Raw genomic sequence first — 126,679 nt, forward strand, 5'->3', positions numbered from 1 at the left:
CTGCTGTATAATGAGAAGACAGGCTAAAGGTGAATGAGGGACTCACTGAAGGCAGCAGTCACTGAGTCAGTATCTCAGAGCATGGCATTTCCATTTGCGTGCACTTGTAACATCTAAGAAAGTCATATATTACATGTACTGGTGCCATCTCTAGCATACTGTTCCAAACTAACTGATAGCTTTACTCCCTTAAGTTTGCATGTGTATTAGCATTTTAATTCAGATGAAAGGTGTGCCTTTTTTTAAAGGGAACCTTTGGGTAGTGCCCAGATACTATATTGTAGTTTGCATAGTGGAGCAGTATATAAACATCTGAATTAAACTATGCTGACATACAGTAGACAAGGTAAGCCAGGGGATGGCATAGCACCACCTGAGGGCAGCAATGCTAACACAGCTCCAGGAACACTGAGGGTTTAGGAGTGTATCTGAAATGCTTGTACACCAGCACACACAGTACGAGAAACAAACAGTATGAACTGGAAGTGTCTGTCAGCTGCCAGAGCTAGGATGTCATTGGTATTAGGGAGACACAGTAGAAAGACTTCTTGTCAACAGTACTCAGTGAGCCAACCAGGAAAGACTTCCCCCTAAACTTGCTGTTTGTGAATAGAGGACTTGTGGGACATGTAATGGTAGGTCGCTGTCTTGGCCACAGTCATCATGAAATGGATTAGTTTTAAATTTTTTGGTGTAACGAGAAAAAAGGTCAGCAGAGTGGCTACCCTGGATTTCAGCAGACCAAACATTAAGCTGCTTGGGGAGGTAGGAAGTAGTGTCACCTGGGAATCTACCGGTCAGTTTTTAAGACAACCTTTTAAAAGCACAGGAGCAGGCAATCCCATTGTGCTGAAAGTCGAGTAAGCAGGGCAGAACAACAGCTTGACTGAAAGGGAACTTGTCGTGGAAGTTAGGCAGAGAAGAAATTGTATGACCTCTGGAACCAAGGTCAGGCTTTGCAGGAAGGTTACAGAGCTGTGGTTTGTATGTGTGGGGAGAAAATATCAAAGGATACAGGTCAGGTAGAGTTGAAACTTGCCTTTGTCAGGACAGATAACAATAAAAAATGTTTTTTTATTATGTTAAGAGCAAGAGGAGGTCTAAGGAAAGTAATGGACCAATACTTGGGAAGGTGGTCATGTGATAAACAGGGATGAAGTAAAGGCGGATGCATTAAATGCTTTTTTTTTTTGCCAGTCTTTAATAATAGTCGTAGACCTTGGGGTGCCTGGTCTTCTTGAGTTGGAGGCCATGTAGGAGTGGACACTGAAATGTTAAGTGGCTGGTTGTATTAGTTGAATCTTTGTAACTCCATGGGGCCTAGTTTATCCCAGAGTACTGCAAATGGTAGCAAGAGGTACTGTCCCTCTGTCAACGTTTGACTCAGTTTGACAACAATGCTCTCGATCCCCTCCCCCTCCCACCCAGGTAGGGAAGGAGAGAGAGAAAAAGAGAGAGACTTGGCTGGATTGAAAACTGAACCGTGCAACTTTATTTAGAATACTAATACGTGATATAAGAGTGTGTGTATATATATATATATATATATAGTGATTATACAAAGGTGTGGTAGAAGCCTCTCGCCTCCCCCCACCCCCAGCAACTCCCACAGCACTTCCCTCAGATGAGACAATTCCGAGGAATCCCGAAGCTGCTCCTGGAGAAAGGCAGAGAGTTACGAGGGTCAGGAGGGCTTGAGGTCGATGGGTCCACGATGATGGGCAGATGGTGTTTTCCCAGACGCCAGCCACAAACAAAAAAAAGAGAAAGAGAGAGAAGAAGGAAGGCAGACGGAGAGGCGAAGCGAAGCGGCGAGAGAGCAAAGCAGGAAGGAAGGAAGTTTTCTTCTGTCATCTCTGACCTTCCCCCGAGCCCACGTAGATATATGGGATGGAATATCTCTGAACAGTTTTGCTGTTCGTCTAACCCAGCCTCCCACGGGGGGGCCACAAATCCCCCCGGAAGTGTCTGAGCCGGCAGAGCAAAGGCACGACCTTGAGGGCCCAGCAATTACAAAAACATTCCAGTGTCTTTATCAACCTAGCAGAACACGCAGTTGCTAGTTGAAGAAAGCTCACTGAAATGAAAAAAGGAATCAGCAAAAGAAAAACTGGTTTCATCCTGGCTCAAACCAAGACACCCTCACAGCATCCTTCTGGACAAGTCCATCAGCAGGATGAGCAGTTTCATGGTGCACTGGGTGAAGATCTGGCTGAAGGGCAGGGGTCAAAGGGTTCTAGTGAAAGGGGCTACATCCTGCTGGTGACTGGTCACCAGCTGTGTCCCTCGGGGTGTAATTTTTTTCCTAACTTTAGCACTTAGGTATGATTTCTTTTCCATAATGTATGTATTTTCTATGCATCTTTATGAATTCAATCACACAGTACTTTTGCTGTACTAAAATTAGTGTTTGGGTTTTTTTTAAATGACAGGCAAATATAGTGGTCAGATACCCTTCTATTCCTTAAGAGTTTGTTTAACCACTTTCAATTATATATCATTGCCCTAGTGATATTCTTCATCTTTCTCTGTATAGTACATTATTTTGCCAGTGTCTATGTAGATACTTAAGAACAACACTTTTTAAATTCCAGTATCAGATTATCTAAATGGAGATACAAATGAGCTGGTATCTCAAGACTGATACAAATTTTTGAACACAGATTTAAGTTCCCAGAGGTGGAAAGACTTAGGCAACTTTTTAAACACCTTTTTGCCTGTCCAATCCTGAGCTTTTCCAGAAACTAAGATAAGGCACTAGAACTGAAGTTACAGTGGCCTGCTGTGGTCACATGTGGAAGGCTTGATTCACTGGATCTCCCAGTTGTCTGCCCCTAGAGTTGCTTGCACTAGAAAAAGGTGGGGAAGTCTTCTGTCATTAGCTTAATGCATTTTTCCTGCCGTTTAGGTTTGGGGGTCCTCCCCATAGTGGATTTTAAATAATCCTTCTATTCCAGCCCTTTAGCCAGCCATCAGAATCAATGCAAAGGAGGAGCATCACATCCTGCTTTTTCTTTAACATAGAACAATAAACACAGTTTCATATGAACATCTGGGGTAGGTTTCACCTTGACAAGCTGGGAGATGCCCATTCAGCTGCCCTTCTCACTCCACCTCAACAGGACAGGGAGAAAACAGGGTGAGAAAGCTTGTGGGTCAGGATAAAGACATTTACCATTTAATGTCACAATGACAGACTCAACCTGGGGAAGAGTAATTTATTGCCATTTAAAAATTGAGTAGGATGGTAAGAAACAAAGAATTAAAACCACCTTCCCTCTACCCCTTCCTTCTTCTTGGGCTCAACTTCATTCCTTCATTCCTGATTTTTCTAGTTCCTTCCTCCTGAGGAATGAAGTGTGCATGTGGAAGGTGGTTGCAATAAGTTCATAGACCTTCATCTCTGCTGCTTATTCCTTTTTACCACCGTTCGCCTGCTCCAGCATATGGTCCCTCCCATGGGATACAGGCCTTTACGAACAGCTTCAGCAAGGAGCAGCTGCAGCTCTTGACCAACTGCTCCAGCATGGGTCCTTTCCATGGGGTACCATCCATCTGGAAAAAGCTACTCCAGTGTGACTCCTTCATGGCTCACAGGTCCTGCCAGGTCTCCTGTGTGGGCTCTTCATGGGCTGCAGCTGGAAAGACCCCACTGGCTGCAGCATGGGGTCCCCCACAGGATGCTGTGTGGACAACCTGTCTGGCATGATCCACTATGGCCTGCAGACAGACAACCTTCTCCACCATGGTCTCCATGGGCCACAGGGGCATCCACTGCAGTGCCTGGACCACCTCCTCCTCTCCTTCCCCACTGACTTTGGTGTCTACAGAACTGTTTCTCTCACATTTTTCTTACTCTTCTGCCCCACAGCTGCTGTGCAGCATTTTTTACATTTTCTTAAATACATTTTCATAGAGGTGCTATAAGCTTTGCTGTGTGGCTCAGCAGTGTCCCATGATGGCTCTGTTAGAGCTGGCTGCAACCAGCTGTGTCTGCCATGGGGAAGTCCAGGCCCTCCCTGCAGCTTCCTCACTGCCAAAGCCTTGCCACATATACCAAGTACTATGTCGTATGTCATGTTTGTTCATACTGGGTATGTTACCTCTAGGCAGTTAAATAACAAACACATTCAGTTGAATTTCCAAGGAGAAAAATGTCTGTGTTTCACCTTTAGCATGTTATATAGTGGTTTGATGTGTTCTTATTCTGGCTCTCTTCAAAGCTTTCATCCTATTTAGCTGCTCTGTGTGTTTCTTCACATTGCCCACATTTAAATCAATTTGGAGCAGACAGAAATCCAAAGTACAAGTACTTTTGTTTCTCTAATAAGCTCCAAATTCCTACCTCCATTTGCAGTGCTTGCAAAAAAAAAATAAAAAAAAAAAATAAAAAAAAAAATCCAAGGTTGACCCTATATTATTGCATGCATGACCTAGTTTCTTAGGATTTGCAAATACTCCAGGGGTCACAACAGTCTGCAGGCATTGTCTGCCACATATATTAAATAAATAAAAATTACAGAAGGTGGCCTTTCTGACCCTTAAATATCCCCTTGAATATACAGTAGATGAGTATCTGATCACGTGACTGTGTGGTTTAGGTACGTTTTATGGAATCTTGTTTGGAAAAGTGAAGGCTGAGATAGAACATGAGGGATCCTTTGACAATGCCTGGGGCTCATGAGCATGTGAATCACGTTGCAAAGTTTCCAACTTCGGCTTCTTGAGAGATTTCAGTTCTAGCCAATTTAGCATATACATATATACACACATATACATATATATATATATATACAAGGCACATACATGTTGGCCTAAGATAATCTTACAGATTAAATGGTATTTTCATTACAGAATATATGTTGCTAATAAGGCAAAAATTGCTACCAAAATAAGGGTTGTTAGTGTGATTGTGAGTGAACACACTCTTCATTATCACTGGAAGTCAAAACTTTCAAAAGTAAGTCATTTTGAGCTACTCCATTTTTGAGGTGCATGAAAGAGACTTGCCTTTCTGAAAATTGTACACAGCCAGATAATGGACATGCAAACAGTTTTGCATTGAAAATCTTTGTCTAATTTCTTTTTAACCTGTGATATACAGCAGCCCATTGGGAATATATTTCTATTTTAAAAAAAAAAAATCACCTTAGCTTCTTTTCTTTTTGATGTTGCCTGTCCCTAGGTGTGCCTTCCTTTCTAAGAAGAGGTTCTGGATGATAAAGCACATACCTGAATCAAAACACAAAATGGTATTAAGAATGAGGGAGTAGCATCCAAAGTGTCTTCAATTCATTTAGAAAGAACAGCATGAGTATTCATCAGGCAACCTTGCATGGTTCCTTCCATAAACTTAAGAAGAGAATACTGCATCACAAAGATGAGATCCTTCAAATTATGTTAAAGCCAATGGCAGAAAGAGGATTTGGCTGTAATGTGGCCAAATTCCATTCAAATTTTTCAGAAGAATTTGGTTGAGAGAAAGAAGGGGTTTATTTACATGCAGGTTTTTGAGCAGGCCTTTTGTTTTACCCCCTTGGAATATTAAGCTGTAAAATTCTTAATTTAAATATAATTTCTTATACCAGCTAGGAGGAATGAGATGGGGCTGCACAGAATGAGAGTATGATTAAATGGGAATTTATGTAAAAAGAAAAAAAAGCAAACTTCTGTAAGTAACTATAAGGCCAGGATCACTGAAGCACTTTTTATGGTTTTGGTTTGTATATTTATGCTTCACACATACAGTATTTCCTCCAAATTCAATTATTTGTATTTGAAAGGCACCAGAAAGCAAAACAACTGGTTATGAGCTTTACTGAAGTTGTCTGCAGGAAAATGCGGAAGAGAAGAGACTGAGTTTGTGAAAAAAGCTATACTAATTTTATTTTTTTGTTGTTGCCTTAGGCATCTCAGTTGTGTTGAGACCCAGGCTACTGGAACGAGATACTTACCTATAAAGAGCACTAGCAGGTACATCTTCAGAACATAAGGGAAGTAGATTGAGAAGGCAAATGGAAATGGTAGCTTGATGGAGTATGTGCCAAAGGTTTCAAAATAAGGCAGTGATACACAAATTGCAAATGCTGTAAAATAACATGGTAAATCTTTAGTCAAAAGGATGTGCACGATCATCAAAAAGTTTAATGTAAAAAACAGTTACGTTTAAGGCACAGATAGCTATAGTGTATGTTGAGTTTACCATGTCTTTAGTATGTATATGCACCTGTTTTCTCCTTGAGTTCAGTTTTGTAGGTATGATGTGCTAATTGCTCCCAATACTACAATTAGCAAGTACTTCCCATTCAATCACAAGTTCCTTCACTCCTGTAGTATGAGAAGCTGCTAAACATGGCCTGGGCCAGTAGGGTCAGCCTCAGCACAGGAGAAGGCAGCTTTGGGACTGGCTGACTAATGTGGTCAGTCTGGAATGGGGGAATCTGTGTGTCTTCCTTGAGGGTGTTTTCCTGCTTTGACCAGAAAAATGAACCTTTTCCCATACTTGTAAGAACAAAACAAAACCAGGCACACAAACCCCAAAGATCCCCTATTAAGGAAAAAGTACAAAAGAAGACGTATGGGTTAATATGAGAGTACATAAATATTTATGACTCCTTTGGCAACACAAAAAGAAGTATCTTAAACACAAACGACAACTGAGCTGATCAAATTTTATTGGAGAAGATTAAGGAAGTAAGTCACTGGTACCTTTCCCATTTCCTTACCTTTAGCCAGAACTGAAAGGGGATAGAGCGGGATGCACAGCGAGAAGTTGAGCCATGTCAGTGGTAGGTAGTATATTCCTGTTCTTGCTAACATGTTGTAAGTGTACCTGCAGCAAGAGGAACAGCAGATGAGCTCAGAGAGAGTGATCATGTCTTTAAAATAAATATATATTACTGAAAAATCCAAGGGAATTGCGAAGAGCCTGGAGCTGCCTATCTGAGAGGATTTCAGACCAACAACACAACCCATTTGTTTGTGCTCTAGTTGATGTCTGAAAGTAGATGGTTCCTTGTTTGGGAAGGGTTGTCTGTGGTGCTACCCCTGAGCAAGCAGACAGCAGTACAGCCCTCCAGCCCAAAGGGTCAAACAGAAACCAGCAAGATTTTTTTACTGGTCCATCAGAAGATGTATTTCAGTTAGGGATGTTACAACTGAGAGGGGCAGGCAGAATATGACTGTTGCTTGGAGCTGAGAAAATGCTGATTTATGACTGCTAAACTAGCTAAACCAGCTAAAACACTGCTGGAGGACACCAAACAGCAAGGTAATCACAAGTAGTTAATCTTCTGCAGTATTTCTGTCCCTCCCCTGGACCTCAGAAGGGGGAGTAGGTGCAAAAAAAGCAGTTGCCATCCAATGTATTGCAGTGTTCTGCTCTTACTGTGGCTGTTACTGTTGCTTACTCAAAGACCAGAATGTCTAGGACTTCAGTCTCCAAAGGTGAGCTAATCCTAGCTAGTTTGTTCTAAAAGTGTCACAGCAGCTTTCCAAACACTGCAGAAACGGTGCTGATCACTTTTTGGTCAGCAGAAAGGCTTTTTGCCCTGTGTCCTTGCTAAAGATGGGAAAATAAGGATTTTTAAGCTACCGTTGGCCAGGACTGTTTCTAACAGATGGAACTAGCATTAAACAAACTTTCTGTATCCCCTTCTTACTAATTCATTTGACTAATTTTGCATCATTCATGGACTGTAGAACTGTTTGATAGGCTAGAAATGTATCATTTTCTCTCAAATTTGCCCTCTGCAACCTCAGGATTGTCTCAATTTTTTTATTACTGCTTCTTTTAAGGCTTTATCTCAATTCAAAAAGGAAACAGCTACTCCCTCTCTACATACCTTATACCTTGGTATAAGCAGGAAAGATCAGATACAGAAAACCTTGCAGAATTTCTCTTAGAGTATCATTAACCAAAATGCACAGGCTATTTATGTTCATGAAGAACTAGGGGGAAGGCCTTCAAGATTAGCTGGCTAAGGGATGGGGCAGGTTTTAGACATTACTTAATTCTTTGAGATGCTAGGACATGGCACCGATGCAGTAAAATAGGTCAGGTAAAAATTTTAAATCTGTATCTGTAGTACTGTGTGTTATTATTTGAATAGGTCATTTGCTGCTATAGACCACAGTATCTTGCCCATTAAACAGCTGCTGTTACTGCAATGATGCTGGACAGGGTTCTTTAGCAGTGGTAGAAAAAGATGATGCATTGATAGGACTACTATGCGCTGAGAGGACTTTACAGCCAGTACTGTTTACAATTTTGGCCTCTCTGCAGCTGCACAGAACCCTTGCATTTGAGAGCAGGTTCTATTATAGCTTTACAAACTTCAAAAAGAAATGGAGCAATAATCCAAATATTTAATAAACACAGTAGTTTATTAACACATGTAGTACTTCATTCAATACTTCAAAGCTGACTCAAAATACTTCTTATCCATCCCACCTGATGCTTTCCTTTTTCAGATTGCTTTTATAATATACATTTCCTTTGCTTCCTAAATCCATATTCCCCAGTCAGACTTCAAAGTAATGTTTTTAAAATAACAGAAAAAAAAAAAATAGCTGGGGGGAAAAAAAAAATATAAACATCTTCCTCCCACACAGAGGTTGTCATGAGGGCTATGTCTTATTAAAATGCTTCTTAATTTGATATGTGCTCCCTGCTCTGATTAAGTGCAGATTTTAAAAAAAATTTGTAAGTAGCTGTTAAATCCAATCTTTTATTTAAAAACGATAGTATACTTTTCCACCAATTCTGAAATAATGAAATCAGCCTGCAGTACAGTTGGGGTGGGATGCTGCCCACAAGAATGACCCATTTTTTCCCTCATGGTTTCACCGTTAACTCCTTACCTGACCACATCGAGTAAATTCCAAAGGAAAAATAAAACACACACGATGTATTTCCCTTGAACCTCTTCCTGACTGTTGATCACGACAAATAAAACAATTAATCTCTCAGTGATCTAAAAACAAAAAAGAATTGTGAATTCAGGTAGCACATTCTGCAGCTCTCATTTCTGTGCCATTTTGGCAAAATAAGAGGCCACAGATTAACCCAGTTTGCTCTACACACATGGTCCAGTGAATGTTTCGTTTCTTGAACTGCTTTTGCTCAAGACCCCATTAGCCTCCAGCTTAGGGAACTGGAAACTGCTGGTTGCAGCACAGTTGGCTGCAGAATCTGCTATGGTAAAGGATTGCCATGCTTGCCAGTGGGCATGACTTGAGGTTGTGGCCCAGGGAACCTGTGGATGAGCCAGCTAAGGTCGTGGGAGGAAGGACTTCCACTGCACCCTGGTGCCTGAAGGACCAGCAGGGTAAGTGTCGTTCCTGCTTGGGAGGCTGTGGCAAGACAGGATCCTTGGGTGGGAAGTACATCTGATGGTGCTAATGTCACAGTCCCAGCTCTGCTTTCCATAGCTTGGAAGGCTGCATCCCACGGAATCTTGCTCACATAAGATTTGAAGAAAAGAGGAGAAAAAGTAGAATTCCTTTTCTTCCCTTCTTAGACCTGGCTAGGAGAAATGGGTTTAAGCTTGTCATTTCTATGAATCATTGCCGTAATATTTATGTAATAACATTTTTATAGTGGTTGACTCTTACCTCACTCACAACATATACTTTATCTAACGCATAAGGTATGCCTTTACAGATGAGAACACATGAAAGTGCTTTAAATAGGCAGTGTCTCCAGCTCAAAAAAATAGAGTGTTTATATTAAAATTCTAGAAAGTAAAAACAAGAGTGTCTTTTTGCAGCTTTCTTGGACAAGCTTCCAATCAGTATCCATGCCATGCCCTGTAAAATAAATATATCTGTAATATTCAGTACTGCCAACAGGTGCTTGTGAAACTCCCCCAGAACAGTACCAGTTCACTCTGATCTACCCTCTGTTTGAAAGTTTTGAAGGAGAAAACAGGCCTCTGTTCAGTTGGTATGAATCAGTATAGCTTCATTATTGTTTTGGGGTTTTTTTATACCCACTGCTGTCTCTTCCATAAGGTACCTTATGTTTAATGATTTTATGGGTTTGAGATGTCAAGTCAATGCAAAGTCATAAAACGTAAATGGATTAACCAGGTGGATTTATAAGCACAGTCATTCTTCACTGGTTTCCCCATTCACCTTACTTGTCCCTTAAACGAAATAAGATCTCGGCCTCTCAGATAGTTAGTGCAGTAGTTTTGCTGCATAACATTTACTGTTTCCTGTGTGGAACATTCTGGCTACAGAGTTTTTTTACAAACCACATATGTCTGATAAAGCAGCCATCACTTCACTATTCAGCAAAATTACGTGAGAGCAATTTTTCATACAGAAAGAGGGCATGTCCATCCCCTAGGGATATGGTTCCTTGTCTTGAAAAGCACTGAGGGACCACAACAGATAAGCATGGTTTTTTAGCCTGTCACCCTGCCATGGCTGACGTCTTGTGCTCCTGATCCCACAGGTCCCCAACTGAGGAACTGATTTCTAAGAAGGTCAGATGTTGACAGACTTCTGTACAAGACAGGCCAGGAAACAAGAGTATGAGAGGTATTAAGTCCTGTGTTTGTACACTGATGCTGAGGAACCTAGCAAGAAAATGGGGGAACTGGAACTATCTGGCAGGATCTGAAACCAGATATGACAGTGATAGCAGAAGCATGGTGGGACAACCATCACCAGAGGGAAATCAAAACAAAGGTAAAAGCAGTGTCAGCATTGTATGGGATTGTGTGTTGGAGAGAATAAATAAAACAGAGCCTGAGTTAGATTCAGTGAAGAGTGGTAAAGGTGGTGCAGGCATTTTGCTGTTGTCCCTAAAATTAGTCTGGGATGTGGGGAAAGAGTGCTGCAGTATTGTTAATAGGAGAGATATGCAATCCTGTGTAATGTGCTCTAGGCAATCCTGCTTTAGCAGAGGGGTTGGACTAGATGATCTCTAGAGGTGCCTTCCAACTCCAGTGATTTTAAGATTCTGTGAACTGCCACGAGGAATTGTTTCACCTAGAGATCAAAGATTTATCATTACAATGAAAAAGGTAGACATGTTTTTACTTGCAAGAGCTGGCAGATTTTTAAAACAGTCACTTCTTCGAGAAGGTGGCTGGGTGGAAAAGTGCTACAAAACAGCACAGGTCAAATGATCAGTAGCTTATCCTATTTCAATGAGCTAGAAGGATAAGCAGTAGACAGGTACCTACCATCTCCACTTTGAAAAGGATGACTGGCTAATGAGACAGAGTGGCAATGGAGACCCACAATTCAGCCACGTGGTCTGGGAGTAGAAGAGGCTGTGGATTTCCTTCTGTCCCCAGGACACAAGTAGATGCACAACAGGCAGTGAGTATCACCTGTCTGGGGCTCACCAGATTTCCTCCATCAGAGGTTTCACATTTAGGAATTGGAGCAATGGAGGCACTCGCCATCACTAGTTGCTGATGATGAAGTCAGTAATCACACTGTGTAAAGTAGGTTAAGCACATGCAAGAGCAGGGAAGTGGACTTGACAAAAAGCAGGTCTTCTGTTCCTGTTGGACTGCAGCCTTAGCAAGCAAGTGATGGGATGCAAGAAGCAGCCAGCAGAGGCCGGAACAGAAAACTGCCTTGCTCAGGAGCTCATCTGCAGGCAGGACATACTCCTGGGTGCTCAGGGCAACTGTGATGTCCTCATAAGGACAGACAGTGCAGAGACCTCTTTTCTGTGCAAATAGGGAGGTTGCCTGCCTTCTTGCCTTTACTCCCCTACAAGACATGGTGCTCTTTTCTTTCAGAGTGCTCATGCCTTTAGGTAGCCCATACAAATTGAAGGCAGATGCAGGGCTTAGTCAGAGGCTGGGACCTTTTCAGCAAGTGGCAGGGCAGGATGGTATTTGAAGAATTGGAGAATTCAGTCATTGTGGATATTGTGCCCCTATACACACACATCTATATACATATATACATGGAATCATGTACATATATAAATATACACATATGTATGTATGCGTGTGTGTATACACATACACATAGATACACAAACACATACAAGCATGTGCTGCTGCTCAGCCACACATCATTTCTTCTATGGACCATCAGTCCTTGCATGAATGAAAGTAGAGTATTGTCTGTTGCTACCCTCTTGCTTTTTAAACAAAGACAAACTAGAAGTCCTATGTTTTCATATTCATAAAAAGGAAGTATGTGCTGACACCTCAAAAAGCATAAATACAATGGTTTCATTTTTCATTTCTTCTTGTTTTATGTGTTAAAATCAATCTGGAATTTCCTTTCTCTCCCAGAACTGGTCTCTCACAGGATACAGCAAGTTCTGTAGAACGGCATGAATTTCCACAAGGCAGCCTGGGCATTTGAAGCAAGTAAGTGAAACTGAGAAAATTAGACTAGTGAGGTTAGGGCAGGAGCAGGCAGCAAATTCACTTCCACTTTTAAAAACCGTGACTGTGCAGTATCATACTTGGTACCCGAAACCTTTACCTAGCTATTTGATTGAGTGACTGTTGAAAAAAAAGAAGAGGAGAGGAGAGGAGAGGAGAGGAGAGGAGAGGAGAGGAGAGGAGAGGAGAGGAGAGGAGAGGAGAGGAGAGGAGAGGAGAGGAGAGGAGAGGAGAGGAGAGGAGAGGAGAGGAGAGGAGAGGAGAGGAGAGGAGAGGAGAGGAGAGGAGAGGAGAGGAGAGGAGAGGAGAGGAGAGGAGAGGAGAGGAGAGGAGAGGAGAAAAGAGAAGAGAAGAGAAAAGAGAAGAGAAGAGAAGAGAAGAGAAGAGAAGAGAAGAGAAGAGAAGAGAAGAGAAGAGAAGAGAAGAGAAGAGAAGAGAAGAAAAAAGAATGCTACTAAATATTTAGAATACTGTAAGAATTAACCACAAAGGCATACTACACAGCTTTTGGTCTGGTAAATCCAATCCTGTTTGCACAGGATGAAGAATCAGTGTTTTGTTCACAAAACCACCGGTTCTTTCTTACAGCCTTCCTACTCTCTTCCTTTCTGAAGTACCAAACCCATCAGCCTTTACTCCCTGGCCAGAGTACTAAATGTCATTATCCACTAAATATAATAAATAATACTAAATCTGTTGTCCATTAACTACTGCACGACACATTCTCCTGTCCTCCCCTCGATCATGCAGGCTGCAAATGCCCTGCAGCCCTTTGCACCAACCTTGTGGCTCCTCTTTTCTTCCCTTCTTCCAGAGCATCTATCATGCAGGATTTGTCTTTCATGGTATGACATGGCCTTGGCCTACCCAAGCTTTCTCAGGTGCCTGATGGCTGAGGCTTTGACTCTCAATAAGGACATCCTGAATGGGTTTTTCCAGAAAACACCTCTGAGATTGCCTTTCCAGTATCCATAATGTTTATCTCAAAGTGTTCCTTGTAAATGTTACTAAACCATTATAAATGGGTGTCATGGTAGACAGAAATCCTTTATTTAAACTCTGCATAAGGCTTCTTGCTGCTATAATGCCTACAAAAACAACCAACCACCAAAGAGCTGTTTTCACAGCTTGTTTTATTCAAGGTGGCATCAACTCCACCCATGTGCCTCCTTGACATTGCCACAGCCACCTGTTCTGTCATTCTAGACATCACCTGAGGTGAGCTTGAGTGTGGACATGCATATGTGTGCATGGCCTGAGGGACACATCTAGGCATATCTTTTAAGCATGGAGTCAGAACAGGTGGTGGAAATGCAGAACAGGGCCCAGCAGAACAGGGCAGCCACTATCAAATTCTTGCAGCTTTACCAGTGTCCTTACTATGTGCGGTAGTCCAGTGGGGTGCAGTAAGGTAAGCATCTCAAGTTGTTCCTATTCAGTTAATTATGGAGAATGTGTGTGTGTGTGTATATACATATATTTATTTATATATATATATATATATATGTTTTGTTTTTTTCCTTAAATGGCAGGGAGAAAAGCATGGTAAGGCACATGGGAATACTGTTGGCACACAACTGCTTAGCCCGGACTCTCACAGCAAAAGCAGGGCAACGCAAGTGAAAGCAGAGTCTACACTGAAGAGTCTGTACACCTTGCTTGGACAGCATGAGAATACTGACTACCATCAAGGCAAGAGTGTTTGTCGTGACAGAATACTGGTAAAAAACCAAATAATGATCTAAAGCTATCTTTGTTGAGAGGCACAAGTTTGGAGTCAAAGTACTGTATTTTTCCCAGCTGAGCTTCTCCATGCTGCCCTAGAAAGCATTGTGGCAGTTGCACTGCCCAAGAAGAGAAGAGTTCTCTTGCTCAGAATATCCATTTCTACACATCCAGTATCTTTTGGGGCGACACAGTGCAGTGTTTGTGCAAGCTTCCCTAATCTCTGCTTCTATGGGGCTGGGTAGGAAAGGAACTACACCACAGCTGGGGAATGTGTGAACTCTGCCTGGACAAGCCTTGTTTTAATTAAGACTTTTAGCACTGGCAGGCTGGTCTTCTCTCCAAGAGATGCCATGAGATTTGTTACAGGATACATTAGATAGGATACTTTTTTTTTTTTTCCTTCCCCGGATTAGTGTAAAAGCACAAAGGTTTAGGCAGGGGGAAAAAACAGTTAATTGCATTTTGACAGATGTGCTACCATACTTAGTGAGCAGCATAATTAACAGAGATCTGAATTAGTCAATCAATTTCTCATGGAGATTTAAAAAGAGGAACATCTTCACCCATGTAATACGTCATTTGACAAAAATGGGCTATCCAGAAATCTAAAAACGTAACTAGCTACTCTTAGTATGCTACCTTCTGAATGCTGAGAGTAGTACCAGTTTCACCATTATTCAAATACTAAGGATTGGAAAGGTTTGAAGGTAAACTCAAGCCAACATTTTGACTTTTTCCAATGTATTAAGAAAAATACCAAAACCTCATATTAACTCCCACCAGAAAGCAAGAGTGTGGCAAGGAAAATGTCAGAGCATCATTTTGTTTATTGCTATAGCATGTGATCTTTTTCCTGCCTACAGCTGAATATACGTCCTGTAAACCCCTTAACAGCATCAGAACCTGTGCATGTTGCCATAGTCTCCCCATGTCTGGGCTTGAGAGGGCAGAGACCCTTAGAGTAAGAATATGAATTATCTTTTTTTTCCCCTGCCAGCATTAATTTTTCTTCAGTCCCTTAATTTCTCTTTCTTATTCAATTCTTTTCCTTCCACACTCCATGACTGCCAGCAAACCCTGTTTCACGATGCTTGATGTGCTGGTGGTTTTCCCTCTGCCATCCCTTTGCTATGCCACAAAATCTTGTCTTGTGCTTGTCTACAAAATAAATGTGCTCTTTTAAGTAAAGAAATGGCATGGAAAAGGATTAACTACTGAAATTTAGGCTCTGAAATGTCATTTTTTGGCAGTAAACAACTTGGCTGGGGGGGGTAGTATCCATCCTCAGCCACCTATGGCACCCTAGAAATGGGATCTGCCCATTTCTGGACATCATCCAGGTCCCTGGTGTTGTGGGCTGGATGTGGGGTGCTCACTGTTTAGTTCCACTCAAGAAAGAAAAAAGCTGAGAGAGCAGCTCTTTCCCAACCTAGTTCTGAGTCTCTGCATTTTACAAACCAATAGCAGATCAAGTGTCCTGAGGAAGAGTGCAGGTGGACCATTCAGGGTAGCTCAGCCTGGGCTTGTGCCCAGGGGCAGCCATGGCTGCAGTGAGTAGGCTGTGGAAGGAGAGTCTTGAGAAATGGACTTACCTGCAAAAATCTGGGGAAGAGACGGCTTTTATCAATGCCAATAATGATGTGTAGGATCTCCAGTATAGATAACAACTGGCAAAGGCGCATTACAAGTCCTATGGAGTAAAATGTGTCGACCATGGAATCTACAGACAAAGTGAAGAGGAAAATTAGAGGGTGGTTGTATAGTGAAAGTCTGGACTAGCCACTGGGTTTGCTCCTGCCCTATGACATGAAATAAAGTTCACACAATACCAGATTTTTGGGTGGCAGAAGCAAGCTTTGGGGACAGGAGGAGGCAGCCCATTCCCTGTGTGTGGCTCTGACACAGAGGCAGGAAGCTGAGAAAAGAATGGGATCTCCTATACTCAGTGCACTGGCAAGGGCTGGTTCAAAGTTACTGCTTTAAGATATTTCTAAATATGAGGAAATGTTGAGGAAATGTATGGGGAATGTCTAAACATGAGATGTTGAGTTCCTGCCTGTATCTGTACTCACGGCACTTTCTAAATCAAATAGACCACAAAGCAGGCATTTTATGTACCTATAACTGTCTACCATTATAAATAACTTTAAATTTCTAGTCACTGATTTTCTATTCTTGTGCCTTAACCTGAGGCAAGGGAAAAAGCACTATGTTGTAATGTTTTTGGAGACAGAGAGTCATGTGCAATAACCACAAAGATACTCCTTCCTAGTGGCCTCAGTAAGGTCAATATTCACCATAATGACTGGACCTAGTCGCCTTTAGATCTATGTCTAAATCGAATGTTACTAGCATGCTGCTTAATATTAAAGCTCATTAGTAAAACAAGGGCTTCATTCCTGATGTGATACAAGAACATAGGTACCACTAATTTGTTCATCCTTTCTAACAGAAGAAATGAAAATATTTTTCTAATTGAAATTATAGCACTTGGTATTGGAGGTGCACCTATTCAGAATCCTAACTTCATATCTAATTTCATGTTTCTCTGTGTTGTTACCTCTTAAAAAGTTTAAGGAAAATGCAGGAGGAATCCTACCTTTTCCAAATGACATGAACCGGATGATCATATTTGTAAATATCCAGGAATGTCCACAGAATTGCATTAAGTCATACACAAAGAGGTAGGTGTTCATGGTGAAGCTGTGGAGGTGAAAATGACAAAGCATACGGTATGACTTACTGCAACATGCAAGCTTTCTGATCTGTAGAAATTACACCCCCATGGGACATGTTAGTAGATGAAAGAAAAATGGCTGAAATGTAAATGGACCAGGGAAAGTTGTCTGTGTCTGTCAGTGGTCACAGGGCAGTACTCTCCCTAACGGATCAAAGCCTCCCTTTGTTGGCATACCTAGGCTATACCCAGAAAAAAATTCTGACCTCTCACCAGTGTTGAGGGTGATCTGTGGCCATACAATGACATTTGAACCTCCAGAGGACAAAGTAACTAAATAAAGACATTACATGCAGTGCTGCATTCAAGCTGTCAAGGCTTGTCTCTGCCTTGACAGCTGACCAGGCACGAGGGACTGCTGGGTTAACACCCACTGCAGCCCTGCTGAGGTCCCTGGACTCCTGCAGAACTAGCCCTATTTGAGGTTTATGCTGCATCTGGGTGAAGTTTATCATGTCTTGCCCTCCAGACAGCTTATAATGCAAATAATTTGCAGTTTCTCCCACAGACAGCATAGTTGTAAGTATTTGTAAAAACATAGATGAATAAATGGAACAGAAAGCCACAATTCAACCTGCTTTTATTTGAGGCAGTCTGAAGGATATATTTAACCAACTTACTCTGTGCTTCTCAGATAAACATTAGTGTCTTTGTCTTTCTGCACAGCCTGTGTTTCAAGTTGCATTTAATAAAGTTAATCTTCTCCTGCTGGAGCAGACTAACTTTCATAGGTAGTCTAACCTAAATTTCATAAGTAACATGACTTTTTGCAAAACTTAATGGGCTCTGGAGATACTTCATTTCCCTTTCCCATAAATGTATTTTCTTATTATTATACCAGAAAGAGGGGATTGCCTGTCCTCTGAGCATGAAAAAGACTGTCTACTGTCTACCTTTTTCTACCTTTTAGGATAACGTATTTTAAATTTTGTACTAGAATTTATCTCCGGTGTTTGACCAGTTAATTTCCTGCCCCAGTAAGTAGTAAGAATTCTTTAAGCTGCCCCTTGATCCACTGTGTTAATGTGGTATATCTGTGCCATTAAACATTATTTCAGTTGCTTATGTGCATTATATGTACAGGGAACTTCAGTGTTTAGAAATATCCAAATATGATAAATACATACATTTCATTCCCAGCATTGGAGTAAGACTATAAATAACAACACACACTTCTGTAAATTGATCCAGATAAACTGATCTTCTAAATTTTTCATTTAAGTATGTCCTAGGGAGGTCAAAGAAAATGCCTTTCTTCCTCTCTTCCTGTTATGCAGGATGACTGCTATTCATATCATCACTTTGATAAGCACAGAAAGATTTGTTGGCATAATTCACCTCCTAAGAGACTTCAGTGCCCTTTGATACTATGAAAATATGACATAGGAGGACCCAAAGGATTATCTTCCATAAGCATTCATTTTGGGGAAATTATTACACAACTGAATTGGACTGAAGTCCAGTTACCTCTCTAAATATTGACCCAAAATTCCATTTGCTTTACTGTTGAATGACACTTTGTTCTCTCTTGTGGTAATAATAAAAGATGGGACACAGTACATTACAAAAAGGCAAAAAATTAAGAACATTGTTCTGATTTAAGAAACAAACTTATTATTGGATAGTTATGAATTACTGTAATGGGTATGAAAGTTACAGGAACAGTTCTAAAAATGTTAAGGCTTTCCAGTCAGCACCTCCACCCATCTCTTAGTTCTGATACTGCTAATGTGGGCTTTGCACGGGATGCAGGCTGAGCATGTGGTTTCTCTCTTCTTCTGAAGTTCAGTTGCCTACATCCGTCTCTCATCCTCAGAACTTGTCTTTCAGTGATGAAGGCTTATTTTCCAAACACTTCATTCATTGACTGGCTAGCAAATTGTTGTCTTTACAATTCTTAAACTGCTTAATCTTGAAACAACAGGGCCAAGCAAGAGGACCTTTGTAAATGCAGATTCACTTTAGTGTTTCAGCAATATGGCAGCCATTGCATGTTAGAACTCACCATCTTTAAAATGTACTGCCAACTGCTTGAATGTATACACATTGTTGGCATTTGTAGAGGGGCCCACATTCCCAGTGAAGTGCAGAGATGTGCTGTTGGGCAGCATGCTGGTGTCACCCGGGGGACCAATCCTGGCCCTAGAGCTGCGAGCAGCACAGCTCCTTCACTTGGTGATGCTCTCCACTGTGAAGGGCCAGCTTGGATCTCAAAATGGGATTTCATTTGACTGCTAGTCCCCATACAAAAGGTACCTAAGACCAAACAGAAGCCTTTGAAAGAGGTGAACAAATCTGTAGAGAATAAAAGGTGATTTTGGTGTAATCAAAGGAAACTGAAATGTAACTTTTATCTAAGGTCTTTCTCATCCAAAGGCTATTTTCTTTATCTAGAGAACCAGAAGGAGACTGAGGAAAACCTGTTTCACCGTCGTAACAGTTTTGTGTCACACTATAAAATTCAGCCATCTGCTCCTATTTGAAAGGTCACTGGCAGAAGAGACAGGATCTAGTTAGAGTTCCTGCTCCCCTCAGTTCACAGCAGGCATCATTCCACTTTTACTTCACAGAGCCTGCTTCTGCAGCTCCCTTGCAGACAAAACACTGACTAGCAATGCACTGGGCAGCTGCTCAGTTCCTCACCCTGCCCCAGACTTGCTGTCTCTACAAACCTTGCTTAGCCTCTGTGGCATTCAGGATGTATAGTGCTTGTCTCGAACAATCCAAGAGATAAGTGATGGACTGTGGCACTCAGGGTATCTGTTGTCTGTCTTGTGGCATCTGAGAGTTAAATGACATTTGCTGATGGACTAAAGAGACGTCTCAGCAACCCACCCAACCGTTTTGCTTCCCCTCCTGTGACGAGTACCTGAGAACTGGGGAGTTTAGTGTGGGACATGCTGAGATCGGAGACAAAGGAGTTCTACAGCTGGTGCTGGAAGCAGAATATCCAGTGATAACCAGGCCCTGATACCTCATGAAAACCACTGACTTAACAGGACAAGGCAGAGTGCCAGTCTCAAGCCACTTCCTAGGACCGAAACTCCGCTGCAATAAACTAATCCTGTGGTGCCAGCTGTCTCAACCTCCTCTTTGAAATGGCTGGTCTTAACAGCCAAACAAAGACAATCTGCAGGACATAGCCCTGGAGCCATACCTACCCCCCTCCTATCTCAGAGGAGCACTGGAGAAGATAGAAGGATTTTTTTTTCCTGATTCAGGGAGAAAAGTGGGGGTGCAGTGGGCAAGAACTGTATAAAAATCTGGGACAGTATTGGTGCATTTTAAGCACTTCCCCACCAGGAACCACTTCCCCACCGACGACATCGCTGGACTGTGGTGGTAACTATGCTCTCTCTTGCTGTCCTCTGTATCTCTGCTTTCTTCTTTCTTTTCGGTCTCTGTTTTCCTCCCTGTCCTATCTGCTCTAGGGACTTTGCTGTGTTACTCTAATAAAAGTTTGTTGTGTGCGTGACATCTGACCTCGTTTGCATCTTAATTTCACCATTTGGGATCACCTTTAAACTTCTTCTCAGGTCCTGCTGGGCAACAAAGGGAGCAGCTGCCGTGTGGCTCATCCCAGGGGAGGGAAGGCAGAATCCAGCCATCCCAGCCTCCCACTGTGGTGAGGAGTGTTAGAAAGCAAGGGGGTTCTGCCCCATCTCTCGGAAGACCGCACGCCAGCCCCGGTGCCTCTTTGTGCACCTGATGTTGCGTTATCTTTGCTTTGTCCTGGCAAGACCGTAAAAAATTGCCACGTATCCGAATACCGGATTGTGACAGCCTCACTGATGCCTGGCTTGCAAAATGGATTGTCTGCTGCATTTATTCCTTGTCATGTGATCTGCTTTAACACTTGCAGGTTGCTTTCATCTGGAGGCACTGAGGGATCATGGCACATTTCAGTACTCTGCCTGCACTGATGGCAGGAGAAAGAAACAGACAGGGGTCTTGAAGCAGAGAGACCCAGAAGCCTGGACGAATAGTCTTTTGTCAGTTCCACCTGTCAGTTAAAATACATTGAAATGCTAGGGATGCATTAATCATATTTAGAATCAAACTGGTTTAGTGGAAAACTTTATCTGCTTTCTCTCTGGGCTCAAAATCTAGGAAACTAGATGAAATACAAGACCACTCAGAACTAGTACACACAACAGCATAGTCCCAAACACCTTCTTTTCCTTTTTCTTTTTTTTTTTTTTTTTTTTTTTCCACCAGCAGAGCTACCTCAAAAGAAGCATGGTCAGTAGGTCAAGGGAGGTGATTCTCCTCCTTGATTTGGCTCTCGTAAGAGTACTCCCACCTGCAGTACTATGTCCAATTCTGGAGCCCCCAACATAAGCAGGACATAGAGCTCATGGAGAAAGTTCAGAGAAGGGCCATAAAGACAATCAAAGGGCTGGAGCACCTATCCTATGAGGACAGGCTGAGAGAGCTGGGGTTCACCTGGAGAGGAGAAGGCTCCAGGGAGACCTTAGAGCAGCCTTCCAGTACCTGAAGGGGCTACAAGGAAAGCTGTGGAGGGACTGTTTGCAAGGGCCTGCAGTGAGAGGCCAAGGGGTAATGGATCAGAACTGGAAGAGGGGAGATTTAGGTTAGACATTGTGAGGAAATTCTTCACTACGAGGGAGGTGAGGCACTGGAACAGGTTGCTCAGGGAAGTTGTGGAAGCCCCATCACTGGAAGTGTTCAAGGGCAGGCTGGACTGGGCTTTGAGCAACCTGATCTAGTGGAAGGTGTCCCTGCCCATGCAGGGGTTTGGAACTAGATGATCTTTAAGTGCAAACCCTTCCAGTGCAAACCATTCTATGATTCTATGATACAGTTTTAGCTTACAAAACCTGATGTATTTCCACAGGCAGAAAAAACACTCAATTGTTGCATTTTAAATTTTTTTAAGCATGAAGTGTTCAGCGTATCTCTGGAAGCTGTCACCTGCGGTAAGCAAGGAGGTAGTTCCCTCAGTGTCTGAAATGTGGTCAGGACCATGTACCCCTTGAGCTAAGGTCACACCTAGCATAGCAGCAGCACCCAGCTCAGGGCAGCCCTTTCCCCAGCATGGTGTCCCTTGCAAGGTGCCAGGATGAAGGCCACCCTCTGCTCCCTCCTGCGGGGGTCCCACCCAGACGAACATGAGCTGAGCACTTCCCTGCCTCCAGAGCCAGAGCACTCTGCTGCCTTCCCGTGCAACCAGCCGGGCTGGCCGCACAGGAGGAAGCAGCCCTCGCGCTGCAACCAGAGGGCGATGTTCCTCTCTTATTTTTTTTTAAATTATTTATTTGTTTGTTTGTTTTTACTGTAGGAAACGTCTGCTAGAAAAGTCCCTTTGCTGACACGGTTTCCTTTAAAATCATACTGGTCTGAACTTCTACCCCTTCCACCCCGGTGACAAACTGCAAGCACTCTAGCTCAGGAAGAAGAAAGCGGCTGAGTACAAAAAAATGTGCTTTTCTCCCTCAGGCATATCCCACCCCATTTTATTTTACCCTTTTCACATCTGAGCCGTCTAGGTCACCTGTGCTCAAGAGGTATTACCTGTTGCAGGGGTCGGGTGGCAGCTCCCGCTCCTAACCTTCTTTTCTCTCTCTACAGCTGCAACATCTGTTGGTTAGATCACCCCTCCTCTTCCCTCTTCCCCCACCCCACGACGTCACCGCGTGTAGCGCTGAGCAGGAACAAGACTGCACGTCCCGAGAAGGGAGTTTCTAACTCCAGATGTCTCCGCTCCATTTGCGCGGCTTCTTACCCAGCCTAGTCTAGCCAAGCTTAGCATAACCTCACCTAAACTAACCTATCCTAAATTGGTTTCTTGCTGTTGTACCAGTAAGTCAGTCTGTAAATGCCACCAACTATGTCTCAACCCCGAGCAGTATTTTGAGGGATTATTGCAGAATAAATGTAAAATCTAAAAATTTGTTTTTCTCTTCTGTTTCAATCTTCAGTACCTGCAACAATGCTAACAAGGCTTTCAAATTAGAAGGCTGGGAGCATTGCATAACTGGAGCACTTTAAATTACTTAGATAGAGTAAAGAATTTTCCAGTTCCTAACCTAGAAATGACTATTTATTCCTGCCCCTGTGAAATACGGGCACTACTAGCAGAGATGTAAACCACTCCTGTTCTACTTCTGCCCTTGTATGTTTGGCATATCTCAGCATAAATCAGATGAGGAAGAATGTCATAACATGTTGATAAACTCCCTTCTGCCAAGAAATAAGTTTTCCCACTGGTGCTCATGTGGAAGCCACATCCCAAGCTACGGTGAGATTTGAAATTTGATGCTATGACTGAAGAAGTCACCAAGGACATAATGAGTATAGATGTGGTGTGTAAGTACAAAAAGTCTGGGGAATAAAATGTGCCTTACTGGGTCTCATCCCTACTGTGAGTCATGTTGAGCTCCTGGCAAGATCATCTTCAGTACCGTGTGGTGTCCTGGAGAGGTGACAAATGCCTCCTTGGCAAGTGGGTGGTTTCCTGGCAAACACAGTGGGACACCTTTTTTATTCCTGGTTCTCTCTCTCACCTGGGACCTTAGCAGCAGGGTCATGCAGTTATGCCTCATTTCCCTGCTGGTGTGGCAGCTCACTTTTACTGCACAAGAACCATCATATTTTTCTAGCCTAGAAAATGTATTTCTTTCTCAAGAGGGAATAATAAACCAGTGCTAAATCTAGGGTGAAAGAATTAAACAAATGGCTATTGAAAGGCTCAGCCCATAGCTCTTGCAAAACAGCTACCACACTTGGTGTTGCTGGGAGGACAACTGGCGTGACTAATACTGCCAGGATTTGAGCTCACGACTGTAACAAGATCCAGCAGCAGGAAGAACTGCTCTTTTAAAACATCAGGAAAACACCTAAGAGCAACAAAGCTCACCTAGCTTTGTGATGTGCAAAATCCTTCTTGTGGGCAGCTGCCAAATTAAAGACCCCCTCAGATGACAAGTGCATCTGCAGGAACTTGTGAGCTGGCCACCAGTTCCTTTCCATGGTGGCTGGAGGCAGGGGGACAGCTGGGGTGGTCTGGGCAGCCTGCAGCCACTATGTGGGGACCTTGCACCAGCTAGTGCTGCCCTGTCCCAGGTAGGGCTTCACAGCAAAGCAACCCCTGCTGAAGAGGTGGTGCCTTCCACTGGAGCATTTTGAGGGCTTTCCTTTCTTAGCACCTTGTCCCTGTGGACTGGAGGCCTGTTGCTTGCTGGAAAAATGTCTCCTGGTGTGATGGTATGTGAAACAAGTGATGGATGTCAATGGAAGCAATGATGCTGGTATATGCCAAGCCCTCAAGCTGTTATGACACTAGACCAAAGTCGGAACACTTCCAAGCACACAGGGTTTGAAGAAAGGATTTTTGTTTAAAACATTCACAATTGTGTAAGCTGCATAGACATTTAGATTAAAACAAATATTAAATGGCAATATTGGAACACATTAGCTGGACATAGGAAGAGTAGAATAGGTCCTGGAAAAAAATCTAGCTCTTATTTTTGATAAGTAAACTTCTTTCTCTACTCCAGCTGCTTCTCTTACAGAAAAACTTCTGCCTAGAGACTACTTAACCAGCATCAAAAATAGCTTGTATGTAACTGCTGGCATTTCTTAAAACACGCTTCATGACTCTTCAGCACATGCTAAGCCTAAATCTCCTGGATTTCTCAAAATCTAAACAGATTGTAACTGTTTCCGTGCATCACCATTTCCCTGCCTCATGATATGGGAAAAATATGTTCTGTCTGGGCACAGAGCTTGTGCCAGAAACCATTGCAAGGGAGTGCTTTAAGAAAGAAGCTAACAGCAGCACCGGAATGTTCCATGTGATAAGGAAAGAATCTCATTCTCTTCAAATAGGAAACATCACCAGGATAAAACATCTGCTTCTTTTATGCATAGCTTTTGTTTCCAAATATTTGGTATAAAACCAATATGCAGATGTGTTTTAAGAAAACAAACCTCGCATCTTCACATTAATTTTCAATGTTCCTGTTAACTTTATGTCTCCTTTCATCCATAAGATTTTTTTGGCTACCTGAATTCAAGCCTGTGTTTTGTACAGTGGATTAACACTACTCTAAGCATTGGTAAATCACAGCACTTAAACACTAAACAGTTGCTTAATTGGAAGCACACGCTCCAGTATTACTAAGTTCAGTTAAAGCAGAAGAGTAAATCATGGGCTGCCTGGGGACCGTGGGGCTGATGTGCTGCAGTGCTGGACACTTATGTCTCACTAACAGGCAAAGTATTTATTTGTACAGTGCAGGCTGGTGTTTACATCCTGTGACTACCACTGTCCGTGAGAAAAGAAAGGCTGTGCAGAGGCAGACAAGGAAGCAAAGTCATCTCTACACTGCAAGCAAGTTAATAGGGAAAAGTGTCAGGGCTTTTGTCTGTACACTCCAACTGGGCAAAAGAGGAAGCAGCAACTGTGCCAGCTGCCTGCCCCTCACACCCTGACAGTTTTGTAAATTCAGCAGAGACCTGCCTTACCAGAGCTGACTTGGCATCAGCTGACTGAGTAAAGTCACACCAGATGAAGTTCCTGGCTGCTTTAGGATGAGGAAAGGCATACTGGGTGAGCAAGCATTGTGCCACAGGAGTCCACCAAACAGACACAGAGCTGGCAGAATTTTTAGCTTTACAATTTCATCAGGTGAAAGTGGGTGGAGTTCAGAAATTCTTTTGGAGGAAAAAAAATATCCCAGCCCATCTGGTTGGCTTTGGCCATAGTGACCTTTTGGATTTAGCATCTTTCAGAACAGCTGAGCTGTCACGCAGGCAGGGGTATTTCAGAAAAAGCAGACTGGTGGCATTTCCTTGCCACTGCCCCGCAGCTGGAGCAGAACAAAAGGAAGGGTAAGGGAAGACAGACAAGAGCATTCCAGCAGCTCCTGTCCAGACCTTCGAAAAATGTAACTTGGAGGAGATGTGACAGTCTCCTTACTTGTTCTTCCTGGGAGTCTTTGAGGGAGCAGGTCCTCAGGCCTCTAGTTTGATTTTTGTACTCATAAGCAGCTCTACAACTCTGTAGGAATAAATTGATTTGGGGGATTAATTTTTTTCAAGCATTGATCTCCCAGACCACAAGATATTGCCCCAATTGCCAGGCAGAGGTCTCATCAGTAGGAAACTACTGACTATGCTCTCAGTACAGAAAAAAAAATGCAAACCTTTGTGTTTCTGTAATACACTTTAATTATGATTTTCATAAAACTATTTCAACTTGAAAGCAACTTGATTTTATGATGCAAAGAGTGACTTCTTTTTAGGATGTTTGTTATAACCTGGTTCTACTGTTCTTAAAGAATCTGAGTTACATATTCAAGCATAAGATAATGTATTTTTTAGGGTAACAATTTTTGTACAAATTAACTTCCTTACAGAGAGTGTAGTAAATAGCAACACTCACTTTTTTTTTTTTTTTTTTTTTTTTTTTTTTTTTTTTTTTTTTTTTTTATCCTTTAGTAAAGGTTCCTGTCCTTCCTTCTCATTCCCAGCCAGCCTCTTCTCAGCTGAGTGAGAAATTCGCTGATTCTGCTAGGGAGACAGCAAAAAGATTAACTAAACATCAAAGACATACCCAGTTCTGAAATGAGTCTTTCTTCTCCAGTCTCTGTGCTTCCCAGTTCACTGCACTCAGTTTCATTGCTGGATGAGACCCATGGGCCAATCCAATAACAAAGAGGAATTACAGCCTGATGGGCTGGCAGATTTCCCTTTTTTTAGGTGTTAATCTTTACCACGTCACTCATAACGGACGTTGCGATAAGAGCTTCTGACATTTTCTAGTTTAATGGTTGCACAAATAGTGACTGTTACCCTGATATAGGGAACTGGAAAGGAGAGGGAGGTGTGCCCTGTTTTTCTTTTGTTGTGGTTTTTTTTTTTTTCTTAAAAAAAAAAAAAAAAAGCAGAAAGATAGAAAATTAAGGTTTTGGCATCTTGAAATACTTATAATGAATACTTATAATGACCAGTAATAACATTCAGCAGAAATCCTTCTTAAATACATGTGAGTAGCACTGTCAGGATTTATTGCTTGTCCTGAGGACATTAGCTGAATTGTACTACAAGCAGCAGGAGGTTATTTCTAACTTTAAAAAAATACAGTCACAATAAAAGATCTGCTACAGCCAATGTGAGCTTTTCCCAAAAACAGAGGCCAGAACTGAGTCCACCTCAAAACCAAAGACACTCAAAGAGAAATATGTTAATTGCTTAAAAAAAAAGTGGAACATCTAAAAAAAAATATTTGAATCCAAACAGGTCTGGTTTGGGGTTTTTTTGATAGAAGAAAGAATTTCTATTTTATATAAAGATGTCTGTCAAGGTATTTCCTTTCTGGGAAAATGAACTGTAACACACAGTACTCCATCCAACTAAGTCCAGAGGAAGTTGTGCAGATTCTGGCCTACCATGATAAGAAAGTAGAGGAATACAATGGACAATAAGAATTACAGTGAGTAGACATGGTGGTAGATGGTGTGCAGGGGCAGATAATGCTATTTGAAATTTCAGTATTTAATCTCTTTAATATGGATTTTGACTTTGCAAATGCATTACCATATTTTTAACAAGTATTTTGTAGAGGTGAGTGTTAGCTGTGTTTACTTGACACTTTCAAAAGCAGTTATTTGCTTAAAAGATTGACATCATTGCTAAATGTGATGTGACTTAAGGATCTTAATTGCAAGCACTTTGACTTTAGAAGGCTGGTCTTAAAGAATGAAACAATCTTGCAGCCTCTTGTGGAGAGAACTGAGGCAGGACATTAAATTTACTGTGCTTATCAGCTCGTCACCTACCATTGCTTCATCCTCAGCTCCCCCTGAAATTAAAACAGAGGGTTGCCAGTTCATGTGAGCTGGGGATTTAAGTGTTAATGTATGGAGAGAATAGGAATTTATCCAGGACACAACTAATGAAGAGCCTAAATTGCGCTTGCAAGCAAGGTGGGCTTGGTGGGGTGGCCCTGGGGCAGCACTGCAGCTGCCTGCTGGGATGCAGAATGGGCTGTGGCAACAGCATGTCAGCCAGCTGAGGAGCAAGACTGTCCTCACTTTCCTTGTTAGAGTTTCCTCTGCTAGGAAACCTCAATGCTGAAAAAGCCCTTGCACCTTACCAGGATTTATTCATGTTGGTCCAAGCATGGGAAGCACTAATAGAAATGGCTCATCCTTACCTATATGAGGATTGGTAGGAAGATTTTTTTGTATTAAAAAGCACAGTCATGTTACTGGAAAGTATCAAATGCAATCTTTAATTGCTTTGCTCACCTTTTTTTTTTTTTTTTTTGCTTTGCATTCTATTTCTAAAGCAAAGTAGATTAATTCTGCCAGTCAAAACTGAGGACTGACACCCTTAGAATTAGAACCCTAATATTTTACTAGGATTTGAGACTTCACAGTCACTATTTTGTTCATTTAGATTTTAAAAGAATGTATGTTAAAACTGTATTTTGCTACATTTGTTTAACTTCTAGAAAAACACTAACTGAAAGAAATACCAGATGGTTTCAGTTAACCAAGGGTGTAATATACAGCTGACCTGATAACAGAATGGTGCTAAAATAGATTGGTCCAAAATGTTTCAGTGGCAAGGAGGCAAGGATATTCTGACTCTTCCACTTTCTTCCTTTGCCTTAAGAGCTCCTTTACCTTTCTTTAAAAAGTAAGAATAAAACAAAGATATATTGGTTTTCTGTTTTTTCTTTTTATTTGTTGTGCAAGTATGTCTGTTCCAGGGTCCCCATCTTTAAATGGGACTTCTAGACATTGTCTCAGTACAAATAATTTCTATTCCCTCACAGCTGCCCAAAAAGTAATTTAAATGAAATTCTGGTGTGGAGAACAGCCCGTCTTCTCCCCCAACATAAGACATCTGTTTTATGAGCTCCTGTCCTTGCCAAAATACACGTGCATTCACCTGCAATTCTTACACTTGTCTATAATCTCACTTTGCCCTCTAGTGCCCATTCGTGTTTTTTTTTTTCTGTGCAGCGAAGTACCCTGTTGATGGAAATATTTCAAAACATATTTTTATTTGGTGATTAGATTTTTATGGAAAGTTATGAAAAGTTATAAAAGTTATGAAAAAAGTAAGTTTAATGGTATGAGAGTTTATGAACAATTAGTGGACCATGCATTAACATATTCCCGCTGCAGGCAAGTGAGGCAATAAAAACTGGGATCCTTCAGGGGAGGGCAGCTGGAAATCTTTTGTGCTATTTCCAAATTTCAGAAATTATTAGGCCATTTCAATAACAGTTTACTGCATCGCAGAAGCTACCTAGGATATCAGAACCAGAAAAGCAGGAAGGCTGAATGTCCTTTTATTGCACAGGCTTGAAGAGATGCAAAAACAAGCAAGCATCAGAAATAAGATTTGAAACAGTCTCGCAGCAGGGTCTTTTCAAGTGCCGTTAGTTACAAAGCCCAAGAAATACGAATTTTGCTGTAACAATTGCAGCAGGGTGTCACCAGGAGGAAAAATGGCTCTGATGCGTTTCTCTGTTTCTTCAGTCTTTCCTATTCTGGATTATGGTGAAGTTGTCATCTGGTTTTATTTCTGGTATTTCAGCTTCAGACCTGATACCTGTGTCTCTTGTCACTTCTTTAGTTTGCATCCATGAGTGATAGAGAGGAGAGTATATACACCCTGCAAAAGAGACCTGTGTCATAGATATGGTACCTGACATCTGGTGTACCATAGCTATTCCTCTTACCAGTCAAGTTTTTGTTCAGATATACCTTTTTTATTATCGCCCCATTGAATACTCTTCTGAATAACTGGAGATTAGGGGAAACTCTGAAGTGTTTCCTCACCTGATGCTTGTACCTACCTCTGGCAATTTCATCCCTCTGGAACTAACATTACCCTCCCTTGGGAGCCACAGCCATGCTTTCTCTCCTCTGCTTCTTTATGCCAGACCTAGAAGCCTGTGCCGAACATACATCAGTCTTGGTCACGGGAAATAGCTCTGTTTTGAAGCTGTTTTTTTGTTCTTTCTTTTTCTACTAAATTTTTACCAATATTCTTTAGATAACAGAGCTTGGATGTAACTGTTTTCCCCCTTACTAATATACAGCAAGGGACTGGAGAAAATACAACCATTTGAAATGGAGTTACCCAGGGACAATTTCCCAAGGGTAAAATCCATGCTTGACCTGATAGACAGCAGATTTTTGCCCAGTTTGTTGCAAGTAGTTTTAAATAGTTAAATTATATTGCAATTATTACTCAAAACTATGTGGTTTGGAGGGGAAATCCATTGGGATACCAAGTACTTTATGTTCCTCTGTGTCAATTTGTGAGCAAAGGAAGAGAGGCAGAAAATTTCATGCAGCAGCATCCAACACAGAACTCAACAGTGATGTCTGAGATTGCAGTAGCCAGGATGAAGAATGTGTAGTCCATTCACAAATACTTGATTCTCTATATGTAGCTGAAAATTAGATGGAAAGTAGCAGCACATTTTCTCAGCAGAAGTCACCATAGGATGACACTATTTGTCATAATCATAAAATCATCATAGAGTGGTTTGGGTTAGAAAGGACCTTAGATTACTATACCTTCCTATGGAGTAACCCTCACTAAAAAGCCATATAGATTAATTTATAGCTGGTGTAGACACCTTGCTTACCATGGGAAAAATTTACTTACATTAAATAATACATAACATTTGCAAAAATACATTTCAGCAATGTAATTATTTAAACCCAATCAAAGTTAACTATAAGCACTGCCAAGAACAAAGAACACATATAAATATAATCTACATAAATAGTTTTAAAGCTAAGTTATATCTGGTCAAAATCTTTGTACCTTAGTTGTTAAGCTTCCATATGACTTTATCAATCAACTGAAGACATTTCCTCATTTCTGCACGGCTGATTTCCCAGGAGCAAAGGTTGTGTTGTTTGTCTTTAAGAAAACAGTCTATTTTTTGGAAGTACTTCTTCAGTTTCAGCCTGTTGACTTCTTTACTCTTAAAGTAGAGGGTCTGCTTCTTGATCACACATGCCTCCAATAGCTCAATTTGCTGATAAATTCCATTTTGGAATTGTTCCAAAGCTGTCCTGTCCCAGGCAGCTAGAGTCAGGTTTTGACTAAAGATATAGAAAATGTGTTGGAAGATCTCTTCAAGGGCCACTTTGACAGTGTCTTTCTGCCTGGGCTTTAGAACCTGCTCAGGAAAACTGAAGGACATTTTTTCTCTTAGACATTGTTGAGGAAATGTTTTGCCCATTTTGTCCAAAAGTTGCAGGCTGTTCTCAATCACTTTTCTTTGCTGTAGTTGAAGGTGATTACACTGAAGACTGGAGATGGTGATGGTGGACAACAGTATGAGACCAAATTGTACCAAGCCAAAAGCACCCATGGTAAAGATAAACTCTAACGTTCCTCCTTTCCTCTGGATAAATTCTGAGAGACAGGCTGGGATGCTCTGAATGTCATTTGTGGGCTTCTCTTTCTCCAGATCTTGAAATTTCATTATTCTGTATGAGAAGTTTTCTTTCATCATTTTTTGGTTTTTAAGGTTTTCCCCCTTATGTATGCTTTTTACAGTTACCACTTTCATTTTCTGCTTTATGACTTCATTGTCTTTTTTTTTTTTTTTTAACCACATTCGTTTAATTTCAACCGGGTATTAGAATGTTATATATGTCTTAGACTACCTAGATCCTCTCCTTCAAAAATTCTACAGGCATTATAAGGAGAATTTAGAAGAAAAAGCTACAGAAATATCCTTCATTTCTTCATAGTACAGGAGATTGCAGGAGGTATCATAGTAGGGGGTCTGCTTCAGGCCACCAGACCATCACGAGCAGATGAGGCCCTCTACGGGCAGACAAGCGCAGTTTCGTGCTCACAGGCCCTGGTGCTCTTGGGGATTTCAACCCCCCGGATTATCTGCTGGAGGGACGACACAGCAAAGCACCAGAAATCTAGAAAGTTCTGGGGGTGCATTGATGACAGCTTCCTCCTCCAAATGGTAGAGGAACCAACAAGAAAAGGTGCTATGCTGGACCTTGTTCTCTCCAACAGCGATGGGCTGGTTGATGATGCAAAACTTAATGGGATTCTGGGCTGCAGTGACTGACATGGTCGAATTCAGGATGCTTAGGGCAGCAAGGAAGGAGCAAAGCAAACTCACTAACCTTGATTTCAAGAGAACAGATTTTGGTATCTTCAAAGATCTGCTTGGTAGGGTACCATGAGACAAAGCACCGGAGGGGAGGGAAGCCCAGTAAATCTGGTCCATAGTCAAGGATCACCTCCTCCATACTCAGGAGAAAGGAATTCCAATGAAGAGGAAGGCAGGCAGGAGTGCCAGGAGGCCTGCATGGATGAGCAAGGAGCTTCTGGCCAAGCTTACAAGGTTTACAGAGAGTGGAACCCAGGCCTGTGTGACATCCTGGTATCCAAACTGGAATGATATGGATGGACCACTTGTTGGGTAAGGAACTGGCTGGATGGTCACTTGAAGAGATGTGATCAACAGCTTGATACCCAGATGGAGACCTGTGACAAGTGGTGTTCTCCAAGGGTCAGTACTTGGACCAGTGCTGTTCAACATCTTTGTTGGCGACATGGGCAGTGGCATTGAGTGCACCCTCCACAAGTCTGCTGATGACACCAAAGTGTGTGGTGAGGTTGACATGCTGGAAGGAAGGGATGCCATCCAGAGGGACCTTGACAGGCTCAAGAAGTTGGCTCATGCAAAATGCATGAAGTTCAGCTAGGCCAAGTGCAAATACCTGCACCTGGGTGGGGGCAATCCCAAGCACAATATAGGCTGGGTGGAAAATAGATTGAAAATCCAGAGGATTGAAAGTCCAGAGGAGAATGACTTGGGGGTGATGGTGGATGAGAAGCTCCACATGGGTAGGGAATGTGCACTTGCAGCCCAGAAAGCCTGGGGAGGAAAGCTGGGGAGGGACTGTTGGCAAGGGATTGTAGCAAGAGGACAAGAGGAAATGGATTAAAACTGGAGGAGGGTAGATTTAGGTTAGACATTGTGAAAAAATTCTTCACTATTAGGGTGGTGAGACACTGGAACAGGTTGCCCAGAGAAGTTGTGGAGGCTGCATCCCTGGAAGTGTTCAAGGGCAGGTTGGATGGGGCTCTGAGCAGCCTGATCTAGTGGGAGGTGTCCCTGCCCATGCAGGGGGTTGGAAATAGATGATCTTTAATGTCCCTTCAAACCCAAACCATTCTACTATTCTACAATGTTTTAGTAGTGGAAGAAATGTTGAAATAAAATAATACTCTTCATAATAGGTCAGTGACCTGCTGAATCCTGTCTCTTCCACATGATTTATACTTCCAGAATTCAGTTAAGCTTCCTCTACCTATTTTCACTCAGGGGAAAATATTTTCTTTCTCCTCACCCTTATTTCTCTTCCTTTAAACTCATAAGACAAAAGTCCTATCATTAAAATATAGGTGCATATATATATATATAAAATGTGTATAAGCTTTGAAATACATATGTGTATTTTAATACATACACACTGCTAATTAAATTAGGCATTGATCTCACTTGAAGATATAAGTGCCGTGCCTTGCCAATACAAATGCTCACATGGGAACAGGTTAGATACTTGGATTAAATACTCCTTTTTAACCCCATATGAGTAACTGAGTCATAACTAATGTCAATGCTGTTAGAGTACAGGTCTGAGTTCTGATATTAAATCGGAAGAGAATCAATAGAGAAGCCAAAAAATACTCTAAAATTCAGCCATTTGCTTTCTCTCGCCATATAATAGAGAAGGTTAGGCCTTGCACAGTACCCTGGGAAATCTGACTTCTGTCTTGGATTTTATTTGGATGAAAACTAGTCTTAAGCTATCATTTTCTGTCTCCCCAGCCTCCTGTGCAAGCATACAGCATTGCAAAGACAATTGTCTGCAGGTGGTTATGTCTTGATGAAGATGTCAAATAAATTGTGTTTTCAGTCTGAGACTTGGCTGCTTATTTTTGTTCTGTTGTTGCACCCATTGGTTTGTGGTTGGCAGATTTATGATACTATTGTAGTATTATTGTACTTTGTGTTCAGCACACAGATATTTGAGAAGCTTTAAAAAGTCATAAATTAAGCTGAGAACAATTATTCATATGAGCAAACTCCTTGTATGCTCTTATGTTGCTTAAGTGACCTTGGATTGGATGTATTGCCAGTGTGAGGAAAAAATTAATCTCCCATCACCTATAAATAAGAAGAGTAAGAACAATCAAAGAGGGATACCAAGTGCATAACACAGAACCAGATCTTTTCACTTATTGGGAATGTTAATTACTTTTGAAAAACTGGCCTGAAGTGCATTATTGTGTTAAATGCAAAATGGCCATAGAGATTTATCACTTTTGCAAAAATACAGCTCTAGAATGTAAATACATATTACAATCATAATTAAATAAATTATAAATTTATTTCACGCAGTCAAAATATTAAATACCACTACAGCTATTTCAAAAAATTATAGACAAATGTTTATTTTCCCGACTGCAATCATTATATGAGCTTAACCCTTCTGATTTAAACAGGTAAACTTCTTCACCTTCATTTTATCTCTCAGACACACAAGTTATTTCTTTCCTCTTGTAAAAATTTTTTTACATTTCCCTCTCAATGAGGAGCTGGAGATGCCATCCTGAGTGTCACAAACATTATAGAGGGAAAAACAGATTTCTTACAAAGCCAGAGTAAGTCCAGGTATTTTATTCTCTTATCTGTGTTAACTGATCATTTGTTCACCCTTCCTCACAGAACAGTTACACTTCACTTAGTCCTTCAAGTTTTTGAGGTTGGTGTTTTGTGGCTTTGATTGTTTGTTTGTTTTTATGACAACAATTGGTTTTTCTCCACTCAGCCAGTTTGTTGATTATTGCACTAAGTGAAGCATAATAGTCCCCTAATCATCTATCTTTATTGCTTAATTAAGAAACAAACAGTTAACTCAAAATAATGACTGGAAGAGGTAGCTGAGTGATATGAAGCTGCAGCACAGATTGCTGTTTATTTCTCTGCCTGTGATTGAAGCACAGACCACTCAAACTTACAATGAAAAGAGGAAATGAGTTTACAAAGCACAGTTGTATTTCCAATATTGTCTGACTTTCTAGTCCATGCAAGAAAAATCTGCCCTTAAAAGGTCATCTAGCTATATTTGTATTCATTACAGGAGTGTAAGACTGGAGCTAAACATGTGCGTAATTTTTTTATTTTCTGACACCTTAAAATGCCACAAATTGCTTCTCTTATAGAAGTTTTTTTTTATTATTTTATTTTGTAATGTGATAGAGGAATAAAATGACTATTTATTATCCCTTATGACATGAGTTCTCTTATCTCAGGAAACAAGGCAAGTGGTATGTCTAAGTTTAGCCTATGTATGTGTTGGCAAATGAAGCAGTGCAAGGCAACATAGTGTGCTTTTAGCCTGTGATAACTACTCCATGTTAAATTACTTCATGTAACATTACACCAGCTTCCTGAAATCAAAATAACCAGTTCCATTCAACATTTCACCTACTGTAGCTATCACAGTTATTTTCTCCTTTAATTCATTCAAAACATACTGATTTTAACAAGTTGACATCCTGGGAAGGAAGAACCTTGGGAGGAAGAACCCCATGCACCAGTGTAGGTTAGAGACAGACCTGCTGGAAAGCAGTTCCAAGGGGAAGGATCTGGGAGTCCTGGTAGACAGTAAATTATCCATGAGCCAGCAGTGTGCCCTTGTCACCATGAAGGCCACTGGAATCCTGGGGAGCATAAGGAAGAGTGTGGAAGAGAGGTTGAGGGAGGTTGTTCACCCCATCTACTCTGCCCTGATGAGGCCACATCTGGAATACTGTGTCCACTTCTGGGCTCCCCAGTTCAAAAGTGACGTGCTTTAGGAGATCCTGCTTTAGCAAGGGAGTTGGACTAGATGATCTTTAGAGGTCCCCCCCAACTCTGACAATTCTGTTATACTGTGACACGCCACAAAGGAGTTCTGCCCAAGAGAGCTTCCTCCCCAGCTAGCCTGGCACAGCCTATGTTGAGAGGAGATAGTTTTTCTTTGTTATGCTTTCTACCACAGCTGTAAATTGCCAGTCCTCTCCCTATACATCTAAATTCTCTCTTTGTTATTACTTCTTTTTTTTTTTTTTTTTTGAGCAAAAACTTAAAGTACAAACTTGTATTCTTTGCTCTCATGCTATGACCATGTGGCTGGCCAGATGCAAGCTTCTTGCTGGGATGGACAAAGGCAGGAGAAACCAAAAGTGCCCATATGCCAGTGAGAAATGGGATAGTGTGAGGGCTGGTACCCTTCCCTGTCTGAAGCATGGACTGAACAACAACTACAAGGCCATACTGAAGAAACAGACTCTAAGGTGGGAACCCTGTGACGGCAGGAGAACCGCAGCACTGTTGCTGTTCCACCCAGAGACTGCAGCAAGGTCTTGGAATCTAACTGGATAATAGCTCAGAGGGAAAGCAAAGAACCAATTGGAGACATGGGACGACAATGTAACAAGCTATATATGAACAGGGATAGATGCCAGCTGGTTTCTCCATTTTGCTTTGGACTGCTTGCTTGCTGCTTCTCCTGTTGGGGTTTCCTCTCCTAAACTTCCCCACTTACAAGTATTGCTGGGTGGGAAACGTTCACAGTTGGAGTGTTACCCCAAGTTTCTTTTGTTATCCCTTATTGTTCTTTGCCCTTACTGAACCTCCTCTCCCTAAATTCTGTTAAATCCCTTAAATAAACCATTCAATTCATAAACTTTAAATCGACTCTGTTTATCGTGGGTGTGGTGGGGGTTGGTTGTCCTTCCACCCTAAAAGCCGGCACTGCAGCTGCCGCTCCTCTGAGAGGCGAACATCGCCTGCAGGCCCGCGGTCCCATTAAATTGCTCCAACAGGGAGAAAAGAGTCAGACTGCAACAGATAGTACAGGTTTAATATTACAGCTGAAATTTCTCCATGTGGATGGATAAAGCTAAGAAATTTATATATTGTCTTACTACAAAATCTGCCATGAAGATTAATATTTTACTCAGTTTTAAATTATTAAAGCACAGTTCATTTATCTCATATGCTACAACTTAATTCACAATCACTGTTACAGTTTGCATTAAAAAGTTAAGATCTAAGTCCTGTGACCTTCCCATCTAGGCCAACGATTTCTTGGTGTCCTGTTGACCTGTCCCAGTCCAAGTAAATGTTTTATCTTACGCTGACTAATTGACTGAAACCATGTCTTTTTTACATACTTGCTTTTGCAAAGTATTGCTTCTAGAAATACAATTTTACAAATAAATGTATTAACTAATAATTAAAAAAAACCTCCTAAGTGCTACAAATTCAGTTTACCAGAAAGGAAATTTAACAGAGCAGCCCTCAATGAAGTTGCAGCAAAGAGGTATTATCATAGCCTACACTTTAGAAGCACAGAAATAAATTAAAAAATACTCTTTCTATTATGTCACTAAAGATTTGCTGCCTTAATGATAAAAATATATTAAAACATTGTCAGGACCTTTTTTTAACTGCTTAAAAAGGAGCAGGACCTGCAGTCCTTTTTCTAGTAAACCAAATTATCTGGAAGTATATTTACTTTAATGTATTGGCAAATTAGACTGGGACTGTCTTTTTGCCTGCACTAAGGTTCCTGTGTCTATTAACATGAACTGCCAAAACCACTGGGCATAGACAGGTTCTTCAGGTGCATTGCTGGAAATATCTCATGATTTATCACATTGGATGTGCATTTACCGTGAAAGTGTGCTCGGATTTTAAACTCTTGAATACACAAGGCATGAATTTTTTAAATAAACTAATTCCTAAAGGATTACTAGACTATTCTGAGTGGCAGCTGCCTTCTTAAAGTGGAGGATCTCTCACACCCATTTTATGAAGAGAAAAACCACAAGTGCCCAAATGAAAAATGCTTTTCAAGCTCTTCTGTTTATCTCAAAAAGCCATACATTTTCAAAGACAGGTTTGCATGGAAATAGTGCTTTTTATTAAATCTAAATGGCATAAAGGCAGCCTTGGAGAATAACTTGAGAACAGCAATAAAGAATACTTGAGCATAGAAAATAATAATGGGAAAAATTCAATGCATATAAATATAACCCTAAAAATGAACAAAAAAAATGAGGCAAATACATAAGGAAATGGGCAAATATATGATGCATTTGTAGTTACACAATTACAGAGACAAGCAGCAAGAGCTGGATCAGACCATTTTGACAGGTCAGGACAGGAAGAGGTTGGGAACATGCATTCAAAGGCCAGGGTTGGATTTCTCCCCTCTCTGGCATCACAAGGATGACTAGCACAAGACAGTGCCACCTGAAAATAAAGATGGGAAAGGTCTGAGGCAGCCAAGTGGGGTAGCATGCTCCGGGAGATGGAAGCTTGGACTGGAGAAGTAAGAAGAGGTCAGTGCAGAGACAGGCTGCTGAGCAGAAACAGCTGGGAGAGGAAAGGGAATGAGCTACAGCCTCATTCATTTTAAAGAGGCCATGTTCAGGAGGTGGAGCAGTGACCTCTCTTTCGGGAAGCTCATGTCTCACTCTCCCCTGGCTGCCCCAAGCCCTTCTCTAGTTGGCCTTCAGCACCTGACATGGCCAGGGAGGTCTTGCGCAGATGGGCAAGAAGCTCAGGCTGTTCTTGTTGACTTTGCTGGAAGCAAAGCAGAACAGTGTCACAAGGTAGCCGTGGTGGAGAAGGGCAGGTCGGGAGGAAGTGTCCCTGCTGCCTCCAGCGGTTGCTGTGTGGCGCAAAGAGGGTCAGGGCATCAGGGGGGACCTATGGCACTGAGGGTGCTCCTGTCCACCGCAGTAGTTTGGAATGGGAACATCTTCCTTTTCTGATTTCTGTGACCTTCTGTCTGATGCCTTGAAGGATGTGTGCACATCTGTCAGATGTTAGTATAAGTGATATGGTTTTGCAAATTTGCCCTGGCTTTTGCCAGTATCCTCCTTCCCTTGGCTCAACAGGCATGGGAAAGGTGGCGAGGGAGGAGTAGGAGAGTTTTCTTTCTACCAGCAGGCAGAAGGAGATTGCCTGCTAGTAGCGATGGGCACAAATGGATAAGGAAAGATGAAAGGAGGAGTATGATGGTTCCTCTTCCTTTCTTAGTAATGTCTATTCTTGGGACACAGTGAATAAAAGAAGTGCAGCAACTTTAAATGGCTTTCTTAAAGTCTTCATGCCATTCCAGTGTGAGTGATCTCTTTTCTCTTTGTGGCACTTCTTGTAATTTTCTTTGCATCTAACTTGGGCAGAGTCATCTGGAGCGTCCAGCACAGCTCTCATAATCTGAGAGCAGTCTTGTGGAGCCATTGAGGCTGTCCAGAGAACTCTTCTCCAGGGATACTCCTCCATGGGCCTTTTAGAGCAAGGGTTCTCCAGCTGCATTAGGTATCTTGATTTTCCTGCTTCTGGTGCTGTGGAGTTGTGCCTTTTGGCATGGGAATCACTTGGCCTGCACTTCGGCCACCTGTGGCTCCTGGTTCCGTCCCTGAGGAAAACGTCCCACTCCTATTCTACACAGGTGGAAAGATAGGAGGTCTTGTATAATATCGTCTGTCACCTGGCCTGTCCCTGTGCCCATATTGTTGTAATTCTTAAGGGAAGGATCTTTTAAGGATCCCTAGGAGGGTTCTGTCTCCTTAAGGGAAGAAAAGATATAAAAAAAACACCACATCATCTCTCTCCTTGGATCAGTGACTCATCTGAGCATCCTTGGAGATGAGGATCTCTTGTGCTACTGTCAGTCAGACTGGCTGACCTCAGGTTGTCCTGGTTTTGCTGGGACAGATTTATGAAATCATTTTTCTGTTCAGAGAAGCTATAGATTTGAGAGGCTGCAGAGCCCAGTAAGAACAAGAGACAAGATGTGTTGTTTTCATTTATACGCAGCACCAGTATGCAGGTTTCCATAGTGACCAAGGTCTAGGGTAGCTTTTGAACCACACAGGTGCAGTGGGTTAGGAGAGGGCAAAGCCCAGGGCTGCTGACCCAAGCTGGCCAACCCCAGCATTCCACGGCATGTGCATCACCCTCCCTATATTTTGGGAAGTCTGTGGGGATGGTCTCTTCTACCACGGCTGGCAGCCTAAGAGGATCCCATATGTCTCCCCAGCCATCCTGCACCTGATGCCTATGCCTGCACCTTCTGTGACCAACATGTTCTCACCAGAGCTGTCATGCTGGCAGTGTTGGGCAGTCAGCCCTCACTGTTAGGAGTGCAGGGTTCGTGACTATCTGCAGCTGAGTATAACTTTGTGTCTTGTATTAGTATTGGGGTTCACATTAGTTCATTATTATTCTTTTAAATCTCCTTGCATTTGCATTTCCACTCAATGCATTAATTACAGAGCCCTGTGATACTTGGTTCTAGTGCTTGTCTCTGTCAGGTTTAAATCTCTGTAAGATAAGGTTACTCCATTGACTTTCCGTTCCTACCTCATTCTTCAGAAATCTGGAAATTCTATTTGTAGAGAGCTTAGAATCACAGAAAAGCCATTTCAAAGGTAACAGTGTGGTACTGAAGTACAGATAAATCCACAACTAAACCTATATAGCTGGAAGAGGAAAAGTTATAATGCTAACAAGTATCTCTAGCTGAATGTAAAAAAAGGCTTAATGAAAGTGATGTATCAGCATTTTTATAAGGATATAAAAAATTATAGTAATTAGGTATTCATATTTCTAGGTATTTAATTCAATTTTTACATGGATATCTTTAATATATTTATTAGTTATCTGGATGAAGGGATCAAGTGCACCCTAAGTAAGTTTGCAGATGATACCAGGCTGGGAGTGTTGAACTGCTTGAGGGTAGGAAGACTCTGCCGAGGGACACGCACAAGCTGGATCATTGGCCAAGGCCAATTGTATGAGGTTCAAAAAGGCCAAGTGCTGGGTCCTGCACTTGGATCACAAAGGAAAAGGACCTGGGGGCGTTGGTCAACAGCCAGCTGAATATGAGTCAGGAGTGTCCCCAAGTGGCCATCCTGGCTTGTATCAGGAATAGCACAGCCAGCAGGAATAGGGAAGTGATTGTGCCCCTGTACTCAGCACTGGTGAGGCTGCACCTTGAGTACTGTGTTCAGTTCTGGGCCCCTCACTACAAGGACATTGAGGTGCTGAAGCATGTCCAGAGAAGGGCAATGAAGCTGTTGAAAGGTCAGGAGCACAATTCTTAGGAGCAGCTGATGGATGGGGTTGTTTAGCCTGGAAAACAGGCTAAGAGGAGAGAAGACCTCTCTATAACTACCTGAAAGGAAGTTGTATTGAGGTGGGGTTGGCCTCTTCTCCCAAGTAACAAGTGATAGGATGAGAGGAACCTGCCCCAAGTTGTGCCAGTAGAGGTTTAGATTGGATATTAGGAAAAATTTCTTCAGTGATGGGGTTGTCAGGGACTGGAACAGCCTGCCCAGGGAAGTGGTTGCATCACCATCCCTGGAGGTATTTAAAAGACGTATAGATGTGGAACTTATTTGGGGTAAAGTGGTGGATGACAGTGTGAGGTTAATGCTTGGATTCAATGATATCAAGGGTATTTTCCAACCTAAATGATTCTCTTCTATAAGTCTAATCTATGATGATCTCACCTGAGATGCATCTTTTCCTTTGCTTCAACAAGAAAATTCTAGCTCTTTATTCAAAAGAGCATCAGAAAACCACATTTTTTATCACATGAGCAACTAACACTTCTTAAAAAAAAAGATACACAAGCTTTGTCTAGAATATATCCTTTATTATTTGCAGTCTGTGTAAATTTTAATACCTGATTGAATTTCTACATCATTTTCTCTGTTTAAGCACATCCTGGTCTTTTCCAACAACACAGTCAATTGCACCTTTATTATGTGCAGTCAGTATTTATGAAATATTGTATATGCATTATGAACTTAGAAAAATAACATGCAGGGAAATCGTTACTATGAAACTGATAAAAAAAGATAGGTAAAATAGTTAATCCCCTTTTAGTGTGTTATGGCTTCACACCAATTATCAGATGTCAAAACCAACAGTTAAAGGCACTTACTGTTCTTCAAATACACTTTCAAATCTAGTTCTATTGCATTAAGAAGTGTACCTCTGGGATCATACTTTCATAACACAGCAGAACAGTCAAAAAAGGCAGCATTATTAAAAGGGAAAAAAAGGGGTTTTATGTTAAAATATGAAAACATCAAGAATTAACACGAACTTTCAGAATTTGGTCCTTATAAAACAGGCAACAGCATTCAGGCAATAGTGATTTCTTTTCTTTAATCCTAACAAAATAATATCCCCAAAAATGAACTCTTCCAGTTCCGGCTTATAGATATGTCTCAGTTGAGTAGCGTACCCTCTAACACCAGCCCGAATAAAAATATAGCTCATCAAGACTAACTACTGCTCCACTTTGGCTGTGAAGTAAGAAACCTTGAGAGAGCACTGTACATGCACATACTAGCAAGCCTACAATTCTGTGTCTCTGTATCTGGATGGCTGTCCATAATACCCCTTCTTAGAGTGGTCTGAGAGCTGCCGACGGTACTCTTCCTCATCCTCTGCATCACTGCCGTAAGTGCCACGGTTCTCTAGATATGGCCTGATAGGAGGTTTCTGGGGTTCTGGAGGTCTGGAGCTAACACAGAAAGACAAGGAAAGAGAGAAAGATTTTTTACTTCAATTCTGAAAAGCTGAAAATACTTGGCATTGGACTAACCGTCATCAAGTATCTAGCACAGGAAGAATGGACATCAAAGGACAAGAATGCAGAAAAGCTGCTGAGTAATACTTTTGGGGAACAAAACTGGCTCTGCAAATACTTCAGCAAAAGAACATCACATTTCTCCCTAGGTAACTCAACTACTGTGAATGAGCTGAAAAGAAAAACAACAATGAAAACCAAGAACAGTTCGCTGAAACTTTGCCCCACCTTTACACTAATCTTTGAGGCCCAGCAAAGTGATATACCAAGGCAGGATTCTTCGTATGAATTAAAAACTGGTAAGATCAGTTTTCCTCCTGCTGGTCAAAGAAACAATCAATACAGAATTCTTTAAACTGGATACACCTTACCTCATAGGCTGGGGCCAGTTCTGTTCTGACTTCTGTGTTTTGACAGGGACAGCATAAATATCTGGATGCTTCTGGGCTATTTCAATCTTTAAAAGAAAGTAGGAGAAAATAACTGTTCTTTTTCAGTCTATCCACAGACTTACAGAAATCCTAGACTGTAGATCTAGCAGGTCACAGCTACATCTGAAACAATTACAGCACAACTTGATAACTGATCTTATTCATATTCCTACAATTACAGAATCTCTTGCTAGTGTAGTAATTATTCAAAGTGCACATGAAAAAAATGGACTGCCAAAGCCAACAGGATTATTAGAAGACACCTTTCTATAGTTGCAATAGGAAGCCTAAAGATACATCCTGGTTTGACATCCAAATCCACACCAATGCCTGTATGTGTGGTTTCTCAAACTTCTCCCTCCAGAAGCAATGCCATGCAAGGGCATGATTTTCACTCTCAGGATGCAGGCCGTTCTGCATGCTGGAAAGCACAGCAGGGAGAGGATGCATCTTTTCATACCCTGGCATTCTGGGCCTCTTGTAACTCCTGCATTCTTTGTATCCTTGCCTTGTGATCCATCTCCTCAAATATTTTGACTTTCCTCAATACAGACTTTGGAGTATTTTCTTGTTCGCTTCCTTCCTCTTCCAGCTTTGCTTCCTCCTTCTCCTCTGCAGGTGGGACTGCTGGCTGAGAGTTTCTCAGGATGGGACGCCCAAAAGCTGGTTTCACAGAAACTGGTGGTGGTGCTGCTTTAGCTGATACAGTTGGAGGCTCACTGCTGACTGCAATGTTACTTGATTTGGAGTCATAGTTCTTGGGGAAGTCATACACATCCTCTTTGTTTTGTAACTTTCCCTGTAAGTATAAAACATGCAAGCAAAGCTTACATCAGCAACTTTTAAATTTCAATTTCAAAGTAGTGCTTTAATTTGAAATTATTTTGCCTACTTATGTATGTATTAAAACTGTCAATCACAGAATGGTTTGGGTTGGAAGGGACCTTAAAGATCATCTAGTTCCAACCCCATGGGCAGGGACACCACCTACTAGATCAGGTTGCTCAAAGCCCAATCCAACCTGCCCTTGAACACTTCCAGGGATGGGGCTTCCACAACTTCCCTGTGCAACTTGTTCCAGCGTCCCACCACCCTCATAGTGAAGAATTTCCTTCTTACGTCTAACCTAAATCTCCCCTCCTCCAGTTTTAATCCATTACCCCTTGTCTTCTCACTACCTGCCCTTGAAACAGGTGCATGCCCTTCCCAGCTTTCCTGTAGCCCCTTCAGATAATGGAAGGCTGCTGTGAGGTCTCTGTGGGCCATCCTCTCCAGATTGAACAATCCCAGCTCTCTCAGCCTGTCTTCATAGGAGAGCTGCTCCAGCCCTCTGATCATCTCCATAGCCCTCCTCTGGACTTGCTCCAAGAGCTCCGTGTTCTTTTTGTGTTGGGGGCTCCAGAACTGGACACAATACTCCAGGTGGAGATCATTTTCATCTGAAGTAACCTTTGAAAGGTATTTGAACAACTGCAGCATCTTCATCCTATATTCATTCACTACACATCAACCTATAGAAGACTAGCACATTTAGACTTGTTTGTCTCACTTGTTAAGGATTATCAGGTTTTTTATTCCATCTTTATTTTCCTTACACGTCCTACTCTGCCCAGTCTTCATTATCAAGGCATACTTGGGTGTAATTTGAATACATGCAGTATGTGAAGGCACCCTTCTTCACAAAGGAAGGACTTTGGGCCCAGGGGAAATCAGGAATTGCTAAAATAGAAATTGGTGTCAAAACATCATCAATTTTTACCCTGCATCATTCCTGAGCAAGGTTTGAATAGATAGTTGACATCAATTTCTAGTGATAGAGACCTATTTCAAAGGTCATATAATCTGGTTTTGTGATGGCCACAATAATGGCCATCAAATAGCTTCTCCTGATGATTAGGCTACACTTGTTCTTGCTGAGCTAAAAAAGTACCTTTCAATTTCTTGGCAGACACAAAAAGGAGTCTACTTTCTTATTCCATTAAGAGATCATATATATCAGAAGAGAACTATCATCCTTAAAGTTTTCTCTTTGCTTGATCCTGCAATGCCTTCAGTCATTCCTTCTCTCCACACTTACAAAGTTTTCTATTCTCTGATCATTCCTATTGCTCTTCCTAATGTGCTACCCTGGACAGTTCTCCAGAAAGAGGAGCTTTGTATTCAGGTTTGTTTCTGCAAGTTTACCTTAGGCGGTTCAGGCTTGAATGCTGGAGGTGGACTTGGTTCTCTAAGGATCTCCCTACTACCAGCTTTTCTCAACTGCGCCCTTGGTTCTGGACTAAATTTTTTTAAACTCTGAAAGAAGATAAGAGATAAGATCATTGCAGCATCCAGTAATTCAATCTTTTTTTTCTCTCTCTAGCTTACTATTTTATTAAAACCCTGGACTCAAACGATTGTCAGCAACCTGACCACAATCAGTGCAGATGTAATTGCAAAGTTCAAGGTGATGAGAACTCATCAGGAAACCTACAAAGTTAGGCAGAAAAGCAGTCCTATGATTATTTTTGTTCTAAACAATGTAGGTCTAACACACTATCAGAGGTAAGAAAAGCTGCAGATAAAACCACTCACATTTTTAAGGGCTTTCAGAAAGTCCAAAGCAGTCTTTTTGAAAAACACAGAATCACAGAATTATAGAATGGTTTGGTTTGGAAGGGACCTTAAAGTTCATCTAGCTCTAACCTCCCTGCATGGACAGGGATACTTCCCACTAGACCAGGTTGCTTGAAGCCCTATCTAATTTGGCCTTTCATATCTAATTATCTCACCTCCTCCTGATGCACAGGTTCAGAAGACCTGCTAACAGATGAAATCCTTGGTTCATCCAAGGTCTCATCAAGTTCATTGTCAGTGTATGCACCTCCTTCTCCATCCGTATCCTCTAGGTCACTGATCAGCCGACTGTCACAACTTAAGTAGTCAGCACCCATTGCAGTAAGGTAAGACATACGATCATCTGCATCATCTTCCATGCCATCCATCTAGAGAAAAGTCAGTAAAAATTAAGGAACAAATATTAAATATATAAGAATCTCAACATCAGGTCAAACAGCTCCTTAAGAATGACTCTGCAGAACTGAAAGAATCTCTAATGAAGAATCATAACCAAAAGTTGTGTAAAAGTTTACCCCTCGTCAGCCCTCTTGCCTAGCCACAGCCTTAGTGATGAAAGCTCTGAAGTATAGCAGAAAGAAAAATAATAAATTATTTTTTGTTACCAAGGCAGACATCAAATTACTAATTCTCCAGGCAATGCAGCATTGTCAAACAAAATTTTGAACAACTTTTACTGGCAAGACATATCTTGAAACATCTGTATAGCCTAGCACAGTGTGGACTGACTGCTTACCTTTCCTTCTGATACCCATACTGCTTCTCCTTGCTGTTGTTGAATTGTATCTTTCAGATGACCATACCAGCTATCATTGACTGAATTCAAATTGATGGTGGCTGTAAAAAATTGAAGGGAAAAGTATATATACAGTAAATGCTACAGTGATCCTTTATCCAGTCTTTGCTGTTCAACACTTCTTGGTTTAGTTATGTAAGAATGTTAAACAGCCATTTCATTTAGATCATTGACAGAAGAACAATATTTTTATGTTATTGTTTGTCCACTTCCCAAGCTTAATAAATACCTTTTATTTTTAATTACAGTATGCTGATTCACTATTTCTTTTGTATTAGAATTTGGCAGAACCAGGAATGCTGAAAAAAGTCAAGGAAGGGATTGGTCATGACCATACCTTCACACCCTTTTAGTTCCAGCCTGCATGAGTTAACATGCAGAGTAGTAAGCAGGTTAGACACACATTCTTCCTTACCTGTAAAGAGGTGGGAACAAGTTTTCTTCAGTTTGTTCGCTTGCTCATAAAGCTTTCTTGAGCTCTTGTTAGATGTGGGACACAGCCTTTGTCTCATGGTTTTCACACCCTGCTTACTGTCTGGGTTAAAGAAGACCACAATTGGAAACCACTGGGTATAGTTTAGCAGGTCCACTGCTTTAGGGGTCACATCCAATAGCGCATGTTTATCCTGTTAACAAGAAAACCCAGTCAGGGTACTGCTTGTGAGTACACGAGGAGGAGGTTGGCACATGGTATCCTAGGAAAATCAGGGTATTTTTTTCCAACTAAGACCACAACTTGTTGGATTTTTTCCCCACAGTTTTATCACATTCAGAAGCCAGAGCAAGCAGCCAATTTCTTTCAGCTCCATTTTTCCAAACAGCTTTTGTCTGAATGTTCTCATTATTTTGTTAACTAACTCACAAGTTAAGTAAAATGCACTTATTACACTATTTTTTTAAATAGGTAGTGAAAGTTAACTAGCTTTTCTCTTAACCTGGTCTCAACACAGCTTCCACTACCATTCTGGGTGTTATCTGTGAGCTTTTATGTAAAGTTGCTAGCTAAGGCAAATCTCACTCTTTTGATTCAATATATTCCTTCTTATCTACTTCTACTGCAAAGATGAATGGGATTTTCAAACACATGCTTCAGTGGGGCCGGAGCTTCGAACAGACTTGTGTGACATTCTAACCCCTCTGGCATCAGCTTTATAGGGCTCAGGGCAGTAAGTTGTGGAGTACATTTGTTTTGCCCCAGTGCTTTAGGTTACTTCATTACCATCTATTTACTTGACCTCTAAACAGTATTATAAAAACAGTCAATGCAAACTGTGACACAATCTCAGTAGAAGCCACTTAGCTGTCATAGTCACTTCCCTTCCAGTTCAATAGTAGCAACTCTGAAGCATTCTTAAATGTTACATTTCTCATGACAGTAAGAGCAAATAGAGTTTCCACAGTGAATTCAGAAAACATATATAAAAACACAGATGCCCCTGTCTTCACATTTAGAATTGACTAAGGAGAATTTAATTTCTAGTGTCAGGTTCACCCTCCCACTTGGAGGAGAGCTACCAAAATGATCAAAATTGTTGTTGGGCGATTTCAAAACAGCCCTATAATTAAGGCAAGTCTGTTTAATGCAGAAATAGACGCAGTGAAGATTTGAGAACTCTGCAAGTCTAAGAAGCAAACAAATCAAACTAAATGTCTTTGAGTGTAAGCAATTTGCACAAACAAATACTATACCTGCTCAATGATTTGCCTCACAGTGTTCAAGCGCACTACCCCAGTTGACTTCTCTGAACCCGCGTCTCTGGGTTCTGTCTCTGCAAAGACAATATTTTAGCTTATTTAGAGTGGCCAGACAGCTGCGATTATTAATTTGCCTGTTCTCTCAGTTAAGGATGAGAAGAAAGCTAGGAAGACAACTTACTTGCTGTCTGGTACAGGTGAGGCAAATCATTTGACAACTTTTCCATAGCAACATCTGCAATAGGGCCAAATATCACCACTGGTCTCTTAAAACCAGCTGAAAGAGAAAAAATTTGGAGAAAAGATAAGTCTGATAAGATTGGTTTTATATGTAAGTTAAACAGCCCAGAAGAGAGCCTCAATCACTACACAAGGTTATGAGTGAGTTGAAGATATTAAAAAAAATATTTCTCAAGAAGTTTGTACAACAGCAGAGCTCACACAGACAGCTATTTGTATCAGGTGAGAAAGCAAAATGGGTTGTTTTATTTTAACAGCTGCCTTACTCCTTCTAATGAAAATGTGTTAGGAGGATTCTACATTCTGAAAACATACAGCAGATCTTCAGTAATCTTTCCATCCAGAACAACAGCATGAACCTTGACCCAGTGAATTTTGAGTGAATAAAGATAAAAATGCTGAACCAGCTGCAGGGCAGCTTGAAGAAAACATGAAATGCAACAACATTCTGTTACACTTATGTCAAAACAAGTGCAAACCCAGTCCTTGTAAGTTGACAGGTAAATGCCATTCTATTGCTCAATCTTCATCTTGATATCTGGGAACTCCTTTAAAATACTTTTTACTATTTTGTTTCACAATACGGCAATGTGTGAATACCCAGAAAATTACCTTTATTTGCTCAACATCATTAGTAAAACAGCTAGTTTAAAGCCTGAGATGGACCACATAAACCTTGGTTACATTTGGATAATGCTGGAAATACTTGGGTTTTATTTGCTCTCAAGGTAATGTTAAAGTGGTATTTATGAGCAAGTTAGACTGCCATTGATCTCAGGCATATGGATGATACTTTCAGAACTAGTCAAGGGGAATCAGAGGAAACAAGAAAACCCTGTCTGTGTCTTCCTCTTTTCATTTTAAACCTTGAAACTGGCACATGTAATTTGGAGGCAAAGGAGAACAGCAGCAGTTTAAAAACATAAAGCACTTCTTTCTTAGAGTAGTTAATAGCATCCAGAAAATTGCATTCTGAGAAAAATATCCCTTCCTGCTGCTCAAGTTTAACCCAAGTTGTTTGAAAGCACTTACTTAGCTGACCAAACATTTGGATACTGAGCCAGTCATTAATAAAAAGGCAGCTGGCTCACAGCACTCTCACTTACCCTCACGCAACTGAACTCGCTCATAAGCTGGGAATTTTGTGCTGACAGATACAAGAGCTGTTAGATCTTCACGACTCTTTCTCAGATTCTTCTTCACTCCAGATCGCTGGCCACGTGTTCTCCAGAAATCTGCCCTATCACTGGAGCCGTCTTTTTGGGCATTTTGGACACTGGCCATCTGCTCAGCCCTGACATAGAAACCACAGAGTTCATTTGTACAGAACCAGTTAAAGAAGAAAGGCAAAGACACTTTCACAACATGTTCTGAATTTACAGGTAATTTGCCAGATAGACAGCTATGACTGGAGGAAAGAACAGAGAAGTCCTTCTGCCTTGGAGCAAACGTACTGTCAGAATGATGCTGTGACCCATCACAGCTGCAAGACTGCTAAGCAGGAATGACTCCTCAGGCCTTAAACTGGTTACTCACAGAAGCATAAATAAAATAATGCAACTGCAAAGAGGTGGTGAAAGAATGCAACTCAGAACTTAAGTCCAAAGAAATTACTGTTAGCGTTCTCTTCTCCATTAGGCCTTCTAAGTGAAGCTGCTACAGCACAGAAACAAAGGTTTGGTCAGATCAATTAACAGAGAGGACAGAATGTACTAACCCAGAAAGGGGCCAGGGAGTCACAGAAGAAGTGTATTTCAGGAACCTGTACAATGCAACTGTGAGCTATTATCCTTCATCTTAAAATCACAACCATACACAAGAACTTAAAGGCAACAGGATTAAAAATACCCTGTTGTTGTTGTTTTCTTTTTCTGATGAATTTTAATACTTTTACTCATTGTGCATGTTTCAACCTTATATATATTGCATATATTACCTTACATGAATTTTGACTATGAAAGCATGTTCAAGCAAAAAACATTGCTACGGGTCACTCAGTATTTCACACAAAAATAAGGACTACAACTGCCAAGAAATATTAAGTCTTGGAATAAATTCTTGAAAAATTTTCCGCAAAGATATACAAAAGAAATTCAGGCTCTCAGGTTCTTTTAAAAGATGAATCATTGGAGTATTCTTGTACAAACAGTATTTAGCTTCCTAAGTTCAAGGAGGTTTTTTGTTTTGGTTTGGTTTTTTGTTGTTTTGGTTTTTTTTTTGTTGGTTTGATTTTATGTGTTTGGGGACAGAGCAGGACGGGGTGGAGAAGATGGAAAAAAGGCAAAAAAAAAGAAAAAATAGGACTCTCCACACATTTTCTAGAAGATTAACTGAAGCAACTAGTTGTCAAAGCTTGGTTGGTTGCTGACACAAAAGCTCTAGATCTGTGTTGCAAATACCTGATCTAGTATGTAGGTGATGCATACAGATCTTTTTCACATCCTATCACATAATGCTGTGGTTCTAAATCTACAGTTTTACAGGTACAAGTGTGAAAGTACAGACTGAACAATAGTAAGGGGAAAAAACAAAGGAAGAAAGGTATGACATAGGAAGCAAAAATCATTTGGGATAATCTTACTTCTAACAATGGGTAGGAAGACAGGATGTCACCTTACCTGCTCTTGTTTGGAATGAGGCCTTTTTCTAGTTCATTTCCAATTCTCACAGCCAGCCAGTTTCCCAGCTTGCCATCATACAGTGTATCAACTACTCTAAAGATCTCTCCTCTGGTGAACGCTAAGCTCTGTGGTGATTCTTTTTCACACTCAAAGTGGCTCCTGATGAAGAATGAATCTCCTCTGCCACAGGCCATGATGTCTCTGTAGACTAAAACAGGAACTCCCCTTCAGTTTACATTTTTTTAACATGTGAAAGAAAGATTAAGCTGTCATTCTAGAGAACAGTTGAGAAATTCTTCCCCTCCACTAAAAAGATGAAAAAAAATCAGCCTTCACACCTATTGCCTTACACAAATATTTAGAGTGTTCTGTACTTGAACACATACAGCCCTCACAGCTCTGAGGGAAGGAAGTATTTGCACCTTCCCAAAGCAAAAAGCAGCTGTGGTACTTTAGTATTACAGCAGGCTGTGTCTCCAACAGGAAAGCAATCAGCTTTGCTTGCTCCTGAGCTGTTCACCAATAGAACCATTTGCTGCCATCTGACTGAATCCCTTATGATTGTCAAGGCACAGCAGGAAAGGAATGCTAACAGCATACCTTGGGCCAGCTGCTATAGACAGCAGCAGTAGAGTGCCACTCTTCAGGATTAAGAAGAGGTGCTACTTGCTAGTATTGAAAGAGATGGAGAAGTGCTCTCAACAACACATGACACATGCACATCAGTATGGCCCTAGAGGTATGGAATGCAGCTACCTTCTGAACTACTGAAAAGGAGGGTAACTAAAACACTACCAAGAATAAACACAAGAGAGACTCTTCATGGTTTCACAAAACAGAGCTTAAAAGCTTCATGGATCTATACACAGCTTTTGTTTAAAGCACCTACCTTCATACTTGCTTTGAGCCAAAATTGTCACTGTTTCACCTTTAGGAATTTCTAAGAGGTACAAAACAGCATCTTCCCGAACAATGCCTCTGAAGTCTTGAGTGTTTACCTATGTACAAAAAAAAAATTAAAAAATTAAAAAAATAAACACCTGAAAAATCAACAATAAAAGGAATAAACAAAGATTTCTGTTTCATCTAAAAAATCTTAAATATTCACTTCCCTTAGCCATTAACAATAATATTTCTGAAATAACAAGGTCCTGGATGTGCACTGCTAGATTGTTGCTTCTACTTTCAACAGGCTCCAAAACGCCTTGAAAATCAAGGCACTTGCTAGAGAAAAATATGTAGAAATTACATTAGCCTCCTATTCAAATTTTCAGGGGGGGGGAAAAAAAAAAAGAGCAGAATTTAAAAGAACAAAACGGCATAGATGATATACTTCAGAAACTGGAAAAATACATCACTGTTACCAAGGAAACTGATGATTGAAGATGAAAGAAGAAAATTTTTTTTTTTGCCTCAATTTTTTCCCTCTCCCAGATTAGAAAGAAACACTGTACAAAAAATTAATTTAGCCATCTTGGGGCATGTTTCTTGATTAATATTTCTCCTACCTATCCACAAAATCTTTAACTAAAGCTTGATACACAATTCTTCAAAAACTCTTGTCAGTAAAACCCCTCTACACACACTTCCAAAGAAACAACTTGACTTTTTAAGATCAAAATTTCTTCTTTATTTTTGCTAAGAAGCAAACAAAACAAGATAAAATGCTGATTTGCATCTCAGAGACATATACTCATACCTTAAGAATCTGATCTCCTTCCTGCAGTCCTTCCTGATCAGCTGAAGTGCCTTCTTGAATTCCAGCAATAAATATCCCTACATCATTTCCACCAGCTAGTCGGAGACCCACGCTGTCCCCTTTCTTGAATCTCACCATTTTCGTATTAGGACTACAAGATTTACAGGCAGGAAAAGGAAGCAAGGGTAGATGTTAGGCACACGAAAAGAACAGGTTGTCTAAAGAAATAAAAAATTGCAAAATGCTTTCAACAAAATCATACTATAATAATCTTAGCCTCTTTCACCATATAGGCTGTATTTACCCAGGTTTACTTCAGGGAGAGAAGGAAACAGAGAATTTGCATTTTTCAGAGTGGAAATTGAACTAGGAAGAGTGACTAAGTGTCATATACAGACTTGACAGAGCAGGAAAGCATCTCCCTGCTCTTGAAGTCCCAAAATAGTCCCCTACCTATGAGATCCACTCTCAGATAAGCAGCTGGGTTTTTGTGAAAACAGCCTGAGTTGTAAATCTTAATAATCATTGTTATTCCCTCTATAGGCTTGAGAACTGTCATATTAATTAAATTTATACCTATTTGCTTTGCAGTTTAACATGTTTGTTAGACAGAATTCTTCAAGTTTCTTGCATTGAGAAATATTTCCTAGTATACTTTACTGATATGCTAAGAATCAGTGCTTTCCTATTCCAGTGAGACAGGCTGCTGGACCAGGTTCAGTGGTATTGCTGTCAGAAAAGCTGAAAGCCTGAGTGACCTTCCAATAACAGAGGACAGTACTTATCTGTCAGCGTTTGTCAGTAATACCCTAAGCCTGTATTAAAAATTCCCCTTCACCAAAGTAATAACTTGATTAATTTGTACATCAATGACAACATACGCAGGGTACAACACTGAAAAGATCTCATAGGAGAAACCATTTGAGAAAATACTCCATGCTACAGACTATTTTCAAAATCTTATCAGCCTTCTCCTTACAATCTCAGTGTTCCTCCCCCTTCAATTCCATACTTGGAAACTCTCAAAAAAACCTTCTAAGTTGATTTCTTATTAATACAGTTTGCAAATTTTAGTATCTTAATTGTTAAAGAATCAACAATTCCATGTCCCATCTGACAACTTTTAAAAACCATCAAAAACGCCCACAAAAATAAACTTTGGAAGCAGTATTTTGTTCATTTCTAAGAAAAGACTAGAATAGCAATACAAACAGCTCAGGCTTGCATTTGAAGACACAAATTTCTGCGCAGAAGTTTCCAGCCTGTACAGAAAGCCTTGTCTTGCAATATGCTTGTTTACAAATTAAAGAGCAGCCATTCTCTTTATATCTTAATATTGCGGGGAAGGGAAAGGTTGCCTTTTGCATGCATATAAAATAACACAAGAGGTGTAAAATACATTTCCGTAGAATTACACAGGTTAGAACAGGCCTCTGTTTAAAGCAGGTTGTTCAGGGCCTTGACAACCGGTCAAGGTTCTGGAGTATCCCTGGTGATGGAGATAGCACAACCTACAAAGGAAAGCTGTTCCAGTGGTTAACCAGCCTCATAAGAAAAAATTTTCTTGTTAAACCAAGTCAGAATCTCTGGTGTTCCAGCCGGTGCCCCTTGCTCTTTGTCCTACTACTGCACTCCTCTGAGAAGAGTATGCTTCTGTTTTCCCTGCATCCACTCCCCATTAGGCTGTTGCTGACAGCAACAAGATGTCCCTTCAGTCATATCTTTTCCAGGCTTAACAAATCCAGTTTTCCTGGTCTTTCCTCATATGTCATACGCTACAGCTACTGACCCCTTAGACTCGCTCCAGTGTGTCAATGTCTTTCTTGTCCTGGGAGCCCCAAAATGGACATAGTTCTCCAGATACTATCTGAAAGTGCCAAATAGAGCAGAATAAAAATATAAAAATACACCATTGTGTACATTCCCATGCAAGCCCAGAATCACCTATACCTTCCTGGCAGATACTTCTAAAAGTAAGTTTAATTCAAATATGGTCAGAAGCCATGTCATCTCTTCTTGGCATTAAGCTATAAAGGAAGTAGCATTCCAAATGGGCACACAAAAAAACCCCACAACAATCAACAACACAAACACATGCAAGAAAAACCAGGTACAGGTCACTGGAAAAACAATGAGTGCAAAAGAAAATGGCCAGTGCCACCTTACCCATATATCGCTTCATCTTCAGCGCTGGGTTTAAGAATTGTTCTGGTAACTGCTTTTGGTTGAGACACTAAATGAAAAAAAGGAAATAGAAGTTACTGAGCTATTAAAAAATTATAAATGGCAGCAATTTTAAGCTATCAGAAAGCAATCAAACCCCTCTGTGAGAAAGATTGTCAAGCATGTCTTCAGCCAGAACTGTTTTACTTCCCTTTTTAATTATTGAAAATGAGCAAAAAGGTCAAGGGAAGCACACACAGCTCTTTCAGGCAAACCAGGACAGCTTTTAGGAACAGCTTCATTTGGCTGCTTAGGACAATGGGCTACCATAGATGTTCTAGGAGGGTACCTGCTATCTGAGGTGGTAATTGTAATAAGCAACTGTCTTCAAATAATCACAGGTGTTCCTTCTCTCTCTGCACCACAAAGGAAAGACAGACCTCTTCTCTGTGTATCAGGATGGGGATTGACAAAAAGAGTATACTAGATCAACATGACTGGGGCAGTAGACATTCTGTGGCCAGGGGAAAAAGAACCAAAACCTTCCAACTCTGACCTTCTGGGTCTTCCTTGTACTTTGGTTCTTTGTTTGTGTCTGCAACTGTGACAGGAGGAGTAGCACTTTCTCCAGACGATTTGAATGGCGTAGGCATTGCACCCATCCTGGACATCCTACTGGATGAATCATCTTTTGCACTGAAACAAAGAAAAAGACTTTTAAAAAGTGCAGTAAAACCAGGATTTTAAGAATTTACTTGACAAGAATTAGAAAAATGGAGTAGAAAAGACCTTTTCTTACTTTGGTTTCTCTTTCAGCTTTTCATTGGATGAATGTGAATCTAGATCAGAATGACGTAATCTGTCATCTTGAGGAGAGAATGATCTGTTTGACTCTATTTCAGAAATGTCTGTAAAGAGAGCAGCAACTCAAGAAATGCAGGATTTGTTTAAATTATCTCCACATCTGATCACCACATCTGTTTACAAAGCTTTCATATATAAGATGTGCTGAACCTTTAAGCCTACTCCTCTTCCAAGATGGATTTGAGTAGGGTTAAGAAAGTGCAGTATGCCTTTTAGTGTTTCCATTCCCTGACCCCTCCCCCTTTCCTCCCCGCCCTCCCCCCAAAATAATTTAAAAATCAGGAAGGTTTCACACAACCTTTAGGAAACACATTTACATTACACAACTACTCTGAGCATACCATAGACTCATTACTAGTGTTAGCAGCCTCTTTTTTATTTGAGGTCACACAAAGGTTCCCAAACAGAAGACCACCTTCACATGAACAGCCCTCACAACACTGCTTTTCAGTGACAAGAGAGAAGACCTCATACGTGAACCATATCTCTGTCTTCACAGTTAAACTGATAAAAAGTTGCATCCAGTATTCCAACATCAGAGAACCAAGAATCTTGCACTAAATAATGTAACAGACATTCCAAGCCTTTTCCAAAGCAAGATTATGTTGAGAGATATAGGTAATACATTGTGAGAGATCATTTGTTCAGAACAGATACTGAAAGAGTATTCTCAGTTGTCCAGGGGAACTTAATTTCCTTCTCCTGACATTTTTTACCTCTCTTTGAAAGCTGTCATAAATGCTAATGCCCTTAGAAGGAGTAACTAGTGCCATCAACTTCTTTTTAAAACTGAAGTCTTCTATTAAAGGAACTGACTCACTTCTCAGAAGGCAGACTAATTTTGCCAGACCAGCATTTCTTCTCTCTCTGACCCTGCCCAAAGTGTAATTATACAATTACTAGAAAATTCTTTCACCTAAAGAAAGTGGGATTGATGCTTAACTGGATGTTATCTAGGTTTGAGTTTGGTTTTTTGTTGCGGGTTTTTGTTTTGTTGTTGTTGGTTTTTTATTTAAAGAACCTAGTATCACTCTAAGACAGCAAAACACAGTAAGCTCTATTCTACCCCTGTGGAGAGCCCAAAATTTTGTATCCACATTAAACCTCACCATCCATTTCTGAGTCACTGTCGTTCAATGAAGGAATGTTGAGCAGTGTCTGCTTTCTGTCCCTGAGGACAACCAGCTGGAGCTTCCCCCGTGACTTCTCAATCAATTTTCGGGCATCAGCTAAAGACATGTTCTCTGTCACTGTACCATTAATCTAGACATAAAAAGGCAACAATAACACTACAAGTAGACAAACAAGGCCATATTGTGCTCAAGTTTAATATTGAACTTGTCTATAACATGACATACTCCAGAGTAACAAATGCCTGCTGAACTCCCAGCAGTACAAGCATAACAGACCTTGAGAATGATATCCCCTTCATGAAGGTTGCCATCTTTGGTTGCTAGGCCAGTACGGGTCATTTCCTTTATGAAGATCTGACTTCCAAGCCGGAGGCCATATTCTGCAATCAGGGAAATTATCCAACATAGCTCAGAAGATGCATGAGAATGCATTTTCTAAAAAAACCTACACAGTGTACATGCAGCACATCCCACTACACCATTAAAAAAAAAATATTAAAAATGTGGACCTAGTAAACTGACTTAAACCCAGGTTAAACCTCCTATTTCTGTGCTGTCACTACAGTAAGAAAAAACATCATTCCAAAACCAATCACGGATGATTAGTCTGCACCTTCAACAAGAGAACAATGCCTTCTGGAGGTGCTTATTAACATGCTGGACTAGATTCTCTCTCTGTATCATACTTTGCATGGCATAGAAAGGAAGGTAAAAGAGTCAAAAGGTGATAACAGAGAGCTCCATGCTGACCCTATCGTATCTGTACCCCAGCAAGCTTCTTGGTTGTTTCAGAAAATTGATTTTTTATTCCTTCCCCCACCATCCTTTCTTTCCTCTTTGCTTAGAGTTACTTGGATCAGTATATTTGCCACTTAAAAAGACAGGCAACACTCTTAAAACACACACATCGTAGAAGAACAGAAAAGGAAATAAACTGTTATCTGCTTTTAAAAATCACTGCATTTGAGTGTGTATGTGGAGAATCCATATGATTTTTACAGAATTACTGGCTACATATAAAGCTTAACAAAGACATTTTAAATTTCTCCTTATTTGTATACCTATCTGCATTACCTTTACAAGTGGAAGTATTACACAGGGGGAAAAAAATAAGAAAAGGGATCCTTGCCAGTCAATGAAAAAGAAAAAAATGTTAGCTCCTGCATGCAAAGCTTTTATCAACATAAAATTCTTACAATCATAACAGAACAGTTTAGAAAAAACCAATAACCCACGAAACTCCACAAACAAATCACTACACTCCCAAAAAAACTGAAACAGAAAAGAACGCACAACCTACTATCAGAAATGCTTTGCAGCACTGGAGTCTTTATTTCATGGCACACAAAAGATCAGGCTTTTGACTTTCATTTACACACTCCACTACTCAGCAATGAAAGGCTGTTTCAGCTGTTGCTATTTCAGTATTCTTTAACTACATGCTGAAATATTCAGAAGCAAACAATCCTTTGAACTATTTAATTATACCAAAGGGAATAAGTAAGTGCACTATTAAAGGCAGAGTCTTCTCTTCACCCTTTGTAGCTGACCCTTTTGTAGATTTGCCAAGTGTTATCTGAATCATGATCAGATCCATGTTTCTCACCAGAACCAGAAGAATGGGGTAGAGAAAATGGAAAGCCAAAGGACAGGGTGGCTTGAAAAGACTGAAGCAAAGTAGGTGAACAGTTCTTCGTTCAAAGGTGCTGGGTGGGAAAAGCACCCCAAACTAGCGAGGAAGAATTAAAAGAACAACTTAAGTGATCAGTAAGGAAACTCAAAATGTAGCCTGTAAAAGCAGAGAATATTCAATTCAGCTCCTCTCCCTCCCCCACCAAAATAATATGCTGTATTAAAAGTCAGTTCCTCTCCTCCCCAATGATACATACCTTCATTATGTCTCCCTTTTGTTAAGAGAACACTGATTGGTCCATTCTGATCCTGCAGTCCTAAGTACTCATGTTGATGGTGTGTTTCAGGTGAAGGACTCCGGGAACGAAGTCTGTCCCGGCTCTGACTCCTCATTTCCTTCCCATATCTAGGATCAGGTTGAGATCCACGACTATAACTGTGTGGGCTGTAGTCTCCTCTGTAGTCTCCTCTGTAGTCCCGTTCATAGCCACCATCCCTGTCAATGCTCCTGCCCCTGCTCCGATCTCTTCTGTAGTCTTGATCCAAGCTCCTGTCAATGCTTCTACCACGACTCCGATCACGGCTGTAGCTGCATTCCCTATCACGGTCCCTGCTTCGGTTGCGTCCTCTGTCCTGTTCCTCTCTGTAGCCCTGATCCAGACTGTTTCCCCAGCTTTGGCTGCGCCCTCCATTACCACTATGCCAGCTTCTTTCGCTGTAGCCACTTCGAGCACTTCTGCCATCAAATTCTGCATGGTCATCCATTACGTCTAGAGCTCTGTCCTCATAATCAAGGGAGGGGCTTCTCCTCAGTGCAGCAGCCTGCACTTTTCTTGGTCTTTTCACTACCTGTTGAGTGCAATACGAAATGGTAAGAATGTGAAATTCAACAGATAAAGGTTGGAAGAAAAAAAAAAAAAAAAAGTTGTATTTATAGAACAACCAGTAAATTAGATTATTTAGATGTGCAGAAGAAATATTTATTATGTCTTTCACAGACTGGTAGACATGGTAGGCACTGGAAGGGACTTCTGGAGATCATCTAGTCCAACCTCCATGGCTAAAGCAGATTCACCTAAAGCAGACTGCACAGGATTGCATCCAGGCAATGTTTTGAATATCTCCAAAGAAGGAAACCCCACAGCCACTCTTTGTTTAATTTACTTTGTACATTCTACTGAGCAAAGGTGTGCTTTGCTTTATGCACTTACAGTACCCTTCACTGAAGAAAACAAAAATCTTAGCTTGTTACACAGGCACATTCTAATATAGAGTGAATACATTTGCAATTTACTTACAATGGTGGCCACTTTTCCACTTTTCCTAAGTTGTTGGACTGCAAAAGAATGTAGAACATTTTCCATTGGTGTCCCATTAACCATGACCACTCGGTCATTTTCTCTGGAAGAGAGGTAAGGGGAAAAAAAAGAATAAAAGGATTTAAAAGAAGTTTTCATGAAAACACCAGAAAAACATTTTTATTTCTTTTTTCCCCAGGGGCAACATATGGATTTCACCCACTTTAACAGGGAGTTTTGCTTAAAAACTGTGTTTGTATACAAATGCTACCATTTAAAAATAAACCTTTGGGTAGTGGTGTATATCTTTGTACATGTACTATCGCTAACTTGCCGTAACATCAAAAATTTTGTTTTTTAAAGCATATTTGTGATGACTACTAAAACTTTTTTTTAAATTCTTGCAGAACACGTATTTCACATCTAGTGCTAGATTTTTTTTTTTTTTCATACCAACATGTTTCAAATTGCTACAGCCATAGCAGTATTCAAATTTTGACAGCTCTGACTCCACTAGTACATTTTTCTGAAGACTGGAATTCAGGTCCAATCTACTCTGAAGAAAGGTGTTTTGGGGTGGGGCAGGAACCCAACCAAACTACAATACACAAAAAGTTCTCCCTGCCCTAAAACACAGGCCAAGAAAGAATATTAACTTGTCTGTTCAGGCCTCCTGCATGTCAGACAGATCATTAAGACTTAACTCACTTATACACAGAAGATAACACCATAACACGATTAATTAAAACCCATTATCTTCCAGAAAGGTATTTCAGTGCAAAAAGTGCAGATGTAAAAAAATAAATACATCTACTACTCATCATATTAGTGTATTCTAGTGACTACTCAGTTACTAACCTCAGACTCAGAGCATTGGCTCAACCTATTATTGGTTACTGTGCCATTTTCTGCTAGATAAAAATAAATCTTTAGTACCCATTATTTTCTCTTCACTGTAATCAAGTCACATCACAATCTTCTTTTTAAATAAGGAGATTACATGTTTTAAGCTTCTCTTCGTAAGGCACTTTATCTCTGCCTCCTGAATTATTTTTGAGCCTCTTTTCATACCTTCCAATTCCTTTCACTGAATGAGTATTCCAGAACAGCACACTACATCCCAGCATCAGCTTCATCCACGTGAGAGTTATAACAGCTCTCTTCACAGCCCATACATCCAAAGATGGTATCAAACTTTGTTATAACACTACATCAAGAGCTCCCAACTATTTATGCTCACTCTACCCTCAAATGGGTTGCAGAATTTTAATTCCCATACAGTCTGAAGAGTAGGCCTATATTCCTTGGTTTGATGGAAGGAATGGCTTTGCATTCATTTTCTTCAGAACGTGTTTCATCTGGTTGTGCCCCAATTGCCTTGTGCTGCCTGGTCATCATCAAATAACCTCACCTAGGATTTTAGACAATTTATGGACATGACTTAATTCCCAAGATTTTATGTAATTTGCGGGCATGATTTTATTCACAAACCACAGGCAATCATGAAACAGAATGGATGATTATGGTGTGCAGGAATCACGGCTATGAAATGAAGGTTTTGTATGTTTATGTCGAGAATAGTTTGTTACTTGCTTCAAAATAATCCTTTTATCCAATCTTTCAATAACTACTCCCATCAGCCTTTTCACTACCTCACCAAAACTTAACATTGGGCAAAATGGCCAGAATCTACTCTTTTGAATTATTATTACTGCACAACTTTGGCATCCTTCCAAATCGTCTATAGTCCTTATTAGGTATTCCAGGTCAAACGATGAACAACTGATCAGAACTGGGCTAGAAACTGTTTATCTCAGCCTACAGACTTAAAATTACTTGTTCATGATAGATGTTACCTTGTCAAAGATGATGTTACCAGGAGGACAACAGAAACATACTTCTTCCATATTTATTTTTCTTTCAAATACAATGTAAATATTTAGCAAACACTTTTGTTTCTCTTCCCTCCCTCATTATTTCTCCTGACACCCTAGGAGTGAAGACCTTTCTCAGGGCTGACTTGAGCTATTCTCTTGAAAATTAATGATTGTTTCCTGGAGGAAAACCATGAGAATATAGACACTAGGTATTTCTACTCTTTCTGGAGAAGAAATGCAATCTTAAAAGACACATACTCAAAATTTCTTACAAAATAACAAATAAAATCACCTCCAGGTGAAGCTTATTTGTTTGTTTTTTAATTTAAAACAGACATCTAGGTTTTCAAAAGGGTATCATATCTTGAGTTGATTAAATCACCAGTACTTCAACCGAGCCTGTCTGAAGGTTTTATACACTCTACAGCCATGCCCCTCAAAATATGCCAGAAGAGAAATAATTGCTTACTGAAGTACTCCATCTGCTGGGCCACCTGGGAGAACATCTGAAATGACTATTGATGTTTCACCATTTTCAAAATGAGGGTTATCTCTGCCGCCAGAAACTGCAATCCCAAAGCCTCGTTTTGAATCCTGTTCAAGAAAAACAAATACAACAAAACTCAATTCCATCCATAAGAATTTTGATGGGGAGAAAAGAAGAGTAACATGAATGTTCCTGTGATGACACTCTATTTTGATATTATTTAAAATATAATAGCTGGGAACAGAGAACAAGAGAAATACACAGCACCTCTAGATTTAAAAATGAATGGGTTTACAAATCTACGTAACAAGACAGCATGTTCCCGTGATCCAAAACCTCAGTTTACTTGTGGCAGTAATTCAGCAAGTACTCACAACCTTAGCCTGCATTTTGCTCCACCAGCCCACTGATTTTTCATCCCAAATCTATTGTTAGATAAATAAATTTTGTTAGTGATACTTGGGAAACCAGAACAGCTTTTCTAGGGTCTCAGCTGCATTGTGACTGCTATCAAGTTTGTAAGAACTACTTACTCCTTGATCAAACTTAACAGGATCATGGCTGGTTTCAAAAAGCATGTGGTGGCCTTGTGAATGATCTATAATTATCCTCTCTCACAAACATCTATTTTAAATATGTAATTTATGTCAAATTTATGCAATTAAATTGCAATGCAAATAAATGCAATTAAATATGTGATTTATGTCAAACATGTCATTATAGAAATACCGGGTTGATGAAGCCCTAAGATGGCATTCATAAAATCAAGGAAATACTAGGGTGCAAAGGAAGTATAACGGTAGAACAGAGAACTGTGAGAATAACTGAACTGCCTACGAATATGTGTGCACCAAACCATACATTTTGTTAAACACATGCATTTAATTTTATCAGCTATTTAACATACCTCTCCAATCACTATAAAACACAAATTATGCAAAAGTTAAGCAAAAAGCTTTAATATAGTGGAAAAGTAACAGACCAAAATAAAACTGGTGCTTTTCCCCCAGCTCATACCCAGTGTGTGTAGTTCATCACATGCCAGCTCATGTTCCACTAATGTTAATATTGTGTGGTTACTTCTTTGAGAAGAAAAAAAGCATTTAATTTATTTTTTTAAACAGTGCTTCACTTGCTGCACCTTAATTTTACAGGAGGCAAGCCAAAACAGGCTTTAAGCCAAAACAATGTAAGAATTCAAAATAATAGTAAAATTAATCAGTAGTGGCTGATGCAGCAAGTCCAATAGCCCTTTGCCACTTCAGTAGTGTAAGCCTGTCTCAGAGGCAAAGAAGAAATGATAATTTACAAGATATCCAAGATCTGAAAAGCTGGGAATTTCAGGAACTAAGGTCTGCTTCTGCAATGCTTCTCCTGTCTGCCTCTGAAACTTGAAAAACAATCCCTTCTCAACAGTGCAGCACATAGAACAGGCAGTGTAGGAAAGATCTCTGTTTTACCTTAGGTCATCATGGTGAGTTCATTGCAGAACGTGTAAAAAGATGTTAGCAGCCCTGCTTACAGCAGCTGCTGACTGAACTCAGGTATCAGAACAGCTGGCAAGACCACCACCAAAGTGCTCATCCTGTTCCACAGTGCAGCATCCTAGCCATTACAGAACTCAGCAACAAGAAGCTCTTTAACTCAAAAGGACTCTACATAATGAGATACTTCCTCTTTTCTTAGAAGAATTGTTAAAAGCGACATCTATAGTCTGTATATTTTAGAAATTTTGCTTACAGTAATTTTCCACTAGACTCTATTCTCATGGTAGATATTAAAGTATATATATAAAAAGATAATAATAAATCAGAGGAATGATGTTCAGTGATTATTATAAAGATTGGACATCAACCACAACTGTTTCATAGAACCATCTGCTTTGTTTTTAAGGCTATTCAATGATGAATTTAGATGTGTGGCTGAGATGTAGTATATTACACTGCCATTACAAAGACCAAACAGCAGCAAACACAGCACTGAAATTGTTAATTTAATTTACTCTGAACATTAAAGAGTCATGCTATTGTAGGAGTAACTAGTAATTAAGCTTTAAAATGAAAAACATATCTGATTTGGACAACGAATTAATCCTGTTCTAGCCCCAGATAATAACATCTATAGTAAAACCTATTTAGACTAAACCAGTGTTTGAATATTTGAAAACTAAAAATACAACAAGCGCTCACTCACCTTTTGTAAGGTCACAGTGTACTGTTCCCATATCAGCTCTTCCATGCCTGGGGCCTGTTGCACACAAAAACCAATTAGTAAAACAGAAAGCATGCAACTATCTAAATTAAAATGTGAAACACCCCATTAACACACATGCATAAAAGGAAGACGCATATTCTAAGAATTTTGTAGAGTTTGTGACAAATGTATATATTTTCACAAATTATTATTTTTCTTTAAAAAGGCAAAAAATATAAATAGCTCCAGAGTGGTAGAACCCCTTCAAATTTCACCGATTTTAACAGCTTATTCTGATTTTCTGGAAAAGTCTTATTCAGGAAAACATTCCATTCACATCACACAAGCATTATATAGTGTTGATAAAAATAACACAAAATACTTAAGAAAGACCTCTCCATTCCAGCATACAGTATGATGAGCAGCTGAAACTAAGGCTTTCAAAACAAACCACCCTTCAGATCTTTTGCCTCTTGTTCATGTGGATTTAACAACATGTTATGTCCAATATGAATACGTAACCAATTATTTAGGTACTGCTCAAGGAATTAAATTTTACAGGAAAACACAGTGTTGTCACTATATAGCACTGGCATATTAATTTCTGTGACACTTCTCAGAAACATTTTTTCCACATTTCCAGTTAAAACTGATCCTGAACTGATCAGTTTATCTTACACAATATAACCTGAAACCTTTCCAACATCACAGCTTAAAATATAATACAGAATAATCGCCCAGCTGTGATGCTTCATATAGTACACAGCCAGCCCCTTCAGTGCCTGCCCTGTAAAAAAAGGAGGAAAATGAGCCATAATATTTGATGCACTGCAAACACCTCAAAATGCAAAGCATATGCTGCAGAACAAAAATCCAGGCACTGCATCAGTATTTGCATGCACACTCAGGCTGTAGATTTATTTGTTTCTACTGCTAAAAGTGGTCTCATTTTTTTTGAAACTAAGTTTGCTCAGAAAACTGGAGTCAAGAGGGAAGCTCAGTTTTTGACTTAATGGTCTTTTAAGAAGCATTTAAAAGGATTACTGGCAACTAAACTCCAAAGCAATAGACAGAAGTGATACAAGAAGGGTATGCCTGTACTTTAAAGCATTTCTTGTAAACTCAAAGTCTTCTAGAAGTACACAACTGCCCAGCAAGCTATGGATGTTGTTTCTGAAAAGCAAAGAACCCCCTAATGTATTCTTCGAGTCTATTCTGAGCACCCCAAAGAGGAACCAGGTTTACATTTTCCATTGCACATTCACTGTATTGAAAAACAAACCTGAAATGTAAGTCCTGCTTAGAGTTCCTACGAGAATATGTAAAACATTCAACATTCTTGCCAGGGATTTTACAACACAGAGCAATGTTAAATTTCCACTATACTCTCAGAAAATGAACAATGCTTTCCAGTTTCCAGAACCTTTTGGGTCTAATTAAAAAAATAATTAAAAATGCCCAGGGGGGGAAGATGGCTTATATTAAAAATAATACAAGTAAGTATTTAAATTTCTACTCATCTAGATCAGACAAGAAAGAGTGGCATTTGTAACTGTTAATATTAAAACATTTGTGCCTCGGGTCCATGAATTACTCTATGGAAGCACATGGTGAAAATATTTTATCTGATATTCTCAGTTAATCAGCTGACATGTCTAACCCTTCAACTACCAGCTACTGAACTGGTTCACTACACACATTCCCTTACACAGAAAACCTTCTGTAAGTTAAAAACTTTCTCCTTAATTAAGCACTTTTTTTTCTGCACCTGTGATGCTGCAGTACATAAGTGACTAGGCATGTAAAAATGTGTGAACAGTTTACCAACTACTGCCCCTTGGCTACACCACTACTGTCATGTGTCATTTAAATAACAGTTGACTTCACTGAAGAAAGTTTTAGAAATTACAGTATCAAATGACAGGTAAAATTTGAGGGACAAGCAGGTAGGTTCAAATTTTGTAGAAGCGGGGAAGAAGGAAAATCTTTTCCATCCTTCTCACTGTATAAAAGCCTCACAACTTCCATGTGCAACAAGAACATCAGTTAAATTCAGTCTGCCCTGCACTATCCTCCAGCTCAGAATACTGAGTTGAGCTCTGTACAGGCAAAATTGCAGTGCAGGTGACATGCAACTGGTACAAGCTTACTACTAATGGGGACAAAAAGCAATATGCTTGCCTTTATCTTCCAGAAACTCTAAAACCAGATCTTTCAATACACTACCTACTAAAATTAGGCCTGAGAAATGACTGCTTATATAGTACCACACTGGAGAAAAGGACCAAGGGAAGCCCAGTAAAGACATTGGGATGGAATTTACGTGTGGGTATTCCTGTAAGGTAAGCCTACAGGAATTTCCTTCCAGACAGCTAGGCCTCCCATGAGCAGTGGCACAAGTAAAACCCTGCACACAACTGGATAGTAAATCAGAGCATTGTAAACTAACAAGGGTAAGTTTATTTTGTATTGACAAATAAGCGTCATGGTGTCTGGTCACAAAAATAAGTATTAAGAATGGGAGAGGAACTATTGCCTGTAGAGAATACAATTATGGTCTTGTGTGATGTTGAGCCTAGAAAAAGTTCCTCAGTATCAGTGACCATCTCCAGCATTTCTGTGTAAATTTTAGCATTTTGGTTTTAGGTTGAAACTCACTGAACATTAAAAAAAATAATAATAAAAGAATAACAATGCACTTTTAAATTCCTAAGTATTCATTCAAGTAATACATTTTTAGAAACTGCTCCTTCTGAAACTGTCTCTCTTTTGCTGGATGCTATAGTAGGGAATGAAAGTATACTATGTACTTGCAAAGCTAATTTTGTGCAACACAATTACCAAGACAACAGGACTGTTTTGCCATACCGATAAAGCTGTGCAGGCTCTGTGACAGTTCAGAGAACTGAATGGTCACCTTGGAAGCACATAAGGCACAAAACACATATGTACTTCCTCAAATCTCTAAGCAATAATCTCTTTAACATAATAAAACGTACTGCTGCTTGCCATTGCCATGATGCTAACCCATACTGACAGATTAGTGGGGAAGACTGAGAGGAGGGAGGGACTACAAAGGTTATAAATCATCAGTTGAGGACTTGATCAAAACTAAGATTGAAGTCTTCACCACAATTGCAAAATTCCTGTATTTCACATCTAGTAACATGACTCTCCTCTGAATGCATCCAGTGGTGGGTTACAAAAAGCCTCTATCACCTTGCCAATTTATTCATACTTCATCTGTTAGGAAATACAGTAGGATCCTGAGCAGTCTATGCATCCCTTATAGGATCACAAATTCACTGCAAAATTGCACACCAAAATACTGGGGAGAGAAAGGCAGGGAAAATGGTTAAGAACCCCACCTCCAGTTACTACGAGAAACTGTTCTGCAAGTCTACCCAGATTTCACAGACAGCAGACTACCTGCAGTAAATGCAAATTACTGTAATTAGCTAGTCTAAATTCATTAGTGACTGAAGTCAGTTCATTTCTAATTAGAATACCATAGTCAGGATTTGCTCAAATCTGCCTAATGCTCATAAAACAAAATGACAGGTGCTTTCTACGCACCCAAAATAGACTGTTTAACAGAATCTTTGGCAGGAAACTAGTCAAAAGTGCCAAAACTGTCTGTGTGCTATGAACAGGCAGCTGTTGCAGCTCTCACTGACAGTCATCAGAGATTTATGCAATTACCTGGTACTAAGAGATCACCGAAGAAAACTTCATTCACACTGAAAGAAGAACAAACCCAGAAGAGCTGCCCCAACAGTTAAACTGGGTATAAAAGTGACTTGGAGAGGCGAAGGACACATGAGGGGGAAGGGGACTGGGACGGGGGGGAGGGAGGAGAAAAGACTTAGAGCAAGATGCAACAGAAAAAAAAAACAACTCACGTGCCCTTTCAAAATCCCCAACTTTTTGACTGCATGTGACCACATTCTCTGCAGAGCTTGAGCTGTCTTCATTGTTGCACGATATAATCTGTGAGGGGACGCTGTGCATCCCCGTCTTTTCATCTGTTTCCACCACTCAACCCGGTTATGTAATTCTAATACAATAGTGGCCTACATACTCGAACAAATCCTGCTGTCAGTTTCACACAGAAACACATCAAAACCACAGTAGGGAAATCTACCACAAGTTTAACTAACTCTCACTATAAGAAACCACAGGAAAAAGCAGTACTGTAATCTTATGGTGTGTTTTACTTTTAGATTTTCAGGAACAGACAGGCATGTAGCAAGTTGCTCTTTTTCCAAGCACACACAGGTTGAAACTTCAAAGAAAAAAGCTTTTGAAGCATAGTGAAGATTATTTGAAAATTTCTATTTTTCCTATAATATTTTATAGTAAAAAATACCACTTGACTCCATTGCTTTGAGTAATGCTGCAGTTTAGCAGCATCTACCATGTCTTAACAATTTAACTGCTGAATCCAGGAAGTCCTTATGCAGAAATAACTGCATACATGTGAGTAATCCCCTCAACTGCACATGTAAAATCACATAAAAACACTTGCAGAACTCATGGACTTGGTTCCAGCAAGTAAAAAGTGAAAGAAAAACAAATTATAATAGCTGCAAATAACAGACACTCCCTCTGCCCTTAAACATTGAGTAAGATAGTTGTAAGAATCATCAGCTAATCACACAAACAGATGACTTCATTGGAAAACGGGTCAAGCTACCAGTACCACCTACGTCGCATGAGTGCTGTGAAACTTAAGCCTCAAGTGAACTTTTCCCCTAGACTTTAGGTAAGTTCCACAGTCCATGAACAGATAGGAACACATGCGAAGCTCAGTACACAACACTAACCCAAACCTCCATCTGCAGACTGCATTTTTCATTAGCGGAACAATTTTAACTGCTGAGGACTAAGAATTCAGACATCAGTGGAAAATGTGGTGGATTTTTTTGTTTGTTTTGTTTTTTGTTTGGTTTGGGTTTTTTGTGGCTTTTTTATTTGTTGTTGTTTTTTTTAAAGTTTTTCCCATTTAAAATCAAGACTGAATTCAACGTCCTCCTGTTTTTCAACCGTAACTCTGTATCTTTTGCACTAGCCAGAGAACTAGGATGGACACAGGCTTGCACCTTCTGCACCAAGCTGCTGACAGTGGACACCCTTGAGCCCACACAGAGCGGGTGTGGGAGAAACACAGTGACACCAGCCTCTAACTGGTGCTTCCCACTTCCAGAGCACACATTCCGATGGAAGTAGTTTAAGACGGTGATTAGAGTTCAGTCAAAACAGTACAAAATTGCCACTAGCATCTGTAAAGAAGGAAAAAATTCCTCTGAGCAGACTTGCACTCAGAGTTTCCAAAACTGTATTTTCATAGAATCATGGAATGGTTAAGGTTGGAAGGGGCCTTAAAGATCATCAGGTTCCAGCCTCCCTGCTATAAGCAGGGACACCTCACACTAGACCAGAATGCACAAGCCTCATCCAACCTGGCCTTAAACACCTTCAGGGAGGGGGCATCAGCAACCTCCCTGGGCAACCTATTCCAGCACCTTACTAACATCATGGTGAAGAGTTTCGTCCTGATGTCTAACCTAAATCACCCTTCTTTCAGTTTAAAACCATTACCTCTTGTCCTATTACTGCCCTCTCTTGTGAAGACTCCCTCCCTAGATTTATTTTTACAAAAACAGCAGGAAGTAGAAACAAATGCAAGGATATACTTGAGACTTAGCTCTCCTGCTTTCCTCCTCCTTGTCCTTAAAAAGCTTCAACAGTACTCCAAATAGGGAAATAACACCAAAAAAGAACTGTGACAATATGGAATACAAAAAAGGTGAAGCACTGTCCACAAGCTGTAGTAGTGGTTATAACAGCAATTACTCGTCTTCCTTGGTTTTGGACTGTCTTTTCTCTAATGGAAAAGGAGACAGATAGATTTACTCTACCAAAATTTAAAAGGAACCTGAAAAGTAAATTTTAAAAACTAATCAGGAAGCCTAGGAATACAAATATTCTTGCATAGTCAGGAGAAGAGCTGTTAACAGACTGACAAGTTAGCAGAAAGACAAAGGCTCTTGCATTTGGATATTATATTTTGCAGGAAAACAATTTATCCAAGATATAAATTCTTCTATTAATGTTTTAAAGTTAGATGGAAATAATTATTTTTATTTTAAACTAACAAGCAAGTGCTCTCCCAGACAGAGTCTTCTTACCCATGTGTTTCTCTGCTAAAGGTAAAGGAAACTAAGGCCTAATTTCACCCCCAGCACAAGACTACGACTGCAATTACGAGCCCTTCACATTTCACACCCGCTTGACATCTGTTATCCATAGATATTTAAAACTGACACTCTCTTTGAAAGAAAGCTCAACTACAGTGACTTACACAAACCTTGGTTCTTTGTGGGAGTCTATCCAGATGTTTGGAATCATCTAGGGAAAAATAATTTGAAAACTAAGCATGATGATCTGTTCTATAAACTGAAACTGTGAAAAAAAAACAACCAGAGCTCCCAGAAAACTCAACAGATCAACCTCTGAATGTCCCAACAAAGCCTTTCAGCAGGAGTCAGTATCTCGCTACCGACCTCAGTGAAGAAAGAGCTTCCTTACCTCAGCATGACTTTCCCAGCAGAAAAGCTAGCTAGAAGTCTTACACCTAGCACTGTCTGTTTTGATCTCTTCCTCTCTACCCAGCAAAGAAAATGTGTGTTCTCACACACATAATCTAGACAAGGCTGTGTAAGTAAGCTGAAGTGAAACCTGAAATAATCTTGTTGGCTCTGTATGGAAGTGACACACAAAAAATAGGTCTTTCCCCAAACCCACCCCCCCGCATATCCTTCATCTGCTAACCTGGGCTTATGCAGAAAAGCCTTGAAAGCTGAGTTCATGTTTTTCCTAAAGACAGACTCCTATACTGAAGATGATAAAGAACTTCAACTGAAAGTCATCCAACCTGTAAAGGATGGGGACAAAGGCTCTTCTAGCCACTGATAGAAGCAGCCAAGTGGAGAGACTCCAAAGCTGCATCAAGATGTTGGCAACACACCTGGTCTCAAAGAGCAGATGCATTATCAGAGGATTTGGAACTTGCCCTCACACGTCACCTGCCTGAATAAAGGCAAATGTGCCAGACAAAGCTGGATGGCCCTATATTTATAGGCATTCAAAGATGCCGATCCACTTCAATTTCTGGAGGATCTCCAAGAGATTCCTCAATAGACAGTAGAGGCTGAGCAAAATGAGAATCAATTCATACATCAGTGTGTGGTGTGAAGCTTCACACCTCTTTCTCAGCTCTAGGTTGTAGCCTACTAGGCTATTAAAGATGACTATGAAAAGGTAATCATGTAACACGAGCTGCAGTACCCAGAGATTGTCAAGCATTCTTTATGAATACAGTGAAAAATTACTGAAGAGGAACAGGACCTTTACCAGGCCCTTACCCTGCAGTAAGGAAGGCCACTCAAGCCACTTTTAAGTAAGAAGGCTTCGACTGAAGTGTTTTCATGATTATCTACCTATGATGTGGCAGATCGATTAAGATCAAGGAAGGTGAGAAAAACTATTTACCCACAGATCTTTTACAATACAGCCAACAACTCACACAAAAGGGCAGATAACATCGCATTTTCAACCCATAAATGCTCTAAATCAGAAAAGCATTTCCTGCTTCTTGTGTAGGCTCCTGCAGCCCCTAGAAGAGCAACAGATCACCCTGAAGAAACAGGTTCCCAGAATGATTAATGGCTCAGATTAAAGGAAGTGATAAAAAATGGTCTGCAAAAGATATCCCCTAGGAGTAACATGCAATTGCTCTTCAACAAGGCAGAAAGTACTTATTTTTTTATCTCCCAGTGTTATGAAGAAGAAACACAAATAAGGAGCAACTCTTGAATGTTTAAAGCATCATGTAGAAATGAGTTGCGCAAACAGTCCTTTCTTCCTCCCTTCAATAGAGAATTATCAGTTAGATACAGTCTTTGCTTTCTCCCAGATTTCCTGACAAAAGCAAATACCTTGCTAACAGAGCAAAGCAAGCACATTCATCATGTATTATCACACTTTGTGTGAGAAACATTTTTTCTAAAGTGCATTTAGAAGCACTAATCTCAAGATAAGGCTTGTCTATAAAGACCTATTTAAAGAAATATAAACTGAGCATAATGTTTCTAATAATTTTTTCTTCATAGATTTGGTCAGTTGAATCTGATTACACAGAAACACAGAACTTTTTTTTAATGCAAAAGGAGTGATGATGTCAAAAGCTTCTCTTACTTATATTTTACCTACGAGCTACACTATTCACTTGTTGTAATTTGTAAAGTCTATCTGGCAAATGCTACATAAGTACAATATGCCTATTTCAGGCATTCAAAGACAAATTGTTATTTCTTACACTGCATGAAAACTTTTTAAACCATCAAATTAGACGTGTTTACTAGACAATAAAGGTTTAGGTTTTTCACTTCTTTCAGAAGCAGTTTGAATACAGAATTACAACAATACACAGTCATTACTTGACACTGTGCAGCACAGTTTCACTATAAATTTTGCTTCCAGTTAGCAAAACTACTCCTTCTTAAAAAATACTCAGTGCCAAAGCTGTCAGCTGCAGAGCCAGGTGCATAATTCAGGCTTCTTGACTTCAGGTCAAGTAGCCTGTCCACTGAAGCTGTTGGGCGAGGAAGTAAATACAGATTTCCTCCAGATTTGTCAAACAGAAGTCCCACACCAGAACAGCCACTGTAAAAAGAAAACGGGTCAACCTTCTTCCACTGTGGCAGTTTTCGCTACCTAACAGATAGGAAAAAATTCTAGGATGGCTGAACTTACTTTCATTGCTTTATGACACTCCAAAAGTCTTCTAGACTGCAAAATGAACTGAAATCCAGTGCAATGCAGAACTGAGAAGATTAAGGGCAACAGCACTGCTCACCTGACTATTGAGAACATCAGTTGACAAACACATCTAGATCCATTTGCATTGTAGCTGTCCCATTTTGAGCCAGGATGAAGTCAATTTCCTTTTTACTGATTTTTTTTTCCCCTTCAGTAAGATCTCTTTTAACTAGCAGCAAAGTGTTCCAGTGAGTGGACTGATAACTCTGGAAAGTTTTTCTAACCGCTAGGACTACAAGGTCACACCTTTGCTCTGCCGGCTCAGACACTACAGGGTGATCTATGACCCCCCCATAGGAGGCTGAATTAGACAGACAGCAAAACTGGCCAGAGACATTCCATTCCATATATCTACGTAAGCTCAGAGGAAGGTCAGAGATCACAGAAGACAACTTCCTTCCTGCTTCTGCTTCCCTTCTTTTCCCTCCATGGCCAGCGTCCGGGGAAGACTCTGTCCATCCATCACTGTCGAGCCCCAGGCTCGAGCTCTCCTGACCCTCATCACTCTGTGCTTTCTCCAGCTGCAGCTCCGGGACTTTTCGGGACTGTTCCAGCTCAGGAGATGCTGTGGGAGTTGCTGGGGGTGGGGGGAGGCAATATGGGCTTTGTACATTTCCTGAACATATTTGTATATAATTGTATATATTTTCTTATATCATTAGTGTGTAATTAAAGCTGTGTAGTTTAGTTTTCGATCCAGAAAAGTCTCTCATTCTCTTTCGCCTTCCCTAGCTGGGTGAGAGGGGGAGGGGATCAAGAGCATTGTTATTGCTGGTTTAATTGCTGATCCTGAGTCAAACTGTGACAGTAGCCCTCTGTGAATTTGTATTGTCAATGTTACTAACATTCACAGTATAACACCCCAGAATTTCTAGCACACAAATTGTTTAAAAAATAAGCCAAAGGAGTAAAAAAAAAAAAACAACAACTGCATACACACAGAAGATCTCTGCTGATTTGGAGCTTTTACAAGTTTTGTGTTTTTAGACTCAAAACATATCACTCAATCCAGCTCACAGTATGTCAGTGACAAACGATGCTTAAACATAATGCAGTATATCACACAATCTGCCCACAACAGGCGTCCTTGAACTTGTATTCTTCCAGTGGTTCATGGTGACAAAATACTATCCTCAGTTGAAAGAATTTTTTAAGAAGTTTACCCAGACACAGGCAAAAAAAAACCACAACAGAGGCATGGGATCTGAGCTTTGAAAATATTTAATTATTCTTCAATTCCAAAAAATAAAGGGAATAAAAGTAACCTGGACACTGAAAAGAAGCCACTAAAGAATGTGGCATTAGGCATCCTTTTGCTGGATTACTGAGCAAAGCACATAATCTCTGAATTGTTTTACTTCTTTCAACTCTGTATTGAAAGAAACACTTCAAGAAAACTGGAGAGGCTGCACATATAAATATCTGAGTCATACTCTCTTTTGGAGGAAAAAAAGAATCAAATGTTTTTCAGGGAAATTTATATCTGGCCATATCAATAAGGTACTGCCTAGCAAAACGGTGTTTCCTATGTATTGAAAGTCAAACATTTACCACTTATTTTGAAGACTTTCAGAAAGCAGGACAAGCATTCTAAAAGGAAGAAAGGGCAGAATCAGGGTTTTCTTAAAATATTTTGAGTTCAAGTCACAATTCACATTATAAATAGCTAATAAATATCCAAGATGGGTTTGTTTCTTTGCTTTACAGATGCTTTCTTCTTCTCAGGCTTGTTAAAAGTTTCCATGCCTCTAGAAACAGGCATCTTTAGAAGATACAGAGAAGACCAGAACCCAATTTCATCTTTGGCAACGCAGGTTTCTTTTCCCAAGCACACATATCTCACAGGCTGGGTATGATTGCACAAGATATGAACCAAAACCCGCAACAATTTATACCCTCCTTCAGCTCATTTACATGCGGCCCCTTGACTCACTACATGAATTCTGCTGTTTGGCTCTTCAAAGTAAACCAAAACAGCTTTCAAAAGCATCAAACAGCTGCTCAGGTTTTCCCACTGGATTGCTCTATTGCCATTTCTATTGCCATCTCCTGCTGAACTGGATAGCCAAGGAGCAGCTGAACAGTAGGTGAGGAAGCAGAAGGAATGTTAGAACTCTGCACCTAAGATCAACTAAACCATCAGATAAGCTTCACCTTCAAGGATTCTCTAGGGTAGAAAATCTAGATTATATTGAAGAGATATATTGAACATATAATTGTAGGATCATTTAGGTTGGAAAAGACTCTTGAGATCAAGTCCAAATGTTAACCTCACTCTGTCAAGTCCACCATGTCCCTAACTAAGTACCACATCTGAACATCTTTTAAATACCTCCAGGGATGGTGGTGCAACCACTTCCCTGGGCAGGCTGTTCCAGTGCCTGGCAACCCCGTCACTGAAGAAATTTTTCCTAATATCCAATCTAAACCTTCCCTGGCACAACTTGAGGCAGTTTCCTCTCATCCTATCACTTGTTACTTGGGAGAAGAGACCAACCCCACCTCAATACAACTTCCCTTCAGGTAGTTGAAGAGAGCAAGAATGTCACCCCTCAACCTCCTGTTCTCCAGGCTAAACAATCCCAGTTCCATCAGCATCTTCTCATAGGACTTGCTCTCTAGGCCCTTCACCAGCTTTGTTGCCCTTCTCTGCACACACTCCAGCACCTCAATGTCTTTCTTGTTGTGAGGGGCTCAGAACTAGACACAGTACTCGAGGTGTGCCCTCACCAGTGCTGAGTACAGGGGCACAATCACTTCCCTGGTGATCCTGGATACTCTACTTCTGATGCAGGCCAGGATGCTATTGGCCTTCTTGGCCACCTGGGCACACCGCTGGCTCATGTTCAGTTGGCTGTTGACCAATACTCCCAGGTCCTTTTCCACCAGGCAGCTTTCCAGCCACTATTTCCCAAGCCTTTAGTGTTGCCTGCAGTTATTGTGACCCAGGTGCAGGACCCTGCACTGAGCCTTGTTGAACCTCATAAAATTGACCTTGGCCCATCGATCCAGCCTGCCCAGGTCCCTCAGTAGAGCTTTCCTACCCTCAGGCAGATTAACGCTCCCACCCAGCTTTGTGTCATCTGCAAACTTACTGAGGGGATCCAGGGCACCCTCATCCAGATGATTGATCAAAATGTTAAACAGAAGTGGCCCCAGCCCTGAGCTCTGGGGAACACCACTTGTGACTGGCTGCCAGCTGGATTTTGCTCCAGTCACCATAACTCCTTGGGCCTGGCCATCCAGACAGAAGCAGGGAAACAGAAGCAATACAAAAAAAAACTTCTAATGGAAAAGACAGAAAAAAAATGTTCCTGAGTGGCTTTAAGGGTACTTAAGACTATGAAAAAAATATATTCTCTCCTGCTTTTTAATCCATCTTTGATGAAACAATAGATTACTATGCTCATGCATATACTTTACCCTAGAATATCCTGATAAAAGGTCAGGTTGTCTGTTTGCTGATACAGTTATATAGTTATAGTTATTAAGTTATTAAGGCTTTGCAGTTAAAAATGTAATACTAGGATATAACCTATACATATATTGATAAATTAATAAAAAGACAATTTATATGCATCCACACACTAAACATATCTGCCCCGGTAGCATACATGAAAAGAGAGGAAGCCTGCTTCTTTTCCCTCTCATGCTGCATGTTAAATAGGCATACAAGCATGAGAAACTGCATTTCCATCTCTGACTGAATTTGCAGAGCCCTCAGAAGTCTAGAGCGGACCAGTAAAACAAGCAGGAAGAGTCATATTCCAGAAGAAACCCACCAAATCCTTGATAAATTATTTTTGCACAATGCAGCTAATCCATTCAAGCCAGCAAAACTCAGAGCAGAGATTCAAGGTGTACAACTCCCAACTAACCCAGAGAGGCACTAGATGGTGCAGTGGTTCTGCAACTGAGGCAGCACATGCTGCCTCCCTGACTTACAATAACTGTTAATAATAAATAATAAATGTTAAATACAGAATTTCTTTGCAGTTTTAGAAACACAACTGCAGGCTATTGCTTTGGAATGGAGTGTGGTATTATTGCCCCGAAGAAACAGACTCCAAACTGCAAAATATCTTTATTTATTTCCCAAAGTGGCTGGCATTTGAGTGATTTTCATAAATAGATTATGTGTAAGTTAAAAAATTCTGAGAAAAAAAATTCTATTACAAAACTTTCAGACTAAAAATGACAGGAAATGTAATGTTAAAACAAGTTGTTAGATGTTTTTTGCTTTGTTTCTTTAATCTCAAGTATATATCCTACCAGCAGTGAAACAATTTTTTTTTTGTTTTTAATTCCGACTTTAAGTGCCTGCCCACCACAGTTATTTCAATAATTAATTGCACTGTTTATACAAAGGAAATAACAATATTCCTCAAGCAGTTAAACATTCTGAAAAGAGAAACATCTGGTACTTTAAAGATAAGCCATGCAAATTGCTCATCGGTCACAGCAAGACACTATGGAAATGGGTAACTGAAAAATTCTAAATGAGACTTTGAATCACTTTGACACGACAACTGCACACAAAGTGAGAGATGCTACATTTTAGCCCTAATAATACAAAGCAGAATTATCGTTATAAGTTTTTTTCTTCCAGGCTACTTTTAACCTGAAAGTAAGAAGTACTTTCCCAAGTACACTTGCAAGAAGTACCATGAGATTCTTTATGGTCCCACTTCTGCTGACATTAAGGCATAATTCCTCATGACACCAGAAAAGTCAAGCAACACTCAGACTATTTTCTTAAAATTAATTTACTTGTATTTCACAGTATTTGTGACCTCTGCCAGTAAGAACAACATTTAATCATTTTAATTCACTACCCAGAAATTATCTAGCATTGTGTGGTGCCACTTTAAAACTATGATGCTTATTCAACAATTATCTTTTTAGCAACTAACTACCTGTTCCTTACTATTGGAAACCCATAAATGCAAAAGCAGCCACCCAAACTGCTTTGATGGTATGCTGCCAGAAAAAGGTCCTCATTTACCATTATGGGGAGTGGAGAAATGGAGAGAAAGGCAAAAGGCGGTGTTCACTCAGCAGAGTGTAACAAATTCAGAACCTGAAACTCAAAGTCAAGTTATTTACAACACTTGCATGCTATACAAATTAGAAACATACACACAAAACTACTGAACTTTTCTGGGATGGGGTGGAAGACACAAGTGGAATAGTTTACACTTGTTACAGATGCATTCTACTGCGCTTAGATGCATATATATGCATAATCAAAAACCAGTACAATATCCCATTACAAACTAAACAGAAGCCTATTCAAGACGGAGAGGAAAAAAAAAGAAACTGTTTTTATCCAAAACACAGCTGCAAGACACACAGGTCTTACCTACTGAAAATTCGAAACTCATAAAAATATAGCTTGGACCTATTTCTGGAGCAATCTTTGGCTCAACCACACTGCTGTCATTAACCTGCTGAAATTACACTGCAATTGTTCCAGTGCTTCCCCAAGCCAGAAGCAATCAATGGTTCAAACGTTGTGAAGGAACAACTTCAACTGAAATACAAAATTGCCATTTTGGAGAAGAAAACATATCCTATTAGAAAATAAAACAAAACAAAACCAGTTATTAAAGAAAAGAATATCACTTCTTGGGGCATAGCAATAAAGTGGATCTCCTTTTTCAAAAACATAGCAAGGCTTGAGAAGATAAGAACCTGGGAGTCAAGCAATTACCCTTGAAGATCAGAATTTATCTAGGTAAAAGGCTGACAGATCAATTATACTTGTGCATGCAGCATATGTACATACACACTGAAAAGTGAAGAGAGTTTATTTGCTGTTTCATTTTCCAGATGGTTTTCCTAGACTTTCACCTTGTCACGCAGACTAAGGCGCTGATAGCCTTTTTTGTATACACTATAAGAAGGTAACACTACTGAAGGGGCACTAAACTTTCAGTTCATCTAATTAACAACAGCTTTAAAGGCTACCTCTGGCTTAACCTCCATTCACTTTAAGTGTAAAACCTAGTAACTCAGTTACACTTCTTCTGCACCTTCTGCTCCTTAAGATGCTTGAGCAAATGAAGTCTGAGAATCAAAGTGTTTGAGCACTTTGTGCATAAGCCAGGTTCAAGAGGACCACTTTTTGCTTGGCATCATAAAAAATAAAAAAGTTCTGATGTACTTGCAGTATCAGGATTTGATGAGGAGGTAAACTAAACTCACTAAGTGTGCATAATCAATTTTGTTATGTTAGATAAACTAATAAAAAGTAACTGTGAAAACTTGAAGTGCAGCTGCCATTCCTGAAGTTTCTTATTTCAGAATCAATTATTTCCCACAGCAAAAGATTTTATTCTTGCAGAACCTCAAAAATTTGAAAGAAAAAAACAAAGCATTATGTGCATTACAGAGTCCAAAGCTCTGATTACAAGTTTATTCACCTTCTACTGCTATTATTTTTAAATACTTTGTCTTCCCCCACCCATATGCAAATAGCAAACCAAGCAGTGGAACTGACTACCTCTAGAATCACACAACTACTAGTGAGAAACTGCATTTCTGCTACTCCATGGTCCTTACAGAATCTGGGATTGCAGCAACTTTGCTGTTCACCAACTATAGCTCCCCAGTCTGAGAAAGACAAGCTGTGTACCTTTTTACTGCTCCATGTAACTGCTGCTCTGTGTAACCAGGTTTTAAAAGGCTGTTTCATTGCTGGGATACAATCCAATCAGGTCAGCATTTATATTTAATCATCCAGTCATAATGCAAGACAATTCAAACAATGGTACCATTGTTAGTTTCTGAGCTTAGTCCCAAACTAGATTTTCTTCTCCTGTTAAGGTTTCTAGAATCCTTTGTTCTAACTCTATTAATAGAAGAATTATAAACTTCCAATTCTTGGAAGCACTTTGTTCTTGTTCAAGAATTCCCATGGCAGTAAGATTACATAGTCATATTATCTTTATTTTCTTGGATGATGGAAATAAACCTCAATCCTGTTCTGTATAATGCATAAAGATCAGCGGTACATTTAACCACATCAAAGACTAAAACCCCACAAAATTTACCCAATACAATGCATTTCATGCAGCTATCAATGTCCTATCACAAAACATAAATGTCAAAGAGACAGTCACTGATACACAAGGCAGATGAATAAAAGCTTCAAATGCATTTTAATGACCACAACAGTAAGAACCTAGTTCAAATTTATGTTTAAAAAACAAGTTAAAAAATGACAAACAAAAGCTATCAAATATCCATAAAGTTAGGCAGTTTTGAGCATGAAGTCATGTTCTGCATCATTCACATACATGCCACAACAAACAGCTTGATTTATGAGCCAACTCTTATTTACTAATTTCACTAGTCAGCACACTGAAACTGCTGACTGCTCTGCTGTCCTTGTTTTAGCGCAGGTATACTCTTTTCACAGATACTCCAGATTTCAAAAGGATTTTACAGCATTTTTCTAGTCACACTTGTCATTCCTTTCCAACTTCCTTTTCATTTGCCACCATACTCACACCCTCTAAGTCTTAACAACTCACCTGTCCCTTTCAAGATGCCTCTCAGTATTATCACACAGAACCACAGAATTGTCAGAGTTGGAAGGGACCTCTAGCGATCATCTAGTCCAAGTCCCCTGCTAAAGCAGGATACCCTAGAGCACGTTACTCAGGACTGCATCCAGGTGGGTCCTGAATATCTCCAGACAAGGGGCCTCCACAGTCTCCCTGGGCAGCCTGTTCCAGTGCTCTGTCACCCACATAGTAAAAAAGTTCCTTCTCATATTTAAGCAGAACTTTCTATGTTCTAGCTTTGCCCACTGCCCCTTGTCCTGTCACTGGAACTACTGTAAAGAGTCTGGCTCCATTTTCCTTGCACACACCTTCAACAGCCTACTCAGACACACTAAAGTTCACACTTAAATGTATCTTGTACATATCCAAAATGAGAGCAAAATCTGTTGCAAAAGGGAGTTCAGTAATATTTCTGTCAGCCATACAGTGGGATGTATGGATACAAATGCAAATCTGGGGATTGCAATTGAAGGGCTTGGATCCATAACTCACGATACTGATACTCCTCCCAGTGCATTTGGAAGAGGAGAAAACAAGCAAGCAAACCCTATCATGCAATATAAAATTGTGTGATGCTGAAACTCCTCTGCTGATACTGATAAAACATGCTGAGGTAAGAAAACAACAGGAGAGATGACAGCAGTAAAATTCAAGCCTTTTCCACTCCTTCTCCTCAGTCCTTTTGCAAGATCGGATGCGAAGCTGAAGCAAACCCTTCAGTTAGGTAGCAGTGCATGACTTGGCAAACATCCAGACAGGTTGTTACAAAGGCCATTTCAAACATCCTCCAACATAGGTAGAAATTATTCCTTTTCTTTAGTATCAAGACAGTAACTTTCACTTGGCTGAGTCATCTCCAAACAACGAGTTTATCTGCCTACACTTGAAAGGATGCCATCAGAACAATTTGAAAATACAACCTTAGGTGCAATCTTTCTACCATCTTTCTAAGCTTCATATGCATGTAAAGTCAATGTAAGGAACTTCACACCCCAGTCCAACTATTACATGAAACCAAACTGACACATCCCTATGAAACAGTGCCATTTCTACTGGACTGCAAACTGAAGTACGCAAAGGACAGCTGACCAGAACAAGATCAGTGAGTCATTCAGTAAATGTTATTCCTCCTTTTGCAACTATTAGTTATTTTCATAAACCACAAGAAAAGAACTGGGAAAGAAAAACAAGGGAATCTTTTGCATATGTGGCTAAGAGAAAAGGAAAAGTCTCAGAGCAATTGAGGTTTAGAAAAGCTTTCATTAAGCGACCAGCCAGAGCACAGCTCACTTCGGTAGCAACTGAAAGCTCACTCTCAACTCAGATTCAGAACAGAAAATCTTCTTCTAGTGGTCTGAGCCACATAAAAGAGCATTATACACTTCAATGACCTTCTGACATACAAAGCAGAAGCAAACCATAATGAAGAGTCCTACTTTTTTCCCATCTGAAAGAAAATGCAATTATGTACCTGCCTATAGACAAATAAGCCTTAAAAAAAAAAAAAAAGGTAAGAAAAATGTAATCCTTTTTCAAATAATCGTGATGCAAGAGGTTTAGTCCACCCTTATTGCTGCAGAAGATATTAGGAACACATCTACTGGCTTCTACTAGGTAAAGTAGGAAAACAAAGCTTGAAAAATAATGGAAAGTTAAGTCAAATTATTACAACAGGCAAAGAAATTAATGGATGAAATTTAATTAATGAAATTCTGTAACAGCATAGAAATGTTAAAATTAAGAAGGCAACACAATAACTCATCAAACAAAAAACCTCACAGAAAATGAGAAAACACACTCAAGGCATTCCCGTATGTCAGACTCAATTACAAGTATTTCACATACACCAAAGGGACAGCAAAGACTGATGTACCAACAGTACTCTGGTACGGGGCTTTTCACATTTTACCAATAGCTTGACAAGAGTGTCTGAGACACATGACCAAAGATCTCTCCAGCTTCTTTCACCGTCTTTACCTTTTGAGTGCACTGTGCACAAATAGCTAGGAAAGCATAGCTGCCAAAGGGAAACTGAAGGCATAGCAGCTATTGGAAATATCAGTAGGCATCCCTTTGCAATCATCACTGTCTTTAGAAGTCTAATCCCAATGTTTTTGCAACCTGGCCTATTGTAAAACTCATCATACCAAGGTAAAACACATTAAAAGATTTGACAATTCTGTCAGCAACTGAAAGGGGGTTCCTATTAAAGTGCTAAATCAGGAACAATATCCCTACTTTGATGCTAGCCTGCAAGACTTTCAGGAAACTTTAGAAAAATTAAAAATTACAGCTAAACTGAAACCATTATGTAGCCTATACTAAAAACAAAGCAAGTACAATACTTAGACACAGGAATTCTGATGTCATCACCTAAGGAGTATGCACACATACGCTTGCAATGAGTTATGCTACTGTTACTTCAGCTGCTTTGAAAACTGACTCTGTGAACAGAATAACAAAAACCATTGACCGCTTTTTACTTCTGGAACAAAAACTACTTAGGAAAACAATGTATCAACACAGTAAATAGTTTTAAAATCCTGTTCAACTCTTTAAAATGCAACTCTTCAAAAAGCCTCTGAAACACTGGACAGCATAATTCTCATCCCTGGCCACTAGAAGAAACCCACATGATCCACTTTTTTGCAGTGCTGGAACATAGAAATAAGAGCAATCAGTGCCAAGCGCTGCCCCTGGCAGCAAGCTGCTTAGCTCAATCAAAGGCAAACAATTTGCCTCTCACAGCTTTGTTAGCGGAGCCTGGAATCACAGTCTAGCAGGACATCCTGCATTCTCTCTGAAAAGCTCACACTGACTAAGAATTATATGGGTTGAGCACACAAAATGTTTTTCCCATCACATGCCTGTGCAAGGGAAAGACATGGCAAGCTGAGCACATAAATTATTAAGTAATAAATAAATGAATAATGGGTAGATGTATAACTTACTGTAGCTGTATAAGCAAATTGCTAGAGCACAACTCTTTTTTTTTTTTTTTGCAAGATCTGCCTTTTTTGTGTTTTTAAAATGAGAATAACTTATCCCAAATTCAGTTGTGAAACACTAATGCCGTATTGTTAACCAGATCTAGAGACTCTAGCAGCAGAATATGTAAAATTATATTTCTCTCTGATTATATAACAGGCCACAACACAGGGTACAAACACCCAGCAAGCTGCCTGACATTCAGTCTGCCTGCTTAGTTAACTGCTACGAGCGTAGGCCTTGAAAGACCACTTTCATCTTTATTGTATTTTAAGTTACTGGACAGAGATGCCTGAAAGGTTCTTGAAGGCATCTCTCCTGCTGTTTAGTAAGCTAGATGATTTATTCTTACATAGCATCAAGAGTAATTACATGTATATATTCATTTTCACTCTACATTCCAGCTAAGAAGCATTCAAAAGCACAATTCTGCCTTAAGACTGGTATTTTCAGTACATCTGTCTTACCAGCATGGATCACAAAAAAATCCTTGGTGAGTTCTTAATTTTGATAGTAAAAAATGCATTCCAAACATGGCTTTAAAATACAAAGTATTTTTAAGTTCATTTGAAATTTTAACACAGACATTAAGTCCACTATGCTATTTCACCCCTAAACCACGTATACAGCTCAGGTCATTAAAAAAAGTTTCCTGCAGCAATCAATTACTTCAGTTTCCTATGAAAACACTGCAACTTACCACTTTCTGTTATACAAAAGAACTCCAAAGATGTTTCCAATGTCAGCTGAATCATCATTTTTTAAATACTTCTAATAATCACAAAATGTGAAAACTAGAATTCCTAAAAATATAGCCATAAATTTTACAGTTTGCATAGCTTCATTATGAAAAAATTAGAAAACTAGAAACCATTGTTGTAGTATCTCCACAGATTATTTGTTGGTCTTTTTTCTACAAAGTAATGAACAAACAGTTGTCTTTATAAGGAATTACAGTCTTTAATAACTGTGGAATATGCCCACTGCAGAAGGCACACTGATGGTTCCTTCCTACTGAAGTTCAGTACGCATAAGAAACATGAGCTTTCTCACAGTCTCAAATAACAGACAGGAGAAAAGATCAGCCAAAGCTCACTTTTTGCTGGTAGAGAAGCTGCCACTGAATTCATAGCCAACACAGCCTACTTCCATACAGCACGGACTCGCAGCTGTGAAATAACAAAAAAGGTGCATCCAAACAATATAACTCCTATTTCTATTTCAAGACCTGACAAGCCCTACTTTCCCCCCCCCCCCAACAATTTCCTCCATAGAACAGAAGAAGTTTGTGGTATAAACAGGAAAGTACAAAAAAGTGCAAAATCTTCAGTCAAATCAAGCCAACAGAAGTGTTATCATTAGCTTCCAAAGAGCAAGGATTCTACCAGTATTGATAAAATCAGGTAAAACAAATGTTGCCATTTTAAGGCAAACAGGAGGAGAATAACAGCAAAGCCTACCAGTACACCATTTGCTGAAATACTCTGCAAGGTCTGTTACTTCAGGAACCATGCCATACTCACTATGATTTTGTTTAAATGAAGTATTTAAGCAACAGCCACGTAAAGTGTACCTTTAAAGAGTACATCTGTAATTCCAGGCTCCGATGTGCAGAGTTAACCTTTGCATCTATATCGGGTCAACATACTTAAACCTCATCCTCAAGAGATCCCTGCAAGGCAAGTTGCCAACACACTGGCATGGATATTTAAGTTTCTCTCACCAGAACCATCAGCAAGTAATCACACCTAATTACTAAAAGCACTGCAGCAACAGAAGTGATAAATACAATGGAATCTGTGTCAAAGAGCTTACAACATGGATTCAGAAGAGATGAAACAGACAAGCACAGGAGGTTATCATAACAGAACACGAGGGGTGAGGTAAGAGGGGAATAGTTACCCACATCAGCTACATAACCTTTGTGATTTATTAAAACAAATAAAAACCAACTCAAACAAGCAAAGAACCAAAGCACACCACCAACTACACTCTGGAAATAATCACATGAAAGAATTGTTAGTTCACTGATATCAAAGAAATACCTGTGACATGAGCAACATAGGATATTGGCCAACACACACCCCCACAAAAAGGGTACTTCCAGCATTAATAACTCTACAAGTCACAAAACAAACGATCAGGTACAAATAACTTCTGTTCATGGCTTCCATTCACACGGGGGTGGGGGAGATGACTACAGGTACATTCAGCTTCCCACACACACACTGCACCAGCTCTGCTAGCCTGGCAGGTGCTGCTGGCTATTGCTAGGTGGGCTTTGTAGCTGGATTGGTAACAGCAGCTGAGCAACAGGTGGAGGAAAACACATTTTCCCATAGGAACTGAACGGTCTTTTAGAAAAACAAATGAAACCCTCAAAACAGAAACAACAAAACAGGGGTGAGGCAGAGAGAGTTGTTTGGGGTTTTTCTGTGTGTGCGTGGTTTGGTTTTGGTTTGGGGTTTGTTTTTTTTTTCCAACTGGGAAGTTTGTTTCTCCTCAGAAACGGGGATTTTCGGTTGAAACACTGACGTGAATCCTGAGCACAACCAGTAACTGAAACACGAAATTAAACTCTGTCTTCCCGGCGCTCCAGACGTAAGAAACAGGCCAGGCTTACAGAGAGACAAGCCCACGCAGCGACCCGCACCCGAGAGCTGAACAACACCCTTCGCTTCTGCTCGCCGGCCTGAAACCCCCGTTCCATTTTAACTTAAAAAAAACCCAAACAACCCACGGCATTTCCAGCGGCCTTGGGCTCCAGGAATGCCGCTGGCCAGCCGCCGGCAGCGGGGGTGAACCGAGCAAACCCAACCCGGCGCTGCCAGGCTCCTGCTCCTCCTCACCCAGGAGCTGACACCAGAAAGCCCCTGTTGCCCCCAGACAGACGCACGCTCCTCGCACCGCACCACGGCTGCAAGCCCCGGCCCGCCTCCCCGCCCCCTCCCCGCCACCCCGGGGTCCCGACCGGGAGGGACGGTAGCACGGCCAGGAGGAGCAGGAGGAGCGCGGTGGGCGAGGGTGAGGCTACCGACCTGCTCCTCCCCCCGTGCCGGCTCCTGCGGTCCGCTCCCGGCGGAGCCCTGCGTCGCTCCCATAGGAACATCGCCCGCCGCGCCGGGCGCTACCGGGAGCAGCCGCCAGCCCCGGGCCTGCCGCGGCCCCGGCGCCCGGGAAGGGAGCCGGCCGAGCCGCCGGGCAGCGGGAGCGGAGCGGCGAGGGCGGCCGGAGCCCGCCGGGGACAAAGGCGGCTCTGAGGAGCCCGCCACAGAGAGACTTTGTGCTGCCTGAGCCCGGCCGGCCTCAGCCAATCCAGCCTGCAAGTGCCCCCGGCAGGGGAAGAAACGTTTTCATTCTCCCCGAGAAGAAAAGAATTGTTATCCTCCGTTTACAAAAATATTTCTCGTATTCTTGCCCTTGGCAGAGGCCAATCGCTGGCGTCGGTCAGCGGGTAAACGGGAGCGGTGGCCCCCGTGGCCCAAGCCGGGACAGCGCTTGTGACACGAGGCTTTCCAACAGGATCTACAGCCCTCTTCTGTCTAACAGAAAGACACCGGTCATCTCTTACCTCTCCTGTTTGTGTTTTTAGGATGAGGACAGTTTTAAAGTCCCCTCAGCCCCCCACCTGCTGGCTTCCTTGAGTCTGCAAGCTCTGTCAGGTGCTCCATCCCACCGTGTAACTAACAGCCCTTCCCCACCAGTCTCGAATTTAACACTGCTGCTATTAATTCAGAGGCTGAATAGCTTGGCTTTGAGGCTGTAATTATGTACTTTTTAAAAGCGTGTTTTGAGGTAGCAGTATTGTTAAGAGCTGGAAGAAATGACGAGTCACTAAAAGCTCTAAGAAGACGACTGGAAGAAGTTCAGCCACGCTTGTTTTCAGAAATAAAGACATCTTTCCCAATGCTACTGTTTTGTTATATAATTTTGAGTGGATGAGTTAATACTGGAATTGGAAGGAAGAAATTAGGACCAACTGTGAGGGAAGAGCTTTCTTAAGCTGATACTTAAAAAAAAAAGAACAAAAATGCAAAACAATGCTAAAGCAACAACTTTTCTTTCATCTGGTTCACCTTTCCAGTTTTACAACCGAATGAGACCATCCAACTTCTGTTGCAACACTAGCAGTTGCAAGACCACTTGCAAAAATGACGCGCAGCAGATCAGGCTTCTCATGCACATGGGATTCTGTGATAGGATGTGGTAACAAGAATTTCTCCATGAGACACAGCAGGGCGATGCAAAACAGCTGCCACTCTCTGCATCACTTAGTGTTTCTGCACAGCTTTGCAATCTGGAGGCAACTTACAAATATATAGCATTGCTGGCAACATCAGCATAGGTGTGAGCAAAAAAAGCCACTGTCCAGTACTTTACTCCTTAAAATGGCCAGACAGGATGAAAATAACATGAACTGTTTTTCACTTTGTATAGGGCATGGTAGGATTTTGCTGCAGACAGCTACATAGTTTCAGATGCAATATTAGTTTTTTGTTTTAGCTGGATGGCAAAATACTTTTTCAAAGACAGCAGTTGTCAGACATAAAGTGGGACAGGGAAAGGAGAAGCCACTAGATCCCTGCAGCAGCAGTCTCTTGACACATACATCTAGTTTGTAGCAATAAAGTAGAGCTCCAGCCTCCTGCAGCCATATCTCTCCACACAGGCTCTGGCAGGAGAGGAAGAGTTAGCACTCCTGATTCCACATTAGACACAGTCTGTTGGGGAGTGCAGACAGCGCCAGTCAGAGCAATGCCAAGGTCTGTTTACCCCATCCAAAGCCAAGGAGAATTACTTCTTGCTCCAGACACAAGCTGTGCCTTGGCCTAAAGTCTCCTCTTGGCATGTTCTGTGACTTTATTAAAGCCATACAGTGTTATAACTAACAGCTGTGCTTCCCTGAGCTATAGGGAGGCAACCAAAGTTAACACTTAGCTAGTGCAGTAGGGTGCTCCCATCTCTCAAGATGCCTGCTACAGTTCCCCTCTATGATTCAGCTGGTTTTTGTCTCTCAATTTTGCAGGCCCAGGCCTGGAGTGGAAAGATTCCCATGAGAAAGGAAAAGGTCTAGCAAGCTCTGAGTTGGTAACAACCTTGAAAGCACAGAGAGGCCAAGTTGATATTCCTAACATCAGCTGCTCTCTAGTGTTGAAGAACACAGAGCTCAATCCAGCCACAACTAAGACCAAAATGGAGATAAAGTAAGAACAAAAAGATAAACAACAGAGTTTGCTTGGTGAGAACAAGGCCTTCATGGCTTTTTCTACTGTTTTGCTCCAATGAGAGATGCTGGACGTACAGCTAAATAGTTAAATGACAGCAGTCAATCCACTTTATTCTAAAAAAGCCTGATCCCATCTTTTATTGGGAGACTTCCAGTACACTTTCCCAGGAGGTTGCTGGATCTTCTCCTCTCCAGCAGGGATGCCTGACAGAGAGATTAATACTCTAGAATTAAGACCCACCCAGGGACACCCAGCTGTGGATAGGCAAGGGTGAGATATATTAATTCCTTTATTGTCTTTATTAGTGCACTTAATTTTAAGCAATTGCTCATTGTTAAGTTTTAAAATTCTAGAATCCTTGTAAAGTCAATAATTAATGTTCTAGGCCTAGTATAAAACTTAGTAATAAGTAAGTTGCCAACATTTTAATGGTTAACCTTTGTTGTTTGATCTAACTACTAGTAGTATATTTTATTGTTAACATTACCTTTTAGCATCCTAACCTTAGCTTCTGTTACAGACTCCCAATTTCCCTACAATTGGATTGTGCTCGTGCCTTCTAAGGGGTTAAGACTCCAGTATCATATGCAATTAATCTCAATCAGTGCATATATGTCTCGTTTGCCATCCCATCCCATTTGGGACAGCTTGCCTGAGGTAAGTGCAACACAGATGCAGGAATCGACCACAGTTATGCAAGTAAAATAGGTGGGTTTTCAGTTGCATCACCTGGGAAGGGCCTATCAGTTTGTCTCAAATCAGTTTCCTGTAATAAAAGATGGAAAAATCTATCGGGGTGGAGAAGTCTATGTGGATTTCTGTAAGGCCTTTGACATTGTCCCTCACAACAGCTTTCTCTCTCTATTAGAGAGATATAGATTTGATGCGTGGACTGTTTGGTGGGCAAGGAATTGGTTGGATGGTCACATCCAGAAGGTAGTGGTCAACAACTCAGTGTCCTGATGGAGATCTGTGACAGGTGGTGTCCCTCAGGGATCTGTACTGGGATCAGTATGGTTCAATAAGGCCAAGTGCAAGGTCCTGCACATGGGTCAGGGCAACCCCTAGTATCAACATATGCTGGGAAACAAACAGATTGAGAACAGCCCTGTGAAGAAGGACTTGAGGGTATGGGTGGAGAAAAAGCTGGACATGAGCCAGCAATGTGCACTTGCAGCCCAGAAAGCCAACCCTAACCCGGACTGCATCACAAGGAGTGTGACCAGCAGGTCAAGGAAGGGGATTCTCCCTCTGCTCCATTCTGGAGAAACCCCAACTGGAATACTGTGTCCAGCTCCAGAGTCCTCAGCACAGGGAAGACATGAAGCTGTTGGAGCAAGTCTACAGGATGGTCACAACAATGATCAGAGGGCTGGATCACCATTCCTATGAGGAAAGGCTGAGAGAGTTGGAGCTGTTCAGCCTGGAGAAGAGAAGGCTCTGGGCAGACCTTATTGTGGCATTTCCATACTTTCAGGGGGCTTAAAAAAAAGATAGGGACAAATGTTTTAGCAGGGCCTGTAGTGATAGGACAAGGCATAAAAGGTTTCAAATGATCAGACTAGATATATGGAAGTGATTTTTTAGGATGACAGTGGTGGAACACTGGAACATGTTGCCCAGAGAGGTGGTAGAAGACCCACCCCTGGAAGCATTCAAGCTCAGGTTGGATGAGACTCTGAGCAACCTGATCTAGTTGAAGATGTTCCTGTTTACTGCAGGGGGGACTGGACTAGATGACCTTTAAAGGTCCCTTCCAAACCAAACTATCTTTTATGATTCTATGAAAACAAGCTTATTTGGGCTTATCAAAGGATTTCCCATGTTTGTCAACAAAATTTCTCACTTGTAAGAGTACAGAGGACACACATCTTTTCCTATTTTCTTATTTACTTTCTCAAATCAAACAGCCACTCTGCCAAAATGGGAAGATAAATCATCTCATACCAGCCCAAAAACAGGGCCAGTAAGTGACCTCTAGCACTCCCGCTCACGCTAGGGCTTGGCCAAGTGCCCAGAGGCCCATATTGATGGCATAACTATCAACACAATTACAAGTTATCCTGCAATTCAGCTTCAGAGAACAGACTTTCAGGCATTCCTAGGTACTTTCTGCCCTTTGTCCCAAGGTGGGAGGATATGCCTTACGAGGGGTGGACTATACCACCTAGACCCAAGGTGTTAGGATACAAGATAGCAGTGTAATTAGTCACAAGAGCTGCATGAACTCCTGCAGCACTGCAAGTTCCTACCTCCTGTAGCAGGAAATGGGAGAACAGATACACAAAGTACCTATTTGACCTAACAGCTATTCCATAGGGAGGACACCATCCCCATTCTCTTCACTTGTAAGCTGAAGAACAACAAAACCAAACCTCTAAACCAGAGCTTGAAGAAGCACATCTTGAAGTGTATAATTAGATATAACTTCTAACTCAGCTTCTCTTAAATCCCACAAAACCCTGTTTTGTGGATCATGTGTGCTATACAGAATACCTACCAGCTAGCCAAAACTGACCAGGGAGAGCAGCACAAGCAGAATCGGGAAAGGACACCCAAAGAAATGGTCTGTTCTGTCTCTGCACACTTTAAAGTGTTTGCAGGCATGGCTGCAGGCCCTGCCAACTGATTGTCTTGCTTTGAAATGGGAAATGCAGGTAGAGCTGCAGTCAGTCCTGGAAGTGATACAGCCTTGCAAAAAGCAGGGTACCAACGCCATGTCAAAATCACATGAATTGGGCTACAAATGTGCCCCTCTGCCCTCTGCAATGTTTAGGACCAGCTATTTTGCATGTGTAGTAACTGCAAAAAGCAATTTAATATGCAGGGATTTAATGAAATGTTATGTAAACGTGTAGGGGTTTTAAAATTAACTTTCATGGAAAGATTAACTGGTATTAACTTTATAAGAAACATGCAAATCACTTCTAGTGATTACATTTCCCATTGAGACTTTCAGTTTAAGTAATAGAGGCAGACATTGTTTGACTACAATCAGATTGAATCTATGGTCTGTGTAGGACTAATCAAGAGAGATCACTTGCTGTAGCTTGAGTCATGCAAAAGCTAGGCCATAGTCCATAAATTATCTAATGCTTCTCTGAATTAAGCAGTTGTGCTACTTCCAGCCTCAGCAGAGGGAACACCCATTTAACACTACATTACAGGATGTAGATTTAAAACAAGTAGCTGCCTCTCACAGTTACTCGTGCCAACCAAGTAAGGCTATTCAGCAATTTGCCTGCAGCAACCAAGATTATTTACCATGTTGTGATTCAGGTTCTCTCCATCTTCTCCCCACCACCTAGCCTTTTAACTGGCCCTTCTGACAATAAGTTATTTTTCTTTTTTAAAAAATGCTAGAGAACATTAAAAAATGTTCAACATTTAGTAGTGCTGCTAGACAGCATAGGAAACAGCTTCCTTAAAGAACTGGGAACTGATTTCAGCAAGACATACTGGGAATGTAGGCTGCTAGTCCAGTTGTTGAACTGTCTGAACCAAGATGCCAGTTTTGCTTTTGTTTTTAAGCACGTGTTCATGATCCTCTCTGATGAAAGGCACTGTAGAAGTTTCTAAAAATACCATGTTGCCAAACAGCCTTTTCCCCTCCCCTTCCAAGCAATCTCTTTAGACTGCTGTTTGTCATCAGGCTGCAAAATCACACAAATCCATCAGCCCAGTTCTGCTTAAATGTTTCATAAATCCAATTATGTCAGCTTCTTTATATAGTAAGCTGGGCCCTAACAGATTCAACCATCAGGATTAGAAGACGTGGAGGTAGCTGACCTCTGACTCTCAAATTGCTGAGGAGCTACATATGGTTCAAACAATCAGTTCTACATTGGGGTTAAGTCACATATATGACACAGCAATCTTAATCTCTATCTTGAGTGGACTGGAGAAGAGAAGCCATGAATACTATCTTGGCACTTGTTACCATGTGTATACATGAATCAAATGGAAAGCTACCAAGACGGTGAGGCTGAAGCACTGGCCCTTCAAGAGGGCTCTCTGGCAGCAGTTAGGTTTGTTTAGCCTGGAGGAAAGATGATTTAGGGACACGTAACAGGACCTGATTGGTGCTGACAGGAGGAGACTGGGGAGATGCAGCCAGGCTTTTAACAGTGGTTGGAGGATAGGAGATGATGGACAAAGGTTCAAACAGAAGAGGTTCAGGTGGATATAAGAACACAATTTCTCCCCATGAGGGCAGCCAAGCCATGTACCCAGGGTGCAGACAGGTTGTACTGCTTCTGTCCTTGAAGCCTTTCAAACCCCAACTGAGTAAAGCCCCAAGCAATCTTTTCTGACCTCACAGCTGACCCTGCTTTGAGGAAGAGGTTGGGCTAGAAACCACTTGAGGTCCCATTCCCCCTGAATTAGCCTAGCATTCCTGGGTTACTGCATGACTTAAGTGCCACCTCAAAGCAGAGTGATGTGACCTGACCCTTGTTTCCATTTCCAAAGTACAACTTGTGATTATGAGCATAAGGATTTTGGCATGCAGCTTGGAGGGTCCAGTATGTTGGCCATCTCTGGTCTAGTGTAAGCATGCACAGCCATACACACTTCGCATGGTTCAAAAGCAGCAACTGTAAATCTGTTACTTATGTTCAGGGGAGAAACACAGAGCCCAATATAAAGAGCATTCCACGCTTCATACATACTTCATACACACAGAATCCTCTGTGGCTCATCTGGCCAACTTATCTTGAGGTTCTCATGGTACAGTGTTCTGTAGGTTTGTTGGTTTTTTGGTTTTTTTGTTTTTTAGTCCAGACATACCAATTTACCTAGATGCTTCAAGTTTAAAACATGTAGATAAAGATTTGGAACAAGAAGCTGCACTGTTCTAATCCTATTACAAACACAATTTCAAGTTCATAAAAATAAAAAAAGTTTATTGTGACAAACACTTTTATGCTGGAAACCTAGGAACAGCATTAGAGATATTAACAGTATGAAATACAGTACTCATATTTAAAACAAAAATTGGGAAAAATATACTAAAGTCCCCAGGTTCATTCTGCTACAAAAGAGCACAAGACTGTTTGCTTTGTTTGTTGCTAAATCTTTGCAAATGTTATGTAAATTAGAAAATGTAGATGTATAGAATGTTTCACAGCATAGATAAAAACAGCATGAGTACATGCAAAGGTGTTTGATAACAGTCAATAAAAAAGATAGTGGGGAGAATGAAGAAATACACTCTGTTCTAAAGACATTTTCATCTGTGCAATGTTCTGCAGTGCCTTGAAAATTATACTGGTAGGTAAGGCAAGCAAATTAAATAATGTGACTTTCTGCTAGAGTGAAACAGGGATTTCACTATGACTCTGCCTGAACAGACATACCTTACACACTCACACATACACCCCCCTCTATGGACTACACATATTGAAGCAGCTTTCTCTGGCATAAGTAGTTTGACCTCTATTAATTTAAGAAGCTACAAAGGCTAGTTCTGTCATTCTAAAAAATCAAATAACCAAGTAGTTTAAACAGATCCAAACCACATAAGTAGGTACTGTTTTTCTCTTCAAACATCATACAAAAGTGTGTACCAACACTGGAAATACTTTCCCCACCCCCAACTTGTTCATTTTAAATAGCAGGCACCACACTGGACACATTGTTTGTGAGCATGCACTTTGTTTCTCATTTGCTTCCTCTCTTCTCCATGCTTCTTGACTACCCTTTGCAAGGCTGTGAAGCAAACCTCTGCTTTTAGCAATTTATCCACCTTCCCTCACGAGATGTTAAGCCCTACAACATCAAAAACTTTACCATAGTAATCAACTCTTATGGCTCAAATTAATTAAGGCTACACAGTAATGAAAACAAAGATTCCATTCTCACGGAGATCATTGCACTTACTCAGAACAAGAAAAAATATGCAGAATGCACAAAATGTAACATCCACAAAGCTTTCTTGTTTTTTTGTGGTTTTGTTTGTTGTTGTTGTTGGTTTTTTTAATGATGCAGAGGTTAATTTAAAAAACAAAGCTCCAGACAGCAGTTCTTCAGCCAAGTTAGTCCTTCAAAGCACTAAAAGTATGCTTCAAAGCTCTGCCTCTCTCCATCCTATTTATACTGGCAAGCCTCCTGCTGATGAGCTCATTAAGAAACAAAGCAGTTCTGCAGTTCTATTCAGTAAGAGCAAGGTCCTTTCTGGGGTACTACGTTGGCTTTTGGGCGCTGCTCTTCAGGAAGGGCTAAAGTGAGCTGGTGACAGTCCATGGTGAAGGGTGGGAACAATCACCAGAGAGAGAGAGCAGATGGACACCACCACTCCAGTTATTCACTTGCCAGTTCCACAGCTCCTTGGAGCCCACAGGCAAAGCTTTTGAGGCACCATTCTCTAGTGCGTACAAGATTCTGCAGTTTTGTTCACTAAGAGCTTGGCTTACAAGCATCCACATTCCCTGGTGTAAGGTTTCCATACCATACCATATTCTTAAAAGTTGTTTTATTTTTAAGAAAATGCTAAAGTCTGCTTGAGACATCAACTGTGACATTCCTGCCTAGCTAAGGTTTACCGATGCTCTAGTATCACTTTTTCCCCACACAGTGCCCTAAGTGAACAGGGCTTGCTTGCTTTTTCCTCCCTGTCATGTCTTTCGAGACTTACTAACTAGCATCCTGTTCTCTCACTCCCAGAACATTAAACTAAAAGACTAGTAGCTTTGGCTAAGTATATCACAAATTAGAAAGACAGGACAACTAATAACAGCATTTCCAAGTAGATGACTAAAGGAGCAATAACTATTTATTGCTCAAGAATTAAAGATAATTCAATTATAGTATTGTGACCAGCATAAAAATCTTTGCTCTCTTAAAATCGTCATCTCTTAATGACTTACAAAAACAAGCCAGACATGTTTGATCAACACATAAAACTAAGGACACATTTTATATTCTCTCTAGAAGCACTTGAGAAAATGTTTCAAAAGCAAGGTTAATATGCTGAAAGGATTATATTTACCTTAATGATGTACTATAAGAAAATATGCAGCAAAACAACTCTCCCTGTGTGTGGCTATTCTGTTTCCCAGGACTCTACTGAGTCACTAAGCAGTTCCCATTAATATTTCCCTCCACGCTTGAAGTAATTTATTTATCCCCAAACCCATGCTAAATATTTATATTTGCTGAAGACATCACCATAGATTAAATCCATTCTTTACCAATGTTTAGTTAAGAGAAGAACTAGTACAGGCCTGCTCATTATTATTTGCATAACTTAGGCAGAATATTGAGTTCACTGCAGAAGTCTCTCCTCTTCTGGAGGCCTGCTGTACATCATCAAGCTTTCAGCAAATGTGCATGTGCTCACTCTAAGTTGCTTCAAGAATCCAAAATACTGTTCTGATCTCAACTTATTACCTTAAAGCCTTTTAAAAACATGGCTACAAGAATGAACATTACAGCTGGCACATTACAAGAATCTGTCATCTTAAACTAGTGGCCAGTTCTAACTGTCACAACTTGACTAGTACCTTGTGAGGAACGATGATTTTTGAGTGTCTCTGTCTCGTTCCTGGGAGATGCTTCGGCCTTGATGTGCAGCTGGGCTCCCAGTCCCACTCACAAGGAGATGGCAGCGCAGTAGTTTGATCACTGAAAAACAAAGTTTCGTGTAAGTAACCTGTATTCACCAAGGTGTGACTGTGAAGCCTGGGACACTGAAGTCATAGAGATGAAGAGGATACATAATATTCTTCTCGGGTTAGTGTGGCATGCTTCGGCTTCCCTGGCAGTGAAATGGAAACAGTGATTGAACAGAGGAGATACACGACAGTATTTACACTTACAGTAACACGGCAGTCACGGTCAATTCAGTCACCGTCCCTCATCAGGCATCCCTGCAAGTCTGCGCACAAGGCACCAATGCATTTTTGCAAGCTAAGTAGGTTACAGACAGGAAGCCTGCTTATTCCCTGCCCCCTCCACCTTTCCCCCCACCCCCCCCCACCCCAAATGGTTCTCTCCATAAGGCATTTGGGCTTTTTGTTTTAATTTAGTCTTATAGCTTAGTTTGCACAATATTGTACAAAACTAAGCCAGTTGTATCTCAAGCACAACCTCAGTAAGATCAAATACATGTGCTCCAGTGTTTTCAACTGGTAACTTCAGTTGCCAAATGATAGAAAGGAAACAATACCCAAAGTAATTTTCTACTCCTTCCCCTGCTCAGCAGGCCTCAGCTGCCCTTCTTCTGCACAAGCAGCATGTTAGCTTTCATTCAGCATCCCTGTCAGAGGGTTCCTCCTCTCCCACACCCCTTGTGCAAGCCCTTGATTATCCCATGTAAGGAAATAGAAAATGAACAGTTTAACTAAGACAAAAGAGGAACTTCTGACAGAAATAGAAAGAGAAGGCAGTGGTTAGGGTTTGTTGGTTTGGTTGTATTTTTAAAAGAAAACCAACACATGTCTTGACAATCTTACTTCTTCTCAGAAAGCATCTTTCCAAAAGTGTTCCATCTTCAAAGAAGCACATAAAAGAAGCACATAGCCAGACTTGCTTAGAATATCTTATCCATACGTGTAATAGGTTTGGGTTTGTTGCCTATTATTTATTTCCCCTTCCTCCTCCCCTTCCAGTGTATAAATATGTTTTTTTTTTATTCTGGCTAATATTCTATTAGTCTTTTCTAGATATAAGGAGACCCATATGAAAGAGATACTGAAATAATTCCACAGAACTTTCCCATTTATCTACAAGTCTACCCCACATTTTATGGGTCTGCCTTGTGTGTGGCACCCACCTTTCCTGAGCACAATCAAAACGAGCTCCCAGGTTCAAAAACCAAACTTAAAACTTTGAAGATGTTTTAAAAGTACATTTGGCCTCAGATTAACTTCTTAAAAACTCAAAAATGCAAGCATGTGCCATATACCACATTGCACAAGTAGAAGGTCATTTTCCTTCTATGCTGGTTCTTCCAGCATAAAAAAGGATCTTTCTAAAAATAATAAACTACTGTTTTAGATCAAGGCATGATTTCTGAAGTGGCAGAACAAGAGGACACTTAGTATGAGTTTCCATGATCACCAAAGAGCAGCAAAGAGCTATGATGCACATTATGAACAAACACCAGCTTTATTGTTCCAGACTGTGCACAAAATACTATTCTGGAGACTGCAGGGAAGTTACAAAAGCAGGCTAAACCCAAGCTACCACTATAATCACTTTGCCTTCAATGTGAAGATGCCTAAATCTACAAAAATCTGTCACAGAAATCACATCAGTATTCCAAGGAAAAATGGAGGTAGGAAAACATACTTTATAAGGCTTTCGATACGGAAATGTAAATTAATGCCTTAGCAAAAGAAGGTATTTGCCTTTCCTGTTTTCTTTTGCACCTTCCTTTTGTCTGTGCTTTTAATCAGGATTTTTACAACTTTACACTGATGGCACTAGAGCTGGCTATTTTTTTATTATTATTTTAGAAGATTCAGAGAAATAAAGGAAGTATTTGAGTTAAGCAGGCACCTGAATTTGTGCAGTGAGGAGATGATATTCAGCATTAGGTTTTGGAAACTGTCTTATGTTTTTGTGGGGTCTTTTCCCTATAGTATATACACTTTTAAAACATCTTTTTTATATAGGAACATGACGGCATACCTCTAGAAGTCAAGTGAAGCTGATGCTAGCAAAGTGAGTTACTGGTTTATGTTTTCCAATTGTACAGAATAAGCAGTCTACAGCTACAAGAAGAACAGTGCTTTTTACTTCAACCCACACTTCACTTGGCTGCAATTGCTGGTTCCCTGAAAGTTTTAATGAAAACATAAAAGGGATCCCTATTACAGTCCAATGACAACAGCTTTTTCTGCTTTTGTGAAACTGTTGGAATGACAAATCCTAACACAATCCAAATACATCTTAACCAGTTTGGAATTTCAAGTGTGTACAACAATTGCATCAACTAAACCTACTCCTGAAAGGAGGGATGTGTCTGATTAAATATGCTGGAAACAAAAACATTAACAGGGGAGTGTCTTTTGCACTTTAATACTAACACTCATTAGCAGATGAAAGCCAAACAGTCCCAGTTACAAACAAATAAACAACAGGCACTAAAGTTAGCAAATTGCATTTTTAGATGGCTTGTTTCAAGCTGTGACTCTGGCTGAACAAACCTACTTGAAAACTAAGAGGAATTCTGCAAGAATGTCCCATTACTTTGCAGTGCAGCTCCTCCAGCTACCAAGAGCAATCTGTATTATTTTATTGGCACGTAAAGAGTGGCTGCAAAACTCAAAGAGATTGGCATGTAGATAACTTACACGAAACAATCAAAGGAAGTTACAGTCTAGGACACTCCACTGTTCTGTGTCCAAATACATTGTACTAAGAAGCCCTTTCAATGGTCAAATTTTTAACAAAAAACCTGACAAACACTCATTTACATGACACCAGAAACTTAGAACCAACTTGAAGAATATTTGTGTTGCTAAGAGGCAGGAAACTGTTGGCATCATGGTATTTTCTAGACTAGTTTTCATGGTTTTGGTGATGCAACTAACTAAAAAAAAAATAATAATCACATGGTGCACTGTGTTTTTATTGCTTTTACTGTTGCTACCACCGCTAGAGGAAGCACCTTTGTGGGAAAATTACAGGATTAATCTGAATTCTTTTATAGCCAGACAGTCAGTTTTACTCCAAGCTTTGCTTTGAAGTCATGCTGACACAAAACTATTCCAAACCAGTACAAACATATTAATTGCTCTTCAAAAAAAGCCTCTCCTATTTTGCACTCCTCTGCAATGTCTTAAATGAAGTGACAGCATTCTAATGTAAAATAAAAACAGGAGACACTAGAAGGGCTGTAAAGACACTATCAGTTGATGCTACTCATAGGGGTAGATGGAAAAGAACAGCAATCCCCTTTCACACACTCCTTAAGTTTTTGAGGGAAACAGTCGTCAACAGGAAGAATTTTCTGAAGCCTATTAATCTCATTGTGTGGTACAAGAAAGCACTCTGGATTGTTTTTAAGAAAACCAGAATGCTCAGTATTTCACATTTTGAACATAATTACTTGACTTACATAATTAATTGACTTAATTGACTTTTCTTTTAATAACTAAAATTTTCCTTCAGGGAAAGAGTACTCCTAAGTATAATGAACTCTTGCTTCCTAGTGGAGAAGGAAAGTTGCACGAAGTGTTTTGCCTTTTCTCTTATAGAAGCTGCTAGTTCTCTCGCTGAGAGAATTAAAATATGCATATTTTTAAATGGGGAGAAAAGGGGAAAACAAACATACACACATCAACTTAGTAGCAAGCAATAAATGCAAACCAACCGTTTAATTCTCATTCTGATGAGTACACAGCTGTTTATCCTCTCTGTTCTTCAATTCAGAAATAACACCACCTATTTACTCTGCTAGCAAAGGACAAGAAGTACACAGAAGTCTCTGATGAAACCACAAAATTTTACTACAAATGCAGAAGAGACATAATTTGAAAGGTACAAAATAAATTACCTGGTTTATGAATGACTCCTCTTTTATAACAAGTTTTAAAATGGCATGATTCAAGCTGAGCACAGGTTTTCCAATAGTTACTCACTGATTGCTTTTTAGCACTTACCCTGGATGTTGCCACAGATTTGCATGTCTACCCTCAGGAAGCAGCTCCCTCTTGTTAAGGGGAGTAATACCTATTGCTGCTTCCAAAATGGTTATATATTTCTTGTACCGCATCCTGCCTCTCCCAAGAGTTCCACCACTCTAAGTTATCATCCAAATGCAGATGCTGGAACTGAAGTCATGCCTCTTCACGTATTTCAACTGCTGCTTTTCAAAATTTGCTGCAAGTTGAAGCATAAAAATAATGCTTTTCCCCTTTCCCAGGCTTGAAGAGTGAGCAGAAGAGAGAAACCAAAGAAAAACTCCCACCAGATTCCCCTGAAACGTCATTGTTACATAATTCGATCTTTGAATAAGACACTAATATAATTGATTGAAGAGACAATCACGGTTCTAAGCCTGGTCGGATGATGCATACTCTGCAACTGACTAATCCTTTGCTAAATCTCTGCTGTCTATAATCTTTCAAGTACTAATGGAGCACTAGGTAACTTCTCTTGTCAAACCCATCCAAGGAGTAAGAGAGATCTGCACAGAAAACTTGAGACGGCTTCAGACACTGTTGCAAACAAAAATAGCTTGTGCTTCAACTTTTCTTCTCAGCACCAGAAACCTTTGTACATTGAAGTGTTGCAAGGGAGTTATCTGATCTGTTCAGAAAAGACATGGAGAAACATTTCCTTACATGACTCGTATGGAATTAAGCAAGATAAAAGCTCCCATTATGATACCTGCTAGTAATTCAAATGTGCCCCACACAATGCCAAAAGCCACCTTCCATGTCAAAATTGTTCTAGCCATGAGGTAAGTAACTGTGCATGCCAAAGTCCTCAGGTACTTTGGAGGTGGAGAAACATGTACATGAAGAAACAGTGAGTTTGGAAACGTTGCAGCACTATCAAATTGCAGTATTTAAGAGATGTACTTGATTTCATAAAGGCTAAGGAAATGTTGTAATGCTACTTTGATACTAAGATAGTGAGATATTTATGTTCCATATATAATTATATACATTACATAAATATTAGGTATTTATGCAATAATATTGTTAAAAATACAAAAAGAAGAGATAGCACAGGAAGACTGAAGTCTTCAGCTACAAACACCTCTGTAAACTGCACATTTTAGTTATTCCTTAGTATTATTAGACATGTCTGTATTTCTGTTGAGGTGACTTCATATTGCATGCTACATATTTAAAAACAGCTAAGATGAAATCCATGAATTTTCAATACTTTCACTGTAAAATACTCAACTCCAAACAAAAAGATTTGTATAACCATCGCCGGATCCTATATGACTTACAATCCTGTGTTACCCATACTAAACAGCAATCCATAGGTCTGATTTTAGAAGAGCAAATTAAAATCAAGCACTTTTTACTTTGAGGAAGTATCACTACAAACAACTTTTGGAGGGAAAAATTTAGTTTTCACCTACCTAGTTGCATGATGTGTAATGAATACGCAGTCTGAAAACTTGTGATGTATTAAAAAAATTAATTAATATCTTAAACCCACAGAAATTAAGCAAAAAAATTACTTCTCCAGATCTTAACTACAACTTCAAACATCTGTATACAAAGTATTAAGAGGCTTAGGAAGGCAAAGTACTACGAGAAGGCTGCAAGCTCAGTTAACATCATTACGTTTGCATGCATCCTGACTTCTGATAGCTTTGGCAGCTCTATTACAAAGGCAGTACTGGATGTCAGTTATTAAGTAAAATTCTGGGGGGAAAATCACATAAAATAGAATAAAGATACATGTAGAATAAAAACAGAGCTTACATAACACCAAACCAACAAGAACTAGAGAAAAACATGTACTTAGTAGTCAACAACCCATCCTTGAGACATAAGCCTGCAAGATGGATGAAAGGGATGGGAAGAAGTAGTACTCCCCACAACTTATCTTGGTTATAGCCATAAGCAGTGGGTAGAAAACAATGACTAATTGGTCCCACTGTGTTATCACACCATCAGTATATTAAGACCCTAGTAGCATACTGAAGTACCCACCCCTAGGCTGGAGGGACCCCTACTAACAAAAGCGCCCTACTCTCTGAGCACACATAGAAATTTTTAAGCACTGTCACTTTATATGGAAGCAAAGAAATATTTAACCAACCACATAGAGGAGCGATAAGACTATCATTAGAGATAGAGTAATTTTACATATTTCTGTGCATAAAAGCAGCATCTGTGTTTCAGGAAGCTGAGCTTGCTTTGTGGAATACCACCTGTCTCCTTTTTCTGTGCAGAACCGGATATTAAAGCATATATCTCAACTCTGGATGCAGGTCAGCTCCTTTCATACTGGGTGACAGACACTGCTTTTTGGCACAAGACAGTGATTAGGAAACAACCAGATAGCTAGCAGGCAGTTTTCTTACTATTCCAGTTTTTAAGAACCTTCTGACTGCAGTAGCCCATAACAATAATCAATTTTACTTAAATGCCAAAACATTTTCATAAAATGCAATCTTCGCTCAGCTCAAGGTCAGTTTTGTTAGCAACATCAGTATTACCACAGTTTATCCTACAAAGTTTTGGTACTTCTTCCTGCACCCCCCATACACACACACCTCCCCCCCCCCCCATCACTTTTTAAACCCTAAATTTTCCCCTTAAAGACCTAAGAAACAGCTCTTGCAAAAATGTCCCAAAAGTACTTTACAAAGTCAGAGCCAAATGCAAGGTCTAAAAAACATTTAGAGGAGCTCTGGTCCATCTTTTATCTCTTTGGACAGAGCCAAGTAATTCTGACTGGAATCAGACTGATGCTCCACAACTAGCCCTGTACACAGAGAAGCCAAGCTTGCATGGTAAGTACAAGTTACTCCCAAGTACTGCTTCTAGCCAAAGGGTTCATGGTATTTCCGGATATCTAGGGGGAGTAAGACTGACTCACAGTTTATCAACTTCCTTCAACTTTATTTGAAAACAGAAATTCAAAGCTGCTAGTACATCCATTGTTAGTGAAGGATGGCTTTTTCAGATCAAACAAAAGGTCTAAAACATACCTCCATCCATTGTTTCCAGTTGAGGAGTTATCATCCACTCCCCTTCCGGCTTTGCATTTTTTCAGGAAGAACGAACAACAAGTTTTATTGGAAAAACACAGTGCAACTTTCCTAACTTGGAGCACACAAGTCAAGAAAAATAATCCAAGGATTAACCTGTTCAGAAAAATACCCGAAAAGGTAACAGCAAGAAATGGCCTCACAGTTTGGCTAAAAAGATCCTCTGCTTATTCACTCTATTTGCCTTCTCTGATAACCTTCTCCCTGTGGACCTCTCGCATTGATTACTAATCAGTTTTAAAATGGTGGCAATGCACCAAAAGACCTGGAGCACTTGTCACAGCCCTGCAAAGCTACACTGGCCAGAAGGAAAGTGAACTCTGAAAACTGTCAGCTGTTCTTTATCTGTCCCTAAGTCCTCTACTCTTCACTGTGCTTCCTTAGGTGAAGAAGAGGACAAAAAAAAAATGTTTCGGTCTTGGGGCAGTGATTGCAACCTGGATAAAATTCTTCATGTGACTTTTGCAACAGCAAAAGTTCTAAAGTGTGCTTATTTTCATTCACACTGTAAAATCTGTAGACTCAGTTGTAGTGGATGGTTTGAAAAATGCCACATATTTCCATGAACAGGGAAAGAATGACAGAAGCTCTTTTCTGCATTCAAGAAACATTCATGAGATGAAAGCAAAAGATTCCTTTTGCTCTGATCTTTGAAAACAGAGTCATACTCCCCAATTAAATGTAAAAAAATATGACAGAAGCATGATGACGTCTTCAGTCACTTCAGACCCAACTACAGAAGAGACAACCATTGCCTAAGGTAGCCACAAATTATTTACCATCTTTGGAAAGGGAAAAAATTCCTTTATTTCTTGTCTCTCAACAAAAATCTCTGCAACACCTACAGACCAAAGAATTCTCTCACTAAGAGAGAAAAGAAACAAAGGTGTCTTCCTACATGCTTTTTCTTGGGTGACATGAATAACTATGGCAGGCAATTGTTAACTTCCAAAACATAAAGGTGTGGGGGTTTTGGGCCATACAGCTAAGAAACAGCTCAAGTAACAATCAATGTGTACGTAAAGCTTGATCTGTAGAAATAATCTTGAGGCAAAGGAGCATCAAAGATCAGACTGGAGGCACGGAGGCAGGAAAAGTTTCATGGGAAGAGGAGAACATGGAAACTTCTTTCACACAGTTTCACAAACTGCAGTTGCTTTTGGCTCCTTCTGAGGGGCTGTCCCTTGCCTAAACAGTCCATATGTTCCTAGAGATTCTCAGAATCAGCTTATCCAAAGTTGTGCTAAGGAGGCTAGAGACACCAGCAGTCAAATCCGCTGGCTATTAAGCAGAGCTAGATGATGAAGCAGATGTTAGAACAGAGAGAGCAAACTGGACTACAGACAGCCTTCCTGTTAACTGTGACATGCAGGAGAGATTTATGGGTTGTCTCTAATATCTCTAAAAAAAATTCCAAACAACAAGCAAAAAGGCTAAGGGGGCAAAGTAAATAACAAATAGCTTGAACATACATATGAAATCTGCGTTTAGATTAAGCTGAACTTCTTTTATTTCAGGGTCAGTTTATCAATACAATGCAAGCTGATGTTAAAGAATTGGTTAGACAGAGTAATGACAGCAAAACACTTTTGGGAAAGGTATTGTTGAGCCCATCTGAGGGAAAATCTCAGGTGGTCCAAAACATTTGAACTCATGCCTGGCTTAATAAAAACATACCCACACCTAACTAGACATCCTAAATCTGACATTTCACGTGTATTTAGACCACACCTGAAATAATACGCATACCTTCAAGAAATAAAAATTTCTGAAAAGTAGTTCTGGACTGCTGGTGCAAAACAAAAGACAACAGCATGGAAAGGTAGCAGGTATCAGAACAAAAGAAGATTTATATCTTTCCTTGTACACTTTTTATTGCATCACACAGTATTTTTTGTCCTAATAAAGTACTAATAAGTGCAATTTTCATCCTTGATTAGGAACCATCACTATCTGAGGATACAACACTCCAATACACAGTGACAATGCTGACCTAAATTCAGGAAGACTTGGGTAGCTCATGTTTCCTAAAAACAAAGCCTGTAGCTCATGAATAGACATCAGGGTAGATGCTGTACAAGATATCAGATCAGAGCTCCCACAGCCCATTCATTTAGTTATTACCAGGCTTGGACCACAAACATCCTAAAAACATTCACAAATGCAAGGGTCATTTAAAGCTGAACAGAAAAGAGTTGTCTCAGTCTGCATTATAATTTGAAACAAAAATCTACAATATTCCCTAGTAACATGCACTTTCAAAAAGCAATAATCTGATTTAAAGAAAGCAAACCCAAAACCAACAAAAAGACTAAAAAAGAACCCCAAACTTTAATAGTTTAAGTCATGAAATTACCTGGAGTGGTCTTCACTGCTACATGACATGGTTTAAGTAAAAAATAACATCAGCCCCCTACTGTTAAATGCAGGCTTTGGTTAAAAACAAACAAAAAAGAGTTCCAGCAAGTTCTAAACCACACTTTTCCTATTCAGGAAAAAAACCAACAACTTTCTTAAGTGTGACTAAGATAACCCTAGTACTGGTAAAAAAACCATTCATGGCTCCAAAGACTCTGGGGACAAGAAGCAAGCACACTTTACAAGGGAACAGACATAAGAATTTAATACAGTGCTGTTCTTTATGAGGAAGAGGGTAGGTTCAGATAACCAAGAAAAGCACTGGCGATTGAACAGCTCTACTATGACAAAAGCATTTGGGAGAGAAACCTTTGTAGAAATCAAACATCAGTACTTCTCTGGGAATCCCCAAAGCACTCAGAGTGCTTGGTCATGGACTGAAACCAAGCCTTTAGCTGTGAAGGACATCATGCAGCGGTGTGTGTGTGTGTCAGTGTGGCCACGCAAAACCACTCACACCCACTTTGGTGCTGCAGTCTTTGTAGGTAACTCATCATTTGCAAACATTCGTCACTGTGGCAAGATCCAGATATTAGAAGACAGGCCTAAAAATTATGCCCTATATCCTTATTGCACTAAATGTTTATTTTACAAATAGTTTGTCTCATTCATGGTAAGTCTTCCAAAGTTCACAGAAATTCACCGAATTTTTGGGATTAAGATTCACGCGATCAATGTCAAAGATGAATTTCAGATGTGATACATTATTTTTTCCCCAGCAATGAGTATTTTCATTCCTGTTTGAAAAATAAACCAGACTTGCAAATCTCTAACCTCAACTAACACTAGCTGCTACACCATGTCTGTGCTTTCTTCCCCCTATTATTAGAATGACTGGTTCCAGGACTGCTATAGCAGGATGAAACTGATGCAGCCAAGGCATGACAAAACTTACATTGTCCTTGAGAACACAAATTGTTATTTCAGCAATTAAAAGAGGACAGTCTTGTAACAAGAGATTTAATTTACCCTACAATGAAGTTCTGGAGACCATGTTGGTTACGGTTAAAACACACACTCAAATGCTATAATCTAAATTTGCTCCAAGTTAAGTGGAGTTTTGAAGTAGTCCTGGAGTAATAGATCATTCCTCAGTTGAGGAGTACTATGACACAGGAACTTTCTTATGCTTTTAAGCATCTAAACTTTATAAAGGTATAGGACATCCCATTTGGTGAACCATAACAGTGTCTAAACATTATTTTAACCACTAAGAAAGATTTCCTGGTTGTCCTAAGAAAACACTAAACCAGAAAAGGGGGGATTAAGCAATCAAAAAAGTATAAGACATTTAATTACTTTGATGCTTCATTCTGAAGCACTCTTTTGAGATTACAGTTCATACAAAGTATTGGGATCATCCTAAACCCACTGTGTAATTCTCAGCACACATCTTCAGTCCCACAGAAGCCCAGTGCAGTGGCACTGAGCACAGCCACAGTTCCAGGTATGGTGATACAAGGCGAGGCAGAACGCAATTAGACATGTTTCCCCAATCCACAGTGACTCCCTTTTTGCAAAGGGAAGAAAAGTCACTGTCACTAGTTACATGCAAAGTTTAGGGCATAACAAGATGTTTGCATATAACAGTCTGGAAACAATTATAACAGTAAACTCAGTTAGAAGTCAAATACATGCAGAAAACTTCCTCAAAAGCCTGATGAAAGCCCTCGAACACTGGGCTATACAAAGTACAAATCTTACTGACCATGTCTAAGATGGTTCACACATGCTTACTACATGCAAAGCATTTCAAAGTCTCTTCAAGCAGCCTGATCATCTATGAATGAACATCAATTTACATAAGCCAATTCCTTTCAGTACCTGATCCTTACCATTCAGACCTCATGGATTCTGACAAGGGTCATTGCTTGGAAGAGCTTACAGATGGATTGTTAAGACTACGAATACTTCAGAAACAAAAGGAGACGTTTTATCAGTCAGTAGCACTTTGCTTTGCTTTTTTTCTGAACCACAGTCCTAAACCTTTAAAATAAAGCTTGACTGAGCAAAATAAAATGTAATTTTAGTTTGTTTCTAACCATGCCACCTTGATAATTATATCCAAAGGTCAAAACTGAGAAGACCTTTGCTGGCCTCTGCTGGAGCACTGCTGTGGGGCCGAGAGCTTCAAAATGCTGTCCTAGCTGTTGGTTTCAATGACAGTTTATAAATCAAAGCCAGGGAGAAGGTTATTCAGAGATTCAGTGGGTAACTATTAGGAAACAACATTGGAGGTAAGAAAGTTTTCAGATAACTAATCTGAAAGATGAGAACACGACTCTTACACAAGTATGTTCAGACAGCATGTGGTTTTTCAACCAGGGAAAATACACAGAGGAAACAGGCTTCAAGTAGGGGAAAAGTAAGGGCACTGCTGTCTAATAGAGCAAGTGCAAGCCAATGGTAAATCACCCTTGACACGCCACCATGCAAAACTAATGCACCTGGGCTCCAGCACCGCAAACAAGAATAATGCCAAGGCACTTTCACGGGGCAATCAAGCATTTGGCTCCTGGAACTGCCTGTTCCTTTGTTTTACAGTTCCCTGTTAACTTGAAACTTCCCCTGACCCAGTTAGCCAAAGCCCAAGGCACGGCTGGAATCCACTTGGGATATGCCAACATAAAGATTTCAGGAATTTTGTGTATAACAAAGGCAGCCCAAGCCCCCGCCGTCGGGGGTGTGCGCCTGTCAGGGGACCCGCCCCTCCTAAGGGTTAAAAACAGGGTAAACAAAACCCCTGATGCATCGGTGACATCTTTCCCTCTTCCCACGTAGTATCGCACTCCCCGGGAAAGTCCTTAGCACGGAAAAAGTCACGGAGAGCCGCTAAATCCCGTTAGGGAAAAGCCAATCCCGGACCCCAACCCAGCAGTTCGCGCTCCCCAAGTGCGGGGCCAGGGTCCCGCAGCGGGAGCGCAGCCCCCCCCCCCCCCCCCCGCCCCGGCTCCCGCGGACAAAGGCGCCGAAGCGCGCCCGAGGAATTTAGGAGAAGGCGGGGGGGGAATCCAAGCACACAAAGGAGGGAGAAGCCGCGCAGTGTTTCGCCGCAGCGCGGCCGCTGGAGCGGGGAGCGGAGGCAGCGGCAGAGCCGGGTCGGGGGAGCCAAGAGCCGCACCTGCCCGAGGAGAAGGGAGGGAAGCGGCGGGGAGGCGCGGAGCCCGGCGCGGAGCCGCCCAGCCCGCCCCCCGCGGGGACACTTGCCTGCTGGCAGAGGCAGCTCCGGGAGCGGCGGCGGGAGCAGAGGTCTGGCAGGCGGACCGGCCCCGGGACTGCGCTCCCCGCTGTGCCCTCAGCCCTGCCCCGCCGCCCCGGAGCAGGCTGCCACGGCGACACCGAGTCCGAGCGCGGGGCCCAGGCCAGGTCCGGCTCCTAGTCCGGGTCCGCTGCAGCCGCTGCCGCCGAGTCGGGCGATTTCCTGCCGGGGCGCGGGCGGGGCGGAGCGGAGCGGAGCGGGCTCCCGCCGCAGGTGCCGGCCTCGCCCCCAGGTGGGGAGCGGCGGCGGGGAGGGCAGGACAGAGGAAGGGAGGGCAGCGGAGGAGCCGCGGCGGGTGGCTGGCCGGGCCGGGCCGGGCCGGGCCGGGGGGCAGCCAGCGAGCCCCCTCCCCAGCCGCTCCCCCCTCCCCCTGGCTGCGGCCCAGGGGTGACCTCGCCCCGCTGCCCCGGCCCGCGCTCGGGCTCCGCACACACAGGCGGCGGGGGGCGGGGGAACAGGAAATACCGGTTGCAGCCCGGTGCTCTGCCACGCTGAGTCACCGCGGCGGGGCCGCCCCGCACCCCGGCCTTCCTCAGCCCGTCCCGTCTCCCGGGAAGGGGCTCCGGCTCTGCCCCCGCGGCCGCAGCTGCTCCCGCCGCCGCGCTCGGGGTGCGCCGTCCCCGAGCCCCGCGGCTGCGTTTTTTCCCGTTTACATCAACGCTTTGTTAGGAACCTGGGATCACTGCCCATCTAAACTCTTCTTACTAGAAGACCTCCGCGTACGCTTCTGAATCTGCTTTTGTTCCTGCCCCTTATCGCAGACGAGCTGCGGCCAACTTCGCTGCGCTGGCTCGGTGTGCTCTGGCAGCTCTGAGGAGCTGGGTGTTCACATCATCACTCACAGCTGAAACATCTAAGATTAGGAGAAAGCAGAGCAGCCGCATGTCCAGGCCAGAACTCGCAGCGTCACTCTGCAAGTTGTACCAATGCGGTTCTGAAACCTTAACTTGCCAAAAGGGACTGCACTTCAGGCTGGCATTCCACAAGTATCAGCTTTCCGGCATCACTGATGTCCAGCAGCCCCAGTGAGAAAGGCGAGGCCAGCAGCCCTGACAGGATTCTTTGGAGTCATATTTCTTCTGCATTGTAAAGCACTACATGTCACCAGGAATTCCTTATCTGCTCTCTTGGGTGGTTAAACCAAGTCCCTCTAAAATTAAACCCTATACTTCCCCACAGTATCTGGTCTGTGCAACAAAATCTACTTACAAGTTTTCTGGTTTGCTGTTAATTGCTGGTGAGACAGGCAGATGATTCTTCAACAGATGCTAGATACTGTAGATTCCCACAGCGTTTCTAATTCAGAAGGGTTTCTTCCTTGCTAGGGGTGGACTGTGTTTGTGCAGTATGCATCTCACAGGAATTCAGATAAAGAAGGCACACACAGCTCTGCATGAAGGTGTTGGACTTTGGAAGGAGGCATCGAAAGAGCCTGTTTTATTGACTGCAAATACGAAACTGCATTCCCATGTTGTACTGAATGCCTGATTGTAGCTATCGTTAATAATTAACATGCATCTGCATACACTAGTCTTCAAGTGACTCTCGCAATCTAGAAGCCCCAGATAGCAAAATGGAGAAAAAAAAAAACAAACCAGACTCCATTCAGTAACATGAGGTTTTCTGTCACCCAGGCGCAGCCATCAGTACATAACACAATACTGCACTCAGGTAGAACCAAGGCATGATGAGTGGAAATTCAGTCTTACTTCCAGGTATGTGTCAGATTATTTGGTTTACGCTGTGCTGGGTGTCTGTTTCTTTAACGAATGTTTAAAAACTTCATCTGTTACTTCTCCAAATGTTCTTGTTTTTCTGAAGATACTTTTGTAATAGTGGCCTTATGAGGCTTGGTAAATGGCTATAAAATGCTGTGAGGAGGAGGAAGACTTGAAATATTTACTGGTTTGGGGTGTTTTTTTTGGTTTTGTTTTTTTTTCAGTAGAACAGCTAAGAACATTGATGGCTAGCAGAAGAGCCTACATCTCAAAACTAACAATGCTTACAATATTACTCATTGTGATACTTACTACATAGAGCAATTACCACGCCACAAACACATTTTAAAACAATGCAGCAAATTGGAGAGGGCTGCAATAACATTATATGGTTTGTTTTAAACATGCTGTATCCTTGTTAAACATTCCATTGTATCCTTATCTCAACACATCTGTCTTTTCTCACCTGAACTCCAAAAACGTTTGTAATTAGTAACTGTTTAAAAATCTTTCTTATCTATTCACAACTCTCCTAATTCCAGTAAAACAGGCTTTGCTGGCTATCTCCTTTGGTAAGAGGTCAGGAATCCTGGAATCTTGTCTTTGTTCCATGACTGCCAACAGTACAATTTACATAAAAGACAGTTCGGGACAGAGGAGGGTTTAATGCTGAACAACTTTTTCTTATCTGTAAACAGGAGTTAAAAATAAATAAATCTCAATAGTAAAATGGACTGGAACATGTTTAATTGGTTACAATTATGAATAGTGGTGTGCAGTTAATTTAAAATACCAACCTCAAAGGGGCCACATGATGCGGCCTGCCCCTAGTCTTTCCCGTGCCCTGCCAATGACATCAGCCATTGGGCAAAGTTAATCTCCTCCTGATAGCCTTTGCTTCTGCCCCTCCCATGCTTCCTTTTCTATTTTGAATGCTCTTCAAGGTATTTTGGCAAGCCTCTACCTTCCTTCCCAGGACTCCCACACATTCCAGAGCTGGTTAGCACAATCACAGAGTTCAACTATTAACCACAAACGAAAAGTAATTAAAACCAAATCTCCCTGCGAATCCTCCTTCCCTTACTCAGCTACCACCTCTTCAGGACATGTCTTCATCCCGTTTAATGAAATTGCTGAAAGACTTTGGGAATGTTAAGGAAACAAGACTGAATGGTTTTATCACATGGAACAGTCTTGCAGGGAAAAGGCAGCAGTTCTTAAGAATTATCACAAGTGGCAAGGAAAATGAACCAGCAAAAACCAGACAAACATCTAGGTATGTAACTCCTGTCAAATGCAGTATCTTGTTACCAATACAAACCGTGAGCAGTTGTTGTAAGCTTAACTCCACTACTTGAACTGAGACTTCCAAAGAACTCACTGGCACACACAAAATAATTTTAGCAAGCTAGACATGGTAGGACTTCGACACTGTAGGCAGAAGCAGAAAAATTCAGTAATCACCTGCAGAAAGTGATTAGTTATTAGTTAAAACTAATATACATTAAAAACCCAACACACCACACTTTCTACAGAGTCCGAGTATCCAGCACAACTACTTCTGCCAATACTTGTCTTTTGAAGGTACTCTGTATGCTTTCCTTCTCTGGAGATGGAGCAACTGTCTTAGACTGTCAGTAACACAATAGTTCTTACTGGTACTGACTGCTCATAGTGTCTATCAGAGGGTTTTCCTTTAGCTATTTACTTTGGGAGAGCTGAAGGAAGAAACTATTGACATGATGTCAGGTGTGTGACCATGGAGTAATGTGCCTGGTCAAGTAAGTTATGGAAGTAAAAACACTAGAGAAGTTACTTGTCTTTGGACAACATGGAAAGTCTGGCATTAGTTTCAGAGCTATCCTCCACTGTCCAAGCATAACGGCTGACAACAGAGTCCTTGCCCTTGCTTACAATTTGCTCCAAGTATTAGAGAAAAAAAAATGAGTCACAGCCTATGATTCATTTAATACATTGACATGAAACTCATTCTAACTTGCTGACAGTATTTATCTTCCTTAGATTAAATCCATTTGTTACTCGGCTACGTAAAACCAGGAAATCGTTTGCATAAATAGCAGTAGCTGTATGGATGAAGTGCAAATGTGGAAGCTGAAATGCTCTTATAAAATCTACCCTGACTGGTCAACTCTTGAACTGAAGCTTTCCAGTGTTTTAAGACACAGAAATAATTCAAACCAATATGCATGCTGTGGTCCTTAGCTTTATCTTCATAGCCTGCAATCACATTTGTACATAATTAATTAAGAATTCTACAAGTAACTTCATTTTGGTATAGACATTTGCATGAGACGTAAGGGGACGGAGAAAGAACCCCCAAATATGCATCAATCAGATGCATGTTAGTGAATATGTCGCATGTAAATTACCTAAGAAAATAATTTTTTGAAAAGTCAGTCATGAAAATCATAACACAAGATATACATGATCAGACGAAGGAAGATTGAGGAGGAAGCATCCTTGATTAAAATACCAAGTCAATAACACCTATACAAACATGTTTAAATAGCTGTTTGACCTACTAGGAGATTGAGATAATTACTGTAATTTTCCATATGCTGTAGATTGTTTTCACTGTTTTAAATTCAAAACAGTAAGAAGATGTTCTATTTTTAGCTTTCCTTAGTTAAAAAAACAGAAAAAGCATCTTTTACTCTTGTACTCATAGGAGTTGTATTTACCTCATCCAGTAGAGTTGGAATTTCAGGTAATTGTTCTACTTTTTATTTTTATTGAAAAACATATGAACACTGTGAACAATTAACCAAGAGCTCCTTCCAGTGAATTGTTACCCTCCATTTAATGGTGGGAAATAGCAGGTAACAACACTCATACTTTAATCCAAATACTGGGCAACAGTACTATATAGCTATTGCTTTTCATTGACAAAATCAGTCATATCTGTAAATAATTCTAGCTAGCCAGTCATGCCAAACTAACCACAAGCATCAGAGGAACCAAGAAGAAAAGTAGTTTGCACTGAACATCTTTTCATATACTGATAAAAGATTTCTAAGAGTATGGTGTAGCTGTTTCCTAAATAATTAGGCAACACTTTTGTGCTTTCCTTTTATTGACAATTAAAAAACACCAGTGGTAATAATACAACAGTGCAAGTAATGAAGTGTTCCTCTCCCAGTTCATGCCTTATTTTAAAGTTTTTTTGGTTTAAGATCTGGAGTCTATAATTTATTTCATTCTCATTTTTTAACAGCCAGAAAAACACAGCTTTATAAGCATAAATATCATATCAATTCTAAGAAGCAAAAAGGCAAGTTTCTGCATCAGCATAGTACTAAGGGGAGCCTTGTTGTATCATGCTGAAAAGAGACATTGTCAGCCCACTTACTTAAGAAATGCAGAAGAACAAACTTGGAGCAAATTTTTGCTACCATGAAAGGATCTTAATTTTGCTCAGCTAAAAAAATAAAAAGATTGATGAATTATGTATTTTCACTCTTTGAAGAACAAAAGGGAACAGAAAGAGAAATCCACAATAACAGAGTCAAGCGTTGGTAGAGATACTGCCCAGCTCAGACATCACATACTAGCACTGTAGTTTCCTATGATGTTTATGATCACTGAGACCTCTAAGTAATTTAGAGTTTAGCTCAAAATATCCTAATGTGAAAAAAACTGTAATTTCGAATTTGGAGTAAAGAGCAAGTTTTGCAATACATGCAGAGAAAAAAACTTCTTTCCATTGCATTATACAAAAATAAGTTTCTACCTGCCACAGTAATTTGGTTAATAACATATTTGATTCTATTTTGATGCCACAGATTTTAGCGCAATGTATTTGCAGCACCACAACTTACGTCAATGTGATTCACACACATTCTTTCTTTGGGTGAATGTCTCCCCACAAGAAGCTGAGCACTCGTGCACTGATCAGAAGTCACCAGGTGGGCCAGTCCTTACCTCAGAACAAGACTGCACACAGAATGAATGACTGACTGCTGCAGTAACAAAGTGAGAAATCCAGCAACAGGAGACATCAACCACCTGTACTGCACGGACACAGAGTCAAGCAGTGACAAAGAAATCCCAAGACTGAGCACTAAAGAAAAATATATTGTTTTCTTTTTTGTTGCACAACATAGTGATGTCAAGAACAGCAACAGAATTATGATCAGGTACTCCAGAAACCAAGGAAGGGTTTGGCTTGTGGTTAAAGTCTTCAAACTTCCATTAATAGAATCATGTATCTTCTTTTCCAGAATATATTAAGGAGGACAAATCCAATTTAGTTTTTAATGCTGTTGAAAATTCTTTTGATAGTAGTTCATGAAGGGATACTCTGTCATGAGAGTACACCCAGTTCCGTCCAGTCCAGTCATAGCGCTTAGGCCCACTAGGAAAAAAAACACACACTGTAAGTACAGATTATTCATGGGGAGATGCTGGAAGCCTGTGTTTATAATGAACCACAGAGAGTGCTCAGGAAAAGGAAACGGACACCCTGGAGAAGGACTGGTGGGAAGTCTGGGGAAGTGAAGCAGAAAAGGCCAGGTCTGCCAGACGCTGCTGAGCCATCCAACAGATGTATCTGAAAGGTGACAAGATACATCAGTCACTCCCAGCAACACAAGCTCCTTCCCTTCTTGCTTTGGCATTGATTTCCTCAGTTTCTTCCCTTACTACCTTCTTTCCTCACTCATATAACTTTATTGTACACAAGTATTACAAGGGATGTTTGTGTAACACTGAACTAATGCTACTGATCAGCCTTGCAGCAGTCCCATGCCGGTATTCTAAGCATAGCAGAACACCGATCACCATTCTCACCTTCTAGATGCCACAAAATAATGTACCAGCTGAAAGCAAATACATTGGCATGTGGGAGCTTTGTATTTAAAATGCCCTTTTCCTCTGTGCTATTGTATAGTTGCTGGCTTGATTTTTCAGGCCTAAGTAAGTATCAAGAAAGAAACTTGAACACCTGGGTTCCATTCCAGACCTTTCTATCCACTCAATTCTCCACATGTGAAACAGGAGGATGACTGAAAGGTGATCACTACTGTCAACCTTAGTTGGAGAAACTAAAAAAAGAGAAAGGAATGAAACGGTTGTCTGGGGCAAACACACAAACCATCAGTCTTATTTGTGAACTCACAGGACAAAGTATCTTGGAACCTGGACAACCCATGCACAAAGTTTGCTAGAAAACAGACTATCCTGTATATACAGAACAATCTGCAGGTTCTCTACAAACATAAACACTTATCTGAACTTGGAATATCCTGAATAACTTGCAACATTCAAATGAATAACTTTAACCACTAACCAAATTAGGAGAACTTACAAATTAAAACACAAATCAATGTCACTTCCATTGAAATCTCACTTGCTGTATGTGAACTGGTAGCTGTTTGGAATTGAGATTATGTGCTCCAGTTAGTTTCCTGTGCATTTTTTATTTCTTTGTCTTTGCAGTGCAAGCGTATGTTTATACTGCCCTGCAACTAGAGAATGACAGAATGAGATGCAGCCATTCATGAAAATCAGGCTAAGATTTAAGGCCATTTAATCAACAATGACAAAGAAATGTGCAAGTTATTTGAACTCCTTTTAAATGTTGTGTAGTAACTATCAGTAATACAGTTAGAATATGAAACACTTCCATAGTTCTCTGAATTTCCAAAATGCTGTACAAATGTGATTATTTAGAATTTCCATTAATAATTTAAGCGAGGATCTTGTGAATTCTATAAAATGTCTGCCAAGTTAAATATAGACTAATATTTTTCCCATGGAATGGCTTCATAGATTTTTAAACAAAGAGAATAATTAAAATATCAAATTAAGGTATTATTGAAAGATGCTGTGTAAGGTTGAAAAGTTTTTTCAGTCAAAGGAGCTACACAGAACTGCTGCAATCACAATGCTGGCAGGTTGCAGCTATCCCCTCTTTCTCTTTTTCAGAAATGTTGACTAAGCAAAGCTTTACAAGCATAAGCTTAAGTGCACTTGAGTGTAAAGATGCACTATAGCAAAGACGAGGTTGAAAAAATTCAAGAAATTTTCTCTCTGTCACATCTTAATAATTTATCTGCCTTGGGATATGTTCTTAAAAACTCAAGACTTTACATTGACTGTACAAATTTCCCAAATACAACATTCAATGCAAGTGATCACTGGCAGTAACATTTGCTTCTTTCATTTCCTAGTCCATCACACTTCAGAAGTATGTCACTCCTGATCATGCAGAGTTGCTTTTCAGAGGTTAGGAAGTAAGTGAACACGTAGCATCATATTTCCGGAAATACCACTGTTTACCATAATACCAGTTAAGGAAGCATGGAACTTACTGTTTGTAGGTGAATAATCTTTAATAAAAAATTATGAAAAATACCGTCAAAGAATTTTAAAGCTTATCTCTTTCCTTGGGTATTTTTATTGACTAGCGGAACAATCAAAACCAAAACAAAATGGTTTTACATTTTTTCATTAATTCCATATTCTGGAGCATGTGTTTATTAGCTCAACAACAGTTGGCTACAAAACAGACAGGAGTTCTCTGAGTTTTGGTTTTCATAAATACATGAAACCTTTGTGTCAGTGACACAAAAACCTTACTGACACATTAAGCAGAACCAAGGTTCTGAAATCATGCTTGTTACAAAAATACATGGATTTGATAAAATCTGACACACAGCCTGCATTAGTCTAAAGAAAAAGGTTTATTAGCTTGCTATGCCTGTACTTTAGCAAGTCATGTTAAGTCAGTTATGTAATTAATAAAAGGATTAAAAAAAAATTACTAACTTGGTCTGCTGTGCACCAGTCAATACATAAGTATGCTAAAGCAAAGTTAGAATATTCTTTATGTAAGTTTTATGCCTATTATAATTGCTCCTCTTAAAATCTTAAATTCCATTGCGCTTTTTTTCTTCCCCAACACAAACACTTCTACAGAATTCTCCTACTGCAAAGCCATTCCAGGTTTTGCAATCAATATATTTTTTCTGAACAACGTCCAAGAGGTACGCCTTCATAGCTACTGGGAGTGCTCATACTTTCCAGATAGCTTATTCATTCACCAGTAACACTAACCAACTCCCTCAGTTCTTTCCCCGGGACACTGGCAGAGAATACAGATGTTTGCGGAAGGCAGCTACAGCATTTTCACAGTATCTCGCTGCCCTCCTTGCTGAAAGCGAACAGAAAACCTGGAATGGATCAAACCTCTGCATTAGAGAAGGCAGAGGGAACAGCTAGCCACGGCTCCTATAAAGTGCAGATTCTTGACAAAAACAATGAGCACATAAACATATGAAGCAGGAAATCCCAGAAGCTTAAAGGGGAAGGAGACACCCTGTTCAAATACAAAGAGAGGTTTAGATCATAACATCATCATCACTCTTTCTTCCAACAGAAGCTTTGGTTGATGATTTTTTTTTTAATCATGGCTGTTTGTTTTTCCTATGAGTAGGCTATAATCCTATAGACAGTGGCTCTGGACTGGAACAGGGTACGAAAATTTTTTATTACACACTTCCAGGATTAATTTAGATATGTCAGTATGCTGCACTTGAACCTCTGTAACAAATTATTATTGAACATCTACATTATATCATGTTTTGAGAACACACTGAGGAAAAGGGTCACTTATTAAGAGGTTATTACATAGTTTGTTCTGTGCTGTAAAAAAGGGAAGTACATTTCCACCCAGTCTGCAGACATTATGTAACTTACTTACACGTAACTTACCTAGTGGGTGAGGACAGCCAAATCTGCCGGTTTGGTGTTTGCTTATTGATTACATACGTTCCCATGTCTCCACCTAATTTAACTGTTAAAACTCCACTCTTAAAACACAAAGAAAAAAAGTGAGAAATTAAAAATTTGCATCCTGTTACTTAACAGGAATTGCATCATCTGCAGTAGATAAACAGAAACTTACACATCTCTATCACATTCCCAACTATATCCCCAATAATAGCTTGGAAGAATGACTGTTAGGTACAAAAAACTTGTATTAATGCCCACGACAATCTGCGTATCTCTGAGCCTATCTAAAGTAGACTTTAAACTTTCTACTTAAGAGTTTGATTTAGTGTGTTTGCACCATTCGTAATGGCACTACTTAAATTATACTCCTGGGCTTTGACCTGCCATCTTGAAAGGACTGCTAGTTCATTTTGCATATTTTAAAACATCATCCAATGACATCCTACTCTATTCACAAACAATGCAGAGCTGGTGTGGTTCAAAGTCTAGAAGCTTTGTGTGTCACTGGTAGATTTCTGAGATATGCAATATTATCTATCTTAAGTACCTGCAACAGTTTCCCAGTGAATAAACACAATTATTTCTCCAGTAATTCCAGATGAAGTGTCTTGATCCTGAATCATGCCTAAAAAAATGTTTGACTTCTAAACTCCATGAGGTCTAGTTTGTTTTAGCTGTGCCAGCTTTAGACTATTAACCTAAGGAGCATTTATTCTGTCTTCTTAGTCCTGTTTCTTCTGGACAACATGATTTAAATTTCTCTGACATTTCCATGACTGCATTTGAAAAGCAACTCTGACAAAAACACTTCAGTCCTAACTTTAAGTAAAAGAATAACAGTGCTTGGACTAGAGCTCACCTACAGATGATCTGAATTATGCTGATCAAAAAGAGTATCTCTACAGAATACAGTTTGATGATTCAGGTAATAGGTAAGACCTATATGATCCAGTTTCTTAAATGCTTCATGCCCTATGGGATGATAAAGCTATGAAAGCATGTTGGGGTGATAAGGCCTGAATGGCCATATAAAGGTTTCACTATTCTTCTATGTGCTCTCTAGCACTGTATTAAGTATGCAACAGAAACACTGTAAGTAAACAGGTTCCCAAAAAGCTAACAAAAATTTTATACTATCACTTACATTGCTTGTCAGCTGTTGGGCAATGTTGTTGGTCTGCCATTGCAAATTAAACAAAAGTTGACTTCTAATGCTGAGTTTAAAACACTTAACCATATATTTTACAATATTTTCTAAATACTAGGATATACAACCTGAGTTTTTAAGAACTTAAGATGCAAAATATTTTTACCATACTTTAAGGAATATGACTATGCATATTTCGTACTACTGGATGAATGTTTCTTAGCTTCTAATAACAAGAATATTCTTCAAAAGAGGTTTTTTTTTTCCCTTATATTACAAAGATAAAAATTGCATGAAAAAATCAAAGTCATAACAAACCTTTATCACATTCGCCACCTTGTGGCTTCTTACAACACTAGCCTTGTTTGTTTGGAATAAACTTCAGTAAATTTGGCACTATTTAACCTTTTGCTATATACTATTATGTAATTACAAAGTCTATGCAACAAAGCAGTAACTGGTAAAAATTAAGATGATGTAAAAATAATTCACTTTGAGCCTCTGAATGAGTCAACATCGAACACAATCCACTCTGCAGGGGCTGGAGATAAAATTCTGACATAAAAGGACTCATGAACCTTCACGAAATGAAGCGTCTAAGAATACTAAAGAGGTAAATCATTACCTTTTCACTAATTTTTGTTCTAAGCTCTTTAAATTAGGCTAATAGGTGCTGATATACTAAAACATACCAAAGAGTAATGGTTAAAAAAAATTCTTCCCTTTTCACCAGAAAAGCAATTAGCTATAACATTAATTACATAATTAAAACAACAAATATTTGCTAAAGGCAACAATGGAACCCTACTAACACTATGTTATTCTCTATCCTAGCGTAAGAAATAAAGAGTGAACATTATGATTACAAAGTTACACATGAGCAAGTTTGAAAACTTCAGGGTTCTGGGTTGTTTTTTGTTTGTTTTTTTTGCACAATGCAACCCAACCCATCTGCATCAATGTCTCTGATCACAAAATCTTAACTGAAAGGGCAAGCAGAAAATAACCTCCTTGTCAGAAGACATGAAGAGGCTGCAGCAGTTACATGGCCCCTAAAAAAATGCAGTACTGAAAGACCTGTGTTGCAGACAGCAGTGTGGGGAGAAACTGCATTCTCCTCCTTGTTACAGCCTATAGCCAAACCACTTCAGGAACTGTATATAAAACTAATAAAAACCCTATACAAACAGAATGGATGTTTTTAATCTGTGTCTGTCACTCCTGAAAAATAATCTGAGTGGCTGACTAATAAAGGCTCCAATTATCAGGCAAGCAGCCACCCAGCATCTCCCGTGACAGCAGCCTTCTACCCATGTATGCTCTGGTCTCCCTTTTGCAACCACCTATTCAAACGTTGCATCCTCCTGTTGCTTCTCTTCACTACAGGCTGAGTCATCAGTACAGCTAGGACAAACATACTCTACCTGGTGAAGACAAATGCTGCTTCTCAGTATTCAGGGCAATCAAAGAAACTGCTCTACCAGTTACACATGATGCATGTGGACTGTGCCATGCAGGTCTGTTCTAGTATCCACTGCGGGGGAAGTGACTGCTAATGTGAGAGGTCTATGCACATTAAGAAAAATTCCAGACCACTGTGAAATTTGAAATCACTTTCTCTCTCCTCTTGTGGTCATTTATTATTCTATATTATGTCCTTCTGTATAAAATAACATTTTAGATCCTCAAATCATACAACAGCGTGTCCTACTTTTTAATAGAACAGTTGCTCTAATCATGTTTTATGTGTCTGCACTAGGGAGACTAATTTTAAATTATCTTTCAAAGAAATAATCTACAATAATCACAGTGGTAAAAGAATGTTTGAAACATACCCCTAAAGAGACATCATAATCTTCTGGGGTAAAAGGCTTATCTGTAAGGTCCTCAAAGAAATCTGCTAAAGAGTCCAGTGTTTCTTCAGCCAGTTTTTCGTAAGTGGTCTCATCTAAAGAGCTACCAATGACATACAAACCCAAAATTAGGAGGAAAACCAGGGAAGACAGTATTTTCCCTATAATAAAAGCATATCAAGAGCATGACTTAGGAGAAAATATTAACCATGAAATGATTATACTAAAAAAAACCCAAGAACAAGTAGTAATTTTTCTTAAGGTAATGCAGGTGACAATCCACCTTACAGGTAGAAGTGGAATTTTGAATTTTTGGTAGTATAGATCTGTAACTAATGAGTATGTACTTCCTTCCTTAGATAAACTTACTCTTGTGTACTAAGTGGGCAAGTCAGACTTCAAAATAGGGCATTTTCATAAAGGACTTTGTGCAAGATTAGCTTGGACTCTACAAATAGATACAAGTATCTCCTGTTTAGAAGCATTTACCTGAAGGCTCCAAGGAGACCTCACAGTGGCCTTCCAGTACCTGAAGGGGGTCTACAGGAAAGCTGGGGAGGGACTTTTTATAAGGCACGGAGTGAGAGAACAAGGGGAAATTATTTTAAACTGGAAGAAGAGAGATTTAGATTAGAGATTAGGAAGAAATTATTTGGTGTGAGGGTGGTGAGACATTGGAAGAGGTTGCCCAAAGAGGTGGTGGATGCCTCATCCCTGGAAGTGTTCAAGGCCAGGCTGGATGGGGCTCTGAGCAATCTGGTCTAATGGGAGGTGTCCCTGCCCATGTAGGGGGGTTGGAACCAAATGAGATTAAGGTCCCTCCTAAGCCAAAACATTCTATGACACTATTTGTCATTTGACTCTAAGAAACTTGCTGTGGCTATAAGCAGTTTAGAAACATCAACATGACAGAGCACTGGAACAGGCTGCCCAGAGAGGTTGTGGACTCTCCTTCACTGGAGACATTCAAAACCCGCCTGGACAAGTTCCTGTGTGATGTGCTCTATAAGTGACCCTGCTCTGGCAGGGGGGTTGGACTGGATGATCTTTCGAGGTCCCTTCCAACCCCTAGGATTCTGTGATTCTGTGACATCAAACAGCATGTCTATGTACAGCATTTGGCTTCTCAAATTACCCATGTAGCCCAGTAATTACATGTTATTTAGAGAGTGCTTATGAATACATACAATTACCTCCTCCTTCAGAGGATCTCAAGCCACCCTTCTAGCCATTATGTAAGGCTCACAGCACTTGTGAGACTGCTTGCTACCCTCTTTAAATAACTACAAAAAGTTAGTGTGGATGAAGTCTAGATCAGTTTAATTAACCAAATCAATTTAACCACATTAAGTTCTTCCATCCGTAACAGTGTTGACTTCTAAGCAGAAGCGTAGGTGTCTCTAGCAACAGAGAATTGCAGTAACACAATTTCAGTTTTCACTAATGGGTATAGCAACACAACAGTTACTATGAACTATGGTGACTCAGTATCTTTCAGCTGACGACCCAGAATATGATTTTTAAAAAAAGGTTTCCTGCTAGCCAGTTAGTAAAACACACTCTACGCCACTATGAGGGACTCCACAGAAAGACCTAGGGGCATGGAACACAAAAGGCCTTAGGATTAGCCAGAATTCATGTATTGTTTCAGGGTGCAGTTCAGGTACTTAACGGTAAGAAACATTTTCGACATCTGCACAATCCTTGACTGGGCCTCCAACTGCTGCATCAGAAAGGGAGAAGTCTCCTACAGGTACTGTGTCACATCTTCTAAGCGTAAGGCAGAAACTGAACGCACCCTGGCATATGTTAAATGGTGGCAGACACCTATGTTGAGGTACATTTAATTATTTTCCAAAGTGACTTCCCAAATCAACCCCAAATGCTTTTCAATAAAATGGTACGTATCAGCATAACATTAGTTTGATAGTCTTACCACATCTAGAAATGATTGTAAAAAAACCACAGAGATGATATTTTCATGTGAATATATAAAAATAAAAATTACCTTGGGTCATTCAAAGTTCCTGCATTTCTTAAATTAATGAACTGGACAGTCTTGCTCTTCACCTCTGAAGCATATTGAAATTCCTGTTGAAAGTAAGCCTAAGTAAAGCGGAATTGCAAGTTTAAACAGGAAGCATTATAAATTACATATCTGGCATGAAGAGATCCTTGAAGACCTTTCCATCCCTCCCAACGAAAACAGTCACATTCTGTATCACAGAGCTAATATGGACAGAACTATGCAGCTTTAGCCCTTGGATAATCGAGGCAATCTATATTACCCTCATCTTCAGACACAAACTAATGAAATAATAAATATTTTTATTCAAAGGATAGTGAAGTAGGAAATAGAAGAACTGTCTTCTATTGCTCTACCACAGAATTACGAAGCAACTTCAGACAAATGGCTTAGAGCAAGATTTTCACAAGTATCCACTACTCAGATGCTTTATTATCAATAACTTGTGTCCCTCTGTTATAAGAAATTAATATATTAAACTGAAATAAGCAGAAGCCCCGAATCTTCCTTACTCAACAAAGCTAAGAGGTAACATTGCACTTCACATTCCAGATCTCTCCTGCAAAATACACTGCTTCAATTCTAATTTCTGTTTTAAAGAAAGCTTTAAAAGATCAAAATTTGAGAAAAGCTGTACCAACATGCTCACAATTCTAAGTCCAGGGAGCAAACGGGGCAACCCTTCCGAGGTACGATCAGAATGATGCAGCTTGACAAAACACAAACCGATGCCTACATGTCTGTGACCGCTCACTTCAGCATCTCTTTAAATACACACTCACGCAAAAAGGCAGCAGGGCACAAGCACTACGCTCAGGCTCTGGCCAGATCGCGACGTGGCCCCGTCAGCCTGCTCCGCGTCCATTTTTGGCTCCACGCAGCCGACCGAGCTGCCAACAACAGGAACCACCCTCCCCGAACCAAGCTCGCAGCGAACCGCCGAGGCCCAACACACACACACCCCGGCGCCTCCCGCGGGCCAGGCCCGACGCGGGCTCTGCCCAGCACACCTGGCTCCGCGGCCGCCGCCTCAGGCCCGCTGCCGCCCGCCCGCAGCCCCGGCCGACATCCCGCCCGTGGGCCTGGCGGGAACGACCGGCCGCCGGGCGGCTGAGCCGACCCCACCGGCTCCCCTTCCCTCCCCGCCGCCCGGGCCCGCCCGCAGCGGGAGCGCGGCCAGAGGCCGCCCCGCCGCTCGGCTGCCGCCGCCGCAGGCCGCGCCGCGCTCCGCCCCGCCCCGCGCTCACCGTGCGGCCGCGCCCGGCGGCGGCTGCCCCGGCCAGCAGGGCGCCCTCCGCGCCGCCGCCTCCCCTCGCCGCTCCCGCCCGCCGCGCGGCGCGGAGGGCGCCGGCCGCCCCCGGCCTCCACATGCCGCCGCGGCTCGCTGCGCCAGCGGCCGGGGAGGAGCCAGCGCGGCGGGCGGCGGCGGCGAGGGGAGGCCGTGCGGCCGCTACCGCCCTCCCCCGGCGGCGCGGGGAGCGGCAGGGAGCGGGGCGGCCGTCCCGGGACGGGGAGCGCGGCCGGGGGGCTGGCGGGGCGCGGCGTTGGTCTTGGGGGCCGCCGGGGCTGCGGGGTCCCCGGTCCAGCGCTTGTGTGAGCGTGGCCGGCGAGGCGTCCCGGGGCCCGCGCCGCCGGAGGGCAGCGCCGCCCGGGGCCGCAGCAGAAGGACGCGGCTTCTGCCGGCGGCGGCGCCGTCCCCGCCAGGCCCGCGGAGCGGCGCGGCCTCCTGCCCGCGCACCCGGCGGCACAGGCGCCGGCCTGGTAGCCGGGCGGGGCAGGTGCTGGGCCGTGGGGCAGCGGCCCCACTTTCTGGCGTGCTTGGGAAGACCTGGGGATCCGGAACCTGGCCGGCATCGTACAGAGAAGTGGCTGCGGCGGTCGCTTGGTAGCAGGACTGCAGCCGCTGCGCAGCCTCACCTGGGAGCAGGGAATACTGCTCGGGAGCGCATCTCTGCAGGGACGTGCTCAGGCACCGTGCTCTTGCCAGGTAGGCTTATAAGGAGCTGGACGCCGGGAAGGCAGAAGTTACAAAGCAACGCTACCCACCCCAGGCAGGGCAAAGGCAATTTTCTGCTGATTTCTACCTTTCAGGAACCAGCGATTGCAACCTACACAGCGCAGGTGCATGTCAGCAGTCTTAATTTCAGCCTAAGCTACAAAAAAATGATTTGAAATCGAACGTGTTTTGTAACTGCAGTATTTTCCTAAGCTGCACGGTAAAAATCCACTTGCTGTAGTTGTGCTGTTCTACAGCTCTAGTCCTCTGGCACATCTTCAAAGTACAGCATCGACAGCCTTTCCAGACCTAAGCAGTAACAGGGACACCCCCTTTCTTGACAATTTTGGACAAAAACCGTAGGACACGCTGGCAGTACATAGAGGGAGCAATGGGACGAAGACCAGGGCTAGTATCTTGGCTTCAAACGTAACAACAGGCCAACAGATTCACACCCCAAAACCGGAGCAGCTGCAACTCACTCAGAAAAGCTGTTAAGATTCCAATTACTGTAACAGCACTGATGTGAGCAGCTAACGTGGACCATTTGAGATGACAGTCACTGGTTTGTCCAGGAACTACTCTGGCTGTGTGAATATCTGAGTCCATGGAAAAGTACATTTTTACAGGATATAACATCAGCTCAGGGACTCATCCTAGGACAGTATTTTCCATGACAGCAGATACTCTGATCTGATCTGTTGCCTCCTATAGTTAAAATGCTACTCTGAGCCAGTAAAGTGAAAATAAAGCACGTAATTTATTACGCCTGACATATGTTTGGTAGAGCTTCTGATGATGTGCTTAAAAAAGCAGTGAAGAAAGGGAAAGGAACTTAGGTATGTG

General features: G+C 40.8%; 4 protein-coding genes across 9 annotated transcripts; all 4 read right to left on the reverse strand.

Annotated features, from left to right (window-relative positions):
* Positions 1-4,406: 4,406 nt before the first annotated feature.
* On the reverse strand, positions 4,407-22,455 carry HACD4 (3-hydroxyacyl-CoA dehydratase 4). 2 transcript variants are annotated; one of them, XM_051642824.1, is made up of 7 exons: positions 22,372-22,455; positions 16,699-16,802; positions 15,692-15,819; positions 8,863-8,975; positions 6,726-6,832; positions 5,955-6,086; positions 4,407-5,232 (listed from the first exon to the last, which is right to left on the reverse strand). In XM_051642824.1, the coding sequence occupies exons 2-7, from the start codon at positions 16,793-16,795 to the stop codon at positions 5,150-5,152; spliced, it is 660 nt and encodes a 219-aa protein (XP_051498784.1). In that variant the 5' UTR covers positions 16,796-16,802; positions 22,372-22,455; the 3' UTR covers positions 4,407-5,149. The 2 variants fall into 2 exon arrangements, with proteins under 2 accessions (XP_051498784.1, XP_051498785.1); XM_051642825.1 differs by lacking the exon at positions 22,372-22,455 and adding an exon at positions 18,842-18,892.
* An 8,206-nt stretch (positions 22,456-30,661) lies between these two features.
* LOC127395662 (interferon kappa-like) lies at positions 30,662-31,216 on the reverse strand. Its single transcript, XM_051642897.1, has one exon. The coding sequence runs from the start codon at positions 31,214-31,216 to the stop codon at positions 30,662-30,664; it is 555 nt and encodes a 184-aa protein (XP_051498857.1).
* Positions 31,217-41,588: 10,372 nt separating this feature from the next.
* TJP2 (tight junction protein 2) lies at positions 41,589-110,735 on the reverse strand. Of its 5 annotated transcripts, none has more exons than XM_051642174.1 (24): positions 110,548-110,735; positions 96,472-96,592; positions 64,300-64,353; positions 62,089-62,213; positions 59,743-59,845; positions 58,702-59,293; positions 57,089-57,192; positions 56,789-56,942; positions 55,615-55,723; positions 55,372-55,511; positions 54,819-54,885; positions 52,653-52,803; positions 51,843-51,951; positions 50,951-51,161; positions 49,439-49,626; positions 48,274-48,369; positions 48,087-48,166; positions 46,813-47,023; positions 46,338-46,438; positions 45,757-45,969; positions 45,170-45,280; positions 43,446-43,784; positions 42,926-43,011; positions 41,589-42,488 (listed from the first exon to the last, which is right to left on the reverse strand). In XM_051642174.1, exons 3-24 carry the CDS (start codon positions 64,342-64,344, stop codon positions 42,320-42,322), a joined length of 3,504 nt encoding a protein of 1,167 aa, XP_051498134.1. In that variant the 5' UTR covers positions 64,345-64,353; positions 96,472-96,592; positions 110,548-110,735; the 3' UTR covers positions 41,589-42,319. The 5 variants fall into 5 exon arrangements, with proteins under 5 accessions (XP_051498134.1, XP_051498136.1, XP_051498135.1 ...); XM_051642176.1 differs by lacking the exon at positions 110,548-110,735 and adding an exon at positions 109,287-109,517; XM_051642175.1 differs by lacking the exons at positions 96,472-96,592; positions 110,548-110,735 and adding an exon at positions 86,780-86,803.
* Positions 110,736-115,131: 4,396 nt separating this feature from the next.
* Positions 115,132-125,222, reverse strand: FXN (frataxin). The gene is made up of 5 exons (XM_051642177.1): positions 125,085-125,222; positions 123,820-123,902; positions 121,794-121,914; positions 118,791-118,888; positions 115,132-115,431 (listed from the first exon to the last, which is right to left on the reverse strand). Exons 1-5 carry the CDS (start codon positions 125,205-125,207, stop codon positions 115,278-115,280), a joined length of 579 nt encoding a protein of 192 aa, XP_051498137.1. The 5' UTR covers positions 125,208-125,222; the 3' UTR covers positions 115,132-115,277.
* Positions 125,223-126,679: the final 1,457 nt, after the last annotated feature.

This window comes from Apus apus, chromosome Z (assembly GCF_020740795.1).
Source record: "Apus apus isolate bApuApu2 chromosome Z, bApuApu2.pri.cur, whole genome shotgun sequence".
Lineage (NCBI taxonomy): Eukaryota > Metazoa > Chordata > Aves > Apodiformes > Apodidae > Apus > Apus apus.

Bases quoted from the DNA above. Each gene is read 5' to 3' on its own strand.
- LOC127395662 (XM_051642897.1), bottom strand. From the start codon at position 31,216: ATGGGTGCTTTTGGCTTGGTACAATTTGGTCTCATACTGTTGTCCACC.
- HACD4 (XM_051642824.1), bottom strand. From the start codon at position 16,795: ATGAACACCTACCTCTTTGTGTATGACTTAATGCAATTCTGTGGACAT. The intron at 6,833-8,862 runs GTAAGGAGTTAA...CTCTTGCTGCAG, and splicing joins AATTTACTCGATGTGGTCAG to GTACACTTACAACATGTTAG. The intron at 6,087-6,725 runs GTAAGGAAATGG...GTTATTTTACAG, and splicing joins CCTTTCAGTTCTGGCTAAAG to CATTTGCAATTTGTGTATCA.
- TJP2 (XM_051642172.1), bottom strand. From the start codon at position 68,273: ATGAAGACAGCTCAAGCTCTGCAGAGAATGTGGTCACATGCAGTCAAA. The intron at 54,886-55,371 runs GTCAGAGTTGGA...TTTTTCATTTAG, and splicing joins GTACAAGGAAGACCCAGAAG to TGTCTCAACCAAAAGCAGTT. The intron at 49,627-50,950 runs GTAAGGTGACAT...TTTCTATGTCAG, and splicing joins CTCATTCCAAACAAGAGCAG to GGCTGAGCAGATGGCCAGTG.
- FXN (XM_051642177.1), bottom strand. From the start codon at position 125,207: ATGTGGAGGCCGGGGGCGGCCGGCGCCCTCCGCGCCGCGCGGCGGGCG. The intron at 118,889-121,793 runs GTATGTTTCAAA...TTGTGTTTTAAG, and splicing joins ATTATGATGTCTCTTTAGGG to AGTGGAGTTTTAACAGTTAA. The intron at 115,432-118,790 runs GTAAGTTACGTG...TTTTTTTCCTAG, and splicing joins TGGCTGTCCTCACCCACTAG to TGGGCCTAAGCGCTATGACT.